We start from the raw sequence: 108,040 nt of genomic DNA, 5'->3' as shown, positions 1-108,040 counted from the left end.
CTTAATTATCATCAGCAGTAGACTTACTTAAGGCCTGTTCTGTGCTAATTGCTAGGAATACTTTTTGTTGTGTTGAGTCATTGTTAGAAAATCCGAAAAAAGAATCTACTACTGGAATGTGTGAAGCAACGCCTTTATTACGCTTGCAGGCACACTGCACCCTAGTACAGCACGTGTGCGCCAATATGGAAGCCAACTTTTTAAATGGTTAGTAGAATCCGTACTCTTCCCATTTGAGCTGGGATTGGACCAGCTCATTTGGGTTACACTCTTCCTGAACTGCCCATCACATGTTACTCTTTGTTATGTTCGTTCCTTCTGGTTCATACATTCCATGTTCAAAAATAGCAGTTATCTCCACCCTCCAGGTGTGTCAGTTAATATTCAATAAGCTTATTAAGCAAGCTCAGTGGACAAAAGCCTTTGCCCAGTCCTTGATCCCCCACGGGTTGTAGCCGGTTTAGCCTGTAGGGTTCTGTCTTAAGGAAGTAGTGGTTTTCAGACTGTTTGGGACACTTTTTGATTGGTTGAGGTACTATCCTCAAGATCTTAGAAGTCCCCCTCAGAATTCCTGTGTTCTACTGTGGAAGCAGAACTTCTAAATCCCCAATATTCTAACTTCCTCTTCTCAGAGAGCCAACCCATACAGCAAACAATACCTTTTGTGAAAAATACATTTTCTTAGTTTATTATCTTGGAAATTCAGAGCTTTCCCATCCCCCTTTCTTTCTAAGTTCAGTCGTTCTCCAGAAGGACATTAAGATATAATCTAAATGGTCCTATTCCTGTTCATTGTGTTGCCTAGACAGTTCTGGAAGAATTTTGATTCCTCCCTATTGTCAAGACAGGTGACATGGAAATTGATGTCTCTTTGCCCAGGATTGAGTGACCTGGGTCATGTCCTGAAAGACTCTCATTTTAATATAACCCACCTCCCAGGGTTGATTGGAATCCCTTGGGAACACCTACTCTTAGAAGGGCATATAACTTGTAACCTCAAAAATCCCAATTCGAGCCAGTTCTGAATTGGCCTCCTTAGGGGGCCCAGCTTTGGACTGAAGTCCCATGCAATGTATGTCAAATTGAAGAGGTCTAGGGGTTTTGGGGTGCTGGGACCCCAAGATCGTGGTACCAGGCCCTGCCTGTAAGAATTCAACTCAAATCTTCTTCAGCCAGAGGAAAAGTTTATTAGTGGTAAAACATATAGGCCGGGTGACACCCGTAAGGACGAGCGGGCATGAGAGGTTCTCAGCCTTGTGGGCCTGAGATTCTCAGCATCTGAATGAGGGCCAAGGTGGATCTTAAATACTAAAGTAACTTTGGGTGGCCAGAGAAGGGGGTTGGGTAAAAGGTCTAGGTAACAATTCTAACTGGGGAGGTCTGCGAGATTGAATAGACAATGGGAATAGATAATGGAGGAACAGGAAGGCAGAAGTTTGAAAGGCATCTGCACAAAATCAAGGTGGGGCTAGGACTTTCAAAAGCAGACAAAGGAAGGCCTTTCTGGGGCCTATAGACAAGAAGGAGCCTAAGGCTTTTAGGGCACATCTGAATAAGATTAAAAGGTAAAGCTAAGGCTTTCAAAGGGAGATGAGGGTCTGGGGCCTGTGAGTCAGATTCCCTTTGGGGCAAAGGGTGAAGATCTTGGCTTGGGCCCTGCCCTCATCAAAATCAGCTTGAGAGAAATTTAACTGTGAACACATATACCCTGATTTCATTTGTCTCTTTCTTACAGCAGACTCTGTTTTCAAATTGGGGTTCCTAGGGTTCATGAGTTAAATTGGGGTTCACAGTTTAAAGAAAGAAAAAGAAGAGAAAAAAATCAGCAAAACTGATTAATAAATTGAAAGAGTTTGAAAATACATTCAATGTACCAGAAAACCTCCCCTCTCTGCTAAGCAGATGGGGAAGGATGCTTCTCTCTCTTCTTTGGAGCCATTCATATTCCCTTTTATCTCTTGTAATTGCCTCAGTTCCTTGGTTAGACTACATAGCCTACCAGTAGTTGCGAAATGTATTTGATCTGATACTCTTTTAATTTTTTGTATTATCATCTTTAAAACTAAAGTTGTATATCCATTTAGAATGTGTTGTAGAATATGGAGTAAGGTGTTTCTCTCTCTCACTCTGTCTCTCTCTCTTTGAGGCAATTGGGTTGTGACTTCCTCAGGGTCACACAGCTAGAGAGTATCTGGGGCTGAATTTGAACTCAGGTCTCATATATTTTCATTCACCTCTCCTGAGCCAATTGCAGGCCTCCTGAGTTGGTGGCTTATGCAGTACACTACCTAGCTGCCCCTCTAAGCCTAATTTCTGCTACACTGCTTCCGATCCCAGCAAGATTTATCAAATAGGGAGTTCTTTCCTAATCTATGTTTTCTGTTTTAGCAGACACCAGGTTATTGTGATCCATTGTTTCTGATCCTCTCTGGTCTAGTCTGTTCCCTTGATCTATTTCTGTATGTTTTAACCAGCACCTGATGGTTCTGATGACTGCTGTTTTATTATATAATTTGAGATCTGGAGGTGCTAGCTACCCTTTTTCCTTTCCTCCTTTTTTTCCCCCCCTTATAGTCTATCTAGATCTTTTGTTTCTCCAGATGAATTTTATTATTCTATTGAGTTATGTAAAGTATCATTTTAATAGTTTGGAGGTAGCTAGGTAGCACAGTGGATCAAGCCCAGGGCCCAGAGTTAAGAAGACCTGAGTTCAGGTCAAGCCTTAGACACTTCCTAGCTGTGTGACCTTGGGCAAGTTATTAAACCTCTATTTGCCTCAGTTTCTGCAGATAATAATAGTACCATCTCAAAGAGCTGTTGTAAGGATCAAACAAGATGATATTTGTACACAGTACCTGGTAAATAGTAGGTATTAAATAAGTGCTAGCTATTATTATTAAGACTGATAGAGCATTAAAACTGTTAAGAAATTTTGTTAATATTCTCTTGGCATAGCACAGTGCCTGGCACATAGTAGATACTTAATAAGTGTTTATTGATTGACTGATTGACTTACTATATCATCATAGCCCACCCATGATCACTGAAGATTTCTCCAGCTATTTAAGTTATTCATTAAGGAATATTTTGTAATCTAATTTATATCAATATTTTGTGTGCTTCAGTGTATCGATCCTCAAGTATTTTATGCATTTTATAATGATTTTGAATGGTACCTTTCTTTCTATCATTTCCTCTTGGATTTCATTATTGTTATATAGAAATGCTGTTGATTTTTGAAGTTTTGTTTTGAGGCTCCACCACCTCCTCCATCTGCTAGGAGCAAGCACTTCACAGGGTCACAGGTGGAGAGCAGGAAAAGGGCTTCTACTTTTTAACAAAGAAGTTCAGTTCCTTAGCCAGGGTCTCAGAGGGAATAAATAACACTTTGAGTTTTTAACTGCTGGGCAATTCATTTTCCATTTTACCACACTTCTTAGTGGTTCCTTGCCCTTAAGAGGACAAAACGTCTGTCCTAAAGCAACTTATTTATAGAAAACTTTAAGAAGTTTGAATCTCGTTTTTTTTCTCAAAAAGCAGAACCTGTGACTTTTAACCTACATAGACTTCACTAATTCGTGACGCGAAATCACAAGGGCTTCCTGAATACAGTGGAGATGTCAGTCATCAACCTTCAAAGAACGCTTTGGGACCCAAAAGGCTTTCGTTTCTCCTTTCTTGGAAGAAATGAGAAACAGTTCATCAAGACTGGAGAGAGTAAACAGCTCACAACCCAGGATGAGTTCAGAAAGCTGGAAAAAAAACTGAGTGAAAATCTCTTTCGGCCCCACAAACCCTTTAAACAGCGCTAACGAGAGCGAGGAAGCTTTGCTCCCATCAGGACTTTGTCCCCTCCCTGCAAAAAGCTGGCTAGTGAGCAATCGGTCTGCATGGTCACCCGAGCCAATTGCAGGAGACCTCATAAAACGCTGCCCTACGGAGCGGAAGGAGCTTTTCTTTGCCTTGTTTGTTTCTCTGATTGAGACACTTCCTAGCCCAAGGCGCTGATCTGCTGGAGAGCTCTTTGCTGCCAGAATGCACATCTCTTTGCAACTTCTTCTGCTTCTCCCTATTCTGATTTTCTCAGTTCTAGAGTCTTTCGTGAAGCTTTTTATACCTAAGAAGAGAAAATCGGTCAGTGGAGAAATTGTACTTATTACTGGAGCTGGTCATGGAATTGGGAGACTCACTGCCTATGAATTTGCTAAACTTAAAAGCAAACTGGTTCTGTGGGATATTAATAAGGTAATATCACTACTCTGTTTTTAAACCTTTCGCAGGAATGAACCTCTTACAGCATCTCAGTGAGGCAGGTATGTAGAATTATTTCTATTGCACAGTTGGAAAAAATAAATATAGATCAGTTTAATGTGTTTATTTAGGGTCATGTGATAAGCAGAGAAGCCATAATTTATAGATCTTAATCTAGGGCTGTGCCCACAAGTAATACGACACGGTTTTATTCATCTGACTTCCTCCTCCCCTTACCCCCCAGTTCCCTGTTTCTGATCTCAAAGATTCTCTTAAATCCTTCTTCATTCCACCTTCGTCCCTGCCAGGTGCAGGGAGTGAGAGATGTCCGTCTCTTAAGCGTCTTGCCCCAGCCTGAGAATAAAAGACTTGGTCCTACGGTCATTAGTGTCTTTGATACAGTTCTGTTTTGCTCACAGGTGCCGTGAAGCTCGCAGTAAGATTAATTAAGATTTCACATGTGCGTGCTCTGAGCTTTTCCGGCGCTGGCTTTGGAGTCAGAGTGCAATTCCCCTCCTTTGATACTTACATACTGGATGACCCTGGGCTAGTCAGTTAACGTCTCTGGGCTTCTGTTTCCTCTTCTGAAGATGGTGGGAGGGATGGGTTGAGGGCGGGAGGGTGAACTGGTTTCTGAAGTCCTTTAGAAATCTAGATGAAACCACTGGAATCCTGTAAAACACAATGGAATACCTTTCGAATAAATCCCCTTTCGTGATTACTGATGAAAATAAAATAGACTTCCAAGCAGACAGAGAAAGCCTAAAGCTGCCCTTTTTCAGATTTCTCGTTGCCTATTTTGTTAAGTACTTTACCTACTAGAAGCAATAAATATTTGTGGGTCATACCTTTTGGTGAGTATATTTCTCCTCATGCCTCAGTGGAGATCCGGTTAGGTTGCGGGAGTACTGATTGACCCTGCCCATCCCTACTTTGAGGTGACCATTCAAGCATACCAAGTCGTTCTGCAGGGCATATTAAGGCCTGGGACATTACTCAGCCCTTCTAAGGCCAGTCTATGGGCTGCTGTGCTGGGGTCAGAGTATGGTAATTCCAACTTTAAAACCAGACAGGGTGGCCCACAACAAGATTTGAGGCAACTTTTTAATTTCACCCAACTGGAAGGATCACTACCTACCCACCCAACCAAAATGCATTCATCTTATGGGATTTGTAGTTGGACTTGTCTCAATGTAGCTATGAAGAAATGATGAAAACAAGCTTAGGGAGAAGTTAGTGACCTATAATGAGCTGCCTGAGACCTTGTGCATCATCTAATCCCACTCCCATTTTACAGAAAGGGTACTTCAGGAACATTATGTGAAAATTAATGCCACACAATAAGCCAAACTGGGATTCAAGCCCAGGTCCTCTGATCTTAGACTCATTCTGCTGTCTGAGGCATCACAATGATATAGCAATTTAGTAAATTTTCACTGTTTTTTTTAAAAATAATGTCTTTTCAGGCAGTTATAAATATTGACTAAGTTAACAGTATATTTTGCACTTGACAATTCTTGAAACATTCTTTCAAAAACTACCGTTGGCCTAAATATAAGTTGTCCTCATCCTTAAGCAGATTATTACTTTTTTAAAAAGGGAAGTTTTAAAAATTGCTTAAATGCAAACTACCCTATGAATACTTTGTGTAACATGTGAAGAGGAAATAACAGTCCCATAAAATGATTTTGTTTTCTGAAACTGATGTGGTACCTTTCTAAGGCTGATGCTGTAACGGAAATAAACTTTCTCCCATCCTGTCTTTTATAACAGAATTTGTACATTTTGCTCTCTAAAAGATCCGGAGTCTAGTCAAAAATGGCAGTCTCGAGCTTTTTGCAACAGTGGAAAACTTTACTTAACAAAACTTTGGGGGAACTCTTGCAGTAAAATATTTTTAAAAGATTTTATTTAGATGCCTTCCACCAGTGGTTTCCGATAACACTGGGCTAATTTTTAAAGATTTTTTTTTTCAAATCGTGATTTTATTTTGAATCTAACAATGTTACATCCCTTGACTATCATTGTTCCATACCAAAAAGGATCTTCTATTTAGGAAAATGTCTCACAATATTTTTCCCTCTTTGATGTATAGGAGTTGTTACCTGAGGGAAGGGGATGGAATCATGAAGGTCAAAAAGAACTGACTTCAGAAAAGCTCTAAGCAGTAGAAAAACTGCGGTGTCCTTGGTCCTTAGCAGGCATCTGGCACAAAATAAGGGGTGGTTACATTAGCAAATGTTGCTGACTGACTTAGTGATTACTATAGGGAATTCAATCATAGCCCTTAAACCAATGAAATCACAGTTTAGGAACATAGGATCAAATGGAGAACTTCTAGGGGCCTTAGAGGTCAACTAGCCCAACCTCAAGTTACGGATGAGGAAACTGAGGCCACCTTCAATGGCTCCCTCTATTGACTGAACACAAAAACTGTATGTGAGTGATAGAGATAGTAAAGTAGGTGGGTTTGCAGTGTGTACATTACAATGTCCTTCTTTGTAGAACTCTTTGGATTACTTCAAGGAAGTTTTTGTAAAATTTAAGCCATAAGCGCATATATATATATATATATATATATATATATATATATATATATATATATATATATATATATCACTTTGCTGACATATTGCTGAATAAGCAATATATCACTTTGCTGAGTGATTATAGCCACAGACAGAGCCAATACTCCTCTTTCTAGACTATAGGTTTAGAGAAGGGCACTGAAGCTTCACAGTCTACATCCTGAGTAGAGTTAAATTTTTTTAATGCTACTTTTATTTAAAAAATATTTAAAGATTGTTAAATTAATTTAAATAAAACTACTAACTTAATTTTCAGTTGTTACAATACAATGTGGTAGTAATTTGAATTCTAGCCTCACCCCTTTTGTCTTTGATTACAGCATGGCCTTGAAGAGACAGCCGCAGAATGCAAAAAATTGGGCGCAAGAGTTCACACCTACGTGGTAGACTGCAGTAACAGAGAAGACATTTACAATCATGCAAAGAAGGTAATAATTCAAGTGTAATATAGATGGGTGGACCATCTAACATGGATTGGCTTGCTTACTTGTGACATAGATATCTGACCTGGGATCTAGCCCACCTTGTACAGGGAGATTTCAATTTCCACATTTGTGGAGAGTCCAAGGAAGTCCATGGATGTACCCCTAGTATCTTTCCTACCATTAGCAGGAAATGAACAGGCAGAATTTAGGACATTTTTGGCTGGGTGATTCATCACTCTCCTATCTCCTATCTCCTATCTCCCAGAGGGCTGTTGGGATAGAATTATATCTCTCTTAGAGTTTATGTATGTGTAGTCTAGGGGGTGTAATGTTCTTTTACATTTTTAAAATAAAAAGGTTCAGAATAAAAGCCACTTTCCCTGAATGTGCACAAGGGAGCTTGCTCTTGCCAACTTTACTCTGTCCCACAAAACTCTGTTTACAGGAGAAGTGTATTGAGCTGTATATCAAGCAAATGCATTTCTTCAGGAAAATAATAAGCAGAGATGGGGAAATTATACAGATTAGGGCAGATGATGTAATACATAGGAGCAAATCTCAGCCCAACCAAGGGAGAACAAGCTCAATGCAGGCACCAAGAACCAAGGGATAGATTCCCCATGTGTGTGTAACCATTCAGAAGTCCAGGCTCTGTCTCTCATTTGTTATTCTCTTTCTGCTTCTCTCCCTCCTTCTCTGAAGTCTCTCCAAACTGAGGCAGCATTGCTGTGTCAGTGGTCTCTCAGTTAATGGACTTCCCAGAGTTCAGATCTGAGAGTGGCCATTCCAGACTGAAAGCCAATGGCAACGAGAAGGTTGTGTTAGGTGCTTAACATGTGTCAAGCACCATGCTAAGATCTGGGGATAAAAATATGAGTAGAAAGAAAGACAGTCCCTGCCTTCGGGGAGCTTACATTCTAATGAGAGAAGACAACATGTAAAAGGAAAGAAGTGAAAAAATACATAGATAAGCTGTGGTTTCTTGATGGATTTTCTGGATCAACAACCACTCAAAACCATAGCTTATGAGCTCTGATCAATGTGTGTCTTCACTAAAAGACCCATAGTTCAAAGCAAGTCACATTTCATCTAACTATAAATCAAAAGTAGAATAAGTGATACAGAAGAACCCATCCCCCATGTACACAGAGGTTACCACACTAGCAGGGACACATGCATTGAGCCTGTGAGGTCAGGGAGTCTGTGTAGCCAAGCCATTTAACAATACATAGTCACTGAGATCTTCTGGAGATGATGCAATGCTGCTTTTTGCTGATCTTCTGTCTCCTGGAGAGATCAGGTTTTGTATTTCACTTCTGCTGATCCCTTCTGTGTCTTGGTCTTAAGCTTGTAGCCTTGGAAACTATCTAGAGCTCATTGGTCACTGACCAGCTAGCTAGCTACAAAAGCCCTTAGATGTATTTTTTTTGTAAATTTAATTTTCAAGATTTTTCTTTTTTTTTTAATCATGAATTGGACAAATACATTAAATTTCACCTTTCCAGCCCAGTACAGTGCCTGGAATAGAGTAGGTGCTTAATAAATGTTTGCTCATTTGACTGGACTTAACAGTAAAATCCCAAGATCTTTTGTTCTCTAGCTATGCTCATTCTTGAGAAGTTGAGTTTTTGAATCTAAGTTTGAGACTTTATAATTATTGCTATTAAATTTTATGTTGTTACATTCATCCCAGTGTTGCTCGAATCTGTCAAGGCCCTTGTAAGTCTTGATTCTGGTATAAAATGTGTTAGCTACCTTGGTGTCACCTGTACATTTAGTAAATATCCTGTGCAATTAATTTTTTAAATAGTCAACAGCAGTGGAACAAAGCACAAATTCTTGGGGCACTCAGCCAAAGGTCTCCTTCTAAGTTGACATCAAACTCTTTTTTTTTTTGCTTTTTTTTGGTGAGGTAATTGGGATTAAGTGACTTGCCCAGGATCATACAGCTAGTAAGTGTCATGTGTCTGAAACTGTATTTGAACTCATGTCCTCCTGACTTCAAGGCCAGAGCTCGATCCACTGTGCCACCTAGCTGCCCCTACATCAGACTCTTAATGACTAGTCTGTATCTGGTCCACATCTCTCTCCATCTTTTCCACAAGAATAATATGAGATATTAAAGTACCTCAAATGCTTTACTGAAATCTCATGTATCTACAGCATTACTTTGATCTACCAGTTTTTTAATCCTTTTTTAAAAAAAGAGAAAAGATAAGTCTGGCACAGCCTGCCTTTGATAAAGCTGGGCTACGTCTTTTAAATCATCCTTCTCTTTGTTAGATGTTCACTATCTCATAAATGATCCATTCTAGAATTTTGCCATCAATCAAATTCAAATTCATCAGGTCTTCGGTTTACAGACTATGTTCCCTTCTCCATTTTGATAAGTGGAGGACCTTTGTCCCCAACCCTGTGGTGCCTCTTCTGTTTTCCATATCTTTTGACTGTCACTGACAATGGCTTAGCAACCCCATCCTCCAGTTTTGTTTTGTTTTTTTCAATACCAAGGGTAGAGTTCTTTTGGTCCAGATGACTTGAATCCATCATGGACCACTCAGTGCTTTCCTTACTTAATTCCCTCATAGCCATTTTCAACCTGTCACTTCCACGTGCAGCTCGTTTCCCTTGAAAAAGAAATTGGAAGCTAACTAAAAGCTGAGCAACTGAGCTCTATCTCTGTTGTCATCATCCTGGCCACCCCAAGAAACCAGCCACAGGTGTCCTAGACCTTCTTTGTCTCTCTCCTTTCCCATAATAAAAAAAAAACCAAAAAGCAAACCCTCTTTTTGTTGTCCTCAGTTTCCCTCGCCATTTTTGGTACACTGTGAGTTGTAGGGCTCCCAAACTTATTCTTATATAACTGTGCCATATATGTTCGTCCTCTGTTACCTATCCTTGCTTGTATCTTCTGTACACATCTTTTAATTTATAATCTTTAAAATAATTTTTGACTCCAAATTTAAACACCAAAAATATCAAACATTTTCATATACATATCAGAACACAAAAAGAGGATTATGTATGAAACCATTAGTCACCATTTCACACAACTTGATTTTTAAAAATTTTATAATGCCTTTCACATGTTACTTTCAGAACTGCCCTGCTGATCTGTGTTTCCTGTGAAACTTCCCTTTTTTGCATTTTAAAAAATGGCCCAATAGCCCTCTTTTTCATTGGCATCACTATGGCTGATCTCCTTTCTCCTTTAAACATCTCCAACAGATTAAAACATTGCAGAGAAGTGGGGGAACCTTGTAACAAATAAACATAGTCAAAGAAAATAAAAGAAATAAACCTAGCAATTTTTTACATCTGGAAGGAAAATATATTCTAGAGGTACTTTTGTGAATCACTATATCTAAGCTTATGTTTAATAGCAAATGTTTAATAACATTTTCATTTCCTTTATTTTAAAAGGTGAAAACAGAAGTAGGAGATGTTAACATCTTAGTGAATAATGCAGGTGTAGTCTACACAGCAGATTTATTTGCCACTCAAGACCCTCAGATCGAAAAAACATTTGAAGTCAATGTTCTGGCCCACTTCTGGGTAAGTACAATTTATTTTGTAAAATCGTTTCATTTGAAATTGTCTGAAGGCCAGACGTAGAGGGGCATTTTAGAAAGAGAACAGAATCTAGTCAGGACTAAGTAATAGGGCTGAGTACACAGTCAAGCTTCCCTTCAGTTCAATACAGACACACTTTAGGAGTTCAGTGGATTCTAGGCAATGTGTGCTAGCTACTTAATGCTAAATTTCTGTAGAGTGGTTGTATTTGTCCCTCGTTATCAAAGAAGACCATGACATCAGGTAGATGATGACATGACTTGCAATTGACTTTGTTTCAAGACTAGGTAGCACAGTGGATAGAGTGCAGGGGCTGGAGTCAGGAAGATTCAACTTTCTGAGTTCAAATCTGGCCTCAGACACTTCCTAGATCTGTGACCCTAAGCAAAATTTCTGTAGGAACTGGAGGGATGAAAACAACAGTAAAGAGTCCTTATGGCCAGAGAGCTTACATTCTATTGAAGTTTCCCTCCACCATACACACAGATAAGTAAATATAAATATATCACATGCTTTGAGGTGTTTATCTCAACTACCATTCTCACTGAGTCAAGGGTCCCCAGCCAGAGCAAGGAGACCTACCTCTTCCTCTCAGGGTTCTAGGGGTAACTTTTCTAGAGATTAGCTTTCTAGTTCTGAAGTTCATGAAGCCCTACTAGTGTGCTTCCTTCTACAATTAGCAGTTGAGAACCAATTTAGTCATTCAGCCTTAAGTAGCTCCCTGCCCTCTTCCCTGCCCCAGCTTGATCAATTTATTAGTTAGGCTGTCAGTGATCAATAAATTGGGTCAATGACCAAAGACCCCAAGTGAGGGCCGACCAGGTTTTTTAAATCTAGGTGTGCCTTAAATAACTTTTTAAAAAAGGATCATTTACTAAAGTAGTATAGTAAAAGCAGTTGCTACAAAATATCCTCTTTCTCCTGTCCAGCCCCACCCCACCCAAAAAAACCAAATCTTTGGCTCTCCCGCAAGTACGGAGTCCCAAGAAAAGTAGGCTCAGCTTTGGAGAACACGTATGGCAAAGAGATGATTCATATTTCCTAGCTGCTGAGCTCCCATATGGAGCCATGAATGATGTCCTTGGCTCTCAAAACAGATGATGCTTTCAGCTGTTGAGTGTATGCCACTAGGAAACCAGTGGGAAGATGGGAAGTCCAAAATCCGTAACACTCTTTCAATCTTGTACGATTCTCCTCAGACCAGAAAGCAGGGGGTAAAGGTAGAGGTCAGGTGGGGGAAGATTAAAAAAGATTAAAACACTTAAATAACAAATGAAAAGATTTGGGAATATCAGATGAAACGAACAATTTTGAGTACAAGATATAAAAGGTTTTGTGCAAACAAATAATCTGTAATTAAAATTAGAAGGGAAACAGATAATTGGGAAAAATCTTTGTGGTAAATTTTTCTGCTAATGGTCTCATATTCAAGATGTATAAGGAACCTACTGACCCATTGATTGGGGAATGGCTAGAAAAATTGTGGGTTATGAATACAATAGACTACCACAGTGCTGTAAACAGTGACAAATACAAGAAGTATGGGAAGGCTTACATGGCCTGATGCATAGAGTTTTTTAATCTTCTGTTTCCAATATCACCTGCATTTCCCACAAAGAGAGTCAGTCATCCTTTCTAACAGAGTAAAAAAGAGGAGGAAAAAAACAATTTAGCAAAATTAATGAACACATCACCCATTACATGCAACGTTCAACACCTACAATCATCACCTATGCCTGCAAAGAAGGGAGAAAGAAGCATTCTCATATCTCTTCTTTGGGGCTGAGTTTACTTATTATGTTTTCATGGTATTTCTTTTCGAGGTTTTGGTTTGGGTTCTTTCCTTTTGTATTATTGTAGTCATATTGTTTTCCTGGTTCTTGATATTTCACTTTGCATACTTTGTTCACCCAAGTCTTCCCCATGCTACTTTGTATTCATCATTTATCATAGCATACTGATATTCTATTTCATTTATGTACCACCATTTCTTTAGCTATTCTTCAATCAATGGGTATCTACTTTGCTTCTTTGTTACTACTAAGAGTTTTGCTATAAATATAAATATATATATATGAATATATAAATATATGGGTGACTTCTTTTTCTCACCAGACCTTTTTTAGACAAACTATGGCCTCTCTAGTTTGTACTTTTGAAGTCGATTTTTTGAACCTAAGTATAAGATGTTAGGTTTACTTTTTAATCCCCCTTTACCTGCTACCCTCTAATAGTGCCACAGTGAGTTAAGCTTTACTAAAAAGAAATATTTGAAATTTTAAAAAATAATTTCAATAACAATTCTAGGTAGATCCATTTTTACATGAGGAAATTGAAGTACAGAGAAGGCAAATCAAAGTTAGAGATAGAAGTAAGATAGATGCTCAGATTGTTTTTTATAGATTTTCTTATATTCTTTAATTTTTCACACAAGATTTTCTTATGTTGTTTAATTTTTTACAGTACACAGGCTAACCAAGTCTAACCAAACCTTATCATTCAATTTTATTTAACATAAATTTTATTTAACATAATTGTCATTATGAAAATATTAATTTTTCAAATCTCTACAATCATGTTATAAATAGATAATAACATCTTTTTTTTCCTTTAAAAAAACTGACAAAACTTTTTCAAGACTACAAAAGCATTCCTCCCTGCAATGTTGAAGAAGAATCACGGTCATATTGTAACAGTGGCTTCAGCTGCAGGACATACGGTGGTCCCCTTTTTATTGGCTTATTGGTATGTTAATATTTTTCTCATTCTTGTTTTGTTTCTTGTTCACTATATGTTGTTTCCCCAATTAGTTAACAAAGTGTCTTTACTGTTAATGGTTATAAGATAGCTAACTTGGAGAAGTGACGGTCACATGAAATCATTTTTATCATGAGTATTATGTATGTGTAAACCTGGTTTCCCTAGTAGAATCCTAGTGATACGTTAAAGGGGAATAATGTATTTCCAAATCAGTCAGATGTCATAATATTTCTCATCCCTTGCAACATGGATGAATCACAAGAAGCAGATGGATGCTTATGTCATGAACATTGTTTCTTGCTCCCAAGAAAGTCCTGGTAAAGTGAGCCATTGAGTAAACATGTGGGGTACAGATTGTGGATCTCCTGCATTCCACTGTATACCACTGCAGGGAAGTATTCAGGACTGAAAGTGGTAAATGTACATCTGCCCATCAGGGGCTAGCATATTAGGGTAGTTCTCCCTGCTACCTTGAATGACAAGGCCATCTCTCTATCAGCTACACTATGGCTGTTAGGAATACAAGAATAATCAAATGTAAGGCTAGGGATTAGGTTCGTGCTCCCTACTTTCCCTTTGTCACAGGAACTAACATTCCGACTCAATGGCAGGAAATGAAAACTGCAGGAAACTCACCAAGAGAGTAGGAGGTACACATTCCCTAAGCCAACCCAACCTCCTTTGCTAAGGAGGCACTTCCAATTGTAATCTGAAAATATATGGAAGCTCTTGATCAAGTTGTGATGTACTTGAATTGACCTTCAGTCTGCTGAAACAAAGACACAGAGACTGAGGAAGGGCCACTGGAAGAGACAAAGTTGTAACTGGGTCACTGGCTAATGTGTACAATTCTCTTAGCCTTCTAAACACACCCCAGTGAGCCACCTGCATTGAAGAGCTCCCAAGTCTGGAATCAGTGAGTCAGTGTTAAGCCCCTTTTGATAGGTACTCTGTATCCCCTCCCTGATAGTGATCCAGCCTAGGAGATACTTGTCTTGAACAGAGGAAAAAAAAAACCAAGACTAAATATTTTCATTATCCTCCCAGATGGATGGCAGTGCTTTTCTTGTATTTCTCTTTGCAATTATGTTATACTATGGGATTTGCTTGTAGCAGGGCTTTGAAGACTGAGGGGCATCATTCCCACATTTCTCCATCGTACACACGAAAAAAAGACATCAAATCCTAGATCCCTTGAAGGACCACTTTAAGCTTTAATCTCCAAAGTACTTTATAACAGTGAAATTATTCCTATAGTTATATCATTCTTCGATTCCAACCTTCCTTGGTACTTCAGAAGAGCCATGATTCTGTCATTGTGGATACTCCTATTGATGGGAGATCATAATCTCTTCATATCTTAGTAGACAGTTTCATGAGCTGATATGGTTGAACAAATCATAACCTGGTGGCTGGACATAGCTTGGCTGGGTCCCAGATGGTCTCTCACTGGACCTATATTCAGTATTTTCCTACCAGGGCAAGGTCTTCCAGAAATTGTATTCCACTAACAGTTTTTAAGAACCCAGGATCACTAATATGTCATCAGCATTAATGGAAGCTAAGTTTAGTGAATGTACTGGAGTAAAATGAGCAAACTACTACTAAAGTAACTTCTTCTGACAATTATAATATGGCTCTAGGTCATCCCTAGGGCAGTGATGCCATTGTCATGGAACCTGGCTATAGTTCTGGCCTTCAAAACGGCTGCCTTAGTAAACTGTTTTCATTGTACTCTTTAAAGTAATTTTTAAATAGTTCATCCAGAGTCTTATTATGTTGCTTTATCATGACATCAAGGTGATCTTGGGTTGTAGCAGGCTCTGCCAGGAGAGAACAGGTTCCTTAAAAGTCTGCCATGCTTGAAAGGTTAGTGAAGTAGAATCCTGCCAGCAGATACAATCTGCTTTCCAAGTTCTAATCTAGTTAAGCATGAGAGACTGATCAACAGGATGCTCATCACATGGTGATGAATTCTTTGGCCGTAAAACAAATAAAATTATGAAATGAACCTCAGTCTTACGAGCAGCTCCACGGAGCTTCTGCAGTGACAGAAACATTATTAAGAATTACACAGTTATTAGAGCATCTACAAACATTAATCTAAGATTCTTATCCAGTGATCAGATGGATGTACTACTAGATCACATGATTCATGTTCTCTTGATATTAAGACTTAAAGTCAAATAGAAGACAAAAAGAAAATGATAGTTGAATAGAAGGATAGCAAACAGATCTTCCTGGGACAGACAAATAAAGAGCTGGTTCTATCTTGAGGCCAAAGTAAGCAAAGGCATCATTTCATGAAATTCTTGATTATCTTGTATTGCAGAACTCATGATAGGATCTTAAGATCATGGATTTAGAACTGGAAGGGACCATAAAGGTTCAGAAGCATAGAGAGATTAAGAAACTTGTCCAGTATCACACAGCCAATAAGCATCTAATATAGGATCTGAACCCAGGTCTGCCCAATGTCATATCCAGTGCTCTGTAAACCATCTATACCTCTAGACAAATAGCTCTCAAGTCAAATCAATCAACAAGTATTTATTAAGTGATTACTATGTGTCAGGCATTATGTCTAAGTACTTAAGACAAAAGCAAGACTGCCTCTGCCCTTAAGGAATTTACATTCTTGATGAAGAGACCATGTGCACATGTGTATCCAACATACAGCAAGACACACACACATGTCAAGCAGAAGAGAAGGCATAGGCAGCTGGAAGGACCAGGAAAACCTTCCTCTAGAAGGTGGCCCTTGAGTTGAGTCTTGAAGGAAACAGAGACTCTAGAAGGCAAAGGGTCAAAGGCACTCTTCTAGGCATGGGAGTTGGCCAGTGAACAAGACAATAGAGATTCATGTCTGGCCAGTTGGCCAGAAATAAGACATAGAGACTCATGTCGGTACCATCAAGTTCTCGTGGCTATCCCATGGAGTGCAGGAAGGGAAGTAATGTGTAAGAAGACTGGAAAGGTACAAAGGGGCCAAGCTATGAAGAGCTTTAAATGCCAAACAGAAGAGTTTAAAATTGATCCAAAAAGACCATCACACATTACACCTGCAACTTACGTGCCAACATTTATTGACGATAACGATGAGGTATAGAAATTCTGTGAAGGAGTCATTGCCCTCCCAATTAAATCAGCATTGATATTTGAGGGCTCAAATGCAAAAATGATCCCAGGAAAAGACAGACGCTTCATACTTTCATATGATGAATACATCTTCAAGAAGACGAGTAACCAAGTCCCAAATAACATAACTCAAAATGAATCTGATTATATTGCAACATAACAGGTAGCTAATGATGTGGCAGTCAATCTTCATTTAGTATTTTATTTTTCCCAAGTTACATGTAAAAACAATTTTTAACATTCATTTTTAAAGCTTTGAGTTCCAAATTCTCTCCCTTCCTACCTCCCTATCCCCCCCACCCCAGTTGGGAAGGCAAGCAATTCAATATAGGTTATACATGCGTAGTTATGCAAAACGTATCCCTAGTAGTCATGTTGTGAAAGAAAACAGACAAAAAAACCTCAAGAAAAATAAAGAAAGCAAAAAAATATATATGCTTTAATCTGTATTCAGACACCATCAGTTCTTTCTCTGGGGATGGATGGCATTTTTCATTATGAGTCCTTCAGAATTGTCTCAGATTGTTGTATTGCTCAGAATAGCTAAGTCATTCACAGCTGATCATCTTACAATGCTGTTACTTTGCACACTGCACATTTCACTTTGCATCAGCTCATGCAAGTCTTTCCAGGTTTTTCTGAGATCATCTTGCTCATCATTTCTTATAGTACAATAATATTCTATAATCACATACCACAAGTTGTTCAGCCATCCCCCAACTGATGGGCAACCCTCAATTTCTAATTCTTTGTGGCAGTCAATTTTTAAGAAGCGTCTAAATAGCCAATCACAGAGCAAGATAAAAAGATAAAAATCAATATCAAATTAGAAGAATAAAAATTATATGTTGCATACAATTAAGTCAGCCCCAAAATAACCAGTTTAAACAAGCTGTTGATAACACAAACAGAAAAAGAGAAATGGATAAAGCAACAGACATCAATACAGAATATCATTTTCTCCCACAGAAGTTTAGCATTTGAAAATCAGTCACCACATTGAGAACACCAAAAGAGCTTAGAAACTGCCTCATCCAAAAAACATTGCTTAGATTAGATTAATTTAGCTTATTTAGCTAATTGGCTTATGAGCTAATAAATTAGCTTAGATCTAGATTAACATTGGTTTAGAATACAATCTCATTTGTAAAATCTAACAGAGAAGGAAGACAGAAGATTATAAGAGCTATTACATTTTTATTTTTGGAGGCAGTCGGAGTTAAGTGACTTGCCCAGAGTTACACAGCTAGTAAGTAAGGCCAGATTTGAACTCAAGTCCTTCTAATGCCAGAGTCAGTGTTCTATCCACTGCCCACCTAGCTGCTTCCTATATCATCTCATTAAACAGAAACAATGCAAGGGAAAACAAGTTTGTGGAAAGCTTGTGAAATATTCAACTAATTGAGGTAATCCCAAAGTCATTTAAGGATGAAATTATAAAGACAATGAACAGATGAAAATGGAAAAGATTTTTGTAACAAACAATAGCAATGAATCCTCAACATTAGGATTCTAATATTATAGTCCCTGATATGTTTTATGAGGAAGTAGAAATAATACTCAAGAAAATAAAGATGAATTGAAGAGCTGCTGAATACAAAGATGAGGTGAAACAATTTTGATCCAGTCAGCATTGAAAGATCAATTCTCAAAATGACTGGAATATCTCAGGATAATAAATGTTGAGAAAAAATCTTAGATCTTATTATTACTCAAAAAAAGTGAATGAAAATTCAAATATCTAGCCACCCATAGTCCTACTTTCCCATCTCTATAAAATTTTTATGAAAATAGTTGAATGCATTCTTAATGAACTTTTGAGGGAACCTATTGAACATTTGAAAAGGATTTGGTGGATGATAATCCATAGCACACCATATTGTGCAGTTGCACAAGTGATTAAAAAGTGTGTTTCTGATAACTATTTGGTTCAGTGGAGCAAAACACTGCCCTTAAATAAATGGCTCTCCTTCAACAAGGTATCTCCTATAAAAAAAAATCAAAATAATATAAAAATATGTTTAACTCTGTTATAAACAAAACAAAAACTTACAAACAAAAATAATTTTATTCTGTCATCCTTTAAATCTTAGTATGAAACAAGACATAAAATAAGTATTTGCTATTCTCATGGGAGATATCTAGAGCACAAATAGAGATGAAGTTTTCCAGATGTTTCTATTTGTGGCTGACATTATCTTAATTTTATCAAGTGAAAGAATATTGCAGAGGTTCCTAAATGCGATCCATAGTTGATGGAAAGTTTAGCCCAATTATTCACACAGGAAAACTTAATTGGAAAAAGAATGCCTACTTTCCAGATTGGATGGATTACCCATATAGCTAGTCTTTATGGATCATATTTCTTGAAGAAATACTTCAGTTGAACAAAGAGCTTGGCTCAGAATTAAACAAAAAAAGAAGAGCAAGTAGGATGGCCTTTGCCATTCTTTTCAAGACTCTGAAATAAATTGAATCTTCTTGAAGCAAAGGTTCATCCTGTGAGCACTGGGATTGTTACAGTGATATTAGTTGACTATGAATCATGGAATATCATAATCTATGAAGAACTGGAGTTGTAGGTTACCCACAGTTATACAATGGGCACCATCAAAGACTATATTGGTGAAATGGTACAAACCACATATTAGGGAGATGTATGATTGGAAAAGGAGATAGGCTAGTCATGTACAAAGGGGGACAGATAACCCCTAGAGAGTGCTTGGGTCCCAGTGATATTCTGACAGGATCAGAAGATCTAGAGGAAAATCCCTGGTCCTGAGGGTGAGTGCCTTGAAGAGATTTATGGGAGGATGCAGACAAAATTTGAATAAAATAAAAGGGCATAGATGTTATGATTTATACAACTGAAGAGACTATTTGTGACTGAGTTTTTAAAAAGGACATGGGATGGCACAGAAATGGATATGGAGGAAATGTCCAGGTTAAATTTGTTCCTTTTATATCTTTTCCTCATCAGTTCAAGCAAGTTCGCTGCTGTTGGATTTCACCGAGCTCTTACTGCAGAAATTGCTGCCTTAGAAAAAAATGGAGTCAAAACATCATGTCTCTGCCCTAATTTCATAAACACAGGCTTCATCAAAAATCCACATAGCAGGTAGGTGTAAACTTAGAGAAGGTAAGAAAAAAGAAACTGGAAGTTGTTATGACCATCAGCTTCATGGATAACAAACATCCAAGGCAAACTTTAAAGAAACTTGCCCAAAGATTTGGGTTTTCTATCATGTGCAAGCGCAGATAACATGGGCAGAAAGAGAGCTAAGATGTGGATGTCACGTGACAGGTGAATTTGTTTACCATATCTTCTTTCCCCATTGGAACATGAAAGTTCACACCGCACATGAGTTCCAAGCTGAATTCTTTATCTCACCCATGTATAATGGCAGATTTGGGATCTAATTTCTAAGTCCTGTTTGTTCCTTACATCCTCCCTCAGTTCTTAGCAATTTGGGTGAAATATTTCTCAAGCAAAGAAACAATATGTTTGACCTTATCAAAGATAGGGCAAGCTGTATCTGAAATACACCATTATCACAACCAACCCTAAAGGGAGATGAGTGAGGGGTGAAGAAATGTTTACCAGGAGTCCAGAAAAAGACTAAAGCAATAACAATAATAATAATAATAATAACAACAACAATAACATGGCATGATTGTGGCATCATTTCTGTAGTGCTTTAAGGTTTGCAAAATGTTTTACATATCTTACCTCATTTAATCCTCAAGCACCACGCAGAGTGATCTTAAAGCCCCAGTGGAAGCAAGGAAGGATAGGGAACTGACTGTGAAAGAATCTTTTAAACAGCTTTTTTTCAGCTTAGCCTCAGTCTAGTCCTGACTGTAATCATTTATCTCTCATATTTTCCAATAATTACGGATTCTCGTAACTTGCTTCCACCAAAGTTCCATCTCTGATATAGAATAATGCAGCCATACGATATAAAGCATAGAATCGTAGTATAATAAAATTATATAGACTGTCAGCTCATATTTGCTTAACAGAAATGATTTTACAAGTCTTTAAAACAGAGATAAGTGCCTACGTTAGTCAACTGTCTTTCACTTTTTCCTTCTAACACTAAGGACCTGCTGCTAGGCCCACACAGGGAGTTGGGTTCTATGCTCTATCCCTTTTCTGTACTCAGGTTTGCAGTTTGGACTAAGTGTAGTCTTGAGAAATTTAGCTTCTAATAGATGGGATGGGGGAAGAGGTGCTATTCTCTCTCTCTCTCTCTCTCTCTCTCTCTCTCTCTCTCTCTCTCTCTTTCTCTCTTCTCTCTCTCTCTCTCACTCTCTCTCTCTCTCTCTCTCTCTCTGTCTCTCTCTCTCTCTCTCTCTCACTTTCTCTTTTTATTTCTCTTTGTCTGTGAGACAGTTGGGATTAAGTGACTTGCCCAAGGTCACACAATTAGTGTCAAATGTCTAAGAACAGATTTGAACTCAGGTCCTCTCCTATTCTTGGACTTGTTAAATCTATAGCCCAGTGCCTCCAGAAAAAAAAAAATGTACTTATAGCTTGTTATTGTTTATGCCCAGGATTTTTTCAAAAAGAGGGATTAAAAAGATACTCAGTTGTACAATGTGAATCAGTTATGGGATAGGTCATAGGTAATTATTTTGTGTATGGACACAAAAGAAATGCTAAACATAGGGTAACAAATTCAGAGTTATAAAGGATTTTAGAGGGGATCAAGACCAACCCTCTCATTGTAAAGATTAAGAAAATGAGGCACAGAAAGTTTGGTGTCAGAGACAGGACCTGAATTTAAGTCATAATGACTCCAATTCCAACACTATCCACTAGGCCATAAAAATTACTCACAGCAAGCATTAACAGAACAATTTAAAATAGGATTTCAGTAACAACTTGTAACTAATTTTGTAATCTGGTGGGAGGCTGATACATAAATCTCACCAGAACAAAAAGCAGGTTTTTAATTTTATTTTTAAATTAAGAATTTTACATTTTGCCTTAACTTTTTCACTGTTCAATTCCTGGTCTATGTCTACACATGAAGTGACCAGATTTGGACCAATACTCTTCTTGGTGACTATCCTCTCCAAAAATGCTGGAGCAATTGTTGGAAACTCTTTTTCTTGCGTCCATTGAGGGGAACTAGGAACCTCTGGAATTCACAAAGTCACCGCTAAGCTTGAACATATCCATCTCTGGATTAGATATTCATTCACCCGTTAGAATGTGAACCCCTTGAGAGCAAAGACTGTTTTTGTCTTTCCCCAGTGCTTACTTAGCACAATATGTGGCATACTGTAAGCACTTAATAAATACTTGTTTATTGATCTAACATCAGGAAAAAATAAAGGCAAAAATGGAAAAGGTAGTCAAGGACCCAGGTATAGGCTTGCCTATACTAGCTGCCATGTGCACATGGTCAACATGATGCTGGAGTGAAGAAAGGCAGGCCTTTCCCTACCCTTCCTTGGAAATCCCATAGTTACATGATGCCCTCTACAGAGTAAGGGAAGAGAGAGCTATTGCATATAGATTGTCCTGAGACATAGAGAGGTTAATAACTTACCTCTTAGGGTCACACAGCTAATAAGTTGCAGAGGCAAGATTTGAATGTAGGCCTCCCTGACTTCAAATCTATAACTCTATCAATTATGCTACACTACTTCTTATGGTAACCACACACACACACACACACACACACACACACACACACACACACACACGTATATGTGTGTATACATATATATTTACATACATCCTACATGTGTATATACACTATATACATGTGTATGTGTATAACGTGTGTATTGAAATATATAATACGTATGTATTAAAAGCTCTGGAATTAAAACAAGAAAGAAACTATCATAATTAAAAGAACCCACAACTTACAATTTAAGATTAGAAAAACTTAATTGTTACTATAAGCCAAGATAGGGAGAGATACTGGCTGGCTAACAAGTCAATAAAGCCAGTAGGATCTCCTCATACAGACAATTTCTAGCCAAAACACAGTGAAAATGGAGAACTATCAAGAGCAGTTATACTAAATTACAAATTATTGCAACATAAAAAGTAATCAAAGTCAAGAAATTTTCTCAGTCAGGAAACACTTTATTTTTTTTTGCCAAGAAAAGAGACATAAGAGTCTAGGGCAGCACCAGTTTAAAAACATGATCATTTTCAGTTCTTACAGGGAAAGTAAATGGAAAGTTGTGAGCAGTGTTGTGTCATAAGACCACAAAAAGCAGTGGAGGGGAAAAACATCTGAAGGAAGCTTGGCATGAAGCCAGTCTAAGACAGATTAGCCTAAGAACAGTTACAGATGAACCTGAAGAAAGGAAAAATACATACGAAATGGAACATATTTCCCAATGTTCCTGTAGTGGTCTATGTTATCTTCAAGAATGACAGAAGAATCCTCTTATTCATACTCTACTACAGAGTCCCCAGTGTGCCATAGAAAATGAAGATGAACAACAGGGTCAAATCAAATAGGTCCAGAAGAAACCCATGCTGGAGGCAACAAAACAGAATTGAGAGATTTATTTTAAAGTATCTCAAAGGTGGGAAGATTCCAGAAGAATAGGAAAAATCATAGGCAATAAGTCTGCCAGTTTAGTCTGGAATCTCCAAGTCAACAAGCACTTATTAAGTGTGTACTATGTGCCACTCAGCATGGCGTGCCCACCTCAGAGAAGGCGCTGTGCTCTATGAGCAAAGCAGGAGTGAAGCAGCTCAAAGGAAACTTGAGATATGCAAATTTATAGAATCCACCCCAAATGTTCACACAGACTATCTGTGCCTGACCTGTGGCAGAACATTCCAAGCTCATATTGGTCTGCTCAGCCACAGTTGGACACGCTGGCACTTGACTCCAGCATAGAGATGTTATTTTAGTCCTCTTTGAGAATGAAGGACAATAGCCAACCAGCCACATGCCAAGGTCTCTGCTAAGCACTGGGAATACAAATACAAGCAGAAGAAAAGGCAGTCCTTGACCTCGAGGAGTTTGCATTCTAGTGGAGGAAGACTACACAAACAAAAGAAGCTGAAAGATGGAGGGTGGAAACAGGAGGGTAGTCAGTGAAAGTACAGAGCTGGATGTGCAACCTGGAGACCTAGCCTAACGTCATTCTTAAAATGGAAGTTCTGGGAAGAAGCAACCAATGAGAAAGAAAGAGAGAGAGGTTAGAGATGGAGAAGATTTCCAATGGGTGAAGTGCAGAGGTGGAATGAGCTTCCAGGGTGAAGAATTTTCTATGGCGTGGTAGAGAAAGTCAGGAGAGATAGAGCCTCACAAAAGTGGGGTTTATTGATAGTATTCAAACCAACTTGTGGATAAAAGGTATTGAGGGTACGTGTGTCCCAACTGCTTCACCCCCCCCCCCCATATCATCATATTGAGTCTGATTCTGAGAAATGAAGCAGTACATGTAACAGTCCCATGCAACCATCCCTATCCCGGGGCAGTTAATGCCTGTAAGTGTTATATTGAGGCAGAGAAAAGGAGCTGGTGTTTATAACAATGCAACAATCTAGGGTAAGTAGATTTCTGAAACATTAAATTAGACCAATCATAAGTTGATGAGATAAAGATAAATGCAAGGTTTAAAAAAATTAAGCCTTTTGGTTTCAGAGGCTGTGGCCAATGGACTTGTAATTATCCCATTCTTCAGCTGTCCTTCCCCACTGCTGCTTGGATCAGCAGGTACCTTGAGGCTGGGGAAGGAGAAAGGAGCTAGACACAGGAAAGGCTATAAGGCGGCTGTGGCAGAGGAGTGTGGAGCTCAGGCTTGGGGTCAGAGGGATGCCAGGAACAGCATTAGTGGTGGCAGGCTCCTCCTTTTTGATGGACAGCTACTGAGTCTGTCCCACTCTACTCCATAATGTAGCCAAAAGTTGTAGCCAAAGTCAGAAGCCCTGCCAGGATAAGACCAGCAGAACTAAGATCATTGTCTGTCAGGAGACCCAGGTCTGGAATCCCTGCAAAATGTCTGTATTTTCCTATAAATATTAGTTGTGCTATCTGAGTCAAAATTGAATGTGTATAGCTTTGCCCTCTTGGCAGGTAATGCAACTAAAGATGGTCAATCTGGGGCTTTCCTGGAACTACTAAGTTTGAAAAAACTCATGTATTATGTAAAGGCCTGTTTAGAAGCAGCTCAGCAGTGAAATGGATAGAGCTAGAATCAAGGAGATCTGAGTGCTAATATCACCTTAAACACTTACTAGCTGTGTGGACCTGGGCAAGTCACTTGCCTCCTATTTGTCTCAGTTTCCTCAGCTTAAAAAGGAGATTATAACAGCACCTACCTCACAGAATTAAATGACATAATATTTGTGTAAATATTATTTGTGCCATTGCCTGGCACATAATAGGAGCTAAATAATTTCTTATTCCCTTCCCTAACCACTCTTAAGAGACTGGCAGGTCAACCGATAGATGTTTTATTACTGGGCATTGTTTCCTACTTATTATATACTGTCCATATTCTAATCAATTATATGCTAAACAAATGTGTGTGCTTGCCAGCTTTTGTGGAGGGCCATTTCTATTATGACTAGGACTTACTGAAATGTAACAAGTCCAGAGAAGGAGATGGGATTTATCAATAAATAAGGGTCAAGAGCTGAATTCTGGGTAAATCCACAAATCCACAAACTCTTAACAAGTTAGCACTGCCCCATAGAAAGAGGTAGAACTGAACATTAGTGACTGTCAGAGAACCAGAGAGAGAACAGCCCTTACTTACCAAGCACAAACTAGCCCACCGAGCTTGGGACTCTCCAAGATATAGATCTTTAGAGCTAAATGGGATTAAATGGCTGTCAGAACCACCTGGTAGTCAAAGACTCATCAATCGTTCTGTTTGTGTCTACATGTCCCATATCCTTCCTCTGTGTAGATAACTAGTCACATTAGCAAAAATTCATCAGAATTATTGCCTAAAATGGAAACTAAGAAGATTTCAGCAACTGAAGACTAGCTAAGATGGTAGAGTTTGAAGGAAATAGTACAATTGACCTGTCATCCACAACTCCTCCATGAAGATCTAGAATATGCACCAGACTGAGTCCTAATCAGGAGGTCCAAGGAAAACAAATCAAAATGAATCATTTTTTAGCCCAGATTCACGTGGGGAAACAGATGTTGAAGTCTATGGAGACTAGGGATAACGTACAGGCAAGGGCATCTTGTGTAGAGCCTTCCGTGCTGGGACTGCACCTCTCCCTGGCTATGCTCCAGGACAAGAAGAGATCTGTATCTATCACAGAGGTACCTGACCTTGTGCAGGAACGGGTTGTCAACTGGCTGCTCTGTAGCTCACTATCCAATGCTGGGTCACAGATCAGGGGCAGAGGAGAGGACCTATAGCTATGGGTGGTGATCTAGGGAAAGTAGTGGTAGTGGGCCCCAAACTATGTGCTGAATGTGAAGCAAGTACAGAAGAAAGCAGCATCTGTGTGACTCTGATCCCAGCAGCGGGAGTAGGGGGTTGGGGGAGGGTCCTCACTTTGAGCTTTTAGCCCATTGTAAAGTCTACAGTAGAATAACTAGGGCAGGAAACCCAGACCAAAGGAAGCTGCAGTTCTCTTCCTCTGAACCTGCAGAGCTGTCCATCTGGCAGACAGTGGCTGAGTCCCCCAATAATCTACTAGTGTTCCAACCAGGAGTAAACTCATAACTATGTTGCTCAGACCCAAAACCAGGTTGGGAACTTATAGTGCTCAGATAAGAAGAGCTTGCAGGTCCCTAGACTGAGCTGTGATGAAGCAACACCCAGAAACAAGAAGACACAAAAGAAGACCAAGTATGATCCCTTCAGGTGCCCAGAGCATGGCCCTAACACAAGTCTAAAATCAGGAAGTAAGGCTTGAAGAATAAGAGAAAAAAAAAATCCCACCATCAAGTGTTATTCTGGTAACAGAGATGTTCAAGACAAAATCCTAGAACAGAATGACTACAAAACATCTGCAGGAAAAGTCTCAAAAATGAACAGAGCTTGAGAACAAGTTAAATTAGAATTCATGGAAGAGATGAAGTTTTTTTAAAAAATTTTATTCATTTATTTTGATTTATCAACAATCACTTCCATAAGCTTTTGAGTTTTAAATTTTTCTTCCCCTCTCTCCCCCCTTCCCTCCCCAGGATGGCTCGCAATCTGATATAGGCTTTACATATACAATCCTATTAAATGTATTTTCACATTAGTCATGATGTAAGGAAGAATTAGAACCAATAGGAGGAACCAGAAGAAAGAGAAAACAAAACAAAACAGAAGGAAAAAAAATAGCAAATAATATGTTTCAATCTGCATTCAGACTCCATAGTTCTTTCTTTGGATGTGGATAGCATTTTCTATCATGAGACTTTTGGAGATGTCTTAGATCCTTGCATTCCCGAGAAGGTCTAAGTCTAGCAAAGTTAGTCATCATGCAACGTGCCTGTTACTGTGTACAATGTTCTCCTGGTTCTGCTCATTTCACTCAGCGAGATGAAGTTTTTTAAAGAGTTAAAATGATTTTATAAATGAAATGAGAGCACTAGAAAAGTACTAGAATTTCTAATTACCTTATCCTAGCATATTACTTTAAACTTTTTATAGTCTTTCCCCTGATAAGTCCTTAAAAATGCACTCTTGTGGTTTAGAACATATAGGGGGTGGACATCAGACTAGGGTGTTCAGGATCAGTGTCAGTGTTTGATGATGTAGGAAAAGTTCATTAGGAATTGTATGTGGTAAATCCTTGAAAAGGAAATGAAAGAACTGCGGGGAAAATTGGTGGACGGTCAAATGAGAGCTGTGGAAAAAAGAATTGGAAAGAAAATTAATTTTGTGCCTCTTATCCCAAGAGGTACAAAACACATAACCTGAACAAGAACCTTCTTGAAAAGTAGAATGAACCAAATAGAAGTTAGTGACTCCAAGAGACAGCAAGAAATATTAAAACAAACTCAGAAGACTAAAAAAATACAAGGAGGTTTAAGGTATCTTATAGCAAAATCACTGACCTGGAAAAACAGATCAAGTAAAGATAATTTAAGCCAAGACTACCAGAAAGCTGTGGCCAAAAAAAAAAGAGCCTAGACATCATATTTCAAAAAATCATAGAAAAAAACCTCCTGGATCTTTTAGAGCCAGAGGGCAAAGTAGAAGTAGAAAAAACCACCAGTTATCTCCTGAAAGAAACTCCAAAATGAACTTCTGGTCAAAGAAAAAATACCGCAAGTGGTTAGAAAAAAAGAATTCAGGTATCAAAGAATCTATCTCAGTCAGAATCACACAAGATTAGGCATCTACCATTTTAAAGAAGCAAAAAGTGTGTAATACAGTATTCAAGAAGGCAAAAGATAAAGGTTTACAACTGAGAATAATTTACCTAGCAAAACAGTATATTCTTAGGTGGCAAAAAATCGACCTTTAATGAAATGAACGATGTGTCCAGGCATTGTAGATAAAAAGAACAGAGCTGAATAGAAACTTTGAAATATAATATAAGAGTCAAGAGAAAAATTATTTTATGTAAACATTTTGTATAAATCATATATTCTGTAAATATGTAAATATTAGTGAGCAATTGTAAGGGGATACATGTATCCTCTCAGAATACTCTAATAATCCAGAGTCATAGAGGGAGTCACGTGAGACAGAGGTTCTGGTAGTAGATTTTTTTTGGGGGGGGGAGGTTGAGGTATTGTTGATGATCTGAAAAGAAGAAAAGAAGAGGAGGGGAGAAAGGAACACTGAGGGGAAAAGAATACTGAGAGGCGGTTATCTCAAATATGCACAAAGCATACAAACAAGGAGAAAAAGGTGGGGAAACAGTCTGACACTTGAACCTGGCTTTCATCTGAACTGGTCAAAGAAGAGGATGAATACAGACACACTGCTGAGGGCAAAAATACATTTCACTCTGTTGGAGGGAAAGGGGAGAAGTTAGGGAGCGGGGTACAAGAGAGGGTAGATTAAAGAAAGGATTAGTCCTGAAAAAAATAAACTCAAACCACAAAGAGTAGTTCTGTTGAAAAGGAAAGAAAACAAGATAAGAACTTTTGACTGGTCTCTGGGTGAGTCAGATAGCAGAAGGGGAGGAGAGAAGAATCAGATTACATCAAACCTAGAACACAGGTGCTGAACATAGTCCTCTTATACCAGCCTCAATGTAGATAAGCATTAATAAGCATTAAGAACATGTAGAATAACAAAATCTCAGAAATAATTCAGATTTGTGTGACAGTATCTAACTTTCAATAAGGAATTTTTAAATGAAATCTGAAATCTGAATGTATGGCATTGTTATTTATATTTTGAGCTATTTGGAACAGTATACCAGTAGTATGTCTTCACTTTCCCTTGATTAGAGGAAGATATCTCATTAACTAAGTGATGACATAGTACTATGGGTGGAATCCCCCAAACATTCCATTCAAATAAGTTGACTTTTTGATTGGTTGAGAGTCAGCCTGTTATGGTAAAAAAAAATCTGCAATCTTGCTATACTGTGACTAGGCAAGCAGATCCCAACATTGGTATAGTGGTATGTTAAGGATCACTTAATCTAGAAATAATCCAATTTCTTTTATTCAAATTTCTAATTACTTTATCCTAGCATATTACTTTAAAATTTTTATAGTCTTTCCCCTCACAAGTCCTTTAAAAATGCATCTTGTGGTCCAGAATGCATAGGGGATGGACATCAGACCAGGGCATCCAGGATTGGTGCCAGTGTTTGAAGAAGCAAGAAAAGGTCATTAGAAATTATATATAGCAAATCCTTGAACTCAGGGACCAAGAAAGGCCTAGTAGTCATCATCCTTCAGTTGGTGCCAAATGAACAGGAAAAGTTTTTCAAATAGTGCAAGATGAAAGCCCTGGGACAGAAAGGTGAATGTACTCGTCAGTGATAATAAGACATATATGTGTATGTATATATGCATGTATGTGCATATGTACACATACACATATGTTGTGTGTAAATATACATGTGTGTGATAAGACATATATGTATTTTGTGTATGTATATCTATATATATAGATATAGCTATACACACACACACACAAACACAGACATTATCTTGGAATAATACAGCGAAAGTTGTACTAAAGTTATAAAATAACTTCTCTTGTTATGCAGAATTAATAGTTCTAAAAAATTAAATCAAGTAAAATCCCAATGTATAGTAAATGTTTAACTTCTGTCGTTATTTCTATAGCATAAAAGACATCTTTGGTTATATTGGTAATTATTTTTATTATATTTGTCACCAAGTTAAGCCTAAAGTCTTAGTGAAATACTACTAGTTTTTAAAGATTTCCTTTTAATTTCAGGCTTTTACGTACACTGGAGCCAGAGGATGTGGTAGACAAGCTTATGAAGGGCATACTGACTGAACAAAAAATGATTTTTGTTCCATCTTCCCTAAGTTTTGTAACAGTGCTGGAAAGGTAAGCATCTTTTATACCTGCATGAGCATTAGAAATGAAAACTTAGATGTTTATGTCAGATTTAAAATTAAATGTTTAGATAAAGTCTTATTTGTTTACACTAGAATTAAATTACTAAAAATTAAAAGGCTTAATAATGAACTTAATTTTCAAAAGTATACTTATGTTACCCGTGAACTAGGGCCCTCCAAAAGCTCTGAGCATATTTGAATCTGCTACTGAAGGCTGACCCCAAAGGAGTCAATATCTTTGTTTGGCTCATCAACCCAACCAGGTTCTCCATGGAATGACTCCTGTCTTGATTGCCCCAGTTATGAGTAAGGCTGACAGCTTTTATTTGCTCTATCACCGAAATAGCTAAGATTTGAAGGATTCATTCAGCCCGCAAACAAATATAGAAATATGAAGCTATCAAATAATCCATTAAAATACTTAAGAGTGCCCCCAAAACACTTAGTAAGGCTGCTGACCAAATACTCCTCATTCACCTCATACTTTCACCATCTGAGCAACTCACAGAGTAGGCAGCATATACTACTGGTCCCTTGTGGCATTGCTTTAGTCTTCTACCTATAGGGTGATCTATGATGACCTCTTCTCTGAAAAAGCTGTTAAGGAAATCTCCCTCCCATAGGCCTGGGCTGAGGTTAGGGGAGCAATTTAAAAATTCAGGAACTTTTGGTGTCTTGGGAACTCACAAATGCAGTTTTTACCCACAAGGTCAAGACTCTAGGCTCAGAAGAATTCCATCATAAGTAGTGAACTATAAACAAATGTGATTGCATTCTCCATCATCTTTCAGCCGTAATTGAGAAGGTTCTAGAAGACTGTAGGTAGGAAAATTTAATCCCAATTTTCAAAAAGGGAGTGGGAGGGGAACAACATAGACGACTGAGGTTGCTGTGGATTCCTGGAAAAATTATATAATTTTTTAGCATATAGAAAAAGGAGATGTGATCAATAGAGGGCAATTTGGGCTCATTAAGAAAAGTAATGGCAAATCAGCCTTATTTCCATCTTAGAGAGTAAAATGACCATCTGGTACAAAAGTCCAAAATGATGCCATATGAAAATTGGTTAAAGGAATTAGCCTAAAGAAGAGGAAATAGTCACAGGATTTATGGTTATAGGGGGTCTTAGAGGTCAGAGGAGCATAATTTAGAATTAGAAGGAGGTCTTAGAGATCATCTGTTCCAATATTCTCACTTTGTGGAGAAGGAAACTGAGATTCAGAGAGACAGAGTAACTTGATTTTAAAACCAACCCTCCAAGTTCCTAATCCAGAGCTCTTTTATTATTATTATTATTATTATTATTATTATTATTATTATTATTATTATATTATTATTACTATTATCATCATCATCATCATCATCATCATTATTATTATATATTATAATATATACATTATAACATACATATAAATATAATATACATTATCACCAACTTTAAGTAATAAAGGGATTGGACCTATTTTGTTAAGCTCCAGAGGGCAGAACTAGGGTCAGTGAGTAGAAATAACAAAGAGACAGATTTCAACTCAGTATAAAAATTTTCTAGCAATTAAAGCTGTTGGAGGACCAGCCAAGATGGCAAAGTGAAAGAAAGCAGTATAGCTCAGTCTATCCACCCCTGGGCTTCTACATAACTCAACTCCTGACCACAGCACAACTCAGCCCTGTAACCTCAGCCCCTCTGATCCAGATCACAGGAGGAGGAGGGTCCTCAGCTGAACTCAGCCATCAGGGTGAAGAAAAGGGCCTCAGAAACCTAGAGGAGAGGGGACCTCTGACAGCAGCTAGGGAAAGAAAATGTTCCCTCACAACTCTGTCCAATGTCTAGAAGAGAGGGGACCTCAGACTCCAGACAAAGGAAGGGCCCTCCACTCAGGGAAAGGAAATGGTCTTGATGAAGTTACTCAGATCCAGAAAGGATCTGCTATTCCCAGGTAACATGATCTCAGCACCAAAAAAGAATAAAAATATATGAACAAAGTATTATAATGTCCACGATGCCCTAAGACACAAACCCAGAAGAGAATAATTCCAAAACACCTATAAGCAAAGCCTCAAAGAAAAACAAAGATTAACTGGAATTCCTAGAAGAAATTAAATTATGCAAGAGTTAAATTTTTTTTTAAAACATTTATCGTGAGAGCAGTAGAGGAAAGAAATATAAAACAAATGAGAGCTATGGCAGAGAAACTTAGAAAGAGAAGTAATAGCTTAACACAAGAGGTTACCCAACTGACTCCTTAGAAATTAGAATGGATCCAAGGTCATGACTCTAGAAGATGAGAAGAAATATTAAAGCAAAGTCACAATATTGAAAAAAATAGAAGAAAATATAAGGTATCTCACATCATAAACAACTGACTAATAAGACAGATTGAGGAGAGATAACTTACTAATTGCACTACCTGAAAGCCATGGCAAAAAAAAAAAAGCCTGGATATCATATTTCATGAAATTAAAAAAAAAAATTGCCCAGATATATTACAACCAGAGGGTTCCAGAAGGCCAAGGATTTAGGTCAAGAATAACTTAGCTCACAAAACTGAGTAAAATGCTGCAAGGAAGTGAAAAACGGATCTTCACTGAAATAGAGTATTTCCAAGCATTTCCAAGGGAAAGAATAGAGTTGAATAAAAAACACAAGTCCAGAGAAACATAAAAACATAACTACAATGAACATTCAGGAGAGACTTTACATCCTGATGGAGGTGGGGATAATACAAAAGTCCCTTTAGAAACCTAATGTCATGAGTGGTCAGAGGGAGTCATATGAGACAGAGGGCCTGGGAGTAGTTTTGTTATGTTTTGATGATGTCTAAAGAAGAAAGGAAAGGAGGGGAGAAAGGCCACGCTAGGGAAAGGGAAAAGAGGAAATATGGGGAACTTTTATTTAAGATACATAGGTAGCAGTCTATACAAACAGGGAAGAGGTGGAGGGAATATTGCATGAACCACGCACTTCCATCTCCAAAGAGTATAGAAGACACACACATAAGAGTTAGGTGTGGAAGTACTTTAAACTCAACATGGAATGAGAGAATAAGAAAAGGGAAAGGGGAGACTAAGAGGAAGGATAATTCAGGAAGAGATTAGTAATAAGCAAAATAACCCTAAGGTTTTGGGTTTGGTTTTTTTTGGAGGGAAGGTTAAATGGAAAGAAAGAAAGGATAATAAAGAAGGGGTGGGAAACAAAGAGGAAATAGTATGAGAATAAGATGGAGAGAAATACACAACTAGAAATCATAACTGTGAGTTTGAATGAGATTAACTCTCAAATAAAGCATAAAGTTAGGAAAATATATTGGAAAGCAAAATCCAACAATATGTTGCTTAGAAGAAATGCTTGAATCATAAAGACTAACACATAGTTAAAATAAGATGTTGTAGCAAAATCTATTATGCCTTAACTAGGCTCAAAAAACCCAGGGTAGCAAGCATGATTTCAGATAAGGCGACAGCAAAAATAGACTTAATTAAAAGAGGCAAATGGGTATTCAACATTTTGCTGAAAAGTACCATGGACAATGAACTAATTTTAATACTTAACATATATACATTAATGGAATAATATCTAAGTACTTAAAGGAAAAGCTAAGTGAATTATGGATAGAAATAGGAAAACTGTAATAGTAGAGAACTTTAATATACCTCTACCAGAAATGGAAAAATATGCTACAGTAATCATCAAAAAATTTTGACATTGATTATAAAAATACACCAGTCAGGGGAACAGATTAGGTATACAATGTACAGAAACAAAGGAACATATTAACATGATGTTTGATAAACCCCAAAATTCCAGTGAGTGGTTAAGAACTCACTATTCGACAAAAACTGTTGTGGAAACTGGACAGCAGTATGGCAGAAATTAGATTTAGATCATTACTTCACACCACATACTAAGATAAACTCCAAATGGTTATATGACCCAGACATAAAAAGTAACATCATAAACAAATTAGAAGAAAAAAGAAATTATTTTCTATGAAGAGGGAGAAAATCCGTGGCCAAAAAAGTGATAGAGAGGATCATAGGAGAGAAAATGGACAATATTGATTACATAAAATTTTAAAGGTTTCTGTCAAATCCAGTACAGTTAAGATTAGAAAGAAAACAATTAACTAGAAAAAAATTTTGCGTTGTTTCTCTGATAAAGGTTTCATTTCCCAAATATAAAGGAAACTGATTCAGAAAGAACAAGAGCCATTCTCTAAATGATAAACAGTTGAAAGTTGGCAGCTCTCATGGGAAGACATCTAAGCTTTCTATAGCTATGTGCAAAAATGTAAATCACTAATTAAATTAAAATGATTTTATTTATTTATTAGTGATTGCAAATTAAAGCAGCTCAGTTGTTCTTCCCTACACCCATCAAATAATCAAAACTGACAGAAGAAGAAAATAACAAAGGTTGGAGGAACTGCAGGGAAAGCAGGCAGATTGATGCACTCACTGTTGAAGGAATGAATAATCGTCCAGCCATTCTGGAGAGCATTTTGAAACTAGGACCCAAAGTTATAAAAAAAACTGTGCATGCCCTTTGGCTCAATGATTCCACTACTAGGTCTGTACTGCAAAGAGATCGATGAAAGAGGAAAAGCACCCAAGCATACAAAAAACACTTATAGCAGCTTTTTTGTGGTGCCAAAGAACAGAAACATAAGAGGCATGCCCATCACTTGGGGAATGACTGAATATATTATGGTATATCACTATAAAGAAATATCTTTATGCTATAAGAAATGAAAAAAGAGAGTTTCAGAGAAATCTGGGAAGACTTGTATGAAGTGGAAAGGTTCAAGATAAGGATGTCTTGTCAGAGGTATTACAAAAGAAATGTATGCCTTAGCTAGGGTGTAGGACTAGTTGACCTTGGAGATCATTACCACCTCCAAGTCTATGATTTCATGAACTAAGTGCAGTATAATCAAAACCTCTTCATACCCCATATGATATTGAACTGATTGATCTACCTGTTTGACTTCTTTGTGAACAAATAAACAACCAGGTACTAATATGCATTCATGGGGGCAGCTTGGTGGCACAGTGGATAGAGCACTGACCCTGAAGTCAGGAGGACCTGAGTTCAAATCCAGCGTCAGACCAAACACTTGACACTTACTAGCTGTGTGACCCTGGGCAAATCACTTAACCCCAATTGCCTAAAAATAAATTAAAAAATAAAAAAAATATGCATTCATATTTAGCAGTGCCACTTATTTGATCACTTTCTGATGTGTTTAAGTATGAATTTCTTTTCAAGATTGGTGGCCTTATGCTTACTGTGTTCAGGGTCTAGTGTTCTGCTTTAAAGAAATTAAATGTATTCAAGAAGAGGCAGCATGACATAGTGAACAGTTCTCACCTTGGAGACAGGAAGACCTGAATTCAAGGGCTGCCTGGTACATCCTGTCTCTGCAGCTGTGGGCAAGTCATTTGACCTCTCAGTGTCTCAAGCAACTCTCTTAGACTGTCAATTGCAGAATAGGTGCTAATATATGGTGGTAGAGGGGATTACTTCACTGGGAGTTCCCGTAACCAATGAATCATCAGTCCAAAAGAAATTAAATGTGTTGCATAATCTCTTAAGAGGGAAAAGATAAATCTGTATTTCATAGAAAATACAACTTATTAAACTTCAAATTATCCCTCTCCCACCATTAATACATGTAGTTTTAAAACCTGGAGACCTAAGCTTCTCCCTTATTGTCCTAACGAGCAGTTCAGCATCCCTTTGATGAATACAGACTTCAGTTGTCTGGTTCAGAGGATGTGCTGAAAGCTCAGCTTCTTGATCTTACACAGTATGGAGACTTAAACATGAAGGAATCTTTGAAATGTAACTAAACATAAGGACAGTTGTTATGCAGATACTGCCTAGAAGACCTCCAATACTAATTTCTTAAATTCTTTCATGCATTGCCTTTCTTTTAGAATACTTCCAGAACGTTTCCAGAATGCCATGAAACACATCATCAATATTAAGTTTGATGCAGTGATTGGATTAAAAAACAAAGCACAATAAATGCCTTGGAGCATTTCCTTCATGAAGATCATTACCTCACGTCATATACTAAGATATACTTCCTTCCTGAAGAGCAGTTGCTATTTGATGTAATTCAGATGCAGCTTATCCGAGACTTGAAGATTTGAGGGTTTCTATTTTTTCTGATTCTGTTTCTTTAACAACAAATTTTTCCTGAACCACACTAATTTTCTCTTGCCCCCTGACAGTCATATCCAATGATGGGATAATGCTCTCATTTTTGTACCTTGGCGTCACAAACTATTCCACCTCTAGAATGGTTCACAACCTCTTCTGACATGCAATGATAGCTCTTCAAAGCTCACACTTAAATTTTTATACTTCAGTTACATGTAAGTTTTTTAACAGTTCAACATTCTAGAAGAGATGACTCCTCCTTTTTTCTATGACATCATTCAAAACTTTTTTTTTTAACCCAAACCTGTGATATCAATAGTATAGGGAAGTCTTAGTCAGGAAAGTTTCTGTATCCATGCAGATCTGCAACTGTACTTCAATTTAAAGTCTTCAAGAGTTTCCTGGAACACTGAAAGGCTAGCCAAGTCACCAAGGCAATATGTGTCAGAGGTTGGGCTTGAACCCAGATCTTAATGTGTCTCTAATCAAAAAATGGAATTATGTCATTATCTGAGTGAAGGTGACTGTAGGGGCATTTGGAGACAGAACTTCCTTTGGAATAACAAATGGGGATTTGTTGTTTTTTTCCTGAAATATAACTTTTTTTTTTACAAAGAGGTTTAAAATATGGGAGTGTTAAGAGGAAATGACTGGGGCAAAAACAAAAGGCAATAATAAAACTTTTTTTAAAAAAGAGGGAAATATCCTCTATTCTAATACCAAGTTTTTGGTCTCAAGTATGAAACTAAGGAAATTATAGATGTATTGTTGAAATGGAAATATCTCAACGATAAACTTTTGGACTTGAGGCAAGGAACATACTTATGAATAATGATAATAAAGAAATTAAATCTAAATCTTTGGTATCTATATTTTCTTCAGTGTTTCCATGTTCCAGGATAGAGTCTGACTCAAAATAATCTATTTTTCTTAGAAATTGTAAAGAAAAAATTTCAAGATTAAAGAAACTCCCTAGATAGGAAATTACATTTAGAAGAGAAAGCAATGCAATAGTACCACTACAAGTGAAACAAGACAAATTAGGTAGGTTTCTGTGTAAAGAAACCACTTGCAAAAGTATGCCAAACGTATATAACCACACCAACAAAATGGATGTGAGGATTTACATTAGCCTTCAGAGATCTAAAATTGGCATGACCCAAGAGAGCTCACCTACCTCTCTTGAAAATTGATACCTGCCATTTAAGGAAGCTATCAGGAGAGAGAAGACCATCGTCACTCAGATTTTAAGGCTGGGGACTTAGTGTCTGGTCTTATTTTATGTCAGTTAGCAAACAGTTATTAAGTGTTTACTGGGTGCCACGCACTGCGTTATGCATTGGAGATACCAAAAGAAAGCAAAAACAGCCCCTTTCCTCAAGGAGTTTTTATTTTGTCATTTGTCCAGTGAAGTCCTAATGCATCTACTACTTTTGCATCAACTAATCTTAACAGAAGTAGTTGAAGATTTTGGTTACAATCCTGGATTTTGTTTGAAGATATGGGAAGTGCAGAATAATAGCATTAGTTTCAACTCTTTATTAAGCTCAATAGAATTGAGAATCAATAGGATATACAGGAAATGTCAAGTTTCACAAGTATATTTAACATGCTATACTTTCACTAACAGCTGGATATGTTTTCCCGACATATTCCAGAGAATGACCAAATTCTCCCTGTCTTGCCCACCAGAACCCTATCATATCTATAGATCTAGATCTAGATCTATGTGTGCATGTATATGTATGTATCTTGTGTGTGTGTGTATGTATGTATGTATGTATGTATGTATATATAGATATACACACACACACATATATATGTATATATATAGATATATACACACACACATATATATGTATATATATAGATATACACACACACACACATATATATATATGTATATATATAGATACACACACACACACACACACACACATATATATATGTAACATTTAGGCTATGTTTTCCATTCACTGTTTTCACTAAAAATCTGCAATCCCTCCTGTATGCATTCCAAAGGCATCTTTGTGTGTGAATATTATGAGTTATATCCTAACTTATCCCAGTCATTCTCTGACAAGAAATTACACATTTAGGTAGAATGCTAAGTAGAATGTAGTACCCTCAGAAAATGTAGAGATCACCACTTCTCCCATGGTTCTTCATCATTACTAGATGAATAGCATCTTGTTACTTTTATTGCAATCAGCCAATAGCTTTGCACCCACTCCTGTGCTTGTCAGTGGTCCAGGCTGAACACCACAGTCTCCAAACACTGTGGCTGACTTCTTTTCCCTTAGACCTCCCACCTAGACCATAGGATGACAGATTTAGATGTGGAAGAGAAGTTGGGGACCATCAAGTTCATCCCCTTGATTTTATAGATAAAGAAACTGAGTCACAAAGCAGTTAAGTGGTGCCCTAATTCAGTTAGAAAGTGTCTGGTGCAGAATTTGATCTTCTGACTTGCATCTTCAGCTGCTTGCTAGACATCTAGAAATGGATGTCCCATGGACTTTCTACACATATGTCCAAAGCTGAACTCATTCTCTTTCCCCCCACATCCTCCAGTCTTCCAATTTTCCCTCTTTACTTTCAAGTGCTCACATTTATCCAGGCTCATAACCTAGGTATCGTCCTCCACTCCTCACTCTCTCATACCCCACCCCCATATCCAATCAGTTGTCAAATCTTATCATTTCTACTTCATAACATCTCTCATTTATGCCCCTTTCTCTCCTCTGACACTGCAACCATGCTAGTTCAGGCCCTCATCACTTCACACCTACACTATTGCAATAATAGCCTGCTTGGTGGTCTCCTTGCGTCATGTCTCCCCACTCCAATTCATCTGTAAAGTTCATCTTCCTAAAGTGATCTGACCATATCACCACTTTATTTAATCAACTCCAGGGACTCCCTTTTACCTCTGGGATCAAATGTAAAATCCTAAGTTTGGCTTTAAAAGCCCTACATGACCTGGCCCCTTCTACCTTTCCACTATTCCTAGACTTCATTGCACTCCATGTACTCTGCAATACAATGACCATGGTCTCCTTCCTGTTCTTTGGACAAGTCGCTTCCATCTTCTGACTGAGCATTTTCATGGACTCTCCTCCATGCCTGGAACACTCTCCATCTCTGCCTCCCAACTCTCCTGGACTCCTTCAAGTTCCAGCTAAAACCCCACCTTCTATAGGAAGCCTTTCCCCAATCCCCTTTAATTGTTGTGTCTTCCCTTTTGATTATCTCTAATATATCTTGCATTTAGTTTGTTTGTACACAGTTGTTTGTGTGTTAGCTCTCTCATTGGATTGTGAGCTCCTTGAGGGGAGGGACAGATTTTTGCCTTTCTTTTTATCTCTTAGTGCTTAGCACACTAACTTGCACATAGTAGGTACTCAATAAATGCTAGTTGACACTGTTATTCAGTATGCTCCTGGAAACATTACCTTTAGCAATAAGAGAAGAAAAAGAAATTGAAGGAATTAGAATAGGCAAAGAAGAAACAAAGCTATCACTCTTTACAGATGATATGATGGTATATGTAGAGAATCAAGCAAAAAAATTACTTGAAATAACAAACAAATTTAGCAAAGTTGCAGAACATAAAATACACCCACATAAATCATCAGCATTTCTATATATTGCTAACAAAGCCCATCAGCAAGAGAGAGAAAGAGAAATTCCATTTGAACTTTCTGTAGACATTATAAAATACTTGGAAGTCTACTTGCCAAAACAAAACCAGGAACTATATGAACACAATTACAAAACATTTTTCACACAAATAAAGCCAGATCTAAATAATTGGAAAAATATCAGTTGCTCACGGGTAGGCCCAGATAATATGATAAAAATGACAATTCTACCCAAATTAATTTACTTATTCAGTGCCATACCAATCAAACTGCCAAAAAATTATTTTATAGAGCTAGAAAAAACAATAACAAAATTCATCTGGAAGAACAAAAGGTCCAGAATATCAAGGGAACTAATGAAAAGAAATGCAAGGGAAGGTAACCTAGCTGTACCAGATCTTAAATTGTATTATAAAGCAGCAATCATCAAAACTACTTGGTACTGGCTAAGAAATAGACTAGTGGACCAGTGGAATAAGTTAGGTATACAAGACACAACAGTCAATGACTATAGTAATCTACTATTTGATGAATCCAAAGACTCCAGCTTCTGGGATAAGAACTCAGTATTTAACAAACACTGCTGGGAAAACTGGAAAATAGTATGGCAGAAACAAGGCATAAACCAATATCTTATACCCTATACCAAGATAAAGTCAAAATGGGTACATGATTTAGATACGAAGACTAGCAAACTAGGAGAGCAAGGAATAGTTTGCCTATCAGCTCTATGGAGAAGAGAAGAATTTATGAACAAATTAGAGACAGAGAACATTATGAGATGCAAAATGGATGACTTTGATTACATTAGATGAAAAAGGTTTTGCACAAACAAAGCCAATGCAACCAAGATTAGAAGGGAAGCAGAAAACAATTTTTACAGTCAGTGTCTCTGAGAAAGGCCTCATTTCTAAAGTATATAGAGAACTGAGTCAAATTTATAAGAATACAAGTCTTTCCCAATTGACAAATGGTTAAAGGATATGAACAGACAGTTTTCAGAGGAAGAAATTAAAGCTATCCATAGTCATATGAAAAAATACTCTAAATCACTATTGATTAGAGAAATGCAAGTCAAAACAACTCTGAGGTGCCACAGAGTGGTACCTATCAGAATGTAGCTAAGTGTAGAAACATTCAGCTGTTCTGACTCTCATCTATTCATGTTCTAATCTAGCTTTTTTCACTGGTTAGTGATTGTTATATGTAGCATTCTATTGATACTCAATTTGGAGAAGAGGTTTTCAACCTGGACAGAACCACCTATCAAACAAAAAGAGCGAGACAGCAATGCACATGTTTTAGATGGTTTGAAGGGGCTTCTTTTCCAGTTCACTTAGGCACTAATACTTCGGGCTTTACAAGTCCACGTATATTTCTTGTCAATCAGCTTAGCTGACATCACAGAATGTTTATGTAATAGAATGGCTACATTTTGCCACCTGCACTGTCATACCCATTGAGGAAGATGCCATCATTATTCTAATTATACATGTGATGTGATTGAATTCAATAAATGTTTATTGGGCATTTAAAAATGCTCCTATCAGATTGGCTAACGTGACAAAACAGGAAAATGATACATGTTGGTGAAGATGTGGCAAAATTGGGACCCTTATGCATTGTTGGTGGAGCTGTGAACTGATCCAGCCATTGTGGAGAGCAATTTGGAACTATGCCCAAAGGGCTATAAAAATGTGCATACCCTTTAACTCAGCAATACCACTTCTAGATCTGTATCCCAAAGAGATCATAAAAATGGAAAAAAGACCTACATGTACAAAAATATTTATAGTAGCTCTTTTTGTGGTGGCAAAGAATTGGAAATTGAGAGGATGCCCATCAAGTGGGGAATGGCTGAGCAAGTTGTGGTATATCAATGTAATGGAATACTTTTGTGCTATAAGAAATGATGAACAGGCTGACTTCAGAAAAACCTGGAAAGACTCATATGAACTGATGCTGAGTGAAATGAGCAGAACCAGGAGAACATTGCACACAGTAACAGATACTTTGTGCAATGACTGACTTTGATAGACTTAACTCTTCTCAGCAATGCAAGGATCTAAGACAACTCCAAAAGACTCATGATGGAAAATGCTATCCAACTCCAGAAAAAGAACCATGGAGTCTGAATGCAGATGGAAGCATACTATTTGCCTTCCTTTTCATATGTTGTTTTGTTTTATTTCTTCTTTCTCGTGGTTCCTCCCATTAGTTCTAATTCTTCTATAGATCATGACTAATGTGAAAATATGCTTAATAAGAATGTATAAGTAGGTCCTATATCAGATTACATGCCATCTTGGGGAGGGAGGAGGAGGAGGAGAAAAATTAAAACTCAAAATTTTATGGAAGTGGGGAAAAGGACCCACATGTACAAAAATATTCATAGCAGCTCTTTTTGTGGTGGCAAAGAATTGGAAATTGAGAGGATGCCCATCAAGTGGGGAATGGCTGAGCAAGTTGTGGTATATCAATGTAATGGAATACTTTTGTGCTATAAGAAATGATGAACAGGCTGACTTCACAAAACCCTGGAAAGACTTGTATGGTCTGATGCTGAGTGAAGTGAGCAGAACCAAGAGAACATTGTACACAATAACAGCTACATTGTGCAATGACTAATATTGATAAACTTAACCCTTCCCAGCAATACAAGGATCTAAATCATCTCCAGAGCCTCATGATGGAAAATGCTATCCACATCCAAAGAAAGAACTATGGAAGTTGAATTGCTATTTTTTTCTCTTCTGTTGAGTTTTGTTTCCTCTTTCTGATGGCTCCTCCTATTGGTTTTAATTTTTACTTACAACATCACTAATGTGAAAATATGTTTAATAGGAATGTAAATGTATAGCCTATATCAGATTGTGTACCATCTTGGGGAGGGTGGTGGGGAGGAAGGGGGAGAAAAATTTTAAACTCAAAAGCATATGGGAGTGATTATTGCTAAATCAAAATAAATTAACAAAAAATTTTTTAAAATCTTATGGAAGTGAATATTGAAAACTAAAAATAAATATATTTTTTAAAAACTGCTAGTTGACTCTACCCACTAATGGCTGCCCCAAAATCCTATCTGGTTTTGATCACATAAGTCAGAAGTATCAAACTTGTGGACCACATATGGCTGCAAAACTCAGGTTTAAAATGTAACTGGAAAGTGCTTAACAAAATAAACAAAAATACAATACAACATAGATAATGTTAATTTGTGATTTTCTAAGTCAGCATGCTACCTACAGGATCAGTTTTCTATTTTAGTTTGATGCCACTGACATAAATCATTGTCTAGATTTAAAAGTCTCCCTTCTTGGTCTTTATCACTTCACATCACATTTTTTCATGTTCTTGCTTTAGCTACCAGCTATCCAAAGACAACCAGAAGCAGAAATGATTTTTTCAAATGCTACAGGATTTACTCTACTGATTATATTCTCTCTGGTGGACATTCTAAACTTTCAGCTTCACTTCCATATGATAGAGGCCTGCCTCCCTATATGTCACATATCATTTTCACCCTTTCAATGGGTATTATCATAGTTCACACTCATGTGGTCATGGGAAAAGGCATCTGCATTAGTCTTCACGGGTCAACAGTGTAAGCTAAACTCATATTTGACTCATGCTGTTACCCATCTCTAGCAGACATTATCCAACAGCACTGGTCAAAACACGACAGTGGGTTATTATCTTTTCATACTTGAAATTGGCTCTATTTAACACAGTTTTTTAACTTCTTGGTTACTATCCTCTTCAAAGCCAAGAACTTTAACTTGTATACACAATAACAGGTCTCACTTCCTGTAACACTGCTCGAAATCCTGTGAGGTTAGTATCAGGGTGTTACAAAAGGAGCTTGCTTGTACTATATCTGCATAAGCTAACACAGGTGAATATGTGAGGCAACTGACCTTGTCCTAGAAGCCTGTTCATATTTGTCTTCCCAGTGATCTCCAAATAGTGTTGCAAGGGTCAGGCCAGACTGTCCTTTCTCACTTTTTTGGTTTTGATCCTTCTCCACCAAATATCTACAAGTGAAAACATTAGAGGCTCAGTAATGATGGCTTAGTTCTTCACAAAATTTTTATAGTGGTCACCAAATCTGAGAAGAATCTGACTCTGAAAGTCTTTGTACTTGGCCAACTGACAAGCATGACAAGTTGACAAGTGTTTCTATCCTTTCTAGTACAGTGTTCATTCCATATTGAGAAACTATATGACCCAGACATCATCATCATCATCATCATCATAACTAACACTTAACTAGCAACTACTATGTGCCAGGCCCTGTGTTTACATTATGTTACAAAATAATTCACAATTATTATTTCATTTGATCCTCTGGATTAATTCTCAATTTCTTCTAGTCCTCAAAAAGTAGAGCCAACAAAGACTTAGTGCCAGGAAGATCTAGGTTCAAACTCCACCTTTAATACCTATAAGCTTTGTGATCATGGGCATGAGGCTCACTTCTCTAAGCCTCCGTTTCCTCCTCTTTTATCTTTGTTTTGGCTCAGCAATGGGGTTAAGTGACTTACCCAAGGTCACACAGCTAATAAGTGCTATGTGTCTGAGACTGCATTTGAACTCAGGTCCTCCTGAATCCGGGGCTGGTGCTCTATACACTGCGCCACCTATGTGCCCCTCCTCCTCTTTAAAATGACGATAACAATACCTACCTTACAATGCTGCTGTGAGAGTCACATGTTGAAACTATGTGTAGAGTTTTGCAAGCTTTAAAGCATTATGTAAACATCAATATTTTTAAACAAAATTTTCTTTCCTCAACAATGTATAAATTCAAATGATACTCAATGAGACACTAATAAAATGAATTCTGAGCAAGGTTAATTATGTTGACGTAAATAAATCAAAACAAACTTTCTCCCTTTTAGAATTTAAGTGTGTGTTAAGGAGATATAAACCAAAATGAATAGCCACTAAGTTAATGAAGATTGTCTACAGAATGAGAATAAAGTCTGAAGCTCTGTAGATTTATGAGAACAGTCTCTATTTAATAGGTGCCCTGCTTTCTGCTCTTGAATTTCAAATGTTCACAGATCTCCACCTTATCACTAAAGAGTTATAAATTGTATTGTTCATATTTTCAGTAAGGCTCCAGACTTCCCCCATTACTGAGCTTTATACTCCCTACTGCATAAATCAATTGTTTTAGAACTTATAATTTAAGTAAATAAGTAAGCAGATAGTTGCTGCTTATGAACTACATGGTCAATTCCTCTACATGGTGAGATGTGAATTTTGAAAACATGTCTTGGAAATAACCATCAGCTAGCCAAATAATTGAGCTTCATTTGTCAAACTCTTAAATTGAAGCCCCTAAGCTTTTTTCTCTTAGAAATTTCTTTGAAGGCCTATTTCCATATTCTTTTTTTCTCTCAGGCGAATGTTCATTTTTCTGGGAAAAAAAAGCCAATTCCATTAACTTATGTAGTATTTATAGAATCACCCTGGATCTAATAATTCTCTAATTATACCAGGCACTTTAGAATAGTTCTGCAAGGACTTAAATGGAGAGACATGAGAGGATTCTCCCAACCCACCCTTCTGTGGAGGTGCCCCAGGGATGGCCCACTGCATGTGTTTTTCGACTCTTTCAGTGTATTGATCAATGGTGCTAGCTATTTTTCCTCCCTAAAAAAATATTTGTCCTATGAGATAGGGATAACTTTGGCAATGTAAGAAACTATCAATAAAAACTTATTTTTTAAAAATTTGAAGTTGTTTTTTTTTTCAGAGTTGTTCTGCAAACAAATGCCATGAATAGGCTAACTCCTCGTCACCTTTTGTGCAGGCGTTTGTCAGCACCTGGCACCACTCCAAGTGAGTCTATTGCAAGAGAATCAACAGAGCGTGAGAAGATAGCCTGCTCTTGTGGCTTTGCATATCACCCCCCCATTCCCTTTAATACCTGGGACACAACTAGAGCTCCAACCTTCTTGACACTTACCTCTCTCCATACTGTGGCTCTCTCCACTCAAGGAAAATAATAAGTTAGGAGAGAGAACTGCAGTCAGAACAATGAACATCTTCTTAGAACTCTTTCTCCTTCTGGCCATTGTCATCTACTCCTACCTGGAGGCCTTGGTGAAGCTATTCATTCCAGTGAAAAGGAAGTCTGTCAATGGAGAGATTGTCTTAGTTACTGGCTCCGGACATGGAATTGGGAGACTCACTGCCTACGAATTTGCCAAACACAAAAGCAAACTGGTTCTGTGGGATATTAATAAGGTAATGAAATACATTTTTATTTCTTTCGACTTCTCAATTTGTGTGGCCTGGAGGAAAAAATACTGGATTTAGAGTCAAGAGGATTTGGGTTTGAATCCAATTTCAGACATTTCCTGCTTATGTTACTCTCTGCAGGTCATTCAACCTTTCTCAGCCTCAATTTCCTCATCTGTAAAATGAAGATAATATCTGTACTGTTGTGACGATCAAAGCATGAGACAATATCTTTCAAGTGTTTTACACTTCTTAAAAAGCAACGGAGCCGGGGCAGCTAGGCAGCATAGTAGATGGAGCTCTGGCCTGGGAGTCAGGAGGACCTGAGTTCAAATCTGGCCTCAGACACTTGATACTTACTAGCTGTGTGACCCTGGGAAAGTCACTTAACCCCAACTGCCTCACCAAAAAGCAGAAAAAAAAACAAAACTCAGCTGAGAACCTTGTAAAGAAACCAGGAGAGTTTTAGCTTCTTTTTTTTCTTTTTTTGCATTCTCAGTTTTAAAACTTGGGGAAACATCTTTGAAAATTAACTCTCTGGTGCTCTATTCTCCCATTATACATGATGTATACGAAGCCTTAGAGCTCCGTATAGGACCCCACAGTGATGAATGAGCCTCCCTTTCACAGAGCACAACATGTGAGGAAATCTAGCTCACTCTATCAGTATTTCTCGAAGGAGAGAGAAGTAAACTTCCTCCCTCCAAAGGGATCATGCCACTAAGCTTCAGATCATCTCAATTCTGTGGAGAATTTTCATTTACTAGTGTTGGATTTGAGTTGCCATTCATATTGTCAGACCCACCATCTTTAATGACACTTGCCTTGTAACGTGGTCTGCTGGTCTTAAAAAAAGATTCTTAAGGTCATCAAAGGAGCTTTTTACTGAGCCTTTTTGGCTCAATAAAAAAAGTCTTCTGATTTTCTTCTCACTTCAAATTGGCAACTGCTACTTTCCATGCCTAGTTTTCCTCATCTTTGATTTACAAGAATCTTGGAGGTAGCCCATTCCTGTCTTTTTATTATCAAATCAAGTGGCCCTAGAATCATCGATTCAGAGCTGGTAAGGACCTCAGAGGCCACCCTACTTCAGGTGCTCTTAACTCCTTATCTTTTTTTATAAATATTTTGATAATTGTATTTCAGTATTACTGATTTTCTTTAGCATTCTATGAATTTTATTTAATACATTAAAAAAAATTCTGAAAAGGGGGCTCCATCAGACTGCCCCAGGGGTTCTTGACAAAAAGAAATTAGTCTAGTCCCTGGTCATTTTACAGATGAAGAAAGTGAGCCCCAAAGGAGTGAAGTGACTTATCCAGGGTCACACAGGGAGTAGTGGTTTGAAGTCCTGTTTGTGTATATTATAAATTTAATGAAAACAATTCTAAAGTCCTTAGAATTCAAGAGTAAAAGGTTGGTGAGGAGGGCCCTTTCTTGTTCTTTTGCTGTGCAGGGAATTATAGATGGCCATGTTAACAGAATTTCTGAGCTGCATGATGTCATTACTTTGAACCTAGAATTCTAGAGTTCTTTTTGTTGCATAAAGCTTTTATCAATGCAGCTGAGCTGTTGTAATGATGATCAATTGTGAAAGACTTGACTACTCTGATCAATACAATAATGCAAGACAATTCTAAAGGACTCATGATGAAAAAATGCTGTCCACCTCCAGAGAGAGAACTGATAAACTCTGAGTGCAAATTGAAGTATAATTTTCTCACTTTTTTTGCTTTTATTTTTTTTGCAATATGGCTAAGATAGAAATACATTTTACATGATTTCACGTATATAATTCATATCATTTTGCTTGCCTTCTCAATGGGTGGGGGAGGGGTGAAAAGGAAGGAGAAAATTTGGAACTCAAAATTTTAAAATAAATATTTTTTAAAATACAAATTTGTAGCTGAGCTGAGAAATGTTTATTCTAGCCAGATAGCCTTCCTAAAATTCTGTGACATGAAGAAGAAACTGCATGTCATTAAGTGTTCTAATACAATCTTTTACTAGCTAAGATGCTGATAGATTTCCCAGAAAAGTCCCTTGTACTTTTTATGAGCTTTTCTTAATACATTAACTTTTCATGGATTTTTACCTTTTCTTTTTAATTTGCCAAATGAATATTTTTAAAAAGTATTCCTCCAGTGAAATCACGAAGTAGAAGATCATTTTATAGGTGTCCAAAGGAATTAGTAAAGAACTTCTTTTAAAACTGAGAAACTCAGTTTAGATTTTAAAAAATTAGTTCTCTTTGTAGTCATATTTTCTTCTGAACATCCCATATTTCTTTTTCCTTTATAGACCAGAGCCTTTGTATGCCCCAAACAGAGATGCATGGAATTAAGCATAGTAGCCAAATATTTTGTAACAAATATATATGAATTTCATCATAGAATATGCTGGAGGAGCCAGATTTCCTTGAATCAGTTGAATTTTCATTGTAAATTATATTGGTAAGACTAAAAATCCCTCCCATCATACAATCTATGTAATGGGAAGATGGCAGAGTATTAGGGGATACAATCTCTCCAGCACTGCCTTATGTCAACAATACCACCTTAAACCTTTTCCCCACTTATACCCAGATGCCAGATGAACAAATAACCTAGCTCTCATATTTCATAAAAAAAAAAAAGTAAAGGAGAAAGCTTGGTCATATTAAGCAACAATAAACAAAGATATTAAGTCTAAGAAACATGATCCTTTCTGAAGGTCAAGTTTGCCCTGACACAGGGAAGGAAGGTATATAGTTTATTTGCCTTCTCATATATGCTTGCCTTCCCTCACATTTATGTTAACCAGAGGACAGGAGACAGAGGGGAACATTCAGAATCTACAACTTGCACCCCTTAATCCCCACCTACCGACTGCCATTCCCACCATCCAGCCCCCACCCCAACATCACCAACCCCACCAACACCACCCTGCCCCACCCAAGGCAAACAAGCCTGATCTCTTCAGTCTCTTCTGAGTATTTGTTTAGAAAAAAAAAGCCTCCCACTAGAAGATTATATGTATTTTCCAAACACTAGGCAAACCAGGAAAGAATTATCTCTGTTCATACATAGTTAACACTCATTCTCTTCACGTATATATCTTAAGATATAAAATCTTCAAAGAAGTTACTCTATAATTTTGACTTTAGGAAGCTAATCTTCAGTTTTTCCTACTAAGTAATTACAAAATTCTCTAAGCTAAGACATATTATGAGTTAACAAGTATCTGGTAGACCCTCATTGGACATGCTTTGATAAATATTAAAATGACTAATTGGAGTCTGTCCTCAAGAAGCTTAAGAAGACAGCAAGATAAAAACCAAGAAACATGCAGAAGCCATGGGGGGAAAGGGCAGGGAACAGAGAGATAAAGGGAATAAGAAAGAAAGAGAAGTGGAAAATATGGCTCTGTCCATGAAAAATAGTCAATAGAAACTACTATCTTAGATAATTATCCAGATATGTCCTTTTAGGAAAGCAAGATTTTTCTTAGAGATTTTTAAATTTTGTAAGTCTCAGTTGTATCAGAAGCAAAAATTGTATTGTACCATGAAGGGACTGTGTAGTTAGCTTCCTGCCTAGACAATAAATAAAATGGCTTCATGAAGTCTCTCTGAACCCCAGGACTCTGCGACTTACAATTTGGAACAATGCCTGACTCAGACATTTTGCAGCAGTGGGAGATGTTTGATTTTCCACTGGACTTGGGTCCTTTACTCCTACAGCCTGAGGGCCATATTCCCATTTTGCCCTTGGTGATACAAAGTGTTGCCTTGGGAAAGAGATGTGATACGCAGAGTAAATATAACACAGAAAGAGCAGCCAAGGTTGAAGATAAACTCAACCTGTCATGTAAAACCAACTTCATATTTCAGTGACCATTTTGTAATCTAGAGATAGATTTCCTAATGAAAACTCAGGTTCATCTTAATAACTGATTACGGGTATGGGGGCAGTGAGGAAGGTGAAATGGAGTAAGAGCAGATTCTTCCCCACCCTCCCACTCCCAACCCCTACAGACATGACTTATGGAAGTAAATGGACAGCCACTGGATCATACGGGGTCCAATTAGCCATGGCTTCCTGAAAGGCTTACCTTTACACCAGTTCTACTTGTATGTGATCCAAGAAAAGGCAATGACGTAAGGTTAGCTCCATGACTGGAAGGTACCTTTATAGGGTTTGATTTTGACTCCACCAGGGATCTTAACTTTGTAACTCTATAAATAGGGACAGCTTGTAAGGTTGGCTTACAGACCAATCTAGTGTAGTCATAAAAATGCTAAAGGAAACCATTATAAGACCCAAGATAAAACCCCCATAGTTTTCATTGAACTTTACTTCTCCAATAAATAAAACCATCCAGGGTTAGGTACCAAACAAGTCTCCCCCATCAGAAAGCCTAGTAAAAGCACCATATCGCCTGAAATATTCATGAAAGAACACCAAGGCAGTTACATCAGGAGAAGGGAGCCGCATATTTACTTTAAGCTAAAAATCACCAGGAGGGTCTCAGGACAAAGCTGTGCTTTCAGTGTGTCCAGTGGTTTCCTTTTGATGATGATTTCAGTTCATCATCCATGGTTAGTTTATGAATACGTAGGGAGTACTGTTTGCTTCTTCTTCAAATCTAGATTCTCTCCAGACTCGATAAACTTCTTTCATTACACCTTACTGCGCACATCCTATAGGAATGTTCTTGAAGTTACAAGACCACTCTGCCTTTGAAAAAGCTCCAAGGGACAGCTAGGTGGCGCAGTGATAGAGCACCAGCCCTGGAGGCAGGAGAACCTGAATTCAAATGTGACCTCAGATACTTACTAGCTGTGAGACCCTGAGCAAGTCACTTAACCCTGATTGCCTCCAAAAAAAAAAGTTCCAAGAGGGCATTCTTGAAAGTTACAGTAAAAGCTATACAAACAGATCCAGAATGAAGTAAGCAGAGCCAGGAGATAATATGCCCAATAACTCTGACAATGTACATAGAACAAAAGAAGAACAGGAATGCTGCATAAATATAATGACCAATTAGCTTGGCTCTAGAGAAAAATAGAGAAAACATGCCTTCTGCTTCTTTACAAAGGTGGGGGATTAGGAGTACAGAAATTATGACATTACTAACGTGGAAATATGTTTGACCGTGATTGCACATGTATAACCTATGTCAGATTGTTTTCCTTCTCAATGAGGGGGAGAGGGAAGGAGAGAGAGAGTTGAAACTCAAAAAAATTTTTCAATGAATGTTAAAAATTTACATGTAACTGGGGAAAAAATAAAATATTAAATAAAATATTTTAAATACTTAATTTAAATATTAAATAAAATATTAAATTAAGTATTTTAATTAAAATATTAAATTTTTAAAAGGAGTGCAGAATACTGCAAACCTGTCAGATGGACTCTGATATCTTCATGCAAGGTGGTTGTTGAACTGCTTTTTTCTCTTTATTTTTTCAATTTTTATTTTAAATTCTTTGTTACAAAGATTGTTGGCTGGGGAAGTGGGGGGAGGAAGGGGTATGTGTAGAAATGAATGTGACATGAACGCAGAAGATACTAATGTAATAATAATTACTAATATTTATACAGCATTTACTAGGACCAAGCACTGTGCTAAGGCTTTATACAATTATTACTTTGATTGATCCGCATATCAACCCTGGGAAGTAGGTGCTATTATCATCCCTATTTTATAGATAAGGAAACTGAGGCAAACAGAAATTAAGTGACTTGCCTAGCATCACATAGCTAAGTGTCTGAGGCTGGATTTGAAACTCCAGGCCCAGCACTATATCCACTATTTATCCAAATAACTGTCTCCAGCATGAATTTAAGGAGAAAGTTATAGGAAAAACAAAATAAATTCACAAATAAATTATGTCTAGAGAGCATAGTAGCTGACTATATACCACTGCTGTAGGTGAGATTCTGGACCAGCATTTTCCAAACTAATTTGACCATGGAAAATATCTGAATCAATCAATAAACATTTATGAAGTGCCTGCTATGTTCCAGGCACTGTGCTGAGTGCAGGGATGCAAAAAGGGGCAAAAGACAGCCCCTGCCCTCAAGGAGCTTACAATCTCAGGGAGGAGACAATATGTAAGCAAATATAAGTAAAGCAAGGTATAAATAGGATAAAATAATTAACCAAGGTAAGGCACTGAAATTAAGAGGGGCAGGGGAAGGCTTCCTGTAGAAGGTGGTATTTAGTTGGGACTTAAAGGAAGCCAGGGAGATCAGTAGGCAGAGCAGAGGAGGTAGACTGGACTAGCCACGAGGCACAGCCACAGAAAATGCCCTGAGACGAGAGATGAAGTGTCTTGTTCACAAAACAGCCAGGAGGCCAGTCTCACTGAATTGGAGAGTATGTAGAAGGTGGAGACATCTGTAGTAGAAGGCCTTTTTGAAGGGTTTAGCTCCAAAGACCAGAAGAGATCGAGGATGATTGCAGAGATGGAAGGTTGAAGTGAGGGGAGATACGAGCATGTTTGTAGGTAGAAGGAAATGAGCCAATGGACAGGGAGAGATAGCAGATCAATGAGTGGAGATGACAGAGAGGGAAATCTGTTTAAGGTTCTCGATTGTTTCCAGAATAAAATGCACACTATTCAGCCTGACTTTTAAAGCCCTACCCAGTCTGACTTCCACATTTCTAAACTAATTTTCTATTATTCCCCTTCACAAACTCTACATTTCAGACAAACTGACTGGATTTAGCTCAGAGACAACTTTCTAGGTAAAGCATTCCTCTGTTTCCCATCTCACCCTCATTGCCAATTGGTTGTGCTCTCTTTATCTTTATAAAAGTTGAGTGGCCCCTGATAGATTATAAACTCCTTAAGGTTTTTGTAAACCCAGCACCTAGCCCGGGCCATGGCTCATAGTAGTCACTTAATAAATGTTTGTTGAATATGAATTTTAAATTTTAAACATATTGCTAGAACCCATGAATGCTGGTCCTGGGAGACCTGTGGCTATGAAATATTCCTAGGGCAAAGAGGAGGGAAGACAAAAATTTTAGAGCAATATTAGAAAATATTTAACTTAATATTGGAAAAAATTGCAACATTTAATAAGTATTTGGATATATTATGTCATTATTTGATATTTTAGAGGGGAAAGCATAAATAGCAGAGAACTAGGGATCAAAGAACTGTTGACCCCAAATATAGTTTGTTCTAAGAAAGAAACAAATAGATTAGGTTGTTGTGTCTATGTTTTATTTCACTCACAAGCTGGCAACATGCATTGAATGGGAGTTACAGTCCACAACTGGCTCAATTTAGGGGTTGGGGGTACAGTTATATGCCGTTCGAAGAGTACATATTCTCAACAGGTGCCAATCAACTCTGATTGTTCAACATTCTGGGAGGTGGGCTATATTAAAATGAGGGTCTTGAGTAAGGTTTTTTGTTTGTTTGTTTGTTTGTTTTCAAGGCAATCAGGGTTAAGTGATTTGCTCAGGGTCACACAGCTAGTAAGTGTCAAGCGTCTGAGGTCAAATTTGAACTCAGGTCCTCCCGACTCCAGGTCCAGTGACTCTATCCGCTGGGCCACCTAGGGCTCACTTAATCCTGGTATAATAGCTTTTCAAAAAGGGCTGATGTCATCCCACCATCATTCTGCCTCCAGACAGAGAAAATACTTGTTCTCTTAGAACACCCTCCAACCCAACCACTCTCGGTCTTGGATTCTCTAGGCAGAAGAATCTGTTTTCACCCAAGCCTGAGCAGATTAAATCAATTCAGGCCTGGATTGGGGTTTGATCAGGATAAGACTCAATGCAATCTTATTATCAGTAATGTCCTTGTGAAGAACTTTAGAGCAGAAGGCTGGCTGGGGGGGAAGTTCTGAGAATCATTTTTCATGGAACACAGTTTAGGAACTGTGACTCTAGACCTAAAACGAATATTTCCTGGGAGAACAGCCAGGTAGAAAGGTTCCTCTGCTTATTAGAACCCATAATTCACTCCTGATGTCTTTCCCATTTCCTAAACTATGAGGAATCTTGAAAAACCCTGAGTTGATTTTTTAAATGAACTTTATATTGTTTTCAATAGGCATTAAAATAAAAATGTTAGAACATTTTACTACAAGGTTTCTGTTAAAGGTTTTTTTGTTTTTTTCATTTTATTTTTAATCAAAGGTTTCTGGGGGCAGCTAAGTGGTGCAGTGGATAGAGCACTGGCCCTGGAGTTAGGAAGACCTGAGTTCAAATCTGACCTCAAGCACTTGCTAGCTGTGTGACTCTGGGAGAGTCACTTAACCCCATTGCCTCCCCCCCCAAAATTTAATTAATTAATCAAAAGGTTCTACGTAAGAACTAGGTGCAGTGGATAGAGCACCAGCCCTGGAGTTCAAATCTGGCCTCAGACATTTACCAGCTATATAACCGTGGGTAAGTCATTTGACCCTGTTCGCCTCAGTTTCCTCATCTGTTAAAAAGTGAGCTGGAGAAGGAAATGGTAACCACTGTAGTATCTTTGCCAAGGAAACCCCAAATAGGTTCACAAAGAGTTGAGCACAACTGAAAACACCTGAACCACATACATGAGAGCTACTGTCATATTCAAAAGACTAAGTTCCAGGAAGAAGACACTCTGTGAACAGTTTTAACCCTCTTGTTTTCTATTCCCATCCCTGTCATTTTACCTTCTGAGTAGCACAGTAGAGACCTGGATAGAGAAAGACCTGAGTTCAAATCCAGCCTCAGACACTTACTAGTTGTGTGACCCTGGGCAAGTCACTTAACTTCTGTTTGCCTCAATTTCCTCGATTGGAAAATGGGGATAATAACAGTACCTTACCTCATGTGGCTGTTGATGTGAGAATAAAATAAGATTATATTTGCAAAGTGTTTAGCACAGTAGGTGCTATATCAGTGGTTGTTGCTTTCCCCCTTCCATCTCTTTTTCCATTTGCAGCACGGTGTTGAAGAAACAGCTGCTGAATGCAGAAAACTAGGGGCCACAGCTCATGCTTTTGTGGTTGACTGCAGCAAAAAAGAGGAAATTTATAGCATGATAGACAAGGTAAGGGCTAAGTACATCTCTGCACAAACTCTTAATGAATCAATACAAGGGATTCTGGAGAAAAGAAAGGACTGACCCAAACATTTAGACTAAAGCCTTTTGCATTATTCTCAGCCTTGAAGCAGTGCTCTGTGATAGGGTTTTCTCCCTGCCTACATAGCATACCCTCTTATCTAAGCATTTTCGTTTTGTTTTGTTTTGTTTTTATTGGAGCTGTGATTTTTTCACTAGTGTAAGGGGAATTTCCAATGAAGAAACTCTTATCTACTAATGCAGCTGTTCTCATAGGTGTAAGAGAATTGCCTGGGACATCCAGAGGTCAAGGAACTTGCCTCTCAGGTAGAGTCAGCAGACACACACACACACACACACACACACACACACACACACACACACACACGTGCACATACACATTCTCACACACACACATACACACACATAGATACACTAACACACTGAGCTGGCTCTCACTGTCATGTTATTATTGACCTTAAATGTGCACAGGAGCTTGGCTGGAGACAAGATATATTCCAAAGAAAATGGAATTTTTTTTTTAATCGGGTCCATTACTTTTTTAAGCACTCCTGTTTTGCATTGCTCTGGCTGGGCAGTACAGTGGACAGAGCTCTAGGCTTACAGTTAGCAAGACTAACGTGGAGGGACAGATCAGAGTGAGCCTTTGCAATTTGCAAATTGGCAAATGCTACAAATTAGATTTATTGATTGATTGATTGTCTAGATTTGAGAAAATGATGGAGAAAATGTTAATAATGCAGATTATACATAAAAGTGTGTGTTGTGTACATTTGGGGAGGGGGAGGGAGGAAGAGCTGGTTGTTAAATATTTACTAGCACATCCCTGCCTAACTTTGAATCTTGCCTCAGACACTAGCTGGGTAACCCTGGACAAATCACTTAACCCATTCAGCCTTAGCTTGCTCAGCTAAAAAATGAGGACAATAATACGACCGACTTCACAGTATTGTTGTGGGGATCACAAGAAATAATATATGTATATTGCTTTGGAAACTTAAAGCATTATGTAAATATTGGCTATAGATAGGGATTGGACCTGTAATTTCACTCACAGAGAGAATTCTTGGGTGAGGAAACTCCCTTGATAAATGCAAGTTGGGGTACTTTATCCACAATTTATAATCCTAGAGTGTTGTCTAGAACATTGAGGGATTAAATGACTTGCCCAGAGTAACTCAGCTAGTCTGTGTTATATAACATTACTATGTTATGACATAATATTTTTCGTTTCTTTTTTCATGTGTGTGTGCGTGTGTGTGTGTGTGTGTGTGTGTGTGTGAGTGTGAGTGTGGCAATTGGGGTTAAGTGACTTGTCCCGAGTCCTATCTTCCCCAACCCAAATAACTATATTGTTTTCTTTCAATTGAGTATAAGCTTCTTGAGGGCAGGGATTATATTTTTTTCCTTTGTATCCCCAATGCCTAGCATAATACCTGACAGACAGTAGGAATTGAATAAATGAATATATGAATGAATGTTTGCATTAATATACTTCCTGCTTAAGGGGGGGCTTGTTGGGGGGGGGGGCGCTGTGCTTCCTCACAATGCAAACTGAAGAAATAATTTAGTCCTTGCTTACCTCTACCTGAAACCTTCAGGGTTGTGTTGTGATATACAATATTAATCTATTCTTTAAATTTTAAAAGATAAAGAATGACATTGGTGATGTGACCATCGTGGTGAATAATGCTGGAGCGATTTACCCAGCGGATCTTCTGAGCACCAAAGATGAGGAAATTACCAAAACATTTGAAGTCAACATTCTAGGTCACTTCTGGGTAAGTATAAACCACAAATATGGACCTGGGAAAGAAGGATTCCTTCATTCCTGTTAGCATCTTTCTTGGCTAAGATTGAAAGCAACATATTGAAAGTAATGTCCATTTCTCCATCTCTCTCCCTTTTAAACTATTCTTAAGATTATTAAAGCGCTCCTGCCTGCCATGATGCAGAGAAACCATGGTCACATCATCACTGTGGCATCCATATGTGGACATGGAGTGATTCCTTATCTTATCCCTTATTGGTATGTATTGATTTCTATTAAGGCATTTTTCTTCTTTCTTATTTTGAAGGATTGTTCAAGCCCTCCACCCCCTCCCTAGTATTTTCAGAACTCTAGAGCAAAGACAGTTTGTAATATATTTACCTGAACCAGAAAAGATGATGTTATGCATATCTGAACTACTTTTAGATTTGTAAACAGTATGGATCTGAATCACAGAGGTCAAAGATAACCATATGAAAATAAATAATGTTCTTTGAACTCTAATGTACATTGAAATAAAGAACAATGGAAGCAGAAAGGCTATACCTACATGTGATAGCCTCAGGGCCAGTGCCCAGCCAGCTGGAGATCTCTTGCAAGAGAATTTTTGTGTATATATTTGTTTCAAATGACTTGGTGTGTGAACTGTTGTTTATTTTTCTATCATCTCTTTACATAATAATGTTAAACCAGGTAGGCATTAGACTAACAAATATGGTGCCAATGCCTATCTGCAGAAGAAAACACTGAAAAGGGGCATGTAGCAACATAAGACTCATACGAAACTCCACATTGAAAATTCTATCAAAAGCTATCCCAGTTTCTTACCTCTGCCTTACACCATCTGCCATGCTGCAGATTTAAAAAAAATACCATCAGCTTGTCAATATTTTGACGAGATCTTTACTCACTTGTAATATGTTATGATAATGGAAGTGTATGTCAGAGGCTTAGTGGGTACCTGAGCACCATATTTTTGGCCATGCTCTGTGCTCTCCCTGACAGACCTAATGTAGATATGCCCAAGGAAAGACAAAGAGGCCGTGCAAGCATAGCAGTATGTGCATGTGATTGTGCTCGAGCTCCTTTCTCCTCCCCAGATAAATATGGGAATTACCCAACTTTGATATTAAAAAAAAATCCAAACTTACAGGAATTCCCCCTTTTCTTCTCCTCTAAAGAACAGCAGCTCATATTTATACAGAATTTTAAAGTTTGCAACATTTTCCTCCCAGCAACACTGGGAGATAAGTAGTATATTTAATGTCATCTATACTTTGTACATGAGAAAATTGAGTCTTAAAGAACCCCATGACCCCAGAGATCTTCACAACTAGATTTGACTGCAGGTGCAGCATTTTATCCACTCTCCTTTATCCACCACCCATGTGAAAAGCAGCTAACTTTTTTCTTTTTATTATTTTCTTGAAGGAGTTAATATATTATGGGCATGTTAGAAACAAAATTAAGAAGTTGAAGTGGTAGCTTTTCCAGATTGGAAACTGCAAAGGTAGATGCGAATGCTAATAGGAAAATGTGCACCATGGAGTCATAACTTTAGAGCTAGGAGGATACCAAAGACCGTTTAATTCACTATCCTTATTTTACCTCTGGAGAAACTGAACCCCAGAGAGATGAAGAGACTTGCCCCAGACCACCCAGCTCCTAATTAGGGGAGACAGGATAGAAACTCTGATCCTCTGACTCCAAAGCCAGGACTCTTCCCATTGTATACTACAAGTATTTCAGTATAGCTATCATTATTCTAGTATTTTGCACTCACATTTATTTTTTTCCTACATAAGAAAAAATAATTAAAGCTACAGAAATTGAAGTCAGAGACATTGTAAAGATAATTCATGATTAGCTAAAAGTTGTTACAGTTGACATTTTTAAAAATCATTTATGCCTGTGAGTAATAGACATGATTTGTCCCTGGAAAATGGCCAATTTTACAATTTTCTTTTATATATTACTCTCTTTAAGCATGTAAGGAATCTAAATTAAGATTTTTTCATAACCTAAGAAAATTCAACATAGACGAATTTGTGAAGTTGGATAGCATATTCTCATTTTCCAATCAAATAAACACTTTATACTGTAGAACTCTCACAAAGAAAGGCGCCTCATACTTTCATAATTCTTTTGTAGTTCCAGTAAATTTGCTGCTGTTGGGTTTCACAGAGCCCTAACGGCAGAAGTTGATGCCCTGGGAAAAAATGGAATCAAGACCTCTTGTCTCTGTCCTGTTTTTGTGAATACTGGATTTACCAAGAACCCAAGCACAAGGTGAGGATGACAGATGAGTATGGAATAGTAATTAAGGAGTCTAGTTTTCATGCAGATCAAAGCTAAGAGAATCCTAAAGACTGGAGGAAAAAACACAATTTTACCTACCAATCTGACTATATTGTGTATATGCCTCTAAGTGAGGGGCAGAGTTGGCCAGCTAGAGCTAGCTGCTCATTTCTCCCTGCAAAAGAAAAGGGAAGGACACAGTACTATGTCTATCTCCATGCCCATAGAACTAGCACAGAGATGCCACTCTTCCCCTTTCTCAGAGGTGGAGACTGCCCCAACCACCCTGTTCAAAGCAACACAGACTGTAACACACCAAAGAGATAAAGTCAGTTTTTGCTAGGAGCAATGTCCCAGAGTCACAAAGATCCTTTCCTCTGCTTATTTGGAAAGTTTACAAAATATAGACTGTTAATTATTAATGAAGTAATTAATAATAAAATACTCATTAGTAAAATAATGAATAATAAAAAGCTTAGAGATTAGAGTAGAAATATCTTCTAACCATTGGACAGACACTGGAATCTCACTGCATTACCTTTCTTTCTGCATAAATCTCACTTAGGCACTATGGTTCTTCCTACCCCAGGACTATTTCAGAAAATATAAAATAAATAATATTCAGATTCCACTACAGATGCTTGTGAAAACTAAAACAATTTTTTTTAAAGTAAAATATAAAAAGATTAACAAAACAAAGTAAGAAACAAGTCAGAAATGAGTGTCAAATACAGCCAGCTCTCGCATAAGGAGGGAAAGATGAATGAGCAGTTGTTAAGAGATGATCAATCCCTTTCTGGAACTTAGTTCTTTGGTTGTCTGGAGTGGAGGCTAGCCAATGTACACGGCTCAGTCTCTAGCCTGGGCTACACATAGCAAAACTGATCCTGGAAGTTCCCCTTCTGCAATTCCACAGGTTCTCAGCTTCCCAGCATCTGCCATCTGTCTGAACGGTTGTTTTTAAGTCTCTAACCATGTGGCCTTAGCATTCAGTTCCATGATGAATCTTCAGGGTTTAGATGAAAAACCCAAACAAAATGCTTTCCAGCCCCTGGGCTTTTCTTCCTTTGCCTGTAAAGAAATCAGCTTCTTCTGAGGGTATATTGCATCTAAAGTTTGAGCTTTCAGTTTATAAAGTTCCAATTAAGTGGATCTCTTGGCACTTCTGATAAAAGTAGTAGTTAGAAAGTAGAAAGCATTAAAAAACTGGCAGTAGTGGTCAATCAGCTACCAATAAAGTAAGGACGAATTACGTCGTGGATATCTAAGGTAATATTCAGCCTCCACAAATAAGCAGAAAGGTATGGGAAGGACACCATAATAGTCTTACCCCCACCAACCATTGTCTGGCATGTAATTGTGTAATTCTAGTTGCTTAATTAATGCTATCAACTCCCTAAGATCAAGGATGAGTCTATATAAGGGTATACCCAATGGCCACTTAGGCTTCTTCCACCTATGAAATTTCATGGTTCTATGAACCATTTCATTTCACTACTTATAGCTCTATAAATACTAGTTGATAGGATGCTAGCCCCGTGAGGGCAGGGACTGTTTGTTTCATTTTTGTCTGTGCTCTGGCACTCATCACAGTCCCTGGCACATAGTAGGAACTTTAAAATTATTACTTATATAATTAAATTTGTTAAATAATTGAAATTATTAATTGATTGAATTGAAAGGGATGATTGTCCTGAAGTCCTCCTTTATAATGAAAATATTTCCAAAAGAAATGGCAAATTAAGGCCCTTGTACTTTCTTATATTTATGTTAGGATTTCTTCTGTAGGTTATTGAAAGGCTAGAATAAAAATTAAAGGGATCTTAGAAATCCTCTACTCTGATTCCTTCATATTACAGATGAAAAAAAAAGAGAACCAGAAAGCAAGTGACTTACCCACGGTTTCTCTGTAGTAGATCAGTCTGAGTGCAGATGTGTTCCTTCCTTGACAAAAAGCTGGGAAGATGGAATGCTAAATGGGGACAAATGAAAACAGAACAAATTTTTGCCTAAAACCAGGGCAGTTCAAGATTCCCATACAATAGGGTGCATGGCTTTGGTTGGTTAGCCTATTAATAGAAATAGAGAAACCTTAAACAGTATTGACATAGATTTGAAAATAAGTACAACCTTCTTCACCACATCTAAACTGAGATCAAGCCAACCAACTCCTTCTAGACTAGAGAGTCTTAGGACTCAAATCTATTAACTTTTTAAAGTATTATTAACTTTATAAACAAAATGCTTTAGGTGTTAGATGAAATCCTGGTGATCTGTGTCAACACCTTCCTATAAGCACTGACATTGTTAGAGATAGGAGATACATAGACTATTTTAGAAAAGAATGTTGAGTTGGTTTAAAATAGATTTAAGGGATTAGATCTGATAGATAGAGTACCTAAAAGACTGTAGACAGAGGTTCATAGTACTGTACAGGAGGCAGCATCAAAAAACATCCTAAAGAAAGGAAAGAGTAAGAAAACAAAATGGTGGTCTTGTGCAGCTTTACAAATACCTGAGGAATGGGGCAGCTAGGTGGTGCAGTGGATAGAGAGCTGGCCCTGGATTCAGGAGTTCAAATCCAGCCTCAGACACATAACACTTACTTAGCTTTGTGACCCTGGGCAAGTCACTTAACCCACTGCCTAGCTTAAATTAAAAAAAAATTTTAATTAAAAAAAACCAAATACCTGAGGAAAAAAGGAAAGGGAAAGGAGAAAGGGAAAACTGTACCTAGCTGAATGCAGAATTCCAGAGAATAACAAGGAGAAATAAGAAAGTTTTTTTACATGAGCAAAAGAAATAGAAGAAAATAATAGAATGGGAAAGACAAGAGATCTCTTCAAGAAAATTAGAGATTGGGGCAGCTAGGTGGCAGAGTGGATAGAGCACTGGCCCTGGAGTCAGGAGAACCTGAGTTCAAATTTGACCTCAGACACATAACACTCACCAGCTGTGTGACTCTGGGCAAGTCACTTAACCCCAACTGCCTTACCAAAAAAAGAGAAAAGAAAATTAGAGATTATCAAGGGAATGTTTCATGCAAAAATGGGCATTCAGTGGAACACAGAACACTTACCCAAATAAAAATTCAGAGGTTTCTCTCAGTAGAAACAGAAGTTTAATTTAGCAAGTCTTGAGAGAGAATTGGGAATCACCTACCCAGGGTGGACTGGAGTAGGGAGGCAGGCTACAAGCAGCAGACAAGCAGTTCTATACCCTTAGACAAACAACTCTAAGAAACCCCCCCACACACTTGTTCAGCTCAATCTCTTTATCCTCACGGTTTGAGGTGAGAGACCTTACATTCTACTTATAAACTAAGAAATACTTTTTTACCCAAAACAAGTTTGGCAGCTAGAGGATTGCCTTATTTGGTAAAGATAAGGCTGGGGTGGTGGTTACAAAACAAGGGAGGGGGTGGGCAACAGATGTATGACCCGATCCCATGATTTGCAGGAAAATGAAACCTAGGCCCAGCTAATGCTAAAGCCTTAACTAAATTTTGAGGCATAGCTTCCATTTCATATGAGAAACATTCACTTGTCCCACACAGCGTGATAAAAGACAAAAATTAACAAGACAACAGAAATAGAAGACATTAAGAAGAGGTGGCAAGAATATACAGGAGAACTGTACAAGATATATCTTAATATCACTAATAACCATGATGGCTACTGATTTAGAGCCTGAAATCCTGGAGAATGAAGTCAAGTGGGCCTTAGGAAGCATTGCTAACAATAAGGCTAACGGAGGTGACAGAATTCTATCTGAGTTTTTTAAAATCCTAAAAGACACTGCTGTTAAAGTGCTGTATTCAGTATGCCAGCAAACTCCACAGTGGCCACTGGATTGGAAAAGATCAATTTACATCCCTGTCCTAAAGAAAGGTGATGCCAAAGAATGTTCAAATTACCAAACAATTGCACTCATCTCTCATACCAGCAAGGTTATGCTTAAGATTCTGCAAACTAGGCTTCAGCTCTATGTGAACTGAGAATTATCAGAAGAGCAGGCTGGTTTTTGAAGAGGCAGAAGAGTTAGAGACCCAGTGGCCAATGCTCACTGGATTGTGGAGAAAACAAGGGAGTTCCTGAAAACATCGACTTCTGCTTCATTGACTACACTAAAGCCTTTGACTGTGTGGATCCCAACAAAATGTGGCAAGTCCTCAAAGAGATTGGAGGGCCATTCATCTTACTTGACTCCTAATGAACCTGTATGCAGGCCAAGAAGCAACAGTAAAAACTGAACACAGAACAACTGATTGGTTTAAAACTGGAAAAGAGTATGACAAGGCTATATATTATCACCTTATTTATTTAACTTACATGCAGAGTACATCGTGTAAAGTGCCAGGCTGAATGAATCAAAACACATGTTTGTAATATGTTTAGCTTCACAATGGTCCACCCATTGGCCAAACCTTGTCTTCTAGAGCCAAGAAGAACAAATCTAACCCTTTTCATATTTTTTCATGTAGAAGAATAAGTATATAGAAACAAAGTGTGGTCCCTGGGCTTGGGGAGATAGTATGAGAGGGACTCAAAGCAAACTGCTAATATTCAAAAAAATTTAGTAAGGGAGCTTATTTGCAAAAGTTTTTTTTTTTCAGATTTCTGTTTTAGCCAATAAAAATCCACTTTTTTTAAGGTTATGGCCTGTTTTGGAGACAGATGATGTTGTGAAGAAACTGATGGATGGAATTCTAACTGACAAGAAAATGATTTTTGTACCATCATATTTGAATCTCTGTTTGGCATTAGAAAAGTAAGTATTGCAGAATATATACTTTATTAAAGGAGGGGAGGCAACTGGAGTTAAGTGACTTGCCCAAGGTCACACAGCTAATAAGTGTCTAAGGCTAAATTTGAATTCAGATCCTCCTGACTCCAGGGCCAGTGTTCTACAATATATACTTTAAAAACAAACCACCAATAGTAGTACCAGAGGCTTGCAACTGTACATTTTGCCAAAGACATACTCTAGACCTGGGGGAAATAGTCTGTGACCACAATCCCTTTATGAGAGTAGTAATGACTCCTTTCTACCATTATCATATACTGTCACCTGAATCATCTAGTCAGGCAACAAGTATTTAAGTCTTTACGAACCAAACAGAGAGCTAAGCACTAGGGATACAAAGAAAGGCAAAAACACAGTTCCTACCCTCAAGGAGCTCACATTCTAATGAGGGAGACAACATGCAAATAACTATGGATAGACAAGATATAGAGATAGTACAAGGAAGGTAGTCTCATAGGGGAAGCCAGTAACAGCTTGGGAGACCAGGAAAGACTTTCCATGCGTGAAAAACAGCTAGTACAAAAGCATGAAAATGGAAAATGGAGAGCCATGTGGGAGAAACTGCAAGTGGGCCAATGGAGATAGTATTTATTAAATGACTACTATGTTCCAGATACTGTATTAGGTCTGGGAATGTAAGTACAAGATACAATTCCTACATAGTCATTTATACATTCTAATGAAGAAGATAAGAAGCACATATATAAATATAAACAGCATAATTATAAGGTGAATAAATACAAATAGGTACAAATTAGTTCATTACAAGGTAGTTTGGGAGGGAGAACACTGGCAGTCAGGGGGATCAGGAAAGGTTTCATGTAGAAGAGAGTGTTTGAGCATCATCTTAAAGGAAGTGAAGGACTCTGTGAGGTAGAGGTGAGGAAGGAGGGCACTGCAAGCATGTAGGGCAGCCAGTGCAAAAGTATGGAGACGAGAGAGAGAATTTCATGTATGAGAAACAAAGATGGTCAGTTTGGCTGGATCACAGAGTGTGGGAAAGGGAATCTAATATTTCGAATGAACCTGGAACTATCATTGGAAGGGAAAGGGTCAGATTATGAAGGGATTTAAATCCCAAACAGAGGACTTTGCATTTGATCCTGAAAGCAATAGGGAGCACCAAACTTTATTGAGCTGGGGAGTGACATGGGCAGACCTTTGCTTTAAGAAAATCATTGCCAGGGGAATAGAAGCTAGATGACAGTAGGGAGAAATTTGAAGCCGGGAGAGCAGTTGGAAAGCTATAGTCTAAGAGAGAGATGGGTGATGAAGGCATGAAGTAGAGTGGAGGCTGTGTGAGCCAAGAAAAGGGGACATATAGCAGTGATGTTGTCAAAGTAAAAATGACAAGATTTGGTAGCAGATTGGATATGTGGGGTGAATGCAAGTGAGGAAGACACCAAGGGCAAGCCTTGATGATTGGGAGGATGATGGAGCCCTACTTGGAGTATTAGTAGGAAGTTCAGAAAAGGGAAGGGTTTGGGGAGGAGGAAGATAACGGAGTTCTGTTTTGGATTTTTTGGGTTCAGAAGAGATTGCCTCTTGTAGAAAGGTGGAGGCAAGATGATTAGTGGCTGTTGATGGTGGAGAATACTACTCGTGCTGTAAGTTCTAGAGAGAAGGAGGAAAAAAAAGATAGGCTTGCCATTTTTATTCATAAAATTTTTCCAATTCAATTTTTTAAAAATTCTTTAATGTGCTAGGCAATGAGGATACAAAGAAACAATGGGAAATGTTTTTGCCTTTCTTTGCACCCCCAGCACTTAGCACGATGCCTCACACATAGTAAGCACTTAGTAAATGTTCATTGATTGACTTGGGGAGAAAGGCTTCCTTTTCCTCCATGCTCCTCAATGCAGATGCCTCTATTTTCTCAGTACGGTTGGAAGTGAGGAAGTCTACTAAGAGATCTTGGAAGGGATGGGAGTTTTGAGGATCAAAGAGAAGCTTTTGAATAGCAACTTAAGTATAAAGAGATCAAAGAAGAAGAAAAATGTTGTGGTTCAACAATGAGGGAGCGCTTAAGATTAGATAACATGAATTGGCCATGGGTCTACTTAGCATGATGTCACAACTTTGTTCAGCAGCTCAGGAGTAGGTGGATGGTGGGGATGAGTCAAGGTTGATGTTTGGCAAAGAGGAGAACGGCAGCAGGACAAGAGGACAGTGAAGGACAGTGAGTAGAATTAACCACTCAACCCCAGAGTCCCAGCTGTGAATGGAGAAAAGTAAGGCCAGAGCAGTAATAAACTACAGGGTCGTAAGGACAAAAATAGTTTTAGAAGGAATGACGGACAGGGAGAAGTGGAAAAACACAATAATCAAGAACAATTGATGAGAGTGAAATCATCAAGGCTGCATAGTTATGGGTTATCTAGGTTATAAACATCCTGTGAGCTGCTGAAGAAGAGGAAAGTCAATAGACTTGAAGAGATTGATAACTTGAAGGTCAAAATTTGAAGAGGCATCATGTATGTTTGAAACCTCTAAGATTTAGGAGGCCAAAGATTCATCTGGATATAAACTGTGAGCCAGTCAAGAAAAGAGGATAATCTAGATCCTAATGGACCACAACAAAAATCTGGACAGGATATTTATTTCATATAGTGAACCTCCAAGGAGGAGAGATTGCTGGGTGATACTGGCAGAGGAAGAGAATCTAAGGCAAAGACAATATCAAAACTGGGTAGTAAATCTTCACCAAAAAGAAGCAGACATTCAGTTCAGAACCTATCAAGTGCAGATTAAGCACCCCAAGTCAGGGACAGGAAGTAAGATTTACTTGGAAAATAATCTCACTCGGTTATGCTCTTGGGAGGGTGTGGTTGGTTTTAATTTGTTTTTTCAAGCAAGAAAACTTCAGCTTAACAAGGAAATATACTGGATTTTAATATATTTATTTCCACTTGATAATTCAGACAAATAAAGAATCTAGTTAGATAATTTTGTTAAATAAAGCCACTCTTGCTACTGCAATTGGAAATATGTGGGATCTTGACCAAGTTATTTAACTTCTCTGTTTCCTCATCTGAAAAGTGAAGGTTTGGTTAGGGTTAGACTCAATGGACCTTCAGGTTACTTAAGGTCCACATGTAACAACAACAACAACAACAAAAAAAAAACATTAAGAGCTGGTATATTCCACAAATAAATGTTTTCTTTCTTCAGTTTTAAGCTTTAAGCCATGGAGGAAGGGTGTTTGGAGCCATAATTTAACCCTACTCCTAGGCTATCTTATAGTCTGAAATATACCTACTTATGCCAGGTGAAAGACCACAAAAATGGTTCCCAAGTATTTCCAGGCATCTCCTTCATGATCATTCAAAGGAAGGTCAATTGGACTTTCTCACTGACAATTAGAATGAGGTTTCTTTCTTTCTCCACTGCATATGTCTCTATTTAAATAAGGCATTCTCTTTGCTGTGTATATTTAGTTCCTGGTTTGGTTTTTTTTTTCATCCAAAGACAAGGTTTATTAGAATATCCACCATATTGGGCAGACTCTTAAGGAGTCTGAACATTAGTAATTGGCTAGATTATAAGAATCCCAGGAGTGACTAGATTATAAGAATCTAAGCATTTTAATAGAAACAAGATGGACCTTATATACAGAAAGACTATGGGGAGGAATCTAGGAGTGGCCAAGTAGTCTATGAGGTAATGGAACTCCAGGGGTGGCTGAGGGAGAATGGAGCCTAGATAGGATTAAGGATGGGAAGTGGCCTGGGGCCATAGGGAGGTATGGAATTATAGCCTCAGGAGAATGCCAGAGATTTGGTCACATGGGAAAGTCCAAGTTTTCCTTTTTGGCGTCTAGATCCCATCCTCATCATTCCGCCCTCAAACAAATAAGAATATAAATTCTTTTGGGGTAAAGGGTGAAGGTCTCAGCTTCTGAAACTGCTTCCTGCTGGCAAGGGGCGTAGAGCTGCCCCTGACTCAAGGGGGTCCCAAAGAGGAGGTTGACTGGAACCAAGCACAGGCCGCATCCAGGGAATCATGTGGGGACATTGGCTGGTACTTGCTGTTTGCTACCAACTGTAGGTGAATGGCCCATAGTCTGGAAGACATAAATCTAACAGAAAAAACTGCAGGGCCCACATATAAAACAGGGACTAGATTTAGGGCCGAACGTTGAGAGGATAAAACATCCTTAGCTCTGTTTGGATTCAAATAATTCAGTTTTCCAACCATGCATTATCAGATCCACCTCATAGCCAGATTCAGGAATAGCCAGGTGGGTAACATTCACTTTTAAAGGAATGTAATGGGGAAACTGAGCCAGGAGGATCCCATCTTAGACTGAGGCTAAAATTGTCCTCTCAGCTTTTCCCAATGCTGACTTCCCACCAGTATCACATTTTCTGAGTAGCTTGTGGCATTTCTTTCACATCCATCAGACAACTCAAAATAAAATCCTATGAGCTTTTACCTCAAACAGCAAGTTTTACTAATCACAGCTCAGGAAAAACTTTTCCAGGATTTACATCTCAAATTTAAATTTGTCCTGGTGTAAAAAGCCAATCCTTAGCAATTATTCTTAAATAATTGTAAATTCTCAGCAAGCCATACATAGCCCAAACAAGCTTTTTGGCAAGTTTACACATTAAAACAATAACCCAAAATAGCCAAATTATTTTAGTGGTAACCAAATTATGAGAAGTTGCTTGACATAACTGATACAAAAAGTTTGCCAATTTGAAACTTGAAACAAACCCATTACCAATCAGGTGACTTCAGTTTTGTCAAATGCTTTTTTCCAAGTTACTTTACACAGAGAGTCAACATCTCATCATTAACAGTTAAAACTACAACTTTAAGAAGAGCGTGCTTACCTAAGTTCGGAGGCTAGCTTCTTTACCAGCAGGATGTGCTGAACCTGGGTGATTCTTCCAGGCAAAGGTTGCCCTAGGGCCCAAGGCCATTGCCAGTGGGGACCCATGCCATAGCTGCTGCCCCTCCCCCTTCCTTCCTTTCACAGGTGGGGGTGGATGAAATCAAAGGTGAGAGGTAAAGGGTGAAACTCTCTTCTCCTATGAGAGGGGTTAACAGATACCCTCTTGACTCAAGGGAAGGGAGTGACCAGGTTGTACAGGTGTTTCAAAACTCCTTAATGATAAATCACAAAACTTCCAGAATCTGCCAAGATGTATTTAGTTGTTCTAACTTTCCCTGTAACCTCCATAAAGGAGGATTCAGAGGTGCAGAGGGAAGGGAGTAAGTAAGCCTCAGGGAACCAAAAAGCAACTGCAGTTTTCCCCAATTCCCTAGTGCCGAGGGAATTAGCAGAATTGAGCATACACTTCCAGATAGGGCATCTGTCCTTGTTCTCTATGCTGGGGAAGGTGTACCCAGGTCGATGGCCTTGAACCAACCCAGTGGACTGAGAACCTGAGAGATCAGGCTAAGTGCAAGACAGCCTCATAACTGTCTGCCAGAAAAGCACCTCCAACCGCAGAGCAAGAAAGGAGGGGAGGGAGAGGCTTACATACCTTCCAGTCTTAGCTGGAGAAGAACTTGGGGTTAGGCAGTTTCCCCATATGGGCCACCAAAATGATGCGGTTTAGGGGTTTGAGGGTGCTGGGACCCCAATATCACAACACGCAGGTCCTATCCAAAAGAATTCAACCCAAGCCTTCTTTCAGCCAAAGACAAGGTTTATTAGAACATCCACCATATTGGGCAGACTCTTAAGGAGTCTGAACATTAGTAATTGGCTAGATTATAAGAATCTCAGCCTCCTTACTGGTTCTAACTAATGAGCACATCCAATTCAGTCATTAGAAAAACACTGGAACAGCCATGGAGATATTGCAAACTATCACAAAACAGGAGAATATTCCTTTTCAGAATCAAATACTCAATGTTGCTTTTCATTTTGAAACATTTTCAATATTCCAAGTTTTCAGTACTTTTGTGGTTCATTCTGATATAGTCATCTTGCTTACTCTGCAGCCTCTCACTGCCTAAGGAAGCTGTTTTCATCCTCAATTCACATCTAGTAATCATATTTTTTTTAATTTACGGAATAAAACAAGAATTCCATAACATAGGAAAATTTAAAAAAAGATAATTGTACATGAAACTGAAAATCAACTAAGGGCAACTTCCAAAAAGCTGAATGTGCTGTGTGTTGGTCATTTACATGAGCATATCATAGAAAGGTTTGAGTTTGGGGTGTGTTTTTTTAAACCTGTTTTGGTCTCCAGATCAGTTTAATCTTATGATCTTCCATCACATGGTCATTTCATCCCATTTCCAGGGAAATTTTTTGGAGTCAGAAAGAGTGGAGTTCAAATCTGGTCTCAAACACTTACTAGCTATATGACCCTGAGCAAATCACTTTACCCTCTTTGCCTCAGGTTCCTCATCTGTCAAATGATCCAGAGAAGGAAATGGCAAACTATTCCAATATCTTTGCCAAGAAAACCCCAAATAGGGTGTTGAAGAGTCAGATGGAACTGAAAAGACTGAACAACAGAAAAGAGTAGAAGAGGTACCCTAAGGGCCATACCCTGGAAAATAAATGATGAGGATCCTTTTCAAGTATTGGTTCAAGTATGGAAAACCACTGAGGACTCTTCTAACTCTCAAATTCTGTGATTCTGTATGCCACCTCCTCCTTCTAGTTCAGTGTGTTGAGAATTAATGGGGAAAAGGGCAACCTACCTTGAAGCAGGTGGCCAAGGATGTGGGGTCATTCAGAGCAAGCATTTTCTGCTGCTGCAAAATTGAAACAGTGTGAAAAGACAATATTGAAGATAAGAGGATGTTTCTTCATGCTTTAGAGAAACCTTAGTATTCTGAATGTCTTCTAAAATATAGGGCTGACATATTGGGGATTTTGAATACAAATGTTAAAAGCAGTAGGGGAAGGAAGAATATCAATATGTTCTCTCCCAGCAGAATATTAGCTTCTTTAGGACAGAGAGCATTTCGTTTTTGTTTGTTTATTTCCAACACCTAGCACAGCACCAAGAACACAGTAGGTGATTAATAAATGCTTGTTGATTAATTGATTAACTAAGAAAAGGAACCAAATCTAGGCAAGGCGATCATCAGAAAATCAAAATTTGACAGTGAAAAAACTACTGGCAAAGCAACTAATCCTTAGATTAATGTCCTATGCATCTGTTACTTCCACCCATTTCACATGAGTGCTGGCATCTGTATTCTCAAACAATGTTCATTTGAAAAGCTTTCTTTTTTCTTCCACAGATTTCTTCCTGAGCGTGCATTGGCCGCCATAAATCGGGTCCAAAATGTACAATTTGAAGCAGTGGTTGGCCACAAACACAAAAAGAAATGAGGACTTTAGACTGAACTAATTTTAAGATGCTTTCCAGTGCCAAATCTTAGGACCTTTTATAAAAATAGAATGAATACTGAGTGATTATACCTTCATCTTTCTTATTTTTGAGGGAAAAACCTAAGGTTTCAAAATTTTATTATATTTCCATTTCATGCAACCATTTTTTATTCTACCTTTGTCCTTTCCATACCCTGGTGGACAAAAATGACTTTTCTGTTAGGTCTCACAAAAGGATTGTGGATTGGAGCTGGGAAGGACTTTGGAGACCACCTCCTCCAATCCCCTCATTTGACAGATGAGGAAACTGAGTCTCAGGAATATTAAGGGACTTGTCACACAGTTAGGATCACCAGAGGTAGGATTCAAACCCAGTTCCTAGATAGCCAGAGGTCTTCCTACTATACCAGCCACCTCCTAAGGAGCTGGATGATATAGGCAAAATGTCAGGTTCTCATCTCTATATTTCCTCTGTAAGACTTAATGGTCTCCCAGGTCATTTCTAGTTCTAATTTAATGATCCCATTATCAAGTGTTGCAGTCTTAAATGAAGTTTAAACTGGCAAGCAGACCATGAAAGGCATAGCTCTTAAATAGTTAAGCTTCACAGTTAGAAAACTTTACTAGTTTGTTTTCTCTTTCTCAAGTAAGGTGACTTTTATCTTCTCCGTTGCACACAATTCAGTTGAAATTGGAATATTTCACCTCATCCCTCTGTGACATTTTAATATCCAAGATCTCTGTCCTACATCCCAAAGTCACCCTGCCCCTACCATTCTCCTTCCTTTCTACTTTCAAAAATCCTTGATGTCCGAAAAGCGGGGAAAATCAATCTTAAAAGCCTCATTTAGTTTAGAAATCAAACACCAACATAGCTTCTCTATTTAGACAACCAAGGACCCTCCCTACTCCTACTCTCAGGGATATTTAGCCACAACAAAGATTTGAGAATGAAAGCCGACCCAGAAAATGAACCAGAATTCTTGAGACTCTTACAGTATGTCTGAGAAGTGTTGCCTTGAGGGAATTAAAACAGCAAAAACAATTTGTAAACCAAAGTACAATATATGTCTTAACCAAACCCTCACTCCTAATTACTTCATTTCAAATCAGTTATGTTTTTGTGAACAGCTAGGTAGCACAATGCTAGCCTGATGTTAGAAACACTGATCTTCCTGAGTTCAAATCTGGCCCCAGACTACTAGCTGTGTGACCCTGGGCAAGTCACTTCACCCTGTTTGCCTCAGTTTCCTCATCTGTAAATGGAAAAGGAAATGGCAAACCACTCCAGTATGTTGGTCAAGAAAACCCCAAATGAAGTCACAAAGAGTCAGACACAACTGAACACCAACAGTTCTTGTGCCAAGTATCAAGTATCTCTTACTTACCTTTAGATTAAAAAATATATATACCATCTTTTAATCAATGTTTGTTTTGCATTGTGCTTTCCCCCCCAAAAAAAAATCCAGTACCAACAATAAAAACATTTAATTTATATTCTATATACTCATCACTTTTTCACAATGTGGTCTCTGTAAAGACCTGGGTGGGTACAATGAAAGATCTCAGAGAGGTGGGAGAATACAAATGAGGTTCGCAGAAGGAATACAGCATTCAGGCACCACAAGTCAGGCGGTTTCTTGCATGAATGCCTGTAGCTTCCAAGCTCCATAGGCAAGTACAGGCTTCAGCTGAGGTGCATGCATACCCTGAGCTCAGAATCCTGGGCTTCTGTCCTTTCATCTGGTGGTGTTGTTTCTCCTTTGTTCCAAGAGGACCATGACATCAGGAAGGTGATGCTGTGACTTGCAAATGAATTGGATTTAAGTGAAGGAAAGTTGTGCAAAGTCACCAGCCTTACTTTCTTCCGCAGAGCCATCTAGGTCCAATGACAAGATATAGATCAGGACAACTGGAGATGGCCCCCCATCTGAGTGCTGTTATTAGGCAGGTTCACAGGGACCAAGTAGAAAGGGAAACCGTAGAGACAGATGGCCTGGACTGCAACCTCCTTGTCAACTACAAGGGGATTATGATTATGAAAGTTGACTAAACTGATTATGCTTAGGAGAGCCTTGAAGACCTTGTCTAAATGAAGCTGTCTGGCTCAGATACCGGGTACCTAGGAACGTCAAGGGACATAGGCGGGACCACCAGGGATCAAACATGGAGTCTACAACATGACTTCAGTCAGCCAGGGCCTAGCAATGTGCCATTCCTCACAAGGAAGTTCACCACTATCTTCTCATCAACATTATAGTTGAGCCTATTATATGTCTATTATATGAGTCTATATGAGTGTATTCTAGCTCGTGCATCACATTCTGGTGGGTACTGCTAGATATTTTCCTGTTCATTTGGTAATACTTTCTGATTTTGGTGTCCATTGGTACTTTTGTGGCTACTGTTGGCCAGGCTCAAATGACTCAGGCTGTTCCAATGTCTTAGGCTTGGGGCTAGAATGAGATGAAACCTTTACAGACCATCTAACATTTCTAATGTGGATTTGGTAAATCAGAATTCATACTAGAGAGGAGGAAAGGGGAAAGTCAATACACTAGACTTATGTGTATGAGAAAGAAATTAGAGGATATTCTTTACAGCTAGCTAGAGATGGGAAGGGGCTTCTGTGCTGTTCCAAATCTGTGTCCAGATGGAATAACTATGTGGCAGCTTCTCCAAGATGGCTTCCTCGATTGTCTTCGGGTACAAGGAAAGGCCTACTTCTTTATTGTTTCTCCTGTATTTTGGTCTTCCCTGTCAACATAATAACTATTTGTGGTCAGGATCTTTTCTTGTTGTTTGCTTATTTTTCCTACCTATTTCTTGACTTTGAATTATTAAAAATGTTAAAGACGGGATACTGTCCCAAACTACCATGCAGCTGTTTTCAGAGCTATTTCTGGAGGGAGGGGAAGGGTAAGCTTTCAGTTCTTCCAAGGTGATACGATCTAAGGAGACATGTGTTTACTACTCTCCTGGCCTGTGCACTGGTCTGTGAGTTACCACAAGCATTCTTTTTTGCCCTGGAACTGTGAGCAGGGTCTCTACTTCCCTGGGGTAGCAAGCGCTGGTGTGCTAGTACTTCTCCTCACCCTAGGAGTGCGATCCAGGACTGTGAACTGGTTGCGAGCATGAGCAACACAAGAGTCCTATACCCAGTGCCAGCAAGGGGACCCCTGTAATCTCCTTCTGACATCCCCATACCATCTGTGGGCTAAGAGCTCTGGAAGCAGCTTCTGCTGCTGTTGACTCAGTGGCTTCCAAGGTGTGCTGCTGGTCAGCTGCACTCTACTCTCACCCTGGTACAATAACCTTTCTTGCCAACCGTCTAAGTTGTGTTGGGCTGGAAAATAGTTTCACCCAACATTTTGTGGGTTCTGCCACTCCAGAATTTGTTTTCAGGTGTTATTCAAAGTTGTTTAGAGGGGAATTTGAGAGAGCTCAGTCGAATCCTTGCATTTTCTCTGCCTTCTTGACTCCACCTCCTCCCAAAAAAAAGGGCCTACTGCTGACAATAGCCAATAGCAAACATCATTAAAAATGCTCCCTACTTTTTGAGGGTTCCAGGATGGTGATTGGCAGGGAGCAAGGTGTTACCTATTACCTCCACTTCCAGATGTAGCATTTGGGTTCTTTGGGTGCAGTACTTGATTGAGAGAAAAAGAAGATAGAATTTGAACAATTCCTCATTAATTTGAGGAGAGAGGATTTTATTTAAGATCCCTGGAGCTGTGGGGCCATTTGGGCCCAGACGGGTAATTAACTATGAAGTTATAATTAGGGAGACAGGGGAAGACCTCAACTTTTTTCAGGATGGAGCAAAAGAAAGAAACAAGCAATTAAAATACATAGGAATATAGTATTATAGCCAATTAATATCAGCATTGGTCATCCCAGGGAGTTCTGGTCTTAAATTGTCAGGCCCGTACCAGAATGCTTACCTTGAGTTGTTCTCAAAAGTAGGGATCAAAGGTATTTAAAACATTTTTCCTTGGGATATCATATATGACTGCTCACTCACGTTTTATGGGGAGGGAGAAATAAACTTGTAATATACAAAGATCCTAACAAGGATAAAAAAGCTTTCATTATTACTGTAGTAGCATATAATGTGTATGCATGCTTCTCTTTTATAGCAAGCAATTCCAATTCATTTACATTACCTAAAAGAAGACTGGCAGTTACAGAAGAAACATTCTTGTACACATATTAACAAGTCATTAAATGAATCCCAGCAGTCAAAGTTAAAGTCTCCCTAAAACACTGGCTTATTTTAATTTTAATCATTTTAATTTCATATTGTATGCTTAGTTAGGAGGCAAGAACTGGAATACCTCTAGTTGCTAAGGAAGTACAAGAGAATCAGTCTTTAAGGTGTTCCAGTTCCCATACCCAGTTCTCTACTATCTTCCTCATGGATTAGTGATGCATGGAGAAATCAACACAATACAAGAAAAAGGATCATCAGTTCTCAGGGTTCATTATTCATATTGTTGCCAACAATTACCCTTATGTATTCTTATGCACTAGTTCAGGCTTTCTAAAATGTGTTATTTCCCATCCATTATTGTTTTTTTTTTACTTGTTAGAAAATTTAAATAAATTTGAGATTGAATCAACTCATTTCATTTTCTTTTTATCATAAATTTGACAAATATAAACAAAAACTAATTTTTCAGAGAAAACGTAAAATTTTTGAAGAGAAAAATGTACAAATCTTTGAGACTCTATTATATATACCTTATTATTTATGTATATGTTAAATTTAACATGGTAATATCAACTGCCCCGCTGGTACTTTTCTGATGTCTTCTGTATATTGTTTTTGTTATTTTAATATCTTCGTTTTTGTATCCTATTCATTTTTTCTCCCTGCCTCCCCAGCAAGCCACTCTTTGAAACAAATATTTTTAAAGAAAAAGAAAACACAGTATAGCAAAATTGAACAATGATTATCAAGCATTTTTTTTCTCGCTCCCACCTCCTCCATTCACTGGAGGGGAATCACTAAAAAGAAGAACAGAGTCTCCATGTATTACATAAGTACAGTCAGGCAAAATAAATTCCCCCAATGGTCATGTCCAAAAGTGTGTTTGCTATTTTCCATTAGTCTATTATCTTTCTGTCGTGAAATGGACAGCATCCTTCTTTACCAGTCCTCTGGGATCACAGCTGTTTATTTAGTTGATCAGAATTCTGAAATTTTTCAGAATTGTTCATTTGATGTTAAAGCATAAATTGTTCTTCTAGTTCTGCTCAGTTCACTCTGCACTGTGTATGAACAATAAGCTTGTGCCTAAAGGTTTTCCATACATCTTTAAAACTGTCTTTTCTCTCATTTCTTACAATAGCATCCCATTACATTCATATGTCACAATTTACTTAGCCATTCCCCTAGGGATGTCTCCCCTCTTTGGTTTCTAGATTTGGGTCTGGTTGTTTTTGTTTTGTTTTGTTTTTGCCACCTTCTGTTTCCACTATGTCATTGCTAACCTATAGCCCAAAGAGATCAGAGAAATAGGAAGCTCCATTTGGAGATGCAGCTCAGGACAGCCATACTTCATTCTTGTCCTAGCTTCACTTCTTACTTTCAGTTCTCTGGTCTTTGCCACCATATCTCCACTGCCTTCTCACACTGGAAGTTCTTTCCATCTCTGTGACCCCATCTCCTTTTGGTGAGTTCCTCCAGGAGCCTCCATTTTGACCAAGTGCCAAGGTGTTCTTTGCTTTTCCAGCTTTGCTTCTGACTCTTTATACTTTACTTGCATGACTTGTGCAGATATCAGCCCCTCCTTTTTTATCACTGCTTCTTGTGTTGTCTTTCCCCATTCAAATGTAAGCTCCTTGAGGGCAGCTACTATCTTTCTTTTTGCTTATATTTGTATCCTCAGTGCTTACACAGTGCCTGGAGTACCTGGAATATAGTAAGTATTTAATAAGTGTTTATTGTTATATATTACAAAAATATAGCTCCTCATGAATATTTTTAAAATATTTAATTGATAACCTTTCCTTTCTTTTCTTTTTTTATATCATGATCGCTAATTACTCATAGCCCACCACAATTCTCCCCTTCCCAAAATAATAGCTCTCCCTTGTAACAAATAACAGTAAATGGACACATTGGTCATGTTTGAAAATGTATGGTGACTGGTAATGGTCCAGGATGAAGCGGATGACTTTGGTATCTCCAATGTCTAATCAATGGGAATAATGCCAAGAAAGAGGACCATGATTCTGAAGAGGATAACAGTGAAGACAAGGAAGATGAAGAATTATCTTTGGCAGATGTGGTACCCATAGCTTCTTCAGCACCACTGAAGAAAGTCTCATGGAAGTATTTGAGAAGTTAATCAGCTTTCCCAGAACAACCAAGGCTGACCTAAAGGGTATACATGCATTGAATTTGTCTCTGCAGAAGAGGCTTTGAATTCTTGTGACAATATAGAAACTGAAGGCAGAAGCATCTGGCCAGAACCAAAGGGACAGAAAACAGCTACAGAACAAAGGAGCCAGTACTATGAAAGTTGTTTCTCAAAGATCTGTCCAAAGACGTGACTGAAGAAACACTGAAAGAGTCATTTCATGGCTCTGTTGGTGTCAGTATAGTAATAGACAAGGGAGACAAAGTCATCTAAAGAATTCAGTTTTGGGGCAGCCAGACAGCGCAGTGGATAGAACACCAGCCCTGAAGTCAGGAGGACCTGAGTTCAAATCCAGCCTCAGACCAAACACTTGACACTTACTAGCTGTGTGACCCTGGGCAAGTCACTTAACCCCAATTGCCTAAAAAAAAAGAGTTTGGTTTCATGGACTTTAACTCAAAAGAAGATGTTAAAGCTGCAAAAGAGGCCATGAAAGATGAGGAGATTAATGGAAACAAAAGAACTGTTGACTAGGCTAAGCCCAGTGGCTGTGGCAGTCATGATGGTGGTGACAAGGAGGTAGTAGGTCTATAGGGCTTTGTTGTCAGAGGCTGAGGAAACTTTGGAGGGTTTCAGGGTGAGGTCCAAGGAAGCCAAGGAGGAAGAGGAGGAGGAAACAATAAGCCACATGGAAACAAAATGAAGTTTGAATAATTTCTCCCCTTTCTCTTTTCATTTGTCATTTGAATGGACACTGGGGGTTTTATCTTGTCATCAAATTACTGACAGAGCCTTCTGAGGACATTTCAAAACAAAAGTCCAAAGGTCTTCTCTGAAAAGCTTGGGTGATCTTTCAAAGAAGAGAATGCATTGGTTTTGACTGGATGGATGTTCCATATAAACTTTTTGCAAATATGGGTGATAGATGTGGAAGTTAACCTTTCTGTCTATGAGTTGTCTCAAATGTAAAATGTTATACCTCATGCATAAAACCGTTTTTTCCTCTTTAAAAAAAAGTCTGAAGCACTGGTTGTGGCATCCATTCTGAAATAGACAGGAGGCAAGGAGGATTTCATAACAGGAGGCACCTTCACCACATCCTGCATCAGTGATATGGACCTTTGGCCACTTCAGCCCAGAGCTGATGCTTTCTACTCCTCCAGGTTTGAAAAAAAAATCACAGGTCCAGGTCTCCAGGGTTCTCGAATTGGGGAGGGGAGAGGGAACAATTAATTGTTAGTCAGGAAGCCTCAAACACTAGCCATGAAGTCTTGAGGTTACTCTGTATAAAACTAGTGATCAGCCCCTGGAACACAGAATCAAAGCTTGAAGGAATAGACATTTGATCTAGGGGTGGTGACTAAGGTGGCGACTAAGGTGGCTAAGTAAACACATGGAGCCAGGATAAGTTCCCTAGAATAGGGGAGAATCCATGATCTTTTTCATCTTTTGGGCCATGGCTTCATATCTTGCAGGTCTGAGGATTCAATTCAATTCAGTAAGCAGTTATTAATCCCCTGCTATGTGCTACTTAGGCACTGTGCTAAGTACTGTGATTATTTTTTTTAAGGCAAAAGAAAGTCCCTGCCTTCAAAGAGTTTATGATCTAATGGAAGAAACAAAATGCAAACAAATATGTACAAAACAAGCTATATAAAGGATAAATAGGAAATAATTAAAAGAGAAAAAGCACTGGAATTAAGAGGGGTCAAAGAAGGCTTCTCATAGAAGGTGGCAGTTTAGTTGGGACCTATAGGAAGCCAAGGAGATCAATAACTAGAGTGGAGGAGGGAAAGCATTGTAGGAATGTGGGATAGTCAGATAAAATGCCCAGAGGCAAGAGATAGAATTGTTCATGGAACATCCAAGAGCCCAGGGTCACTAGATCAAAGAGTGCAAGGTGCCAGAAGTCTGGAAAAGTAGGAGGGAGCTATATTATGAAGGGCTTTAAGTACTAAAAAGAATATTTTGCATTTGCCCCTAAAGTCAATAAGAAGCCCCTAGAGTTTATTGACTAGGGAGTGGGGTGAGGTGGGACATGATCAGATTTGTGTTTTTGGAAAGTCATGTTAGTGGCTGAACAGAAGATGAGGCAGGCAGACCCACCAGTTGGCTATTTCAATGGATCAGGCTTGAGGTGATGAAGTATGGGCCAGAAAATTCCAATCTGTAACAAAAACCACTAAGGCACAGCTCCTGGCATATTCAATTTATTAGGAATACCAATGATCCCTAATCAATTAGGTCCAAGACCTTCCTCATGGTCAAGGACCCCCTTACTTGAGGAATAGTTGCTTTTATAACCATGGAAGGAGCCCCCTGAATAGAATAGGGCAGTATAATTCCATAATTAGTGAATTCCAGAAGTGGGGAAAAGTCTATGATTAGTTGAGGGGCACACACATTAATCATAAGCACTTTGTCAGCAGGCTTTTAAATAATTCATTCCAGGTCATTAACTGCAGGTTTTTCTCATAAAGATATTTCACCTGCCACCTCAGCAGAGGTTTTGATAGGAAATAAAATATCTGGTGATTTGGTCAGCAGCATCCTAGGAGTTAGGCAAAGTGGTGGGTGGGAGGAAATGTCACAAGTGAGGAGAAACAATGATACATAGGGATGAAGAGCGCTGATGCTGTAATAATCAGCTCAGGGGTTAAATGTAATGTGATTCTCTGAGGCAAACAGTTTCGTAATTTTATCCTATAATCTACAATGATATCATTAATACATAAGAGGTTATTTGCTCCTAACATATATAATTCTTAATCTAACAATATACCTATCAATCTCAACTCTATTCCAGCTAACATCAATCACTGATCCCCATATAAATCACCATAAAGTGATTAAATACTGATTAAATCAAGTAGGGGTATCACATTTTTTTTTCACAGAAGGCCTGCACTAGAGTGGAGGCAGTGTCAGAGGAGAGAAGAGAGTGGATTTGAGAGATGTTGTAAAGGTGAAATCAACAGGTCTTGTCAACAGTTTGAATATGGGGAGTGAGAGATAGTGAGGATCCAAAATGAGTCCTAGGTTGTGAGCCTGACAGTCTGGAAGGATGGTTTTGCCCTCTACAGTAATAGGGAGGGGGGTGGACTTTGGGGAATATATTGAGTTTAAGATGTCTACTGGACATTTCATTTAAGATGTCTCAAAGGCAGTTGGAAACATGAGACAGGAGTTCAGCAGAGATATTGGAGCAGGAAAAGTAGATTTGACAATCATTATCATAGAGATGGTAACTAAATCCATAGGAGCTGACGAGATCACCAAGTGAAGTAGTATAGAGGGAAAAGACAAGACAGAACCCTGGACAGAACCCTGAGAGCCACTTATGGTTAGAGAATGTGATCTGGAGAATCCAGAAAAGGAGACAAAGAAGAAGCCAGATAGATAGGAAAACCAGGAGAGAGTGGTGTCCCAAAAATCTAGGGAAAATAGTATCAAGGAAGACAGAGTGATCAGCAGTGTTAAAGGCTGAAGAAAAAGTCAAGGAGAATGAGGTTTGAGAAAAGGCCGTTGGATTTGGCGACTAAGAGATCATTACTAACTTTGGAGAGAACAGTTTCAGCGAAATGATGAGCTCAGAAGCCAGATTGTAAGAAGACAGTGAGAAGAGAGAGGAGTTTAACTACAAAGGGCAGAAGAGATACATAATAATAGCAGGATGGAAGGACCAAGTGAGGGTTTTTTCAGGATAAGGAAGACATGGACACGTTTGTAGACAACAGGAAAGAGATAGAAAATACATGAGAGTGGAAATCACATGAGAAGATGGGATAGAATGGGATCACTTTAACAAGTAGAGGGGTTGGCCTTGGTAAGGAGCAAGGCTCCTTCATCACAAAAAACAAGGGTGAAGGAGAAAGTGGTAAAGGCATTTGAGTGATGGGAGATGAGGAATAAGGGAGAAGAGGGGGTTCATGGTGAATGGCCTCATTTTGTTGTGTAAAATACATGAGGCAAGGTTCACCATTGAGAGAATGGGGGGAGGAGGTGTTACGGGAGGCTTGAGGAGGGATGAAAAGGTTTAGAAGAGCCACTGTGGAGAGTGGGAGAGGGAGCTGATGAGTGAAGTATAGTAGGATCGCCTAGCAGCAGCGAGGGCCTGGTTGAGATGGTGTAACATAAGTTTGTAGCGGACACAGTCAGAACAATTGTATGATTTTTTTCCACCTTTGTTCAGCAGCATGGGGCACAAAGATAGGAATGGTGGGAGGGATCCAAGACTGAGGTTTGTCTGAATGTCATCAGTTATATGAGAAGAGTGACAAGGATTCAAGAGAGGAGGAGAGCATAGGGTTGAATTCGTTCACCAAAGAGTCAAGATGGGGAGAAGAGGAGAAAGAGTGACTAGTGCAGGGGAGATGGCCTGGGAGAAAATGATTCGAGGTCATGGTGAAGAGTTAAGTAAGGGAAGGCAGGGAGAGAGGTGAAAAGCTAATAGATTATGGTTAGACTAGGGGATTTCAGAGCTGTTTTTGTTTTTAACATGGAAGTGATACATTTGTGGGTGATGGCAAAATCAAAGGTATGACCATCTTTGTGTTTGCCTGAGGTGAGGTGGAGGAGTCGCTCATGGGAGGTGAGTAGGCTGAGGAACTGAGTGGTTAAGGGAGATTCAATATTTATATTGCTGTTCCCTGCTATGAAGGTATGAGTTGGGGAGGAGAGAAAATTGTAAGCCAGGTATTGAATACATTGAGGAGGAAGGCAAGTGCCCTGACCTGGGGAAGGAAAGGGTATGCATATTTGTGTGTGTGTGTGTGTGTGTGTGTGTGTGTGTGTGTGTACACTTGCACAGGGTCTATAGACAGCAGCTACCAGGATTTTGATTGGGTGGTAGATATGAACAGCACGAATCTCAGCAGCTTTATTAGGCTTCCATCCGTTTTGATAAATTCCAATCTTTAAGGTTTCCAACTAATGTACTTCATGAAGGTTTAGTGACTATTCCTTTTAACATCAGGATAAATTGTAAGCTGGTTTTAAGAAAGGGAAATACTTTTATGAAGAAATGTTTTTCAAAATCTTTTGTGATTTTTAGAAGATCTATTAAATTTCAATTTGCAAGCCAGGAGAGAGTAGGGATTCTTACAGAGGAAAACCTGCCATGGGTGGGGAGATGAGGTAGCCTAGGAGTTTGGGGCATTATCTATTCCATTGTTCCCCCTTTGGGGGCTAGGCAGGTTGATCATAAGCAAGACAGTAGTGGGGTTGGAGCAGACCACAGGGTGAGGAAAAATGCCGCTACAGGGTTAGAAAATAAACTATTTAAAATGGAAAAGGAGAGATAGTTTCTGCTCCTACCCCTGTGAATTGTAACTCCCTGAGACTTCCATTGAGAGGTGAGGTGTCAGAAAGGAATATTTCTCTCTTGTATTTAATAACTAATTGTATTAGGACCAAGGTTTTTCTCCTTTTCTACTTGCTTATCCAGAAACCAATCAGTGTGGAAAATCTCTCTTAAAGGTTGTGAAAAATGATTTTTCTTAGTAATCATTTTCTTGAAGACTCAGAATTTCCCCCATCCCCCTTTCTAGATTCTCTTAATCCTGGTCAGCCCCCAACCCAAGCTACCAACCAGCATGGGAAATCCTTCTTAAAGATTTACTCAAGGGGCAGCTAGATGATGCAGTGGATAAAGCTCTGGCCTTGGAGTCAGGAGGACCTGAGTTCAAATCTGGCCTCAGACACATGACACTTACTAGCTGTGTGACCCTGAGCAAGTCACTTAACCCCAATTGCCTCACAAAAAAAAATTTACCCAGGCCAAGATCTAATCAGACAGTAAAAGCAACTTTAAATTTGGGCTAATTTCTGCTCGTTGTGTTGCCCAGACAGGTCTGGAAAAATGTTGATTCTCCCTATTGTCAAGACAGGTAATATGGAAATTGATGTCTCTTTGAAGAAGATTTAGGTGACCTAAGTCACTATCCCAAGACCCTCATTTTAATATAGCCCACCTCCCAGTGTGTTAACCAATCAGAGTTGATTGGCATCCCTTGGGAACACCCACTCTTTGAAGGACATATAAACTATGACCTTCCATTTACTAATAACATGCTGGCCTTATTAATAAAATGATTAAATTACCTAGAAACTATGTCTTTCAAAATTATTTTAATCACCACAGAGCCCTTTGGACTGAACCCCAGAACAGGCAGCAGTAATGCCCATAGCTGCACTAAGCCTAATACAATTGGGCAGTACTAAAATGCCAGCAATGGCAGTACCAGTGGCCACACTCAGCCTACCATGAGGTGTCCTGAATTTAGCTCCTTCATAGGAAAGCATTTCTAGATCCTGCCACAAGGGGACAGCACTTTGAGGGGGGCAGGACATTAACATTAGTGCCATTAGGCAGTGAAGTGATGTGGTTGGGGAAAACCCTGGACTTTCTCACATGGGCAAATCTCTGGCTTTCAGCCTGAGGCTATAATCCAATCAATTGCCTTTTCATTATGGCTACACCCAATCTACCAATTCTGTTTAATGTGTAAACTTGCCAAAAAGCTTGTTTGGGTTTTGTCTAGTTAAGAATTTGCAATTATATAGGAATAATCTCTAATAATTGGCTTTTTATACTAACACAAATTTAAATCTGAGATGTTAATTCTGGAAGTTTTTCCTAAACTATGATTAGTGAAACTTGCCTGTTTGAGGTAAAAAAAAGTTCATGACCTTACAGACTCTCAGATTCCTCGAGAGTCTGGCTAATATGGTGGATCTTTAATAAACCTTGTCTTCGGCTGAAAGAAGGCTTGGGTCGAATTCTTTTGGGCAGGACTTGCATGTCGTGATTTTGGGGTTCTAGCACCCTTAAACCTCTAGACCTCATCAAAGTGGCCTCAGTAGCACTGATGAGGTTTGGGGGTGCTAGGAACCTGGCAATTCAAGGGAACAGGGCGGGTCTGCCTAAAAAGAATTTGACCACTCAAGCCTTTTTCAGTCAAAGTAGGGAGTTTGTTATGACAGGAGCTGAGGTGGGCGAGATTGCTAGTGAGTCTGGGCTTCATAGGGGTGAAAACAATACTTTTATGCAGAGAAAGGGGGAAAGGATCAGTGAAAAGATCTTGACAGGATTAAGGAGTGGTAAATAGACTGGGATGGTCCAGAGGTAACAGAGAATAAAGGGCTGGGCTGGGTCCAGGCAGGCCACAATGAAAGGACAATGGAAAGGATTATACTGGAATGGGCTGGTTGCCTCCAAGGGATGAGATGATGTAGGAAGAGGGCTAGCTTCCTGATGACTAGGGTAAAGAGAAATTACCTACCTACCTCCAAAAAAGCAAGAAGAAAGTCCCTCAGCAGAAGCTACTGGGGCAAAGATTTGTTATCTGTCCTACTACCACCACAACAAGGTTTCCAGGAGTGAAGAGAGAGAGTAGGAATGCTGGCTAGTGGGCCAGGGAATACTGAATGTCTGTTGGCACAGGATGGCTATTTTTTTAAATTGTCGTTCATGAGAACCAATCTCAAAATCTGAAATAGTTTTAGAAAGAAATGTATTAGGTCATTTGATAGAAGAGAGAGAGAGCCATAAAAGTGGCTTTGATGGGGTGTGGGCCCAAGTTGAGATCTTAGCCCCTTGCCCCAAAGGGAATCTGACTCCCATTTGTCTATAGGGCCCAGCCCCTTATCTCTCTTTGAAAGCCCTAGCCCCACCTTTTTAATCTCATTCAGATGCCTTCCAGTTCCCTTCCTTATCTATTCCCATTGTCTATTCAATCTCTCAGACCTTCCAATTGGAGTTCTTACTTAGACCTTTTCCCAGCCCCCTCCTCTGACCACCCAAAGTTGCTTTATAAGATCTATTCTGGCCCCCCCTCGTGCAACACTGAGAATCTCATGCCCAAAAGGCTGAGACTTTCTCATGTCCGCTCATCCTTATGAGCCTCTGGCCTATGTGTTTTATCACTAATAAACTTTTCCTCTGGCTGGAAGAAGATTTGAGTTGAATTCTTTCAGGCAGGCCCTGGCATCGCAATCTTGGGGGTCCTCCAGCAGCACCCCCAAGGTCCTAGACCTCTTCAGCTCCCTCTCCTCCAAGTTCTGGAAGGTTTACATTACATAATGTTTAGACAAGGAAATGGAATATAACCCACAAAGGCGTTAAGCAATTTTTGCCAAGAGTAAATGTAAACATTCGATAAAATCTAGGGGAAGCCAAAATACAAGGGAACCCAAAAACATAAGCTTAGGTTGACTCAAAACAGGACCTGGGTGCGGGGACCCAAAACTAGACAGTTTGGGTGGATCCAGTACCTGAGGGAACTCACAATTCTATATTTAAGATTTAGTTGAGCTGGCATAAATTTTAATACTCCTCCACAAGTAAATCCAAACTCCTTACCTTTGTGTGAGAGATGATCTCTCAGAAGTGAAGCCTCCTCAGGGGATCAATAGTTCTTGTTAATATTTCTGGATTGTTGCTTTCAAAACCCTTCCCCCCCCCCCTGTTTTTAAGCACACAACAGAAAGAATAAGCCCTGACCCCAACCTGAACTGCTTACCCTTAGCTTCCCTCCTTCTCTTGTCTCTGGGATGAGGTGGAAGGGGGTTAGGGAGGGGAAATTGCAGTAAATTTCGGTTTCCTAGGAATTACCTAACTCATGGGAATGCGGCCCTAAACCCCCTCCTGATCACCACACCACTGCTACATCAGCATTAGGTTTACTAAATAAGGACATGTATGTTTGGATTGGCTATACCCTGTTTCCTTGTTCTTCTTCTTTGAATTTTGTGCCTAGAATGTAAGCCCTGCCTCCCAGCTAATGGGACAGGAAGATTTTCTTTTGCCCCTAGACTGTGAGCTCCGAAGCCCAGCCAATGGGAAGAAGAGCCAATGGGGGGGGGGGGGGGGGGGGGGGGGTTCGGTTAGGATCTATATAATCTGCTGAGCTGAACACACTTCTGATCTCTTTGGTCGGAGCCATCTTTTGAGTGCCCTGAGGGAGCCCTTTCTCGAGAAAGCCAATAAACAAACTATTCTTTTTGCTAATATCTCTGAGTCTTCAATTTATTGGTAAGGGTCTTCATACCCCACACATTTGTAATTTCACCCTTCACCTAGATTTTGGAGAAACTAGCCTAAAAGTCAAGCTTTAGTCTTGTAGTTACCTCCACCATTTATTCTGGAGCTTCCAGTCATTTGAATCTCAATTCTACTATTTCAATTGGTATCCCCACCCTGGTATAGTCCACCTTTGTAACCTCACCTTTGACCCATGTAATGCAATAGTAAGTTCCTCTAACCTCACCCACTAAAATGTGAGCCTTTTCAGACTACACCCAAGTCTTCTGACTAATCCAATCACCTAAGGATTACTCCCATTTCCCCACAAGAAAGTAATAAGGAAGAGTTGAGGTCACTCTTAACCTACCTCCTCATTCAAATGCCTATCAATTGAGATTGTTTTATCTTTGCCAGGGGAGGTCCAAATGAAGTGCTGTCAGGCGAATTAGAAGGATAACAGACTCTGTCAGACTTTTTCTGCTGACCTAAGTTGCCTTGGGCTGGAAAATTGCTTCACCCCATCCTTTTGTGGGTTCTGCCACTCTATTATTAGTTTTGAGGTGTTATTTAAAGTTGTTTGGAGAGGGGAATTTGGGAGAGCTCAGGAGTGTCTCTGCCTTTTCTCTTCCATCTTGGTTCTGCCCAGTTTACCTTAATTTTCAAAAACACATGTGAATGTCTAAATTCTCAAGTTCAGCAAAGGTTCAAAAGTAAATTCCAATACCCCAAAGTTTTCTACAAATTTCAGGGTCCTCTCTTTTGGCTAGCAAAATGGCTTATGTCTACATTGCCTCATGGCCATCAGAGGAAACTGCCGGGGGAAATTTAGGTTCTCTGAACATGCAATGATTATAGTTACCAACGTCATAACTTGGATGATATAAGAATACTGATGTTTTATTTTTCACTAAAGAAAGAACCATTTCCTAGGAGAAGTAGTTCCCAGAATATAGAACTACTCAGAAAACACAGAAGGGAATGAGAAGAGGGGAAGAGTGACCTTTAAGTCCAACCCTAACTGGTATTTTCTGGGCTCTTACTTATTGTCTCCCTTTGAGATGTTGACTCTGAAAACCCTACTTCTGCTCATATCAGGTCTTTTAAGGACAATATATGAAAACAAATCTGAATTAGTCATGAAAGCAAAATGCCAAACAAAACTCAAGGGGGAAGAATTACAGCAGTAACAAAATCCAACCACCACCAGAAACAGTGAAATAAGTGCCACTCACTTCAACAATTGAAATGAGGCTTCTCAGTACATGAATCCAAAAAGCTCTCCAAATAGGGAGACTGAATGAGTTTTTCTTTTTCCCCTTTCAATTCCTGCATTTGGAAGCAAATGAGTCTTCAAATGAATGATTATGTGGCAACCCAAAATCTATACTAAAGAGGGGGAAAAGGAGAAAGCACACTCACACAAGCCTTAGGTATCCAAATAGATTTACAAGATTATACTTTTTTTCTTTTTAAACAGACTAAAGACAGGAAGGGAATGTTGTAGTTTCTCAAATCTGAAAGATTGAAGTGATGGTGTAGTAGAGTCTCCAAAATGATTTCCCGGCTCTCCCTATCCCTAGAGATGCTCCCTCCTTTTGGAGTGGAGGGGTTCCATGATAGTGATTAGTGGAGAGGAAGATATTATCTATTACCTCTACTTCCAGATCTAATTTTTCCTCTTGAGATTCTTCTTGTACACTCTAAAATTCAACTAGGGAGTGGTAATACATTTTGAACACACAAAGATCATTAAAAAGGGAAAGGCCTTCATTGTTATTATTAATAATAATCAATATTGTTATAATATATTACTTTATAGTATTAACATTACTATTAACATTAACAGCTAGGCCCAGATAGCTAGGGGCACTCTCTGGTTCCATACATAAGACCAAGTTCTGAAAAAAGGAAACCTAGCCTCTAAAGAAGGGGTCTGTTGCTGCACATGAGCTGATGCAAAGTGAAATGTGCTGTGTACAAAGTAACAGCAATATTGTAAGATGATCAGCTGTGAATGACTTGGCTATTCTAAACAATGCAGTGATACAAGACAACTCTAAAGAATTTATGATGAAAAATGCTATCATCCCCAGAGAAAGAACTGATGGTGTCTGAATACAGATTGAAGCATACTTTTTAACTTTTTTTTTCTTGTCTATGTTTTGTTTCACAACATGACTATTATGGAAATGTTTTGTATGACCACACATGTATAACCTAAATCAAATTGCTTGCCTTCTTTGAGTTGGGGGCAGTGGGGAGGAAGGAAGGGGGAGAATTTGGAACTCAAAGTTTTAAAAACGAATGCTTAAAATTGTTTTTACATGTAATTGGGGAAAAATGAAATACTAAATAAATTTTTTAAAAAATAAAGAAGGGGTCTAACTCTTCAAGTTGTACACAGGCATACAACTTCAAGTTGTATACCTCCACCCCAAAAGCTGAAGGAAAATCACTTAAAATGACAGACTGAGGGGCAGTTGGGTGGCTCGACGAATAGAGCTCTGGCCTTGGAGTCAGAAAGACCTGAGTTCAAATCTGGCCTCAGACACTTGACACTTACTAGCTGTGTGACCCTGGGAAAGTCACTCAACCCCAATTGCCTCACCAAAAAAGAAGAAGAAGAAGGAGGAGGAGGAGGAAGAGGAAGAGGAGGAGGAAGAGGAAATCTTTCAAGAAGATCCCTCTGTACTCTGCTAGAATCTAGCAATGCCTTCAGTGTCTTGGAATATTCCTTGACAAAGGGTCTTTTCCCATAATCCTCATGGTTCAGTACATATTGATTGTGATTCACCTCTATTAAATGGACTGTGGTCATTACATAGAAAGCAAGGAGATCTTAACATCAGACCCATTGCTCTATCCACTAAGCCACACCTCTGGAGGTAAGGTCAAGAAGATCTGAATTCAAATTCGGTCTCAGACACAAAATGAACAAGAAATCAGCAGCAGCAGCAACAACAGCCCAGAGTTCTTGTGAGGCTTAAACAAGGTAATATTTGTAAATGCTGAGCACAGTGCCTGGCACATAGTAAGTGCTATGTACATGTTAGCTATGATTATTATTAGCTATTATTGTTCTAGCGGAGACCCCAAAAGTGTGGACAGCAGTATCTGCATCAGGAGTCAATGATATAAAGAAAGAAATGAGGAAACAGATTCAGGGCTCTAAAAAGAACCCAGCAAAACCCCAGTTACACCAGATACTTGAGGGCCACATCTTGATGGCTCCTGCAAAAGGACTTCTAAGAGCTGTGAGTTAATCTTTTACCAAAGGAATTCTCTGACCTTGAGCCTACTTCCCCCTGGACTCGATATGTGTCACAGAGGTTAAAGGGGAATATCTGCATCAACTGCCTTTATTACACCCCTATACTCGTCTCTAAAAACAAATTATCTTAACTGATATCAACTGATAATCACGCAAGGAGCAGCACACCAGTGGGGCCTCCTGAGGGAAAGAGAGCTAGAAAAACAATCGTAATCCCTCAGGGTTAACTCTTAAACCCTGAGGTGATGTAGAAACCACTCTCTGGAGACAAGATTCACAAGTGTGAATAGGATTCAGAATAGTAGCTTCAAAGCATGCGCTGCATTTAAAACCAAAACATGAAGTTCTCGGTACAACTTAAATAAGTTTTTCATCTTCACTTCAGCTCTGCATTATCTAAGTAACTCCCACAATGTCTCTTCTGGCCAGCTGGGGAGACCCAAAGGACACCCAGGGTTTGGTGCCAAACCCTTCGGTGCTGAGCTAGACTACAGATGACTCATAGGGAAGTGGCTTAGAGTCCCAAAGATCAGAGGAGACTCACCTGTTTGCCTTTGTCAATAAATCATTTACTTTAATTAATTTTTAACTTAAATTAACTGTCAACTTTGACAAAGATGAGACTGTTGGAGGAAATGTGCTCATCAATTTTTTTTTGTAAAGGAAATCAATTTTATTGAAATACAGATATAATTTTTCCATCTAAGTTCACATACTCGTGATCTATTTATAGGCCCTAGAACACTCTTATACAACTTTCCTTTCATATATATGAATATCTTTTAAAATAGTTTTTTGTTGTCTTTTATTTTTTACATCACTGTAGTTTACTCCTGTCTCCCTGCCCCTAGCCTACCAAAATTACTTTGACCAGGTCTTTAGAGACATCCTATATATAACAAATAATATTTTTAAATACAAAAAAGCAAAAGATGATGAAAAACAGGATAACTGAACAATAAATATAATAACATGTAAAAAAAACCCCAAAACCCTGACAATCTTGTTTTATTTCTTCCAGGAATTTTAGTTGAGGCCCATTACATTCAAAGAGCTCTAGATCTGAACTCAAGCTAGAATTCAAGATTGAAATCATAATTCTATATACGTATATACCTGTTTCCTAGGAAACAATATCACTTCGTTTACATTCTAAAGAGAAAAGATGGTGTTTGCAGTTTAAAAATTCTAAGAAACAAACACATCTTTATACATATAATAAGAAGGGTCCTAGAAACCACAAACCAACCACTATTAAATCATTACAATTATAATCTAAATGTAGACTCATTAAAATACCAGAAAAATCCATTAATCAACCAACAAATATTTATTAAATCCCTACTGTGTGCTCAGTACTAAAGAGGCAAAGAGAAAAAAGAAAGTCCATAGTGCTTACATCCTATAGGGTTAGACAACATAAACTCATATCTGCTAACATCTAAATATATAGACATAGATACATAGAAAATATACATAAAATGCAGATCATGAAGGGAAGAAAACAGTTACATGAGAACTTTATTATATATTTAAGAGGAATAGCAATTTATATATGACAGATTTGCAGTTTTATGTAAAATTGTCTTTTTTTATTCTACTGTGTTATGGAAATGCTTGTTTTATTTCTTAAATTAAGAATAGAACAAAGAAGGAAATTTTAAAAAATACATACACAGCAATTTGCTTTTTAAGACAAATTTACACTTTCAAAATTGTTTTCGTATTTTTTCTTTTCTTACTTTTTGTGAAAGAGATTAAAGACCTGGTCAAAGTAAATTTGGCTTAATGAGTGGGAAGGGGTGTCACTTTCTCTCATTCTGATGATCTGTTTATTTGTTAATGTAGGCAAAGGTAATGAGGTCATTCTATCTATCTTGAATTGGCTGAGCCAAATGTTTGTACAAGGACTTTAGGTGGGTTTTTTTTTTAAAGTTAAACATTCGTAATCTAGGCAAATGAAATCCTTGAACCTATTTGTTTGGCATTCACTGTGGCATAACACTCAACACTGCCAACTAAAACAAACATCTCTTTTATCCCATCTGATTTAAAAAAATAAATAAATCACAGGGTCAATTAATCTATATAGAAAGAGATTTCGTTTTCAATTATTCCACATAAATTATGTTTTGCATGACGCACATGTATAACCTATATCAAATTGCTTGCCTTCTCAATGAGGGAGTGAGAGAGAGAAGTTGGAACTCAAAAATTTTTTAAAACAAATGTTAAAAATTGTTTTTACATGTAATTGGGGAAAAAATAAAATAAAAATATTAAATTCAATTATTCTATATACTTACCATAAATAAGGGCACATTGAAGAAGTATTTAGGGCAATATGATTTGCTGTCTTTGCCCATTTCTTTTACGTATTTTGAGAGCAATGGTTTTCCTTTAAAAGTCCATCTAGACGTTCTAAGTGCTATGACTAATGTAGTGTTCTATCACATTTTTTCCTGTGTTTTTTCATTTTATTTGTTCACCTCTTTTTTTTTCAAAATTGAGACCTTGACAATTATGTATAGACATAACCTACAAATTATAAATTGGCATAAATTGTATATAGGCATAACCACTTCCTAGAAAGTCCATTTTAAGACTTTCTAAAGAAAATGTCAATGCCAAATGCTGCTCAGCATAGATTCATTATATAGAAAATTGGGATAAGAGGAACTGGACACAATCTTTCAGCGTATTCCAGCTCTAATGTTCTGTGGTTTTATACACAGGTAACAAGAATGAAAGAGCTGGGGAAAATACAGTGTGGAAAAATGGGAATCAGTATTATCTGTGTTAACTTTGGCAAATGACTTTCTCTCTTTGAGCCTCAGTTTCCTTATCTGTAAAATGGAGGGAATGGACTGGATGCCCTCTCCAGCTCTGATTCTATGACCTTTGATCCTAAGACTTCATATTTAGAAGTATTAACTTTTCCAAAGATGAGACTGTTAGAGGTAATATACTATGCCCATCACATTTAATGAGCTCTAGATTTGGATTCAAATTAGAATTCACAATTGAAATCATAATTCTTGCCCTTAAATTCTCTGAGGTATAAGCTTCCTCATTTGTAAAATGGAGACTATTATTTGATCAACCTACCTCACAAGATTGTTTGAGGGAATATTCTTTTGTAAACTGTAAAGTGAGGTGGACTATAATGATAGTACCCAAATTATTTTTTATCTAGATTGTGTTGAAAGTGAAGTAAATAGAGGAAGAGTCAAGATGGAGGCGTAAAGGCAGGGACTCAGCTCTCCCTAAATCTTTACCTTTAAATAATGATTCTAGAAAATTCTAGAGCAGCAGAACCCAACCCACAAAAAGATGGGGTGAAACAAATTTCCAACCCAAGACAATTTAAAAGGTCAACAAGAAGGGTCTTTTGCCCTGGGGTAAGAGAGACCCACCAAACCAGGAGCAGGTCTTGGGAGCCACTGAATCAGCAGCAGCAGTAGCTGCTCCTGGAGCTCTCAGCCAACAAACTGTAAGGGAGTCAAATAACTGATCAGAAGGAGATTACAGAGGTCTTTTTGCTGGCATTGGGGGCAGGATTCTGTTGCTTTGCCCATTCTTGGATCTATGTTGCAGTCCTGGGAGGCAGTCCCAGGGCAAGGAGCAGCAGTAGCCCACCAGAGCTTGTGGCCACAATGCAGTGGAGATCCTCCTCAGAGGCAAGGCAAAAAAGAGTGCTTGTGGTCACTCACAAATCAGAGCACAGGCAGGCGAGTAGTAAACATCTCTCCTTAGATCACACCACCTTGCAAGAACTGAAAACTTACAGGTCCCTAGAAGTATCTCCGAAAACAGCTACATAAAACCCTGAAGCTTGGGACAGTGAGCCCTCCACCCTAGAAGCATAGCCCTATTTTAACAAAGTCAAAAATCAAGTAATAGGCTAAGAAAATGAGCAAGCAAACAAAAAAAACTGATCATAGAAAATTATTATGGTGACAAGAAAGATCAAAACACATACTTAGAAGACGATAACAAAGTCAAAGCTCCTATATCCAAAACCTCTAAGAAAAATATGAACTGGTCTCATGCCATGAAAGAGCTTAAAAAGGATTTTGAAAATCAAGTATGAGAGGTAGAGGAAAATTTGGGAAGACAAATGAAGAGTGATGCAAGAAAATCGTGAAAAATGAGTCAACAGCTTAGTAAAGGAGACACAAAAAAATACCAAACACCTTAAAAAACCAACACCTTAAAAAACAGACTAGGCCAGAAGGCAAAAAAGGTACAAAGAGCCAATGAAGAGCCATAAAAAGCAAGATTGGCCAAATAGAGAAAGAGGCACAAAAATTCCTTGAAGAAAAAAAAAACTTTAAAAAGTAGAATTGGGGGGGCGGAGCCAAGATGGCAGACTGAAAGCAGTGACTTGCTTGAGCTCTCCTCCAAACCCCTCCAAATACTCATAAAAATTGGCTCTAAACAAATTCTGAAGCAGCAGAACCCACAAAAAGACAGAGTGGAACAAATTTCCAGCCCAAGACAACCTGGATGATTGATCAGAAAGGTATATTGTGCTGGGCTGGGAATGCAGTGCAGCGCAGCGTGGGCGCACAGGCCACAGCAAATGTGGAGCAGGCCTCAGAGGACTGAATCTCGGGCAGCTGTGGAGGTTTCCAGGCTCCTCAATCCACCAATGCCAAAGACAACTTAGAAGGTCAGTGGGAAAAGTCTGTTTCTGTCGGTGCTGAGAAAGGAAGGCGGGGTTTCAGCTCCATTCCCCAAGAGCGTGGCCCTGGGGGGGCAGCTGCTTCCCGAGCTTCCGGCCCACAGACTGAGGGGGAATCCAGTGGCTGATCAGAGAGGGATTGCAGGGATCTCTTTGCCAGTGCTGAGGCAGGAATCTCTTGCTTTGCCCGTGTTTGGATCTGGGCACAGTTCTGGGGCGGTGCTGGGGTGAGGAGGAGCGCTGGCTGGTGGAGCTTGTAGTGGCTGTGGAGAGGAACCCCTCCTCACAGTTACAGGACAGAAAGCAGTAGTTATGGTCACAGGCCAGGAAAGGAGTAAACACCTCGCCCCTTATCATACCACCTTGGAAGAACTGAAAATTTACAGGTCCCTACAAGTATCTCTGAAAACAGCTGTACAAACCCCAAGCTTGGGACAGTACATTCTCCACATTGGAAGCAGATTCGTACCTTAACAAAGAGTTTAAAACTCAAGTAATTGGCCGGGATCATGAGCAAGCAGCAAAAAGAGTCAGACTATATTATCTTACTTTGGTGAAAAAGAAGACCAAAATATACAACCAGAAGACAATAAAGTCAAAGCCCCTACATCCAAAGCCTCCAAGAAAAATATGAATTGGTCCCAGGCCATGGAAGAGCTCAAAAACGATTTTGAGAAGCAAGTAAGGGAAGTAGAGGAAAAACTGAGAGTGATGCTAAAGGAGACCCAAAAAAATACTGAAGAAAATAACACCTTAAAAAATAGCCTAACCCAAATGGCAAAAGAGGTCCAAAAAGCCAATGAGGAGAAAAATGCCCTAAAAAGCAAAATTGGCCAGATGGAAAAGGAAGTCCAAAAGCTTACTGAAGAAAATACTTCCTTAAAAATTAGAATAGAGCAATTGGAAGATAGTGACTTTATGAGAAATCACACACAGTAGAACAAATCCAAAAGAATGAAAAATTAGAAAACAATGTGAAATATCTCATTGGAAAAACAACTGACCTGGAAAATAGATCCAGGAGAGAGAATTTAAAAATTATTGGACTATCTGAAAGCCATGATCAAAAAAAGAGCCTAGACATCATCTTTCAAGAAATTATCAAGGAAAACTGCCCTGATATATTAGAACCAGAGGGCAAAATAGAAATTGAAAGAATCCACAGATCTCCTCCTGAAAGAGATCCCCAAAGGAAAACTCCTAGGAATATTGTAGCCAAATTCCAGAGTTCCCAGGTCAAGGAGAAAATATTACAAGCTGCCAGAAGGAAATAGTTCAAGTACTGTGAGAACACAATCAGGATAACACAAGATTTAGCAGCTTCTACATTAAAGGACCGCAGGGCATGGAATATAATATTCCGGAGGGCAAAGGAGATAGGATTACAACCAAGAATCACCTACCCAGCAAAACTGAGTATAATCCTTCAGGGGAAAAAATGGTCATTCAGTGAAATAGAGGACTTTCAAGCATTCTTGATGAAAAGACCAGAGCTGAATAGAAAAACTAAGACTCAAGTGGAACATGAAGAGGTAAACAGGAAAGAGAAATCATAAGAGACTTATTAAGATTGAACTGTTTACATTCCTGCATGGAAAGATGATATTTATAACTCATGAGACCTTTGTCAGTATCAGGGTAGTTGGAGGAAAAAAAATATGTATGTATATGTAGATAGATAGATAGAGGGCACAGGGTGAGTTGAAGATTAAGGGGTCATATCTGGAGAATAAAATTAAGGGATGAGAGAGGATTATACTCGGAGAAGAAGAAAGGGAGAGGTAGAATGGGGTAAATTATCTCACAAAAAAAAAACAAAAAAGTCTCTTACAGTGGAAGGGGAAACAGGGGAAGGTGAGAGGGAATGAGTGAATCTTATTCTCATAGGATTTGGCTTAAGGAGGGAATAACATACACATTCAATTGGGTATGGAAATCTGTCTTACCCTACAGGAAAATAGGGGGAAAGGGGACAAGAGAGCAGGGGGATGATAGAGAGGAGGGCAGATTGGGAAAGGGGTTAATCAGAAGTAAATACTTCTGAGGAGGACAGGGTCAAAAGAAAGAATAGGATAAATGGGAGGGCAGGATAGGATTAAGGGAAATAGAGTTAGTTTTTCACAATATGTCTACTATGGACGTGTTTTGCATAACTGCACATGTACAACTTACATTGAGTTGCCTGCCTTTTCAATGAGGGTGGGCGGGGAGGGAGGAAGAGAGAAAATTTGAAACCTAAAGTTTTAAAAACATAGGTTTAAAAAAATGTTTTCACATGCTACTGGGAAATAATATAGGAAATGGGGTGCAGAAGTCTATCCTGCCCTACAGGAAAATAGAGGGAGAAGGGGATAAGAGAAGGGGAGAGAGATAGAAGAGAGGACAGAGTAGGGGAAGGGATAGTCAGAATGCATGACATCTTGGGGTGGAAGATAGGGTGAAAATGTGGAACTCAAAAACTTGTGGAAGTGAATGTTGAAAACTAAAAAATAAATAAATTTATATTAAAAAAAAAAGTAGAAGTGGCCAAATGGAAAAAGGGGTACAAAAGATCACAGAAGAAAATAATTCCTTAAAAATTAGAATTGAGCAAATGGAAGCTAATGACTTTATGAGAAATCAAGAAACAATAAAAACAAAACCAAAAGAATGAAAAAATAGAAGACAATGTGAAATATCTCATTGGAAAAACAACTGACTTGGAAAATATATCCAGGAGAGAGAATTTTAAAATTATTGGATTACCTGAAAGCTATGATCAAAAAAAGAGCCTCCACATTATCTTTCAAGAAATCATGCAGGAAAACTGTCCTGATAGAAATTGAAAGAATCTACCTATCACTTCCTGAAAGAGATCCCAAAATGAAAATGTTATATGAATATTATAGCCAAATTCCAGAGCTCCCAGGTCAAGGAGAAAGTATGTGTTCCTTCTCTGCATTGACCAGTGATTTGCCCACCTTGCTCCCAGAAGCTGCTCTGATTACTCAGAGAGTCAAGGACTGTGCTGTTTGATGTCCTTTCTACCCATGAAGACAGACTTAAAGGTGCCATTTCTAGATCTTCCTGTCCTCATGAGTTATGGCAAATGGACTAATTGGACCATATAGGCAAGGACAGACAGGTTCATATTTTTATGACCTATTTTAACCTTGTGTCAAGCAGTTAATGCTTACAGATTCTGGTTCAATAAAACTCTTGGCTGACCACAGTGGCCTGTGACCTACTTCTCTTCTACTGCCTTAGATAGCCAGCACAAGCCATCTCCCAAACTGTAATCCCAATAAAGAAACTCATCCTACCCAAGACTCACCTGAGCCTGATATCAGTAAGTGGCCAAAAGAACTCTACCCCTTCTGAGTCTGATTAGAAATGGCCCTCCCATATCTAGCACTGATTACCTATTTTCTACCAAATCTATTTTGGGGGGTATAAAACTTCCCTACCTGGACCCCAGTTTTGACCATCTGCTCTCTTCAACACCTCACCTTGGGTGAATTTCTTGCATCTGTGACAAAAGAGAAATGACAAAAGAGAAAAAAATGTGAAACTTAATGATTGTATTCCAGCCTATGCTGAATTCTGGGAATGTATAAAAATCAAACATGGGCAGCTAGGTAGTGCAGTGGACAGAGTGCTTATCGTGGAATCAGGAATACCCGAGTTCAAATTGGACCTCAAACACTTACTAGATGTGTGACCCTAAGCAAATCACTTAACTCTGTTTGCCTCAGTTTCCTCATCTGTAAAATAAGCTAGAGAAGGAAATGGCAAACCACTCCAGTAGCTTTGCCAAGAAAACCCCAAATGAGGTCACGAAGAATCGGACACGACTGAAACGACTGAACAACAACGATAAAAATTAATAAGCTACTAGAGCTCATGTGCATTGACTTTTTGTCAATGGAAGGAGAAAGGAAGAACATGAGCCCCCTCTGGTGGTAATAGGGTCTTTCACTTGCAATGTGCACGCCTGCCCGACTATAGCACGTTCAAGAAGGGGATGAACCAAGTGCGAGATATCACAAAGGTCGAAGTGATAAGACATGGAAACTCCCTGGGCATGAGGAATTAATTTCCTGTGAAGGAAGAGTCAAGGATGACTCTGAGATTATGAACCTGTGTGACTTCCCTCAATAGAACTGCTCAAAAAGCCTTGATTTCTTGAATAAGCCTCTGACGTAAAATTCAGACTCCTCAGTTTGGCATTTAAAGCCCTTTCCCAACTGACGATTGCCTCCTATTCCAGATTTACTGTACATTATTTCTCCTCACGCTGTATCCAGTCAAATGATTTGCTTTAAGCTTCCCCATTTACAACATTTGAATTCCCATCTGTTTTCTTTTGCACCAGCTCACCCCTCTGCTTCAAATGCTCTCCCTTACCTGCACCTCTCAGAATCCCTTGCTCCCTTTAAGGCTCTACTCAAATGATTCCTTCTCCTATAAGAAACCTTTCCCAATGAGCCTAGTTTTTCTCCAAAGTATATTTGGTATGAATGGGAATGGATGGATGTAAGGGATGTTACTAAGGTAGAATAGATACAATGTGCCAACTGATTCAATGTGGGGTAAGAGAGGGCAGAGGGTGTCCAAAATGACTTCAAGGTTAAGAACCCATTCTATCTGTAAAGTAATGGAAATGGAAAGAAAATTATAAAGTTGGTACCATAAAGTTCTGCATTGTTAACTATGTAACTATACGTTACATTTTTTTTTAATCATACTGCTCCTTGGAAAATATGCAAGTATTTTTCCCCTTTGTTTTTTTAATAGAAAGATAATTTCTTTCTCCTTCCCTCTCCAGGCATTGTCAATTTTCTATCATACAATAAAATAATAAATTCTGCTTGTTTCTGTTACAGGTAAAAGAAAATTAAATTTCCAAAGATTCTAACTAGAATTTGTTACCTTTGCAATAATAGATGTTCTGCAAGAATTATAAACCTTGGCTCTTATCTATGATTGGATTAAACCAGACATGTCTTTTAAAGTTCATTACAGTAACTCCTCTATTTAAAATAGGATGATATACAACACCTTTTTGTTAGAAATTTCATCATCAGAGGTAGGACAATTTTAAACAGCATAGAGATGTGCTCCAAAACGTTTACTTGAAGGGTTGATAAGTGAGCTAAATAAATGATAGGAAAATACCATAACAGTATGGCTATCATTATTATATTAAATTATATTAAATTAATACCACATTAAAATAAATCAAATTATATATTATATTAACTTTAATATTATATTAGCTATAATAACATAAAATGTGACAGAAAACATAAAATGCATATCTTGGGCTTTGGAGCAAGGAAAGACTGGTTTAAAGTAAGACTAAGAACAGATAGGGAGAGCTGGCTTGTCCCTAGATAGGTTTGGGAGTGGAGAAAGAAAAAACATTGGAAGGGAAGAGGTCTTGAAGTAGACCTGGCCAGGGTACGCCTGACCCCAAATCTGGTCAGAATCATGTATGAAGAACATTCTATCCCCATTCCCTTCCCCCATTTCCTGGTTTAATTACCAGGGGCCATACTGCCCAGTTACCTGACCCGATTCATTGACGAAGGATAGATCCAGAAAGTGCCAAGTTCATCCTGGAAGTTATATATACCACCAAACATCAGAGAGGGATTGGGAAAATGCCCAATTCTCTATGTTTCCAAAAGAGGGGGCTAGCTCTATCCCCAGCTCTGCTTCTTTCTGAGTGATATTACACCTCTTATTATCTGGTAAATATGGGCTTATCCAATCCTTCTCTTGGTTCCCCTTCCAACCACTGGGGAAACTGTGCCCTTCCCTTACCTCCCCTTCAATAGATGCTAATCATGTAAGCAGGACACAGCAGTCAATTACCCGTGCATTCTTGCTTATTTACTATTCTTTATTCATACTAATCAAAATGTAACAGACCTACTGAAAGGCAGCTTGGGGTTATTCCTCGGGGAACAGTTTTGTGACCTGAGTGCTGAATACACAGAGGAATCAGAGGAAGATAGGACTCCTGATTGACAGAGAGATCACTGAACATGTGATGAGGATGTTAGGTATATGGACTTGGGAGAAAGAGAGAGAGAGAAATTGAGTTCAAGAGAGATATGGGAGAGAGAAGGATTAATGGCGCATACGGAATGCTGTCTCTGCCCACCAACATGCCCCTTGGCTTCCAGCACCTTCCGAGCAACCTTAGAGACCACTAAGAGTCGATTTTCCTAGTGGGATCATTCTTTTGGTTGTTGTAACTAGCTTATTTACTTTTCTTATCTATACTGTCATTTGCCCTAATCTATGTAATATCCTTGATTTCTGTTTTACTATTTGTCTTGATAAACATGTATTTGCTATTCGTGATGATCTTTTGTGGAACCAGCATTTAGTGGTTTTAGGAGTTCTGAGCTGCAGTGGGCTATATTGATTGGACCCATTAATTTCTGAATTAATATGATGAGACCCAGAGAACAGGGGGCCAATAGGTGGCTCAGGTGGGGTCCAACTTTCCCAGGTTGGAAACAAAACCCAAATGCTAGGTTTATTTACTAACCCCATTTTTAAAAAAAATCTGTTAACCCTTTTTTTATTTTCTTTTCCCTTTTTGATTTTCATAATTTCTATTTTGATGTTTATTTGAGGTTTTAAAATTTGCTGCTTTTTTAAGTCATTTTTTAAAGTTATATATCCTATTCATTGATCTATTCTTTCTCTCTTTTGTTTATGAAGGAGTTAGGATATGTAAATTTTCCCCTAAGGACTGCTTTGGCTATAACCAAAAAATTCTGTTGTTATTATCTTAGATGAAAGTTATCTATTGTTTATCTAATTTATTTTTTTAATCAATACAATAAAATTTTTTTTCAATGAACAAAAATCTATTTTCTCTTCTCTTACTTCATCTCTCCCAATTAAAAAAAAAATCCTCCTGACAAATATACATAGTCAGGTAAAGCAAATTCCCAGATGGTCATATCCAAAATTATGTCTCATTCAGCTCCCTGAGTCCATCACTTGTCTGTCAGGAGGTTGGCAGCATGGTTTATCATTGGTCTGTTAAAATAATGGTTAGTTATAGCATTGATAAGAGTTCTTAAATTTTTCAAATTTTTTTGTTTTCACAATTACATAAAATTTTCTCCTGATTCTATGCAGTTCATTCTCTATCAGTTCTTATACAAGTTTTCCCAGTCTTCTCAGAAACTGTCCTTTTCATCATTTCTTATATTACAATAGTATTCTGTTACATTCATATATAATAACCTCATAGTTTACAGTTACTTGACATTACAAAAAAAAACCCTGCTATAATTTGTACATATGGGTCTTTTGTCTTTCTTTGATATTTTTGGGGCATGGTTCTAGTAGTGGTATAGCATAGACCTACCAGTTTTTTAGGGTTAAGTTATTTAGTCTTCAACCAATTTTTAATCCTTTTTTCAAGGACCCGTTATTGGACATCATTTTTATTACATTGAATAAATAAAAAATATGTTATTAGTTCTGCTTTTATACAGTTGTGTCAGCTAGGTAGATTCAGACTCAGGAAGACCTGAATCTGAATCCTGCTTCAGATACTTACTAGCTGTGTGGTTCTGAACAAGTAACTTAACTTCATCCTGTTTCTTCTTCTGTAAAATTGGGATAATAAAAGCATCTTCCTCACAGGATCAAATAAGATGATTATTTAAATCACTTTACAAACTTTAAAGTACTATATAAATGCTAATTATTATTAGTTTGTGAGGTTTTATTTTTTAATATGTCAGTTTCTGTAAAGTTCCTATATGCATCTGAGAAGTATGTATGCTTTTTTCTATTTATACTCAATAATTATCAGAGATATATCATAGGTAACTTCTAAGATTCTGTTCAAATCCTTGACTTTTTTCTTTTTGTTAGATTCACATAAGTCTGAAAGGGGTATAATGAGGTTTCCAACTATTATGGCTTTATTGTCTACTTTGCCCTTTAATTTGTTTTGCTTTACTTTTAAGTATTTAGATGTTATAACTTTTGGTGCACATATGTTAAGTATTGACATTAATTATTTGTTCATGGTACCCTTTAGTACAATATATTTTCCCTGTTGCTCTTTCATTTTTTTTAAATCAAGTCTAGATTAGCTGTTACCTTATTTGACATCATTATTATTACCTCTGATTTTTTTTTGTTCAGCTGAAACACTAAATTTTTTCTCTAGTCTCATATTTTAACTCTGTGGGAATATTTCTGTTCCAATTATGTTTCATATATACATAAACATTATTGAATTCTGCTTTTTAATTCATTTGGCTATCCTCTTCAGTTTTATAGGTAAATTCATCCCATTTATATTCATAGTTATCATGTATTTTATCCATTCTATTTATATATGTATATATATATGTGTGTGTGTGTATATATGTACATAATACATATTTTAATATACACATTTCTCTTTTTATTTCCAGTCATGTCTTTACAAAGAAGAAGGTCAGAAGGGAAAAGGAATGTGGTCAGTGTCAGTGCTCTATGGTTGATGCAATCTGCTTCTGCTTATTGATCTCTCTTTTTTTCCTCTCTTACCCCAATCACAAATTCTTACCTTCCTTCCTTTCTTTCTTCCTTCCTTCTTTCCTTTAAATCCCTCTTTACAATCAACCCTCTAAAGTAAGTATTTATTTTGCTTATGAATAATCCCTTCCTGAATCTACCCTTCCTCTTATTTTTTTCCTTTTCCTTGTCCTCTACCCTCCTGTTTCCCTGTTGAATTTAGTGTATTTCTATACCAAATATTTTTTGTGTGTGTTCTATTCTCCTTTGACTAATTTAGATGAAAATGAGGTTTATTCACCCTTGGTTTCATATAATTTTCTATTTGGCCAACCCAATTATGTGATGTAAGTTCCCTTCCAAGTGTAGTTCTTTTTCCTTCTTTTCCTTTCTTCTTTCTTCTTTTAAGATAATCAATATATAGCAACATCACTCCTAGGCCTTTTGTCTTATTTAAATGCCTCTGTGAGTCCTGATGATATTAAGGATCTGAGGGGATATTTGCATCATCTTACCCTATTAGAAGGTAAACACTTCACTTTCCCCCTGATCTTTTCCATGAAAAGAACATGAGAGATTTTATTAAATTGTTTCTTAAAATCAAGGCAAACTATATTTACTGCATTTCCCTCACATATCATTTTAGTAATACTAGCAAAAAAGAAAACAAAATTTGGCCTGGTATGACCTGTTTTTAATGAAACCATGCTGGCCTTTTGTGATTGGTGCCTCTTTTTATAGATATTTGGCAAGCCTAGAATTCTCAGTGCATGTCAGTATTCAGTTTTAACATATATTCATGAGTATTCCATGCATCCTAATCTTGCACCAAAGACAGTTTAGTGATAAATGATTTTTAAGTAATACCAGCACAGGTTTTTTAAGCTTCTCATAATGGTTGCACCCCACTTTTTCTGTAAAAATTTTGCCATAAAATCTGTGATGATTATGTGGTGAAATATGGCCCATAGGCCAAATATGTTTTGTCTGTTTACCTCTGTTTTTGTATGACCAGAAAGTTAAGAATTAGTTTTACATGTTTTAATAAGGTTTTATTGTACTTTAAAATGTAAACATTTAAAAACAGACAGAGAGCTGAATTTGGCCTTTAAGCTATAGTTTTTCTTCCCCTGGTCTAGACAATCAACAAAACAATACATCAGGCCCTAATTATAGCATTTTCAGATTTGCACAGTGTAAATTTCAGCTCACATTGAAAATTCGACAATTGGCTTTCCTGACCTGGTACTGGCTCCATATACCCCTGAATCCAGGAAGGTAAGTCAACTTCTTAAAATTTAAAGTTTAGTTTCTGCAAGTTTGAAAGCAGAACAATCAAACCTGCATATGGAATAGTATATGTTAATATTCATTAGTACCATAGAGGGATTTTATCCTGAAATAGGTGGAAGAGGTTATAGCTAGCAAATGCAGAAATTAATATCTATATATTTATATAAAAGGTATAGGCTTTCTGGAACCCAACCCGGCCATAAAGCCACTTCCTGTCCATTTCCATGTAATCTAAGTTCTGAATGTCTTCCTCCCATCACTTGATCTCAGACTCTGCCCCTGGTACCCTGGACTCTCATAGGTAAGCCCTCACCTTACCTTGCCTATAACCAGGCTGTCTCACCACTTTCTAGTCATTGTCAAACCATGACACCATCACCACCTGCCTTCATATGTCTTCTTTCATTTTCCTGTAAGCTTACTTACTTATATTTTTTAGCACAGTGCCAGAATAAACACTGAAATGCTTTTTCATCCATTCATTCACTCATTACTATGATATCCTAACATTTCATTCCTCTTTTTTTTTTTTTGGCTAAGCAATGGGGTTAAGTGACTTGCCCAGGGTCACACAGCTAGTTAAGTGTTAAGTGTCTGAGGCTGGATTTGAACTCAGGTCCTTCTGACTCTACCCACTGAGCCACCTAGTTGCCACTTCTCTGTTTTTCTTTATAAGATTTTGTGGTTGGTTTTCTTTTATTTTTTTTTAAACTTAATTCTCATTCTCTCTAACCATCTCCCCCATCAGCATATTGTATTCCTGAGTTCATGCATTTCCTGGAAAATGGATGTTTTATGTCTTCCTATAACTCATACTGTGTAATGGTTTTTTTTATTTTGGCCCTGGACGTGGTTCAAGCTACCTGCTTTCTTGAAATTATAAACATTATGGATTCATTTATATGTAAGAGAAGAGTGATGTGATTCTCTCTCTCACCCCTCAGTTGATGGAGTCACAAAGGACAAGAATGTAATATTAATGAGAGCTAGACAAGAAAACTGTGTGGGTTGCCTAGGTTCACATAGCTAGCATAATTGTCTGAGGTCAAATTTGGATTCAGGTCTTCCTGATACCAGATCTAATGCCCTATCAATTGTGCCATCCAACTGCCTCTGTGTTAATGAGGTGTTAAACTAATTCTAAAAGATCCATTTATGCTCTCATCCCTTCGTGAAGGACAAATGCTTTTCTGTTGGGTCAAGAGAAGAATGGTTTGGGATTGGTTAAGTAAAGGAATTGGCAATGTCTCTGGGGGCTTTAAATAGTTAAAAATCTTCATGAATTTCAGTGAGGGACCCTGGGACTTTTTTTTCTCCTCTCTCCCTACATTGACCTCTTAGCTTTGAAGTGGAACTCCTACCAGATCAGTAGGAGACACTACAGCCAGAGGGGTATAAAGTTCTACACTCCAGATCTACACAGATTCATAGAGACTGTCAATTGAGGGAGGAACTACCTTCAGGTGGCTAGTCCTGGCAATGTAAAGTCAAGCTGTGGAGAAGAGCTGACCTTCAGGACCCTGAATAATAACTCCAAAAAGGCTCTGCGGTTTCAGTACTTGTAAGTTGCCTTTGTCACACATATGTCTTACACATTTGCCTCACCACCATTGTATTCTGTCTCTACCTGTCCTTCCCTGTTTATATATTATGTAGAAGAGAGATAATGGGGACAACTGTTCTTACTATGCGGTTGGAGTAAATGACTTTCCTAAGAGCTCAATCTTACTGGCTGACTGATTATGCATGATTCCTCTGGTTGAGGAATCATGAACCAGAGGCATTTATTAAGCATTTATTATGTACTAAACACTGTGCTGGGGATATAAATACAAGTAAATAAAAAAAAAAGACAGTTCCTGTCCTCAAACAACTTACTTCTAATGAGGAAAGACTATACATGAAAGGCAACTGAAAATGAGAGTGAGGTGGTACGGGCATAGGGTCAAAGAAAGGACCCAAGTAAGGTTGTGATAGTGAGGTCTAGAGAGTCAGAAGTACTACTGGGAGGTGAATGAGGCATGGCCAGCCTTGGCCCATCTCCAGAATGGAGCTTCCTGGAAGGAATTCTCCAGTGGGAAGAGGAGATCAGTTTGGCAGAGAGAGGTTCCAGAGTGAGAAGGCCCCAGATGTTGGAGTAAAGTCCTGTAGGAGAAAACAGGTCAGTCATGGTGACAAAGTCGGGAGTGTCAGAAGTACATCCAGGTGGAGAATGAACTATAAAGTATAAGAAATGCAGACCAAAAAGGTTACTCTTGGAATCTGAGCTAGCTGCTAACCTCTGGGGGACTCAATTCCTATGTCCTCTGTAAAACACTGATAAACATAAATTAGAATCATAAGTTTGAAACAAAAGTCTCTCATAAATCCTGTTTTCATAAAGTATGAAAGCCTTTGGGAGTTTATATGCCTTTGGAAGAATGGGTGTTCCTGAGGGTGGCAATCAGTGCTGATTGGTTAACAAGTAATGAGAGAATGAATATTATAATAAGGCTGGCCCACCAGGTCATGGGCATTACAATGAATATTACAAAGTTCTAATGAACTTTGATTGTGTCATTTACTTCTAAATTGTCCAGTCTTGGGCAATCTATTCAAAGAATTTATCCCTACCCAAACCTGAGTAGCCTGCCTCACTTGGGTAGGGTCTGAACCCCATCATTAAGAAAGTTAATCCAATCTCTTTATCAGCAATGTCATTCAGAGACTGAAAAACCTATAGGCTTCTGAAAAAATCCTGCTCCTAATTCAGAAATTGATTATTAATGAGGGAAAAACAATCATTTTGGGGGGCGGGGAGGAAGCATGAAAACAACAAGCCAACAAGATACATATAGAATAAATGGAAGGGGGTATTGGAGGGAAGGATCTAACACTAAAGGGGATAGGGAAAGGCTTCTCTTAGAAGTTGTGAGTTTAACTGAGACTTGAAGGAAGCTAGCTAAAGGAGGAGGCAGAGATGAGAAGAAAGAATTCCAGACATGGGGAACAGTCAGTGATGATGCCTAGAGCTGGGAGTTGGAGGGTCTTGTGGAAGAAATAGCAGGGAGACCACTGTCACTGGATCACTGAGTATGTGAATGAGAATAAGGTGTGAAAAGATTGGAAAGGTAGAAGTGGGCCAGATTACAAAATCCTGGAGGTTAAGAGTTTTTTGAACTGGAGTTTTTTGAACAAGGGGGTGACACGATGAGACCTGTGCTTTAAAAAGATCAGTGATAGCTGAGTGGAGGAAGGATGGGATCGAAGAGACTTATGTCAGGCTGACCAATGAGGAGGCTATTGCATTAGTCCAGGCATGGGGTGACGAGGACCTGCACCAGGAGGATGGCAGTGTCAGAGGTTTGACTTCACTCAGTACATCT

General features: G+C 38.4%; 2 protein-coding genes across 3 annotated transcripts; both read left to right on the top strand.

The window, feature by feature from the left end:
- The first annotated feature begins 3,592 nt into the window (after positions 1-3,592).
- HSD17B11 (hydroxysteroid 17-beta dehydrogenase 11) lies at positions 3,593-37,215 on the top strand. Its single transcript, XM_020988324.1, has 7 exons — positions 3,593-4,245; positions 7,160-7,267; positions 10,688-10,819; positions 13,476-13,582; positions 19,716-19,853; positions 30,065-30,181; positions 36,130-37,215. The coding sequence occupies exons 1-7, from the start codon at positions 4,036-4,038 to the stop codon at positions 36,218-36,220; spliced, it is 903 nt and encodes a 300-aa protein (XP_020843983.1). The 5' UTR covers positions 3,593-4,035; the 3' UTR covers positions 36,221-37,215.
- An 8,598-nt stretch (positions 37,216-45,813) lies between these two features.
- On the top strand, positions 45,814-73,002 carry HSD17B13 (hydroxysteroid 17-beta dehydrogenase 13). Of its 2 annotated transcripts, XM_078148637.1 has the most exons (8): positions 45,814-46,260; positions 55,178-55,285; positions 56,968-57,099; positions 57,241-57,347; positions 59,241-59,378; positions 64,041-64,157; positions 70,559-70,692; positions 71,415-71,594. In XM_078148637.1, the coding sequence occupies exons 1-7, from the start codon at positions 46,051-46,053 to the stop codon at positions 70,641-70,643; spliced, it is 897 nt and encodes a 298-aa protein (XP_078004763.1). In that variant the 5' UTR covers positions 45,814-46,050; the 3' UTR covers positions 70,644-70,692; positions 71,415-71,594. The 2 variants fall into 2 exon arrangements, with proteins under 2 accessions (XP_078004763.1, XP_020843984.1); XM_020988325.2 differs by lacking the exon at positions 70,559-70,692 and having other exon boundaries at positions 45,823-46,260; positions 71,415-73,002.
- Positions 73,003-108,040: the final 35,038 nt, after the last annotated feature.

Source organism: Phascolarctos cinereus, unplaced genomic scaffold (genome assembly GCF_003287225.1).
Source record: "Phascolarctos cinereus isolate Bilbo 61053 unplaced genomic scaffold, phaCin_HiC Scaffold_9;HRSCAF=440, whole genome shotgun sequence".
In the NCBI taxonomy this organism is placed as follows: domain Eukaryota; kingdom Metazoa; phylum Chordata; class Mammalia; order Diprotodontia; family Phascolarctidae; genus Phascolarctos; species Phascolarctos cinereus.
This window is presented reverse-complemented; position numbering and strand designations above follow the sequence as displayed.

Coding starts and splice junctions, on each gene's coding strand:
- HSD17B11 (XM_020988324.1), top strand. CDS start 4,036: ATGCACATCTCTTTGCAACTTCTTCTGCTTCTCCCTATTCTGATTTTC. Junction 7,268..10,687: donor TTTACAATCATGCAAAGAAG/GTAATAATTCAA, acceptor TTATTTTAAAAG/GTGAAAACAGAAGTAGGAGA. Junction 30,182..36,129: donor TTTGTAACAGTGCTGGAAAG/GTAAGCATCTTT, acceptor CCTTTCTTTTAG/AATACTTCCAGAACGTTTCC.
- HSD17B13 (XM_020988325.2), top strand. CDS start 46,051: ATGAACATCTTCTTAGAACTCTTTCTCCTTCTGGCCATTGTCATCTAC. Junction 55,286..56,967: donor TTTATAGCATGATAGACAAG/GTAAGGGCTAAG, acceptor AAATTTTAAAAG/ATAAAGAATGACATTGGTGA. Junction 57,348..59,240: donor CCTTATCTTATCCCTTATTG/GTATGTATTGAT, acceptor ATTCTTTTGTAG/TTCCAGTAAATTTGCTGCTG.